The sequence below is a fragment of the Pristiophorus japonicus genome, chromosome 7, assembly GCF_044704955.1.
Source record: "Pristiophorus japonicus isolate sPriJap1 chromosome 7, sPriJap1.hap1, whole genome shotgun sequence".
NCBI lineage: Eukaryota > Metazoa > Chordata > Chondrichthyes > Pristiophoridae > Pristiophorus > Pristiophorus japonicus.
In genome coordinates, this window is record NC_091983.1 from 100,788,551 (window position 1) to 100,932,729 (window position 144,179).

Here is a 144,179-nt window from a genome sequence, read left to right on the forward strand (position 1 = left end):
ATAAGGGGTCACCATTTAAAATGGAAACGAGGAGGCATTTCTTCTCTCAGTGGGTCGTGAATCTTTGGAATTCTCTACCCCAGAGAGCTGTGGAGCCTGGGTCGCTGGATATATTTAAGTTGGTGATAAACAGATTTTTGAATGATAAGGTGTTGAAGGTTATGGGGAGCGGGCAGGGAAGTGGAGTTGAGGCAAAGATCAGATTAGCCATTATCTTATTGAATGGCAGAGCAGACTCGGTGGTCCAAATGGCCTACTCCTGCTCATATTTCCTATGTTCTTGTGTTATAATTGCCCCACATTTTCTGGATTGCAATTATGCAGAAATTACACCGAAATTTGCGTTGGTTTCTGTGCCAATTTTGCTGATGGGAACTTGTACTGGAATTTTTTTGAGGAGCTCATTTGGCTACATTGGGATGTAAAACTGATGTTAAACAACCACAAATGCGGTACAGTATCACCAATTCTTGCCCATTTTTGTTACAACTCTACATACTTTACAAGCTTTTTAAAAAAATGTTGTATTCTTTTCAGAAAATAAAAGACTGCATGTGTTTTTATTGCTGCTTAGTTGACTTTTTTTTAAATAAGGAAACTTGCATGTGTGGAGTGTAAAATAGAGTAGTGTTGTCCAATAGAAATTGCTGACTAGCCACAGATGTGAATGTAGCAACACTATTAGTAGAGAACTGTCTTTTCCAAAGATAAAAAAATCGATAATATTGTAACGGTCATACAGCTCAAAAAACATTTCCACATGCTGCTTTTCATCTTGCCATTTTACCAACAAACACACAAAAGGTTGAAATACACATGTATATGGTGTCTATTACTCAGTTTGTATTTACTTATCAGAAATGCACATATGGCTGATGTATTAGACAACACTGACAGACCACTTTGATACTTCGCAGCAACAGTGCTGAATATTTACTGGTCTGGCAAAAAACACCAAAACTTGCATAATGAGGAAATGTGAATCTATGTTAAATCTGGATTTGAACTCAATTGTCCAGTTGAGATCACCCGAGATTTTACCACCAGGCTTCTGGAAAGGAACTTGTTTCTGGTTTAGCTACTCATTTCTATATGCAACGACTCCATTGCTAGGTCCTGTAACAAAGATGAATTTGCATTGGCTCGGATCTTGCGGTGGTAATGATAGCAAAACTGTCAGCTTTCATTGTCATTAACCCTCTGAAACTAGCAGCAACTGTAGGATTCAGCGCATGCGCAGATAAACGCAGAAATCCTAAAGTTGCAGTCAATAATTCTGCTACAGGTTGTGCTGTGGAACTGGGTGATGTTATCAGGACCCAGGTCGCCATTTGGAGCGTGGGCAGGAGCGTGGGCAGGACCCTGGTACAGCAGAGGAGCGGGAAGGCCATGAGGGACTTGCGATGAGTGATCGGGGCAGATGAGTGATGAGGAATCAATGCTGAGATTTGGTGGGTGACGGAGGTTCGGCGAATGTTTGGTGCGGAGGGAGATGGTGGCAGAGGAGCGGCGAGTGTTTTTGTGGCAGAATAGCGGTGAGGGATCATGGCGGAGGTGCAGCGAATGTTTGTGGTGGAGGAGTGGTAAGAGATTGTGGCGGAAGTGCAGTGAATGAGGGTACGGGGCCCAGAAGAACCAAGGGCCCAGGGGCAGCACGGGCCTGCCCACATTGCGATATGTGTGCGCACTAGGTCCGTGCAGCAGAGCAGATCTCCAGTCGTCCTGGTTAACCCTTGCCACTGGATAAAGGCCTAGCTTTGTCAAGCTCGTGTGATGGTTGGTGTGCAACAGTCACCACACGTTAAAAAAATCCACGCACAAGCATCTTCCACCCCCTCAATTGGAGTTGAGGACTGGAACATCGGGTCCTTCATTGAAACATCTGTGAACTCATGTGGAAGCAAGTCATCTCCATTCGAGGGACTGCCTATGATGATAATTGGTCCAGGAATCTTGTTCCCGCACCCAGATGTACCTAACTGGCCAGCTCTTTGAAGATCTGCCTTTGCCGCTTCATGAGAGAGGCTATGACGGAGTTTTGCCATCTACCTTGCAGACAAAATCTAGTTCAGGGTAGCCCCGCCCATTGCTCTGAAAGCCACCATGCCATTGCGATCAAATTCTGTCAATCCGCCACTGGTGAGACTTGCCACAATAGTCTAAGTTCACCAATGCATCAAGTAGGTGACAGAAGTCTAGTTTGTCAGAAGAATGTTCCATGGAAAGCAAGCAACAGCACACGAGGACGCAGCACTTTTGTCAGCTGTGGCTCAGTGGGTAGCACCCTCGCCTCTGGGTCAGAAGGTTGTGGATTCAAGTCCAACTCCAAGGACTTGAGCACAAAAATCTTGGCTGACGCTCCAGTGCAGTACTGAGGGAGCGCTGCACTGTCGGAGGTGCAATCTTTCAGATGAGAAGTTTAAACGAGTCTGTTCTCTGGGATTTATACTTGAGGTTTCGGGGCCCCTTTCCCTTCCGTAAGTTCAGAACCCTAGATTTACGATCTTAATGAGAGAAATAAGTTTCACCCCACAACTAAATCGTTGTTTCCGCCTGTCTGCAGTAGTTTATTACTTATTCAAAGTTTCCTCTTAACAATGCGGCAACTTATACTTTGCAGCTTCCTCTTAAAGTTCCCCAAATTTTGTATTTATTACCCGTACAGTCGGTCTTCCGTTGGTGAAAAGTGGTGGGTGAGAGACTGTCCTCAACTTCTGCTTCTTCTGTCTGTCTGGATCAGCCCCATTGGCCGGATCCTGACCACTTAAATACCCTTTGTGCCCTCAATAATCAGGATTTGTGCTGTTATGCATGTCCACAGTTTCGGTCCGCACTCGCCCAGTTCCCATTTTTCGCGACTTGTTTTTCTCGATCCTCTTTTGGGCCGTTATCTTAAAATAACCAGATGACAGTTTGTACCTTTCCATGGTCAACTGTCTTGACTGGTTTTCCCATCATACTTTGATTGCAAGGCCTGCACCGAGTAAGCCCTCTTAAGTGGGTCATTTAGGATCCCAGCCAATTCACTACCTCTACAGTGGGGCTAGAATCACAAGGTCCTTCCAATATACTCCTTCATCTCTCAAGTGGACGTGACACTATTTTCGAAGAAGAGCAGGGGAGTTATTCCAGATGTCCTGGCCAATATTTATCCCTCAATCAACATAACAAAAAACAGATTATCTGGTCATTATCATATTGCTGTTTGTGGGAGCTTGCTATGCGCAAAATTGGCTGCCGCATTTCACCCATTACAACAGTGACTACACTCCAAAAATACGTAATTGGTTGTAAAGCACTTTGAGATGACCGGTGGTCGTGAAAGGTGCTATATAAATCCAAGTCATTCTTTCCTTCTTCTTCTTTCTTTCACCAGGTGGAAATGGGGTTCCCAACCTTCCGGGAATGACCAGGAGTCTACTGGAATTGCGGTTCCTATCCCAAGTGCTGCATCTGGCAGCCCAGGAGACCAGAGCTTTCAATTTCCCACTGCAGTGCACCCACATAAACAACAGACACATGTTTCATACGGTCAGTAATTCTTAATTGTTAGCCTGGCGGCAGGAGTCAGAAGGAGGTTAAACTGCATTAATTTTAAACAATTATTTCCCAGTCTATTCCACTGAGCCCGTCACCAGAGAGTGCTCAGAGCCGGCACCCATAGAGAGCATCGACTGGCTGTGTGAGGTCAGAAATAGGAGGGTGCTCGATAGTGGGGGTGGGGGTGGGAGACTGGGGAATAGTGGGAGAGGGAGACTGGGGAATGGGGGCTCAGGGAGAGGGAGACTGGGAATTAGGGAGAGAGGGAGAGGGAGACTGGGGAATGGGGCTCAGAGAGAGGGAGACTGGGAATTAGGGAGCGCGGGAGAGGGAGACTGGAGAATGGCTCAGGGAGAGGGAGACTGGGAATTAGGGAGAGAGGGAAAGGGAGACTGGTGAATGGCTCAAGGAGAGGGAGACTGGGGAATGGCTCAGAGAGAGGGAGACTGGGAATTAGGGAGAGAGGGAGAGGGAGACTGGGGAATGGGGGCTCAGGGAGAGGGAGACTGGGAATTAGGGAGAGAGGGGGAGGGAGACTGGGGAATGATGGCTCAGGAAGAGGGAGACTGGGGAATGATGGCTCAGGGAGAGGGATACTGGGAATTAGGGAGAGAGGGAGAGGCAGCGACTGGGGAATGGGGACCCAGGAGGTCGGAGAGAGAAGGAGACTTGGGAATGGGGAGAAGGGGCTTGGAGTTGGGGGGATTGGGCTCAAGTGGAGTTTCCCTCAGTTTCCCCTCTACACCTGCTCATGGGTTGTCTCCTGGTTCTTGAACTTCTCACATGACAGCTGCAGGCGCGAAACCACGACCAAAGATTCTCACTGCAGGGACCCAACCTTTATAACGTAAATGCAATAACATTGGTAGAAGTCATGTGATCAGATGCCATGTGATCAGACATCACGTGATCAGATGACAGTCAGAACATCACAAGATCAAACCTCCAGGAATGCCTCCAACTAGAGTTGGCAACCCTAGGTGGCAGGCTGCCCTAAAGTGAAGGTCGCATTGATGGCACACATGTAGCCAATAAGACCTCTTAAAAAAAAACAGCTTGTATAAATAGGAAAGGCTTTTATTTCATGAACATGCAGGTGGTGTCAGGCCACAGGAACAGAGTAATGCAGGTGATTGTTTGATTGCAGCAATCACAATGCTTTCATTTTACACCGGGCCACTGTGCCCACATTATGTCAAGGACCAGGCAGATTGGACAGATGGCTATCAGGAGACCAGAGTTATCCTCTGTTTAGTAACCTGATTGAGGAGTACCTAAAAGGAGGCCAGACACACATAGAATCATAGATTCTTACAGCACAGAAGAAGGCCTATGTTGGCTAATTGTTGGAAAAAGATTGTCGCGTTCACAATGTCCAACATTATTAGTGCATAAATAAAACAACAATTTGTTGTGAGGAAGAGATATGCCATGATTTGCGAATTGCCACAATTTGCTGGACAATTTGCACTGCTCCGCCTTAAGCCAGTGGTACCCTACTCCTGACAAAATGTCTAGGGCATGAACTTGTCATCACCAACACCTTGTTCTGCCAGAGGGACAAATACAAGGCATCATGGCAACACCCTTGCTCCAAGCACTGGCACCTGCTCGACTATGTCATCGTCCGAGTCAGGGATCACAAGGACGTGCGCATCATCCGCGCCATGACAGGAGCCGATGACTGCTGGACGGACCACCGTCTAATCCGATCCATCATCGACATCAATATAGCCACAAAGCAGAGGGGGCAACAGAAGCAGTGATGCAAAAATGTCAATGCAAGAGCACTTAAGGACCCAGCTAAGAGAGCTCTATACAGCCAGCGCCTCACAGCTAATCTTGACAACCCCGAGATGCAGAATGCCCACAGTGCTTGGTCTGCCCTCCAGGCCTCCATAACCAGTGCCTGCAAAGAGACGCTCGATTACTCAACCAGAAAAACCAGGACTGGTTTGCTGAGAATGATCAGGTGATCCAAGAGCTAATAGATTGCAAGCGCAGGGGATTTCTGAGCCTTAAACAACAACCCAACTCGGGAGCAGCAAAGCAGCATTACAGACGGCTCAAGGCTGAGGTCCAACAAAATACCCGGGACCTAAAGAACAGGTGGTGGATGGAGAAAGCACAGGAGATATAGCAACTGGCCGTCAACCATGATGTGCGAGGATTCTTCATCGCAGTCAAGGCCACCTATGGGCCAAACACCCAAGGCCCCACCCCACTGCTGGCCAAGAATGGGGAAACACTCATCAAGGACACCGAGGCAGTCAAGGCCTGCTGGAAGGAACACTTCGAAGATCTCCTCAATCGAGACTCTGCCTTTGACTCGAGTGTTCTCGACTCCAATCCCACAGCATGCTACCCGCCACCACCTCAGTGAGACCTCAACAATGCACGAGGTAGAAAAAGCCATAAGGCAGCTTAAAAACAACAAGGCTACGGGTGCGGACGGAATCCCTGCTGAGGTATTGAAGTATGGTGGAGAGGCACTGTTGCCACGAATACACAACCTCATCTCTCTCATCTGGAGGGAGGAGAGCATGCTGGGGGATCTCAGATAATATGTCCTTACTATACAGTATAAATGTACACAAGGCCCATTCTTGAGAGAAGGTCACTCTGTGACCTGTTACCTTTATTACCAGACCTCAAGAGACAGACGGTGGGTGGAGCTTCCCCTTTTATACTGGAAAGTCCAGATTAGGAGTATCTCCCACAAGTTCGCTCCTTGTGGTCAGTGTTCTCAAGGTGTACAACTTAGGTCAGCTTATACATGGGTTACAATGACAGTTGAATACATGACATCACCTCCCCCCCAAAGTCTCATTGGGATCACAGATTAAGTCTCTCTGGTGGTTTACGCTCCCTTGTAGAGTGCCTGAGTTGGGGCTCCGGTTGTTGGACGCTGGACTGAGTGTCTGCTGTTTGCGGTGCTTCAGGCCTGTCCGGACTGCCCACAGTGACTGAGCTCTCCTCCACTTGGTTCCAGTGTTCGGTCACCTGTGGTAGAGTAAACTCTACGTCGTGTTCTTCCTCTGCTTCTTCTATGGGGTTGCTGAACCTCCTTTTAGTTTGATCCATGTGTTTGCGGTATATTTGTCCATTGGTAAGTTTAACTACCAAAACCCTATTCCCCTCTTTGGCAATCACAGTGCCTGCAAGCCATTTGGGCCCTGCAGCATAATTAAGGACAAAAACAGGGTCATTGACATCAATACATCGCGCCCTCGCATTCCAGTCATGGTAGTCACATTGTGACTGATGCCTGCTCTCAACAACTTCTTTCATAGTAGGGTGTATAAGGGATAACCTAGTTTTGAGCATCCTTTTCATTAGCAGCTCTGCGGGTGGAACCCCTGTGAGCAAGTGTGGTCGGGATCTATTGGCCAACAGGAGGAGTGATAAATGGCTTTGTAGTGAATTCCCTTGGATTCTGAGCATCCCCTGTTTGATTATCTGCACTGCTCGTTCCGCCTGGCCGTTTGAGGCCAGCTTGAACGGTGCCGTTCTGACATGGTTGATTCCATTGCCTGCCATGAAGTCCTGGAACTCAGTGCTTGTGAAGCACAGGCCATTGTCGCTGACCAAGACATCCGGTAGATCATGGGCGGCGAACATTGCCCGTAGACTTTCTACCGTGGCAGAGGATGTACTTGAATTTAAAATGGCACACTCAATCCATTTGGAGTAGGAATCCACTACAACCAAAAACATTTTTCCCATGAAAGGACCTGCGTAGTCCACATGGATGCGTAACCATGGCTTGGCGGGCCAGGACCAGGGGCTAAGGGGGGCTTCCCTGGGTGCTTGCACAGCTGAGCACACGTGTTGCACCTGCGAACATGAAGTTCCAGGTCTACATCTATCCCTGTCCACCAAACGTGTGACCTGGCAATTGCCTCATCATGACAATGCCCGGGTGCTCATTGTGAAGTTCTCTGATAAACACGTCTCTGCCCTTCTGGGGCATGACTACTCGGTTTCCCCACAGTAGGCAATCGGCCTGAATCGAGAGTTCATCCTTGCGCCTATGAAACGGTTTAAACTCCTCAGGGCATGCCCCGTGCGTGGCTGTCCAGTCCCCATTCAGGACACATTTCTTAACTAAAGACAGTAGCGGGTCTTTATTTGTCCAGACTTTAATCTGACAGGCTGTCACAGGTGAGCCTTCGCTTTCGAAAGCTTCAACAGCCATGACAATCTCAGCATCATGCTCGGTTGCCCCCTCGGTGGTGGCTAGTGGGAGCCTGCTGAATGCATCGGCGCAGTTTTCAGTGCCCGGTCTGTGCTGAATTGTGTAGTCATAGGCGGCTAACGTAAGTGCCCACCTCTGTATGCGGGCCGACGCATTTGCAGTTATGGCCTTGTTGTCGGGCACCCAAAGGGACATTAGGGGTTTGTGATCTGTCTCCAGCTCAAATTTCCTGCCAAACGGGTGCTGGTGCATTTTCTTTTACTGCATATACACATGCTAGCGCTTCCTTTTCTACCATCCCATAACCCCTTTCTGCCTGGGACAGACTTCTGGAGGCATAAGCTACTGGCTGTAACTGACCATTGGCATTCACATGCTGCAACACATGCCTGACCCCATAGGACACGCATCGCACGTTTGAACAAGTTTCTTACACAGGTCATATAACGGTAACAGTTTGTTGGAGCATAACAAGTTGTGTGCTCCATCAAAAGCCCTTTCCTGGCTGTCCCCTCAGACCCAATCGTGATCTTTGCATAGGAACGGCTCTAACAGCGTGCTCAATTTGGGAAGAAAGTTACCAAAATAGTTCTGGAGCCCCAGGAACGAACGCAGCTCCGTCGTGTTACGGGGTCTGGGTGCTCTCTGGATCACTTCCGTTTTGGACGCAGTGGGTCTGATTCCGTCTGCTGCTACCCTCCTCACAGGAATTCTACCTCTGGAGCTAAGAAGACGCACTTCGCTTTTTTCAGTCTCAGCCCTACCTGGTCCAGTCTGCGTAGCACATCCTCCAGGTTGTGGAGGTGTTCTTCAGTATCGCGACCCGTGATGAGGATGTAGTCTTGAAAAACCACCGTCCTTGGAATCGACTTGAAGAGGCTTTCCATATTTCGCTGAAAGATCGCGGCGGCCGAACGAATCCCGAACGGACATCTGTTATACTCAAACAACCCCTTGTGTGTCGTGATGGTGATCAGCTTCTTCGACTCACTCGCCAGCTCCTGGGTCATGTAAGCTGAGGTCAGGTCCAATTTTGAAAAAAGTTTGCCACCGGATAGCGTCGCAAAGAGGTCCTCCGCTCTTGGTAGCGGGTACTGGTCTTGGAGTGACACCCGATTGATGATGGTCTTGTAATCGCCACATATTTAAAAAAGGAGGGAGAGAGATAACAGGGAATTATAGACCGGTCAGCCTGACATCGGTAGTGGGTAAAATGATGGAATCAATTATTAAGGATGTCATAGCAGTGCATTTGGAAAAAGGTGATATGATAGGTCCAAGTCAGCATGGATTTGTGAAAGGGAAATCATGCTTGACAAATCTTCTGGAATTTTTTGAGGATGTTTCCAGTAGAGTGGACAAGGGAGAACCAGTTGATGTGGTATATTTGGACTTTCAGAAGGCTTTCGACAAGGTCCCACACAAGAGATTAATGTGCAAAGTTAAAGCACATGGGATTGGGGGTAGTGTGCTGACATGGATTGAGAACTGGTTGTCAGACAGGAAGCAAAGAGTAGGAGTAAATGGGGACGTTTCAGAATGGCAGGCAGTGACTAGTGGGGTACCACAAGGTTCTGTGCTGGGGCCCCAGCTGTTTACACTGTACATTAATGATTTAGACGAGGGGATTAAATGTAGTATCTCCAAATTTGCGGATGACACTAAGTTGGGTGGCAGTGTGAGCTGCAAGGAGGATTCTATGAGGCTGCAGAGCGACTTGGATAGGTTAGGTGAGTGGGCAAATGCATGGCAGATGAAGTATAATGTGGATAAATGTGAGGTTATCCACTTTGGTGGTAAAAACAGAGAGACAGACTATTATCTGAATGGTGACAGATTAGGAAAAGGGCAGGTGCAAAGAGACCTGGGTGTCATGGTACATCAGTCATTGAAGGTTGGCATGCAGGTACAGCAGGCGGTTAAGAAAGCAAATGGCATGTTGGCCTTCATAGCGAAGGGATTTGAGTACAGGGGCAGGGAGGTGTTGCTACAGTTGTACAGGGCCTTGGTGAGGCCACACCTGGAGTATTGTGTACAGTTTTGGTCTCCTAACCTGAGGAAGGACATTCTTGCTATTGAGGGAGTGCAGCGAAGGTTCACCAGACTGATTCCCGGGATGGCGGGATTGACCTATCAAGAAAGACTGGATCAATTGGGCTTGTATTCACTGGAGTTCAGAAGAATGAGAGGGGACCTCATAGAAACGTTTAAAATTCTGACGGGGTTAGACAGGTTAGATGCAGGAAGAATGTTCCCAATGTTGGGGAAGTCCAGAACCAGGGGACACAGTCTAAGGATAAGGGGTAAGCCATTTAGGACCGAGATGCGGAGGAATTTCTTCACCCAGAGAGTGGTGAACCTGTGGAATTCTCTACCACAGAAAGTTGTTGAGGCCAGTTCACTGAATATATTCAAAAAGGAGTTGGATGAAGTCCTTACTACTAGGGGGATCAAGGGGTATGGCGAGAAAGCAGGAATGGGGTACTGAAGTTGAATGTTCAGCCATGAACTCATTGAATGGCGGTGCAGGCTAGAAGGGCCGAATGGCCTACTCCTGCACCTATTTTCTATGTTTCTATGTTTCTATATCCTGACCGACCCATCCGCCTTGAACACTGGCATGATCGGGCTCGCCCAGTCACTGAATTCGACTGGCAAGATGATGCCTTCCCTCAGCAGGCGGTCCAATTCGCCTTCTATCTTTTCCCGCATCACATATGGCACCGCTCTGGCCTTGTGGTGTACTGGCCTGGCGCCCGGGTTTATCTTGGTCCCCATGAAAGTGCCGATGCCGGGTTGAAATAATGAGTCAAATTTGTCCAGGACCTGTGAGCATGATACTCGCTCCACAGAAGAAATTGCATTGACATCGCCCCATTTCCAGTTCATGATAGCAAGCCAACTCCTCCCCAGTAGTGCGGGACCGTCCACCGGGACAATCCAGAGTGGCAACCTGTTCTCCGAATCTTTGTGGATCACGACTACCGTGGCACTGCCTAGCACTGGAATGATCTCCTTTGTATATGTCCGTAGCAGTGCGTCAATCGGCAATAATTTTGGCCTCCTGGCCTTGGACACCCACAACCTTTCAAACTGTTTGATATTCATCAGGGACTGGCTGGCCCCCGTGTCCAGCTCCATTAGTACTGAGATGCCATTGAGGAGCACTTTCATCATTATTGATGGCGTCCTGGTATATGAACTTTATATGTGCTCTACATGAACTCGCTGAACTTCAGCTTCCAGCGATTTCACCCAGTATTCATTTGGCTTCATAGTGCTTACATCGGGCCCATCCTCCTTGTACATCAACCTGGCTGCAGGCTTCCTGCACATACGCGCCAAGTGACCGCTGACATTGCAGTTTCTGCAGGTATATTGCTGATACCTGCAAGCTCTGGCTGGGTGTTTGCCTCCACACCTCCAGCATGAGCTAGAGGCCCCATTGTCGGAAACAAAAGGTCCATTACCAGTCGATCGTCTCTGACTGTCTCTGTAACTGTCCTTAAGCGCACCATTAACAGGTGTTGATGGCCCCATTACTGGCCGCATTGTCCATTGCGATGGCATGAATCGCCGTTCAGCTAGCCATTGTCTCTGTTGAATTCCCCCTTTGGGTTCGACTGCATGCTGGGGCATGTCTGATTGCCCTTGTCTGCCGAGAGAACTGTGTGCCGCGTTAATAATGTTGACTCCCTGGTCGTATGTCGCATTTGAGCCAAGCTTGTTGCCATAAATCATTCTGGTCTCTTCCTCCCCTGAGATAAATGTCTGGGCTATCATAGCCGCCACTTCCAAGGTCAAGTATTTGGTCTCAATCAGTTTCCTAAAAACCTCAGCTTGCCCGATGCCCTCAATAAAAAAGTCTCGCAGCATCTCGGCTCTGCATGCATCTGGGAACTTACATAGGCTCGCCAGTCGCCGGAGATCTGCCACGAAGTCCGGAACGTTTTGCCCTTCTCGCCGCTGGTGCGTGTACAACCGGTGTCTCGCCATGTGCATGCTGCTCGCCGGTTTAAGGTGGTCCCCGATCAACTTACTGAGCTCTTCAAACGTCTTGTCCGCCGGCTTCTCTGGCGCTAAAAGGTCCTTCATCAGAAAGTACGTTCTGGATCCACAAACCGTCAGGAGATGAGCCCTGCGTTTGTTGGCCAAATCCTGTCCCAACCATTCCTTAGTTACAAACCTTTGCTGTAGTCTCTCAATAAAGTCGTCCCAATCATCACCAACACAGTACCTCTCTTCTGTGCTGCTCGTGACCATGCTCGCGTGGTTTAAATCCCAGTTTCTTGTCACCAATAATATGTCCTTACTACACAGTATAATTGCACACGAGGTCCATTCTTGAGAGAAGATCATTCTGTGACCTGTTGCCTTTATTACCAAGACCTCAAGAGACAGATGGTGGGTGGAGCTTCCCCTTTTATACTGGAAAGTCCAGGTTAGGAGTGTCTCCCACAAGTTTGCCCCCTGTGGTCAATGTTCTCAAGGTGTACAACTTAGGTCATACATGGGTTACAATGACAGTTGAATACATGACATCAGAGATGCAGTCTTTAAAAATCATGCCTATCTTTAAAAAAGGGGACATGTTTGACTGCTGCAACTACAGAGGAATCTCCCTGTTATCAGCCACTGGGAAAATCATCGCGAGAGTCATCCCAAAGCAAGTACTCTACTCGGAGCTCCTTCACAGCAAACGAGCCCAATGTGGGCAGCGGAAACGCTACAAGGACACCCTCAAAGCCTCCCTGATAAAGTGTGACATCCCCACTGACACCTGGGAGTCCCCAGCCAAAGACCGTCCTAAGTAGAGAAAGTGCATCTGGGAGGGTGTTGAGCACCTCGAGTCTCAATGCCGAGATCATGCAGAAATCAAGCGCAGGCAGCGGAAAGAGCATGTAGCAAACCAGTCCCACCCACCCCTTCCCTCGATGACTATCTGTCCCACCTGTGACAGAATCTGTGGCTCTCGTATTGGACTGTTCAGCCACCAAAGAACTCACTTCAGGAGTGGAAGCAAGTCTTCCTCGATTCCGAGAGACTGACTATGATGATGATGGTGATTCCTCACTCTAAATTCGAATAATTAGGATCACTGTGATTCGTGCTCTGTGAAGTAAAACATCAAGTACCGCCTTGTTCCTGTACAGGATTTCTGGATAATGCATTGTACCAAGCTGTCTTTCCCAGCTTTGTGAAGAATATACGATGTAGACATGATCAGATGATGCAACCAACCAACTCTGAACAGAGAATTGGAAACAATTTAAGATTGAGTTCCAGCAAGATACGACCGGAAGTGTTCTTCTACTCCAATAACTGGCAGGCACTTATTCAGTTACAAAATATTTACACTCCTTCTTGCAAATATCACTATCATTCTTTACCCATATGTTGTCATTAAACCAAGTGCTGCTCCTAGACCCAAATCTGATGTGTCAGTGTGCACTTCAAACTGTGGGAGTAATTGGGAAGACTTAGCATAGAATTTGAGCACAGGCTTCGTTTCAGGCCTTTTGGCACTTCATAGACCAAGCAAATGAGACATCTCTCTGAATCAATACAATCAATGGCATGAGCCATTGATTTCCTCGAAGGTTTTCCTGTTCACTCGCTGTAACTTTGGTGAAAGAATCAAGGAAATGCTGGAGAATTGGCATATTTTAAAAATGTGGAAAATGTTTCCTTTGTCCTAATTTCCCTTTGCCAAACTGCCAACCATTCTGGGTATCAGTCTCCCCCTTCTTTCCTTGTTTACTGACATCTGATTCAGCTCGTTACAATGGGCCCAACATTGCCCAAGCCGTTTTTTCGGCGCACTGACCTGAAGCGCGGCGAGTTTGCGCGCTGGAAAGGGCGCCAGAAAAAAGGGGCCCCATCCTGGCCGCTCTTCGAAATCCCCGGAGTCGTGGCGTGGCGTGCAGTCTGAAGGGGGGGGGGGGGCGCGGAACAACAGGCCAGCGTAGAAAGCACTACTGGCCCCTGCGCGCATGCGCAGTGAGGGCTGTGCGCATGCTCCTGCCCTCCCAGCGCGTCCTGTGGGCAATGAGCAGGACCCGATGCTCGCAGCCCTTATCCCCAGCCGAAAGAACGCCCGATCTTGCTGCACCATATCCCTGTCCGAGTGGCCTCCCACTCCGGTCGGCCCGTTGAGTTCCCGGGCAAGGTAGGACTTTGGTTCTATTTTTTATTTAGTGGTTGTGTGCGCTTGAGAGTTTTGTTTGGGGGTTGGGGGAGGAGGAGAGTTGGGGGGGGGAGAGAAAGAGTGTATTAGGAGGGGGAGAGTAGGAGAGTTTTGGTGGGGGGGCGGGGGGAGAAAGAGTGATTGGGGGGGTGGAGAAAGAGTGTTTTGTATACCAGCATCTTTCTCTCTTTCTCTCTCTCTCTCTGGCTACCCCCCTCCCCGTGACATCGCAACCAGCAACTCGCATTTTTCCAGTAGGATTTACTTCATTTTTATTATTATTTTAATTGTTTAGCTTTTCCTTGCAATGTTTGGTGTTTGGTTGTTGAGGTCCTCTCCAGTTCTCTTCCCTCTCCTATTCCTGCCCTAATGTCTGCCGAATTTACGCTGCTTTATTTTCATTTCCTGCAAGGTTTTTCAGAGCTGGCCACATACGCTGACCTAAGTCGATTTGCAGTAAGATTTTGCTGACCAAAGTGGTATAAATGGCCAAAACAGGCGTAAGTGTCTGGGAACGCCCTCTTTTGGAAAAAAAACTGACCTAAAAATAATCGTACCTAACTGACTTACTCTGGCGTAAATTTTGGGGGAAAATGGCATTTTTTAAACTTACGCCAGAAAAAACAACTTACTCCAAAAAAATTGATGCAAAACATGGCCAAAATTGGGCCCGTAGAGAGTGTGTTCATTGTTGTTAAGCATAGTGACCCTGATTTTCCACAGAGGCTTTCCCGATGCAGATTGGAAAACTGCAAATGTAACACTCCTATTTAAAAAAGGAGACAGACAAAAAGCAGGAAACTATAGACCAGTTAGTCTAACATCTCCCCACCAACTAAAGGTAGTTGTTTGAGCAACAGTTCTAAAGATCCATATAAGCACTGAATAACAGGGTCTCCAACTTCTTGCAGATATAACTCCAAATGTGGTTACGTATATAGAACAGAGTGTAATTAATAATAACTGCTAACAATGATAAAATATCTAGCTCCTCCCTACTGCGTTTTGTTTTACACACCAATTCCTCTGCCCTCCAACAGCCTCGTCCTGTACAAGTGATGCTCAATTAATTTTTGTGTTTAGAATTTTTGATGAAAATTGCTGAGATAAACGTACAAAATAGTCATGTTTAATAAAAATAACTTTCTTCAATAATACTTGTCTCTAGTTAGAAGATAGTCGGTCCCTAATTGCTGTCACTTTAACATGATTGCAATATATTTTCATTAATTCAAAATAGTAAATTAAAAAAAACGTTGACCTTGTCCTGGCTGTTAAGTGTATTTGTTTTGAAAGCAGCATGTAAATGTATACTCTAAGCAATTTACCAACTCTGTTAAAATAGTGGAGAAAAAAAAGTGTTCACGTGATACGAGACAAGGTAATTTACTAAGTTTAAGTGTTTGCTACAAGAAACTGGAATGAAAGCTGTGGAAAGTCATAGCAGATTTATTTATTCACTGTAATATTAAAATCAACTCAAACAATGGCCCCAAAATGGCTTTGAAGATTGTGAGTCTTTGGCAGGTCTGCACTTGAGGTCCCTCCTTTGGCAGGGTCAGCAGTAGAGTTCAAAGGCAGGTGTGATCCTGGTGTAACTACGGGGATCATGTCCCTGCAGATTTTCTGGGCCAGTAATGTCCTTTTATGTTTTCATGCACTGATGTTGCCATGATACTCAAAAAGCTGCTGAAAGAAGTCCTTATTCATCTGTTTCTTCTTCAGCTGCCTCTGTGTGTTCTTTTCTCTGTTTGTGCCCTGAGTCATCAGACACAATGATGGCCTCTCGTACAATTGGACAAGATGCTAGTCGAGCTTTTGCTTCAGATATGGAGCAGTTTCTCATTAATGCCACCATTGCTGCAGGAACAATCTGAAAGTAACACAAACCATCACAGACACTTACAAAGGGGACATAGCATTGCTTGCTGATGCGAACATTTTCACTGGCAAATTAATAGGCAGGTTTGAAGAACATGCTTCCAGGAAGATTTACATTTGAATTATTATTTTCCATGTTTTGGGATTTGAGCAAATTGCTACGTAACATTCCATGAAAAAATATAGAACTGTTAGGGATTAACATAATTAATTTAAAAAACTGCTTTATGAATCTTTGTGCTGAATAATGAAACAAGTTTTTAGTCATGCATCCAGTACTTGCATTAAATGTTCCAAGGTACAAGTACAGTACAGACAAGATGCTAGTTGAAGTTTCCTTCATACCTAAATTTTTCAAATCTAACCTCAGGAAAGTACCTCTTTCTGTATCACTGTCATATTTGTACTTCCCACTACTAGCCATGCTTACAGTCTTCTCAGACAACTTCAAATCTATTGCCATTACTGTTAAATTATGGTTATTTTTCAGCTACAGACTCATATCCAAAAAATAACAGACTGTACAAAGTTGCTTGGCTTAGGTTTCTAATAGATAGAAGAAAGAAAAGTGACTTTAATTCTATCTATCTGAGCTAGATTGGAACCTTAGGCCTCAGAGATTGACTGTTGTTAAGAACATAAGGACATAAGAAATAGGAGCAGGAGTGGGCCCTATGGTCCCTCAAGCCTGCCCCGCCATTCAATAAGATCATGGCTGATCATTGACCTCAACTCCACTTTCCTGCCCGATCTTCCAGTCCCCTATTTCGGTCCTTTTATAAATTCAGTCAAGTAGCAAAACAATTTAACCAAAACAGCTTGAGGAAGAATAGAAGCGTGCTGAAAATGCACAGCAGATCCATCAGCATCTGGAAAGAGAAAAGCAAGGTTACTGTTTTGAATTGAGACCTTTCCTCCTGCTCCTATTTCTTATGTTCTCAGGACTGGAAAGGGAAGGTATAGGAACATCTTTATAGCACAGACCTAAAAAATGAGGGAAGGAAAAAAAACAAAAGGTAAAGGTCTCTGGTCAAAAATTCTTTCAACCAGTAGAGAGCAACATCCTGTGAATAGATTTTTTCAAATCTGAAAAGACATTGACAGCGTTGGCAATGTTTACATTCATTGGTGTTACCTCCTCCCTTTGTTTGGTCAGTCCTGCTAAGAAGGTTATTTTCCTTCTAAGAGTGCTCACCTGAACCATTAACCTACTTACCTGAACCATTAACCTTACCTGAACCATTAACCTACTTACCTGAACCATTAACCTACTTACCTGAACCATTAACCTTACCTGAACCATTAACCTTACCTGAACCATTAACCTACTTACCTGAACCATTAACCTACTTACCTGAACCATTAACCTACTTGTTTGCCTTCTGGATGCGAATGGTTCTGCTGTGTATTTCCAGAATTTTATTCCTTTTTCAAGTTTCCAGCATTTGACCTATTGAGAAAAGCCTTATTTGGCTTTAACATAACCTGAGAGGGAAAGATGCAATTTCTGTTCTGTTTTGTTTAAATAATTCCCGGCATGTGGGCAATGCTGGTGAGGCTGCATTTATTGCCTATCCCTAGTTGGCCTTGAGAAGGTGGTGGTGAGCCTTCTTCTTGAACCACTGCAGTCCGTGCGGTGAAGGTACTCCCACAGTGCTGTTAGGGAGGGAGTTCCAGGATTTTGGCCCAGTGATGATAAAGGAATGGTGATATATTTCCAAGTCAGAATGGTGTGTGACTTGAACTTGTGGTGATGGTGGTGGAGGTCACAGGTTTGGGAGATGCTGGCGAAGTAGCCTTATTGAGTGCAGTGCATCCTGCAGACAGTACATATTGCAGCCATGGTACGCCAATGGTGGAGGGGATGGATATTCAGCAGTGGTTTATGACACACACTATTTGAGAGCAAATATCTGCAATCAAAGGAGGAAATCTGCTTTTTTTTAGCCATGATCCAGAGTATGTGCTTCAGAATATAAAAATGGAGGGAAGGAATGAGTAATAGCATAAGAGGTAGGAGAAATTAATCAACGAGTGAGTCTCCTGTGTGACAGTTGTCACTATCAGATGTTCTTATTTTCATTCTTGCTTTCTGCATCAGCATGCATGTCTTTTTTATGTGGGTTACTTCTCTTTTTGATGCCTACATTACTAACATGCCTGTAATATTAAAACAGCGGGGTTCCAGATTCCAGCACTCTATTCAAGCTCTAACTGTGCTCCCACCCAGATCGCCAGTTTTGCTGATTAGTTTCTGAGGATGAAAATCTTCTGGTGAGCTAGCTCCGCCATGTTGGAGTTTATTATTCTTACCTTGTTCATTGATGCTGCATGCTGAATATGTTTTGAAATTTCCTCATTTTTTATTTTTTCACTTAATTCTTCTGTTTCATAAATAGTCTGTAACAAAGTCTCGAAACATCTGGATTGGGTCTGGCTTGTAAACTTCTAACAGGAGAAAAGAGTATCAGTACATATACACATACACACACATTAACGAATGCTCATCATGACTGCTAACTTTTTTTACGCTTTAGATTTTTAGTTTAGATTTTTTACGCTCATCAAAATGAGGGATGTAAGCACTGGGGATCGACTTTTTCAATTTTTCACCCAACGTCAGCAGTAAATACTGTCAAATTAGACTTTACGGGCTTGGAGTCCCTGATAATGACAGGGATGGGTTTCGGTCGGGAAATCTGGAAGTCTAGGTTTCCCTGCATTCTATGGAGTTTGAAGTCCACAGAATGCGTATTCCTTTTGTTGACAGGTTTACAGACTTGGATTCCAGTCAGGCAGCGAGCATGCTGGAGGAGGCCGGAACCGCAGGTAAGAAGCCTGCAGCTACTAGTGGATGCATGGGGTTCAGATTCACCCCAAATTTCTTCTACTCTGCGCCAAGAATGTTCTTCAACTCTAACATCAGAATTCTTTTTCACTTTGCTCACTAGTAGTTCTCATGGTTCTCCGAGTGAGATTATAATTTTGTGACAAATTATGAGTAATTCTGTTCTCTAGCCCATTGATTCCAAAGTCCAAAGATTAGTTAGTTCTTTCCTAGTGGAGCTTCCTTTGTGACCTTCATGGTGGTAAAAAAGTGGAGTGCGGCTTGACAGGGTAGATGCAGAGAGGATGTTTCCCCTCATGGGAGAATCTAGAACTAGGGGGCATAGTTTCAGAATAAGGGTCGCCCATCTAAAACAGAAATGAGGAGGAATTTCTTCTCTCAGAGGGCCGTGAATCTTTGGAATTCTCTGCCCCAGAGAGCTGTGGAGGCTGGGTCATTGATTATATTTAAGGTGGAGATAGACAGATTTTTGAACGATAAAGGAGTCAAGGATTATGGGGAGCGGGCAGGGAAATGGAGTTGAGGCCAAGATCAGATCAGCCATGATCTTATTGAATGGCAGAGCAGGCTCGAGGGGCCAAATGGCCGACTCCTGCTCCTATTTCTTATGTTCTTATGTATGGTGGTAAAAAAATGGAGTGCGGTTCATTGATGTGTAGTATGGTATTTAAAGCCTTTCACTATGGCATCACAAGCTCAGGTGCCAGATGTATGTTAACTGTCATAGTGCTGATTTTCTGATTACTCTTGCTGCTCTATAAGCCATGCCAAATCTCTGATTTCTGTGTCTTGCCCATTTTGGAACTGTTTCCAGAAACTTATTAAAAACACCCATAATTATAATACTTTTAATGAAGCAAATTCTGTACTATCTGTACTTGAATGCTCTATAAACTTTGTATTTCTAAAATTAATTATGAAAAGTATTTTTAAAAATTAGCAACTCAAAAGCTTGCTGCCCTCTTTTTTGCTAAATAATCTCTCTTCAACAACACATAACTCTCTATAAATGCTAAATTTATCCAAGATTTGAATGGTGCTTGTTATGTATGTAATAACTCGATAGACTGAATACTGTAAACTAACACAGGTACAAACCTGGCTCTGCTTTATTAGGGCCCAAAGTCATTACATTACATGATGGCTTGCCTTTTATATCTGGGCTGCACACACGTGCATACAGCCCAATGACCTACGACAGTGGTGCCACCTGGTGGCTAGTAACCCCAAGCATACATACATGATATTAGTAACAGTCTTTTTACAAATTGGAACCCTCCGGGGCTTTCCGCTCCCGAGCTGATCATCTCATTTCAACTCCAGCCTTGGGCGAACGTTCTGAGTCTGTTATGACTGGTGGCTGGGTAGCCGATCTGATGGGAGTGGCAATGACCATGTTAGGGATTGAAAGTCCAGATTTATTGATGACAGCGGAGTCCTCTGATGACTGAGGGTAGGTTGTTTGGTCACTGATTGTGTCTTCCTCAGACTGTTCCGGTTCATCGGTGTGCCACAGTTTTATCTGATCAACATGTTTCCTGCATGTTTGCCCATTCTTGAGCTTGACAATAAACACTCTGTTACCCTCCTTGTTCGTAACAGTACCGGCGATCCACTTGGGACCTTGACCAGAATTTAGTACATGCATAGGATCGTTAACAGAAATGTCGTGTGACACAGCAGCGCGATCATGATACCACTGCTGACTTTGACGTCTGTATTCAACATGATCATTCAAGTCAAGGTGGACAAGAGACAGCTTGGTCTTGAGACCTCTCTTCATCAATAGTTCAGCAGGGGAACCCCGGTAAACATGTGGGGTCTTGTCCTGTAACTAAGCAATATGTGTGACAAGCGAGTCTGCAGTGAACCTTGAGTTACACGTTTCATACTCTGCTTGATGGTTTGGACAGCACGCTCTGCTTGACCATTAGATGCGGGTTTGAATGGTGCTGACCTCACATGTTTGATACCATTGAGTTTCATGAACTGTTGAAACTCCAGTCTAGTGAAGTAAGGTCCGTTGTCGCTTACAATGATGTCGGGCAGACCATGAGTGGCAAACATGACACAAAGGCTCTCAATGGTAGCTGTGGAGGTACTGGATTACATGATTATACACTCTATCCATTTGGAATATGCATCCACCACAACTAAAAACATCTTTCCCAGGAAGGGATCTGCAAAGTCGATGTGGATCCTGGACCATGGTTTAGATGGCCAGGACCACAGACTCAACAGTGATTCCGCTGGAGCTTTATTTAGCTGCATGCAAATGTTGCACTGATGCACACATGATTCCAGATCAGAGTCAATTCCAAGTCACCATACATGAGACCTGGCAATGGCTTTTGTAATGTATGGAGAAAGAGTCAGACTGTGAGCTCAAAGTAAAGTGCGACCGTAGTCTTTTATTGCAGGTCTCCAGAGTGCCTCTCCAACCTGTGAAGCCTTCTTAAATACCTGTGCTCCCAAGAGATTATGGGATCCCTTGGGACTCTGGGGAATGAACCCTCTGGTGGCTGTACAGAGTAAATACAAGTCCACATATATAACAGCTTTCATCATGACAATACCGGGATGAGTGCTATATAGATCATGTACAAATTTCTCTCTGCCTTTCTTAGGCATAACACCACGATTGCCCCAAAGTAAACAATCTGACGGAATGGATAGTTCGTCTTTGCGACGGTTGTAAGGTTTGGTCTCATCACCCATTTGCTTGGGTATGGCAGACCAATAACCACTAAGCACACAACATTTCACAACTGATAATATTGGGTCCTGGCTCATCCAGGTCTTAACTTGCTGAGCCGTGACAGGGGTTCATTCACTTTCAAAAGCATCCATAACTAACAGTATGTCTGCAGGTTGTGGCGTCTCCACCTTCGTTGTGGGCAACGGCAGACGGCTCAGTGCATCGGCACAATTCTCGGTGCCAGGTCTATGGCGAATGACATAACCATAGGCAGATAATGTCAACACCCACCTCTGGATGCGAGACGATGCATTGATATTGATACCTTTGTATTCCGAAAACAATGAAATGCGTGGCTTGTAATCTGTTTCCAGTTCAAACTAAAGACCAAACAGGTACTGATGCATCTTTTTAACCCCATACACACAGGCTAATGCTTCTTTTTCTACCATGTTGTAGGCTCTTTCGGCCTTTGACAAACGTTTAGAAGCAAACGCAACAGGTTGTAGTTTACCCGACTCATTAGCTTGTTGGAGCACGCAACCAACTCATATGACAAAGCATCACAGGCAAATACTAGACGCTTACACGGATCACAATGTACCAGCAACTTGTTAGAGCAAAGCAGATTAGTAGCTTTCTCAAAAGCTCTATCTTGAGATGCACCCCAAACCCAGTTGGTGCCTTTTCTTAGCAGCATGTGCAGTGGCTCTCATGAAGTGCTCAATCTCGGTAGGAAATTACTGAAGTAGTTGAGTAGACCAAGGAACGAATGCAGCTCTGTCACATTCTGAAGCTTGGGTGCATTTTTGATGGCTTTGGTTTTTGAGTCCGTAGGCCTGATGCCGTCAGCAGCAATTCTCCTCCCCAAGAATTCGACTTCCGGTGCCGTGAAGACGCACTTCAAATGTTTCAATCTGAGCTCCACTTTGTCCAGACGATGTAGAACCTCTTCCAGGTTATTCAGATGTTTGGCAGTGTCACGACCTGTGACCAGGATGTCATTTTGGAAACCTATGGTTCTAGGGACAGATTTCAGTAGACTCTCCGTGTACCTCTGAAATATGGCTGTAGCCAAGCAAATTCCAAAAGGACACCTGTTGTAAATAAACAGTCCTTTATGAGTGTTGATGCACGTAAGTTTCTTCAACATTTCGACCAGCTCCTGTGTCATGTAGGCCAATGTTAGATCCAGTTTAATGAACAACTTCCCACCGGCTAGCGTTGCAAACAGGTCATCAGCCTTCGGTAATGGGTACTGATCCTGTTTTGAAAATCGGTTGATCGTAACCTTGTAGTCTCCACATATCCTGACAGTGACATCACTCTTCAACAGAGGAACAATGGGACTGGCCCATTCATTAAATTCGACTGGTGATATGGCCCCTTCATGTTGGAGTCTGTCCAGCTCAATTTTGACCTTCTCCCTCGTCATGTACGGAACAGCCCGAGCTTTGTGATGGACGGGTTGTGCGCCCGAGTCCAGGTGAATCTGCACCTTGGCTCCCATGAAATTGCCGATGCCCGGTTCAAACAGCGAGGGAAATTTGCTCAGCACTTGAGCACACGAAGTGTCATCCACCACTGACAACACTTTGATATCATTCCAATTCCATTTGATTTTTTCGAGCCAATTCCTGCTGAACAGCGTTGGACCATTTCCTGGAACGATCCATAATGGTAGACAATGAGCCACACCATCATACGCCACCTTGACTACTGCACTGCCAATCACCGGTATGAGTTCTTTGGTGTAAGTATGCAACTTTGCATTTACTGGACTCAGCTTAGGTTTCACAGCCTTAGTGTCCCTCAGCTTGTCGAATGTCCTTTGGCTCATTATTGACTGACTCGCACCCGTGTCCAATTCCATCGATATCGGCATGCCATTTAGTTTCACATTAACCATTATCGGTTGGCTCTTTGTCAGGAACGAATACAGTCCATACACTTCCTCCTCTGGCATCTCAGATTGCATATCCAGGTCCACGCTGGACTGGTCATCATCATCCACGTGGCGAGTCGCAGCACGCTTGCGCAGTTGTGGACACATTTGCTGAAGATGCCCCACTTTCGAACAGCCTTTACAAATATACCGTTTAAAATGACACTGATGATGCCGATGATTGCCCCCATAATGCCAACAGGGTGAAATCGGATTTGTACCTATTGGCAGACTTTGAGCAGCTACAGGTTTCACATGCGCAGTCGAGTAGGCCCTGCCATGTGCAGCTCTGCCAAACGACGATACAATCTTGTTTACAGTACTTGCCGAGTTCAGATTTTTCGATGATATCTGCTTTAAGTTTTTGTCCGTCGTCATGCATGCCTGGGCAATCGTGATGGCCTTGCTCAAATCCAGCGTCTCCGCCGCCAATAGCTTACGGAGGATCACCTTGTAGTTGATGCCGATTACAAAGAAGTCTCCCAACGCGTTTTCGGACTTACACGGTCCAGCTAGACGTCTTAGGTCGGCAACAAATTCCGACACATCCTGGCCCTCAGAACGAACGTGTATGTAGAACCAATATCTTCTGGTTTGAGATGGTCACGTACCACCAGAGCATACAATTCCTCATAGTCCTTGTCTGTTGGATTTGCAGGCGAGGGAAGATTCTTTATGAGTCCATAGATTTTTGGACCGCAAACCGTGAGGAAGACCGCCCTGCGCCTAACTGCATCAATGGGTTCCTCCATTTTGTTGGCCATGAAGTACTGGTCCAGGTGAGCTACAAAATCTGCCCAGTCCTCTGCCTCCACAAATTTCTTAGTATTCCAATTATGCTAGTTTTTGCATGCGAAGGTTCTTAAGTTACCTCGTCACCAAATATTATGTATGTAATAAATCGATAGACTGAATACTATAAACTAACACAGGTACAAACCTGACTCTGCTTTATTAGGGACCAAAGTGATTACATTACATGATGGTTTGCCTTTTATACCTGGGCCACACTCACGTGCGTACAGCCCAATGACCTCTGACAGTGGCGCAACCTGGTGGCTAGTAACCCCAAGCATACATACATGACAGTGCTCCTATATCTGGGGAAGGTCTCTAAGCATATCTCTTGCACTCCTGGATAAAATACAAGAAATCTGATAGGCGATTTTAATTTTTCTCTAAATTGCAACCTTTATATCTCAATTTTATTAATAATCGCTCTATTTAATTAATAATCATTGTCGTCTATTGTTCCTATTCAGCACCATCTCCAGTGTGCCAGTGCAACCTTCGGCCGCCTGAGGAAGAGAGTGTTCGAAGACCAGGCCCTCAAATCTGGCACCAAGCTTATGGTCTACAGGGCTGTAGTGATACCCGCCCTCCTGTATGGCTCAGATACGTGGACCATATACAGCAGTCACCTCAAATCGCTGGAGAAATACCACCAGCAATGACTCTGCAAGATCCTGCAAATCCCCTGGGAGGACAGATGCACCAACGTCAGTGTTCTCGCTCAGGCCAACATCCCCAGCATCGAAGCACTGACCACACTCAACCAGCTCCGTTGGGCAGGCCACATCGTCCGCATGCCCGACCTGAGACTCCTAAAGCAAGCGCTCTACTTGGAACTCCTACACGGCAAGCAAGCCCCAGGTGGGCAGCGGAAATATTTCAAGGACACCCTCAAAGCCTCCTTGATAAAGTACAACATCCCCACTAACACCTGGGACCTGGCCAAAGACTGCCCTAAGTGGAGGAAGAGCATCCGGGAGGGCCATGAGCACCTCGAGTCTCGTCGCCGAGAGCATGCAGGAAACCAGACACCCCACTCACCCTTTCCTCCAACGACTCTTTGTCCCACCTACAACAGAGACTGTAATTCCAATATTGGACTGTTCAGTCACTTGAGAACTCACTTTTGGAGTGGAAGCAAGTTTTCCTCGATTTCAAGGGACTGCCTATGATGGTGATTCACTTTCCGTTCTTGAGCCACAGATATATTTCTCCACACAGTGCCCGACATCCCTACTGAAATCAAGGCTCATTGCACTATGTCTGTCTCTATTCATTCATTCTCAAAACTTTAAAACTGGGCTTGTTACTTCCCATAGGCTTCCCTTTTTGCTACAGTCGGTTTTTAAGCCGAGCCTTAATGTCACCTAAGGACTACTAATTTATCTCAGGGCTAATTTTCCAAGTTGCATTAAAGATTAAAAATCATAGGGGTGTTCTTGCTGGAAACAAATATTTGTAAAATTTCCCCTCATCTTCCCTACTACTTTCAATTTTGGTGGTGTCCTTCAGTATGGGTCCTGGCCCTTCACTTAGGTTCTCAATTTAAAAAAAACTTAATTTTGGTGTCTGTCATCTGAACATTTTTTGAGAAATGAGGATGAAACTCTATTAAAATTGGGATGTTGATCTGCCTTATATAAACTCACTCAAGCCTATTTCTAAAAATGAGCGACTCTGTTTTATGCTGGTCCAGACAGAAGTCCTTGATTCTCTGACTTTAATATTGACTAAAAAGACTAGCCACCTTGATTAGAGCTGACCACTTCTGTAGCACAATCAACAATAGATTAATGACTGCACAGAGAATGTAGGGTGATTGCAGCCTTCCAGCTTTGTATTATATTTATTCCCTGGTACTGATCTGTACTCCTGGAGTATATTAGAATGTTTAACCAGGGAGGATCAGCCTTCTGTCAAATAGTTACAAAATGCATTCTAGGGAAAATGCTGAGCTGAGAGGTAGACATGAGACCAAGGGCTCAAAATATGCCAGGTGTTGCTCCGTTTTTTTTTTGGAGTAACTTGGTTTTTCTGGCGTATGTTAAAATCCCCACTTTCCCCAATAAACTTGCTCCAGAGTAACTGAGTTAGTTATGATTTTTTTTCGTTTAGTTTTTTTTTCTCAAAAAGGGGACAATCCCAGTCACCTATGCCAGTTCTGGCCATTTAGGCAACTTTGGCCAGCTAATAGGTACTCCAAATCTAGTTAGGCCAGCTTATGTGGCCACTTCAGAAAACCCTTGCGGAGAGTTAAGAAATCGGCGCAGGTTAGTACATTCTAAAGCACCAAGATTTACAAAGCACTAAACAAAGCACAAAAAGTAATAAGCATTCAATAAAAAATAGAAGGAAGCGGGGAGGACCTGCACCTAAAGCACCAAGACTTACAAAGTTTGATGGAAAGATTAAAAGAAAATAAAGGAACTCGGCAAATATAAACTCCGCCTGTTTACCAAAAACATCGCCTCTGGCTTTACTAACAAACCAAACCTCAAATGAAAAAATTGGGCCAAAAAGCATCCTTATCCACCAAACACCGATGATTAAACTTTCTACTCAACCCCAGCAAGGCTTAATTAAAACCTATTTAACACTACTCTTCCTGACATTGACCCTGGCCATCTTAATCACAGTAGTTTAAACCATGAACACAAGCAGCTACTTACACAGCGGGTTGGTGCGGGAGACCAGGGATAGGGGCGGCAACTGTGAGCATCGGGTCCCTCTCATACAGGCTGCAGGGTGTGCTGGGGGCAAGGAGCTACTGTGCATGCGCGCACACTCGAACGCGCACGTGCAGACGTCCTGGCACTGTTTTTAGTGCCGGGACGCTGGCTCTGCTCCCAATCCACTGGCCATGCTACGCCACCACCGAGGAGAGGCCGGACAGCGGCCAAAGTCAGGAGGAAGACTTTCGGCGCGCTTGGAGTCGTGGAAAAGCGCCGCACCTCGGGTGAGTGCGCCAAAAAATCAACAGGGGCCAATTTTGAGCCCCAAATAGCTCCCATTATTCACATTATTTTTGAACGTAGAGTTTAATTAAAAATTGTGATTTTACTGCAGTAAGTCAGCTACCATTTAAATTTGTGAACATTTAAAATTAAGTTTTGTGATAATTTTGAAAGAACAATTTTACTTACTTTTCAACCTACCTGGAGGATGTACAAAGCCCGTCCAAATAATTTGGAGTTACTGACTTTGAGGTCAATCATGTAATTATGGTAGACTTTCCCCTTCAAAACATGCGCACCTGTACTAATTGCATTCAGTATCCATTTTGTACTCAGTTCACGCTGAAACATCTGTGAAGAACAGCGTAGATTTAAATGATCATTATACACCTTTACATATCAGCAATAATCATGATGGTCTAGAACGGTTAGTTAGGGACAAAAAGATATTACCTGAATATAGCATCCTTCATACTTGAATGACATTACTGGCCAAGTAACACTGATTATAATAGAAAACAATTTCTTCAGCTGTTTCTGGCAATTAATAGAAAAAAGGAAAAAAATGTAAGAAAGCATGGAACAATAAATGGTCATTCAGCCCACTCCTTAAGTAGATCATCTATAATCTATCCAGCAATGGATTCTACCCCAGCCTTTTAAACTCCTGAGGGAAAGTTCTGTATAACTGCTCCCTGATTCTCTAAGGTGATCAAGCAAAACTCCAGCACATCCAATCATCCCGAGCATTTACTATTTCTAACGACCTGCATTTCTTCTCTCCTCCTCAGTCCCAGCAACAGAGGAAACATTGTGCTACGGGAAGTATTTGATCATCTCATTTTATATTTATTGTTATCATCTCAAATAAAGAAAATAATAAAGAGCTTATATTTATCTCACTCCTACCCAGATAGTTATCCACCTCATTTTTAAAGGAGTTAATTGGCACAGCCTTGACTGCTTTTGCTTGGAGGCTGTTCCAAATATCCAATACTTTGTCAGAAAAATAGTTCATAATCTCTAGCCTTAATTGACTTGCTAATTTTAAACCTGTGTGCTCCAGTTCTGTGCTTACAGTTTAAGTCAAACAGCCACACAAGGCTCAAAGTTCTGAATGACCTACTCCTGCTCCTATTTCTTATGTTCCTATCAGGTGTGTTTCTCAATATTTTAAAGACCTAGATTATGTTATCCTTAATCACCATTTTCCATTTTCTTATCCTTACTTGAAAAGAAATAAGAATGTAAAAAATAGGTAATTTTCTTGCTCCTGGGTGATCCTTGAAATTCAGAATGTGCAATCTTATATTATTTTTCTTCCAGTAATTATGGTTCAGACCAAGATGTGACATACATGGACTTCACTTTACATCATGTTACAAATTATTTCTCTACTACATCGGTTTATATGAATTTTAAGCAAGGGCAATATACCAGTGCTTGGAACCTCTATGTGGTTCTTTATCGGGAATTCAGCGTGAACCCCTAGAAATATGGTCCCTAGGGCTAAAAGCGGCTGCTTATGTGCTTTCTCTGGTGGTTCCACCAATCCCTGGCCAAAGGCATGCGATTGGAAGAACCTCACTGAAATTGAGGTCCTGCGATTTTAACATGGAGGTATGTCTGCTGGGATTTCTTGCCTTGGGACCTGTGGGTAAAACAAATAAGCAATATTGGCCAGAGGCAGATAGGGGTCTGTGATTGCCACAGCCATTTAAGGGAGTGCCATGTAAGATGAAAATGCCAATACTCTTTATATCAGTCTGGAACTAAAAAATAAATCATCAGGTAGCAGCAGGGGTGCTGGTCATGTACTACAGGCATGAGACATAAGCAATAGACATAATTAATATCAATCACAAATTTGTTATGATTGAATTTGGGATTTCCCCAAAGTCACATTCCTATTGTTAAAAAAAGGCCTTTCTGATTTGAATCTACCTCTGAAGTCTTCTCCGACTTTACACCCACTTCCGCAAACTTTAGTCTTCTGACTATGTTTTTCTGTATTCCCCCACTCTGCCTCTTTCATCCCATGATGGGAGGCAAAGTACTTGACCTCAGTGTCAGGAACTCCCTTACTAAACTGCTCCATCTCTCTGCTTCTTTATCTTCCTCTGAAAACATTCTCGAGGCTTATCTTTGTTGGCAAGCTTTTGTTCACCCAACTTATCTCTCCCCATAACTGGATAAGGGTTGGATATTAACTTGGAGGCGGGGAGGAAGCGAGGGGCCTGCTTTGAGGTTGGGAAACCCAGAAAAACGAGATTCCCTCAGTGGGGAGGGGAGAGATCAGAGGCCAGAGGAGAAATCGGAGGCCAGAGGTACGAGCGGAGGCCAGAGTCGGGGGGAGATTGGAGGCCTCGTGGAGAAGATCGGAAGGGTTGGGAGTGGAGATCAGAAGAATCAGGAGGAGCTCGGAAGAGTTGGGTGGGCCTCTAGTCACTGGGGGTGGTTAAGAAAATAAAGTAATCCAGCAGATAAATGGAAAGGCAATTACCTCCTGGATTCAGCAGTCCTCGCCTTCCTTTACCTGCCGGGTTTCCTGAGGCCTGGAAAATTCGGCTGGCCATAGTCAAATTTAAAATTGTGGTTAAATATTAGGCACACAACCTCATTATAATATTTAAATTGCCAACCTCCCTCCAGGGAGCAGGTTGGTTGCTCGCACCCCCTGTCCCACCTTTGTCAAAATCAGAAGTGAGGGGCTTGGGATTGGTATTCAGATTTTTAACATTTTAACATTCCACCTGACTCAAACCTGCCTGTTTTTGGGGGTTAAATTTCCCCCCAAAATGTTTGTTCATTTTATCAATTTTAATCTGTTTCCACCCCTCTCTAAAATGCCTTGGGAGCTTCCTATGTTATAGTTGTGACATAAATGAAACCGTTGTTTAAAAAGATACAGGAAGTGTAAACTTAGCTAACAGCTTTTCCTGTTTGTGAGCTCACTCAGCATAATTGTATTTTCAAATCAGTGCAGTGAGGTGAAAGACCATGAGAACTGCAGAGCCCGCATTATGATCATCCACGATTCAGTTAACAAACTTTGAAAAGACTTTGTAATTTTTGCTTCAGAAAATTATTTTAAGTATTTGGGGATGAAATTCCAGAGATATTCTACTACAGTCTTGTCTCAATTCCAATGAAAGTGCGGCAGAAAGGCAGCAAACTGTAATGGGGCTCGGATATGCTGAGTCTTAGTCATACTGCCGAGTTTTTGTTTGTACCTTACAAAGCCAGTGACGCAGGGGTGGGAGCTTCCTCCACGGGGAGTTCCCTTGACCTTGGCCACTCAGAGGTCTGGTGAAAGTGGTGGTCAGTATGCCCAGTAAAGAGAGGAGTACTGGTCACTACTCCAGTGGAAATGGAGGCTACCTGAGGGTTGGGACAGTGTCATGGCCTGGATCCCAGAGGACAGTTCAGCCAATGAAAACATTTTTTTTTATTACAAACATTATCTGCTACCATTACAAATGGTGTGTTTTTTTTCCTGGTATTTCTACTTTTAGAATAACCACCAGACTAAATTAAACTAAATTCAGGGGGGCTGAAATTGCCCCTTTCCTTGAGGCCTCTGAACACTGGAAAGTGGTGGCCACGCTGCGGAGTGCAATGGCCGGCAACTTTTCGTGTAATGGCCATTTCGTGTAATTATCAAAATTCCAATTCCCGTGTTATCCTGGTGGTGACCCACTCCCACCCCCCCCCCAATGCTCCACTGCTGCCGATACATGTTAAGTGCATCATCACAGTGCACACAGGCGATCTACTCCCCCAACGGCAAAATTCCGCCCCGAAAACCTTTGCAAGAATTTTCGCGGTGTTCCAGTGAGGCTGAGGCCTTCTGCAATGGTGGTGCGGCTTCCCTTGAAGGGGAGGATGCACTGCCGCTGTCACCATGTTTTTATTTTTGTCGGCTGACTGCCATATCGGCCCGACAATTATGCCCCCGGATTTGGCCAAGTCGCCAACAGGCAGCCTGGCACCCCCTCTTGGGTGTCAGGCCGCTGGCCCTTTAAGTGAAGGGGAGAGACGTGGTGGCGCGGCACCGTGATGAGGTCATCGCGGTGGCCACTCCGCACCGTCCCCAACTTCTGCCCCTCTAGTGTTGCCCCCGCCGCATAATCGCCCCCATTAAGAGCAACATCTGGATCCGAATTTAAAAAAAACAACGATGAGTGGAATTTTGATCAAAAGGCGACCTCAACCATCGTGGCGGTAAAAACACTCAAAACGGTTTAGATGTACCCTGTTTCAGGCGGGAGGCAATTTTGACCCCAGGGTGTTAGACAATAAGTAGTTACACAGTAATTTAACGGTGACATTTTACCCATATATTGAAAGGGAGTAAACATCTGAGTAAACACGATTCCCTTCTTCTTTATTTCTCAGAGACACCAAACATGGTTACTCTCTGATATTTGGTGTTAGTCACAGATAGTGAGGTTTCTCCTCCTTGGTGTGATGCATATAGTCAGAGTTGCATTTTGGAACCAAATTACTATGTCCTATTTACTATTTCCTCTTGTGGCATCAATAGCAAATTTTCCAGTAACTCTATGCAATTCATCAAGTGGTGTAGCAAGACTACTTCTGGAAATATTTTTCTAAGCTCAAGTATATGTGTCAAAGTGGTGGTCTTGGTGGGTAAGATTATTTGATTACTGTGAATCTATTTTTTATTTGGTTTGTACGGGGACAACATTAGTCTAGAGATCCCGGTTGAGTGCTTCTCGCGGGCAATTGACAGAAAAAGGTAAAAAAGATGCGCACCTACCTCATCCTGCTGCGCCCACCAGTGATCCCAGTCCTGAGGCCTCCTCTCCCTGTGCATTGGAGTGCGTGCACGTCAGGACATCCATAAGCTGGAGTTGGAGACACATGGCTCTGGGCAGCCAATCCAGGTACAGTATTTTCTCATGCATAATAATGGAAACTCCATAAGTAGGAGTTCCCGTTATTATGATTGAGAAACACCCCCCCCACCAGTCCATAAAAGCTGCTTTTGAAATTTGTTGGGGGGCATTGTAAGGAAATTGGGGGCTGAAATTGGCCTCATCTACGCCTCCCGTTAGTGCCTCCAATGGGCGCCAACAGGGCACAGATGAGTTTTCACCCAGGAGATCCCTTCCAGCAAAATTGGCCTCGGGTTTTTTGGAGGTGCTACCAGGTACTGCTCTGCTCCTCCTGATAGCGCCCCGTTTGGGTGCGCCTGGTGATGATGAGGTCTCATTACCGCCCCCCCTATAAATTCGGCCTCCCACCCTCAGGTATCGCCTGGTGATGACAATGACAGCTTTAGCTGTCGAGTTGCAGGTGGGAGGCGGCTGGAGAAGCACCATTTAAAGGCGTCATCTTGTCGAAAACTTTTCTGTTAACCATTATTATTTCCAGCTTGCTGACAGATAGGCAGAGTGCCTGTTGCAAGAATTGTAGTGGTTTTCACCTCAAGGGCTGTTATGGCTCTTAAGCATTGCTTTATTTAATTCAGGGCAGTTTTGACTGCAATATTTATCTTGTTTCATGGGGGCTGTGTTGGCACTCGACCTCCTGCTGCGAGGTCCACAGCCAGGAACTTCGCATGGGCAAGATTGCGGTATTTACCCACCGCCTTGGGGAAAAAAAACACAGTAAAAGGGAATATTATTTGAATGGGGAGAAATTACAACATGCTGAGGTGCAGAGGGACCTGGGGGTCCTTGTGCATGAAACTCTTTTAGAGTCTACCTGCAAAACATAAAACATGTATCCGTGCCACCCGACCTGGATGACACACACGAGACATTTACAAGGCCCTTTTTTTTTTTTTTGTGTTTTTTTTTTTGGGCACTAAAATCAAATTTTTCCTTTTTCCAGTGCCCCCTATAAAAGGAGAGGGGGACACTAAAAGCACCGGCAATTAAAACAAATTAAACTTTAAAACGTAAAATCAAATTAAAATTTGGTTGCCGGGCATGATGATGCACTCCAGTCCCTCCGGTGCCCACCTCTCGCGGAAGGCTGCGAGCGTACCGGTGGACACCGCGTGCTCCATCTCCAAGGACACCCTGGACCGGATGTAAGAGCGGAAGAGAGGCAGGCAGTCAGGTTGAACGACCCCCTCGACCGCCCGCTGCCTGGACCGGCTGATGGCACCCTTGGCCGTGCCCAGGAGTAGTCCTACGAGGAGGCCCTCGGACCTACCCGCTCCCCTCCGCACAGGGTGCCCAAAGATCAGGAGAGTGGGACTGAAGTGCAGCCAGAATTTCAGGAGCAACCCCTTCAAATAATGGAACAGGGGCTGCAACCTTGTGCACTCAATAAAAACATGGAACACGGACTCCTCCAGACCGCAGAAATTGCAGGCGGCCTGGGAGTCCGTGAACCGGCTTAAAAATTTGTTGCACGGCACTGCTCCGTGCACCACCCTCCAGGCCAAGTCCCCGATGAATAGTGGGAGGACCCCTGCGTAGAGTGCCCTCCATCGGGGACCCCCGCCTCCTCCGGACGGCAAGATGGTACGCCATGGCGTGTCCGGACGGCCGGCGAGGATGGCAAAGTTGAGTGTGTGCAGGAGCAGCCCGTACAGGAAACCCCTCCGCGCGGAACTGAAAGGCACGGAGGGGATTTCCCCGAGGCGGCTCAAGTTGTGAGGCGCCGGCCCCCAAGGGAGGTTCCGGGGTTTGGCGCCGATGAGGAATTCCGTCCGGACGGGGGTCAGTTCGGACGGGATCTCCCCACGTGCTTGAGCCTCCTCGATGCACCTAACGGAGTCAGGGCCCAGAGCTGTTTTTAGCGACTCGATGGCATCGGCCGCGTGGCGGACGTTGGCAGAATTTAGGCGCCGCGCCAGCGTGTCTGGCGCCATCCAGCCCGCTCCTCCGCCATCAAGCAGGTCCCTGACCCTGGTCACCTCACCAGCCACAGCCCTCTCTTCCGACCGCCACATAAAACCTCGGCCGTGGAGGTACGGATTCCCGAGCAGCGGTTCCTGCAGGACGGCCGCCACTCCAGCCGGCGGAGAACTGCGCTTGGTGGAGACTTTGTTCCAGACCCTGATGAGTTCCCTGTAAAAGACAGGCAGCTCCCGGAGGGCGGTCCTGGCACCCCCCAAGTTCACAAACAGGAGCTGCGTGTCATAATTGAGGTCGCGCTGCTGGCGGAAGAAATACCTCGCCAGAGCACACCACCTAGGAGGGGGCTCGACGTAAAGGTATCTCTGCAGGGTCTGAAGACGGAAAGTCGCGAGCTGGGCGCTGACGCACACCAACGACTGACCGCCCTCCTCAAGCGGGAGACTCAAGACCGCGGCAGAGACCCAGTGCTTCCTGTTGTTCCAGAAGAAGTCCACCAGCTTCTTCTGTATCTTGCCGACAAACGCAGGGGGAGGGGTCAAAGTGACCAGCCGGTACCACAGCATTGCGGCCACCAGCTGGTTTATGACTAGCGCTCGACCCCTGTAGGACAGCACTCGGAGCAGTCCTGTCCAGCGCCCTAGGCGAGCGGTGACCTTGGCCTCCAGCTCCTGCCAGTTCGCCGGCCAGGCTCCCTCGTCGGGGCTAAGGTAGACTCCCAGATAGAGGAGATGGGTCGTGCTCCAGGCAAAAGGCCTGAGCTCCTCCGGCAGGGAGTGCACCCGCCACTGACCCACCAGGAGTCCGGAACATTTCTCCCAGTTGATCCTGGCGGAGGACGCGGCCGAGTAAATTTCCTGGCACTCACGCATCCTCCGCAGGTCAGCGGGATCCTCTACCGCGAGGAGCACGTCATCGGCGTAAGCCGAGAGGACGACCTCCACGCCCGGCCCTTGCAGAGCCAGTCCCGTCAACCTCGTCCGCAAGAGGCGCAGGAAAGGCTCCACGCAAACGGCGTATAACTGGCCGGACATGGGGTCCTTGTGCATGAAACTCTTTTGAGTTTACCTGCGAAAACATAAAACATTAAAGAGTGCCACCCGACCTGGGTGACACTCCAGACATTTACAAGGCCCTTTTTTCCCCCCCCTTTTTTTTTTTTTTTGTGTTTTTCTTTTTTTTTGGTTTTTTTTTGGGCACTAAAATCACAATTTTTCCCCAGTGCCCCCTATAAAAGGGAAGGGGACACTAAAAGCACCGGCAATTAAAACAAATTAACTTTAAAACGTAAAATCAAATTAAAATTTGGTTGCCGGGCGTGATGATGCACTCCAGTCCCTCCGGTGCCCACCTCTCGCGGAAGGCCGCGAGCGTACCGGTGGACACCGCGTGCTCCATCTCCAAGGACACCCTGGACCGGATGTAAGAGCGGAAGAGAGGCAGGCAGTCAGGTTGAACGACCCCCTCGACCGCCCGCTGCCTGGACCGGCTGATGGCACCCTTGGCCGTGCCCAGGAGCAGTCCTACGAGGAGGCCTTCGGACCTACCCGCTCCCCTCCGCACAGGGTGCCCAAAGATCAGGAGAGTGGGACTGAAGTGCAGCTAGAATTTCAGGAGCAGCCCCTTCAAATAGTGGAACAGGGGCTGCAACCTCGTGCATTCAATAAAAACATGGAACACGGACTCCTCCAGACCGCAGAAATTGCAGGCGGCCTGGGAGTCCGTGAACCGGCTTAAAAATTTGTTGCACGGCACTGCTCCGTGCACCACCCTCCAGGCCAAGTCCCCGATGAATAGTGGGAGGACCCCTGCGTAGAGTGCCCTCCATCGGGGACCCCCGCCTCCTCCGGACGGCAAGATGGTACGCCATGGCGTGTCCGGACGGCCGGCGAGGATGGCAAAGTTGAGTGTGTGCAGGAGCAGCCCGTACAGGAAACCCCTCCGCGCGGAACTGAAAGGCACGGAGGGGATTTCCCCGAGGCGGCTCAAGTTGTGAGGCGCCGGCCCCCGAGGGAGGTTCCGGGGTTTGGCGCCGATGAGGAATTCCGTCCGGACGGGGGTCAGTTCGGATGGGATCTCCCCACGTGCTTGAGCCTCCTCGATGCACCTAACGGAGTCAGGGCCCAGAGCTGTTTTTAGCGACTCGATGGCATCGGCCGCGTGGCGGACGTTGGCAGAATTTAGGCGCCGCGCCAGCGTGTCTGGCGCCATCCAGCCCGCTCCTCCGCCATCGAGCAGGTCCCTGACCCTGGTCACCTCACCAGCCACAGCCCTCTCTTCCGACCGCCACATAAAACCTCGGCCGTGGAGGTACGGATTCCCGAGCAGCGGTTCCTGCAGGACGGCCGCCACTCCAGCCGGCGGAGAACTGCGCTTGGTGGAGACTTTGTTCCAGACCCTGATGAGTTCCCTGTAAAAGACAGGCAGCTCCCGGAGGGCGGTCCTGGCACCCCCCAAGTTCACAAACAGGAGCTGCGTGTCATAATTGAGGTCGCGCTGCTGGCGGAAGAAATACCTCGCCAGAGCACACCACCTAGGAGGGGGCTCGACGTAAAGGTATCTCTGCAGGGTCTGAAGACGGAAAGTCGCGAGCTGGGCGCTAACGCACACCAACGACTGACTGCCCTCCTCAAGCGGGAGACTCAAGACCGCGGCAGAGACCCAGTGCTTCCTGTTGTTCCAGAAGAAGTCCACCAGCTTCTTCTGTATCTTGCCGACAAACGCAGGGGGAGGGGTCAAAGTGACCAGCCGGTACCACAGCATTGCGGCCACCAGCTGGTTTATGACTAGCGCTCGACCCCTGTAGGACAGCACTCGGAGCAGTCCTGTCCAGCGCCCTAGGCGAGCGGTGACCTTGGCCTCCAGCTCCTGCCAGTTCGCCGGCCAGGCTCCCTCGTCGGGGCTAAGGTAGACTCCCAGATAGAGGAGATGGGTCGTGCTCCAGGCAAAAGGCCTGAGCTCCTCCGGCAGGGAGTGCACCCGCCACTGACCCACCAGGAGTCCGGAACATTTCTCCCAGTTGATCCTGGCGGAGGACGCGGCCGAGTAAATTTCCTGGCACTCACGCATCCTCCGCAGGTCAGCGGGATCCTCTACCGCGAGGAGCACGTCATCGGCGTAAGCCGAGAGGACGACCTCCACGCCCGGCCCTTGCAGAGCCAGTCCCGTCAACCTCGTCCGCAAGAGGCGCAGGAAAGGCTCCACGCAAACGGCGTATAACTGGCCGGACATGGGGTCCTTGTGCATGAAACTCTTTTGAGTTCACCTGTGAAAACATAAAAACAATAAACGGTGCCACCCGACCTGGGTGACACTCCAGACATTTTCAAGGCCCTTTTTTCCCCCCCTTTTTTTTTGTTTTTTTTTGTGTTTTTCTTTTTTTTTTTGGTTTTTTTTTTGGGGCACTAAAATCACAATTTTCCCCAGTGCCCCCTATAAAAGGGAAGGGGGACACTAAAAGCACCGGCAATTAAAACAAATTAAACTTTAAAACGTAAAATCAAATTAAAATTTGGTTGCCGGGCGTGATGATGCACTCCAGTCCCTCCGGTGCCCACCTCTCGCGGAAGGCCGCGAGCGTACCGGTGGACACCGCGTGCTCCATCTCCAAGGACACCCTGGATCGGATGTAAGAGCGGAAGAGGGGCAGGCAGTCAGGTTGAACGACCCCCTCGACCGCCCGCTGCCTGGACCGGCTGATGGCACCCTTGGCCGTGCCCAGGAGCAGTCCTACGAGGAGGCCCTCGGACCTACCCGCTCCCCTCCGCACAGGGTGCCCAAAGATCAGGAGAGTGGGACTGAAGTGCAGCCAGAATTTCAGGAGCAGCCCCTTCAAATAGTGGAACAGGGGCTGCAACCTTGTGCATTCAATAAAAACATGGAACACGGACTCCTCCAGACCGCAGAAATTGCAGGCGGCCTGGGAGTCCGTGAACCGGCTTAAAAATTTGTTGCACGGCACTGCTCCGTGCACCACCCTCCAGGCCAAGTCCCCGATGAATAGTGGGAGGACCCCTGCGTAGAGTGCCCTCCATCGGGGACCCCCGCCTCCTCCGGACGGCAAGATGGTACGCCATGGCGTGTCCGGACGGCCGGCGAGGATGGCAAAGTTGAGGGTGTGCAGGAGCAGCCCGTACAGGAAACCCCTCCGCGCGGAACTGAAAGGCACGGAGGGGATTTCCCCGAGGCGGCTCAAGTTGTGAGGCGCCGGCCCCCGAGGGAGGTTCCGGGGTTTGGCGCCGATGAGGAATTCCGTCCGGACGGGGGTCAGTTCGGACGGGATCTCCCCACGTGCTTGAGCCTCCTCGATACACCTAACGGAGTCAGGGCCCAAAGCTGTTTTTAGCGACTCGATGGCATCGGCCGCGCGGCGGACGTTGGCAGAATTTAGGCGCCGCGCCAGCGTGACTGGCGCCATCCAGCCCGCTCCTCCGCCATCGAGCAGGTCCCTGACCCTGGTCACCTCACCAGCCACAGCCCTCTCTTCCGACCGCCACATAAAACCTCGGCCGTGGAGGTACGGATTCCCGAGCAGCGGTTCCTGCAGGACGGCCGCCACTCCAGCCGGCGGAGAACTGCGCTTGGTGGAGACTTTGTTCCAGACCCTGATGAGTTCCCTGTAAAAGACAGGCAGCTCCCGGAGGGCGGTCCTGGCACCCCCCAAGTTCACAAACAGGAGCTGCGTGTCATAATTGAGGTCGCGCTGCTGGCGGAAGAAATACCTCGCCAGAGCACACCACCTAGGAGGGGGCTCGACGTAAAGGTATCTCTGCAGGGTCTGAAGACGGAAAGTCGCGAGCTGGGCGCTAACGCACACCAACGACTGACCGCCCTCCTCAAGCGGGAGACTCAAGACCGCGGCAGAGACCCAGTGCTTCCTGTTGTTCCAGAAGAAGTCCACCAGCTTCTTCTGTATCTTGCCGACAAACGCAGGGGGAGGGGTCAAAGTGACCAGCCGGTACCACAGCATTGCGGCCACCAGCTGGTTTATGACTAGCGCTCGACCCCTGTAGGACAGCACTCGGAGCAGTCCTGTCCAGCGCCCTAGGCGAGCGGTGACCTTGGCCTCCAGCTCCTGCCAGTTCGCCGGCCAGGCTCCCTCGTCGGGGCTAAGGTAGACTCCCAGATAGAGGAGATGGGTCGTGCTCCAGGCAAAAGGCCTGAGCTCCTCCGGCAGGGAGTGCACCCGCCACTGACCCACCAGGAGTCCGGAACATTTCTCCCAGTTGATCCTGGCGGAGGACGCGGCCGAGTAAATTTCCTGGCACTCACGCATCCTCCGCAGGTCAGCGGGATCCTCTACCGCGAGGAGCACGTCATCGGCGTAAGCCGAGAGGACGACCTCCACGCCCGGCCCTTGCAGAGCCAGTCCCGTCAACCTCGTCCGCAAGAGGCGCAGGAAAGGCTCCACGCAAACGGCGTATAACTGGCCGGACATGGGGTCCTTGTGCATGAATCCCAAAAAGTTAGTTTGCAGGTGCATCAGGTAATCAGGAAGGCGAATGGAATGTTGGCCTTCATTGCGAGAGGGATGGAGTACAAAAGCAGGGGAGGTCCTGCTGCAACTGTATAGGGTATTGGTGAGGCCGCACCTGGAGTACTGCATGCAGTTTTGGTCACCTTACTTAAGGAAGGATATACTGGCTTTGGAGGGGTTACAGAGACGATTCACGAGGCTGATTCCGGAGATGAGGGGGTTACCTTATGATGATAGATTGAGTAGGCTGGGTCTTTACTCGTTGGAGTTCAGAAGGATGAGGGGTGATCTTATAGAAACATTTAAAATAATGAAAGGGATAGACAAGATAGAGGCAGAGAGGTTGTTTCCACTGGTCGGAGAGACTAGAACTAGGGGGCACAGCCTCAAAATACGGGGAGCCAATTTAAAACTGAGTTGAGAAGGAATTTCTTCTCCCAGAGGGTTGTGAATCTGTGGAATTCTCTGCCCAAGGAAGCAGTTGAGGCTAGCTCATTGAATATATTCAAGTCACAGATAGATAGATTTTTAACCAATAAGGGAATTAAGGGTTACGGGGAGCGGGCGGGTAAGTGGAGCTGAGTCCACGTCCAGATCAGCCATGATCTTGTTGAATGGCGAAGCAGGCTCGAGGGGCTAGATGGCATACTCCTGTTCCTAATTCTTATGTTCTTATGTTCTTATGTTATCTTGCCCAGCGAATGTCCTGAAAACTCTTGCACCTGGTAAAAGCAGGCGCATAGCCTACTTTTACAGGCATAAGAGTTTTAAAACATACAAAAACATCGTAAAATAAAACTAAAAATCATATATGGTGCATTGTGCGTTGAAAACCGTCTTTTGCAATGCCTTCCTAGGTCCGTACACACTCAGTACGGACCCTGGGAGGCCGGGATTTCTAAGTATTTGTGGTTTATCTCCACCAGTTTCATTTAGGCCTCCAACTGTGTAGTGAGAAAATAGATATTCATCTTTTCTAAGTTTTCAGTCAGATATGAACAATAGCGTACAAAATGACAAGCATCTGCGACCATCTCATTCTGTTAAAGGAGAAGGATATTGTTTAAATGTTCATTACAATGGCAAAGTATTTATAGATTTGTATCATGTGGCTACTTACTGGCATGTATTGCCCCACTGTTCCATGTGAGATTGAAAACAAATTGATTGTTGACATCTTGACCTGATGTGCGATTTTCTCAATCTCTGCAACATCACCTTTTCCAAAAGAACAAAAACCCCACAAACTCAGTGTATGAGACATACTATAACAATATAAAGAAATACAATCAATATTTTTATTGTGAAGGATTTTATTACGTACAATTTAAGGTAAAGATGAAGACAACAGTGTCATTCCTGTGGATTGTGGGAAGCACATTCTTCAGAAAATCTTCATGTGAGATGGCAAATTCTGGTCCCTAATAGTTTTTTTAAAGATATTTAACATTTGATTATAAATTGGGAATAATTCACGTAAAGCAAATATATCCATACAAAGTCCATAAAAGCTGCTACTGAAATTTGTGGGGGACATTGTAAGGAAATTGGGGGCTGAAATTGGCCTCATCTACGCCTCTCGTTAGCGCCTCCAATGGGCACTAACGGGGCACAGATCAGTTTTCACCCAGGAGATCGCTCCCAAAATTGGCCTCGGGTTTTTTGGAGGTGCTACCAGGTACTGCCCTGCTCCTCCCGGTAGCGCCCCGTTTGGGTGCGCCTGGCGATGATGAGGGCTCATTACCGCCCTCCCCCCCATAAATTCGGCCTCCCACCCTCAGGTACCGCCTGGTGATGACAATGACAGCTTTAGCTGTCAAGTTGCAGGTGGGCGGTGGCTGGAGAAGCACTATTTAAAGGCGTCATCTTGTCGAAAACTTTTCTGTTGGCCATTATTATTTCCGGCTTGCTGATAGATAGGCAGAGTGCCTGTTGCAAGGATTGCAGTGGTTTTCACCTCAAAGACAAAGAGAGAGACAGGGAGAAAGGCAGAGGAAGAGGAAGATGGAGAAAGGCAGAGAGAGAGAGAGAGAAGGAGAAAGACAAAGAGAAAGACAGGGAGAATGGCAGAGAGAGAGAGAGGGAGAAAGACAGGTACAAGGACAGAGGGAAAAGGAGCAACAGGGTTAGCATCAGAGATCTTACACTCCCAGAGTATTCTGGCAGCAGTTCTCCTACATCAATTTCACTGAGGAGCAGTATGTTCAAAGAGTATGCTTCAGCAAGGATGTGGTCACAGAGTTCGGCCATCTCCTGCAACCAGACCTCAAGCCTCAGACTAAAAGAAAGACTTGCATTTAAATAGCGCCTTTCATGACCACCGGACATCTCAAAGCGCTTTACAGCCAATGAAATACTTTTGGAGTGTAATCACTGTTGTAATGTGGAAAGCACAGCATCATCATCATAGGCGGTCCCTCGAACGAGGATGACTTGCTTCCACAAGAATTCATAGATGTTTCAATGAAGGACCCGATGTTCCAGTCCTGAACTCCAATTGAAGGGGTGGAAGATGCCTGTCCGTGGATTTCTTTAACGTGTGATGACCGTTGCACATCAGCCACCACACGTGGTCGACAGAGCTAGGTCTTTATCCAGTGGTAAGGGTTGAACCAGGATGATTGGAGACCAGCTCTGCTGCACAGACCTAGTGCACACACATATTGCAGTGTGGGCTGGCCCCTGCTGCCTCTGGGCATTTGGCTCTTCTGGGCCCCGTACCCTCATTCGTCGTACTTTCACCCACGATGTTCCAGGGCCCGGCGCTCCAGCTCTATTTATAGCCCGCATCTGCGGTGATGTTCTCACACTGGTTGGGGCGGCCCACAGTGTGGGAAATGCAGCAGCCAATTTGCGCACAGCAAGCTTCCACAAACAGCAATGTGATAATGACCAGATAATCTATTTTTGTTATGTTGATTGAGGGATAAATATTGGCCAGGACACCAGGGATAAGTGCCCTGCTCTTCTTCAAAATAGTGCCATGGGATCTTTTACGTCCACCTGAGAGAGTAACCGGGGCCTCGGTTTAACGTCTCATCTGAAAGACGGCACCTCCAACAGTGCAGCACTCCCTCAGTACGGCACTGGAGTGTCAGACTCGATTTATGTGCTTAAGTCCCTGGAGTGAGATTTGAACTCACAACCTTTTGACTCTGAGATGAGGGTGCTATCCATTGGTGAGGACGGCTCTCTCAGTGGCAGTCAAGATCACCATCGCAGTCAATTTCTACGCCAATCGATCCTTTCAGTGTGCAACAGGAGACATCTCCAACATCTCCCAGTTTGCTCCATCTGCAAAGTTACAGATGCTGTCTACAGAAGGAGAAGGCACTACATTAGTGTCTCCGCACTACATTTCCTTCCCCATGAACAGAGAGAAGCAGCACGAGCGTGGATGTAGATTCATCAGGATATGGAGCTTCCCCATGGTGCAAGGCGCCAATAACTGCACCCACATCACTTGAGGGCACCGCATCACAATCCTAAGATCTTCCGTAACCACAAAGGCTACCACTCACTGAATGTGCAGTTGGTGTGCGACCACACACGCAGTATCCTCTCCATCAATGCCCACTATCCTGGCAGCAGCCACGATGCCTTCATCCTGCATCAGACCGGTGTGTCAGCTTTCTTCCAGCCACCACATCAAGCCCGTGGCTGGCTGCTCAGTGGCAAGGGCTAGCTGCTGTCCACCTGGCTCATGACTGCCCTCTGTAACCCCACCACTCCTGCCCAGCTCTCATAAAATGAGAGCCAGGCCGCCACCAGGAACATCATTGAGCAGACCATCAGAGTGCTGAAGCACCGGTTCCGCTGCCTTGACCGCTCAGGAGTAGTCCTGCAGTACCTACGTCATCTTCTGCTGCACGCTGCACAACCTGGCCATCATGAGGGCACAGCCATTGCCACTAGGCATAGCCGCACCAACTCAGGAGGAGGAGGCGGACCAGGAGGAGGACCAGGAGGAGCAGGAGGAGGAGCAACACCTGCAACAGAGGAGGCAGTGACTCCATCGCGACCGTCTCATCAGAGCTCATGCCCACTGATTTCCATCCCACTTCCTGTTTCCTCTGGACATCCCCATCACCACATCAATTTGCCCTTCCATACCAAAGCCCCAAAATTGAAATGAGAGATAACAGCAAACATGAAACATGAAACATTCCAATCAACATTTATCAAACAACAATAAAATGTATAAATGTGTATTTATTCATCACCCTTGTGCATTTCCTTATATTCCCTCTTTCGTTGACCTAATACTCCTCTGCAGTGTGTCCCCTGTGGCTGCAGCAGGGCTGGTGATCTTGCAGGATGATCTTGCAGGATGTCCTCGACCAGCTCTGGGCCGGGAAGGCTCGGCTATAGACTGCACCTCCCCAAGCTGGACGGCAGCAGTCTGGGTTAGCTGGGTAACAGGCAGCGACATGTGCAATGGTGGAGTGGCAGTGGTGGGCTCAGGAATGCTGGTTCCTGCTCTACTGACCCACTGCCAAATCCCCGGGGCAGCACCTCAGCATCCGTACCAATCTGCTGCAGGAGAGATTGCTGGGCTGTTGCAACACCGTGAGATCCCCGGTCAACTGTGGTGGACCCAGCAGCGATGGCAGCAGTCAGAGCTTGTGTGGCATGCAGCTGAGACTGCATGAGAGCAATCTGAGCTTCCATGCGATCAATCTTTGACTCCATCACAGAACTAAGTCATTGCATTGCTTCTGCCTGTGCCACAATGGAAGCTGCAACATCGCTCATGACATGCATCATGAGGTTTGGATCCGCACGGTCTCTCTGGCAATGATGGGCTCCATGGTGTGCACAGAGCTTTGTACGCTTTCTACACCAAACAAATGGATTACATCAAGTTCAGCATGTCCAGGGAAGACCAGAATGAGCACTCCCGTGACTTCGCCAAGATGGCATGCTTCCCCATGGTTCAGGGAGCCATCGATTGTACTCATCTGGCATTGCGGGCCCCACCTCACCTGGCCAGCCTCTTCACCTGGCCATCTGCTGAAGACATCGCGTCCCACCCTCCAAGCCTCCGAGTATACAAATGGCAACACAAGATTGTGGCAAATGAAACACATTTTGATTTACAGAAAACACCATAGCAAACAATAATTGAAACCAATCCCCTTGAAACATTATCATCCACATACACATGCAATTATTCACATTACTTCATCATGGAACAAGGACAGCATCTCTGGTCAGTATCACACAATTCTTTATTGGCTCATCCAACTGCAACTATTTACATTAGTTCAAATTCCAGCAAGGTCACCAATTCTGGCCACCAGCACACACATATTTAGTAGGTCTTTCTCAGTGCTTTCCCTTCTCCCCCTTCCCAGGCCTACTGCTCCTCCTCAATGGGGTTTCAGTGCCTGCAGCAAGGCTGGTAGAAGATCGCTGTGTTGGCCCCGCTGCTAACAGGACGCTCCACACCAGCTCGGGCCCTGGACGGGCCGGCTGCAGACTGCATCACCTCAGCATGGGCGGCAGCATTCTGTGGTGGATGGGTTGCAGAGAGTGCCAGGGGCAAGGGTGGAATGATATCGTCCTGAGAGAGGACATCACGCTCCAACAGGCCCGACACACTGCTACTCCCCCGGGGCAGAGCCTCATCATCTGGAGCATTCTGAGTGAGCACAGATTGCTGATGTGCTTCGCCAATGTTAGTTCCCTGTGCAACTGATGGGGCCCCGGACACGATGGCAGAAGTCAGTGCCTGCATGAATTCAAGTTGGCTCTGCAGCAGGGAAGACTACGACTGCAGCACACCATGGAACTAATTGATGCCACCATGCACTGATGACATGACAGTCTGCAAGCCAATCATACCGTCTGCCTGGTGCTCAATGGCTACTGCCATGTCAGCCATAGCCCGTGCCACTATGTCTGGGACCCCACGGTATTTACCAAGGATGGGCTCGATGGGCTGTTGACACACAAATGCAATCATTGAGGCGGCCTCCATCACACTTAAAGCAAGTGCTTCGACACTCTCGGGCACCCTTGACAAAACACCCAGCAGATTACTGTGCATCTGCAATGACTGTCTTACGAGATCCTCGAAGTTGGCCTCATCATCAGAGTGCTGCTGAGCATCACTCAGGCGTGCATTCACCCTCCGCGGAGCTGGCCCCCTGATCTCCCCTCCCCCGTGGCTGCAGGCCACTGGGCCCCGGAGTATCACCCACCTCCATCTCCCCGACCACGCCTTCCGACAAAAAGCTGCTGGCCCCACTCTGTGAGGGCGCTGGATCATCTGTCATGTCCAGAGAGGTGTCCTCCACCTCCTCATCCTCTCCACCATCACCCGCAGTGGAAGGCTGATGTGCAGGCCCCTGGCCACCTGAGTCATCATCTGAAAACACAAAGCCAGAGAAGGGGAAGAGGCTAGGAGCGGAAAAGCCATTGGAAAATGGCAGTCTAATGGAAAGAGCTGAAGGATTGTGGTGGCAGGCTGAAGTGTCCTGCCAGATGCTGCAAAGGAAATCAACGCACCGTCACTGTCCCCAGGGGAGTCGGCCTCACCCACCACCATGGCACCAACTTGAACGACCATCACAGCCGAGACGTGTTCCTCGAACGGAATCAGGTCCTGGAGTTCAGACTACCCTCCTGCAGCCTGCATCTGTTCCCTGCAGTTGTGGGTGAGTTAGTCCTGAGAGATTAAAGAGAATATCTGAGATAGAGCCTTTCTATCAGTGTCTTAGATGTCTTACATAGTTTAATAGATGTAACTGTATGAGAGTCTTCACTGTTCGATATAACTTCCATTCGCTGCGTGGACTTGCTGTGGGAATGCTTGAATTAGGGGGCCAGGACCTAACAGTAATGGGGAGGCTACCCTCTTCGAGACACATATGAAGACTGAGGAGTTTACAACATGAGGGGTGGATCTGCAGAACCGGGTAGCAAGGTTAACAGTGCATGTAGGCCCTTGCAGTGGATGAGGCTTCAATTGGGAAACTTGCATCTGACCTCACCCATGTAGAGCATGGAATCCAAAACACTACATTGAGCAGAGGGTGTACATTGAGTTCAGAGTTTAGCATAGTGATGGTTCAAATTTAAGGTACTCACCCTCACCAGCCGCATTCCACTTTTGTAGGCATTCTGTGACTGTCCTGCCAATCGCAGAAACTTGTTGTGAGATTTCCCTCCATAGGCCTCTGTCAGTTGGTCTCCGCCACCTCTCCAGGGCATCAAGGAGTGCATCTACTGCCGCGTCCGAGAACCAATGGGCACGCTGTCGAGCTGCTGCTGGGTCTGCGATGCTCAGCTTCTGAGTAAGTGCGTAGGAAGCGAATATACCCATGAGGCGTTGAGGCGCCCAATCAATGCCTCAATGGAATCCAAGTGGTGCCACTCTGTCTGTGGTACAGCTCCAAGTGCTGCCTAACACCCAGATGTTAAGCCCACGGTTAACAGCCCACTTAGCGCAGCGTAGCACCTCCAGGTAAGTGTGCAACGCCATGATTTTACGCTGCTATCCAATGAATTTTGCTTTTGGGGACCGCGCCTAAAGCGAGGCGCTAAAGATTTCTCTCAGTCGGCAACACCACCTCAAAAATGGTGGTACCGAATTTCGACCCCTTAGTGCCCGAAACGTGACGCTACTGAATTTTGGCCCCTTGGTGCCCCAAATGGGGCGGTATCGATTCTGACCCCTTAGTGATCCAAACAGGGCACCACTGAATTTTGCCCCCTTAGTATCCCAAATGGAGTGCTACTGAATTTTGCCCCTTGGTCTTTTGATAGGTAGGACAATGGACAACCCCAGTCATCTGCAGATTGAATGCTGTTGTCTTTCTCACCGATCCTTCAAATACTTAACAAGATGCTCAGTGTAAGTATAGACAGCAGAGAGAAAACAATTGCTAATGAGTTAAGGAAAAGACATTAGACCTGACTACGTTACTTTAGTTGACTACACTGGCCTTCAGAGCAGGACTGATTGTGGCCACTGAGCTGAGGTGATAGTGGAAGGAGATATGGAGGCCAAGTAGTCACACGCAATTTCTACAGACCAAGTCTAATCTTCCAGGGTCATAAAAGATTTTAATTTTCAGACAATCATACTCCAAGGAGACCCTTACAGAACAAAAAACGGGAAAGGCTTGCATTTATATAGTGCCTTTCACGATCTCCGGATATCCCAAAGCGCTTTACAATAAATGATGTACCTTTTGAAGTACTTGTACAATGTAGAAAATGTGGCAGCCAATTCACACACAATAAGCTCCCACAAGCAGCAATGTGATAATGACCAGATATTTTGTTTTAGTGATGTTGATTGAGGGATAAATATTGGCCCAAATGGAGTGCTGGGGATAACTACCCTGCATCTCTTCAAAATAGTGCCATGGTATCTTTTACATCCACCTGAGAGAGCAGACTCGGTTTAAAGTCTCATCCGAAAGATGGCACCTCTGGCAGCGCATCGTTCCCTCAGTACTGCACTGGAGTATCAACCTAGATTTTTGTGCTCAAGTCTCTGGAGTTGAATCCACAACTTTCTGACTCAGAGGTGGGAGTGCTACCAACTGAACCACAGCAGAACATCAAGGAAAAATTGGAATAGGAAGAGGGAAAATTGAAAAGTCACAAGGTATGTGCACTTTATAGGGTCTAAATGAATCCTTAGTTATAATGTTTCAGAACCCTTATATGATTTTTGTTATCAGAAATATTGTTGTGATTTTCATCTATTTTTTTCTTGAACATTGGCTGGATTTTAGCTCGGAGGTGTGTTCCGTGCAGGTGCACTGTTTTGAGGTCAGGAAACCCAAAAGTATGGGTTTTCCAGGATGTCTTTAAATATTTTTCCACAGGTTTCCTGCCACAGCCAGCCTGATTTACTGGCTAGAGGCCTGAAAGGCAGGAAGTCCTAAAGCACAGAGTCGCAGCTGAGTTGGCGTGAGAGCAGGTAGAGCTAGTGCGGGTGTGCAAATGATTGTGGCGGGGGTGGTGGGGAAGTCCTGTTTGTGGGCGGATTGCAACGGTGGTCAGCGGGAAATGGTGCTCGGGGGTTGGTCCAAGTGTGGGGGGTACGATCTCGGGGTGGGTGCAGATCGTGGTTGGGGAGAAGGTCAGATGATGGTGGGGGGGGGGGTGCAGATAGTGGTCGGGGGGTCCAACGGTGATCGGAGGAAGGGTCTGATGGTGGTGGCGGGCAGACGGTGGTCGGGGGGGGAGGGGCAGATGGTGGTTGGGGGGGGGGAAGATGGTGGTTGGGGGGGGCAGATGGTGGTTGAGGGGGGGAAGATGGTGGTTGAGGGAGGCAGATGGTGGTTGAGGGGGGGAAGATGGTGGTTGAGGGAGGCAGATGGTGGTTGAGGGAGGCAGATGGTGGTTGGGGAGGGGCAGATGGTGGTTGAGGGAGGCAGATGGTGGTTGGGGAGGGGCAGATGGTGGTTGAGGGGGGGAAGATGGTGGTTGGGGAGGGGCAGATGGTGGTTGGGGGAGCAGATGGTGGTTGAGGGAGGCAGATGGTGGTTGGGGAGGGGCAGATGGTGGTTGAGGGGGGCAGATGGTGGTTGGGGAGGGGCAGATGGTGGTTGAGGGGGGCAGATGGTGGTTGGGGAGGGGCAGATGGTGGTTGGGGAGGGGCAGATGGTGGTTGAGGGGGGGCAGATGGTGGTTGGGGAGGGGCAGATGGTGGTTGAGGGGGGGCAGATGGTGGTTGGGGGGGCAGATGGTGGTTGAGGGAGGGGCAGATGGTGGTTGAGGGGGGGCAGATGGTGGTTGGGGGGGACAGATGGTGGTTGAGGGGGGCAGATGGTGGTTGAGGGAGGCAGATGGTGGTTGAGGGGGGCAGATGGTGGTTGAGGGGGGAAGATGGTGGTTGAGGGGGGCAGATGGTGGTTGAGGGGGGAAGATGGTGGTTGAGGGGGGCAGATGGTGGTTGAGGGGGTCAGATGGTGGTTGAGGGGGGCAGATGGTGGTTGAGGGGGGCAGATGGTGGTTGAGGGGGGGAAGATGGTGGTTGGGGAGGGGCAGATGGTGGTTGGGGGGGGGCAGATGGTGGTTGAGGGGGGCAGATGGTGGTTGAGGGGGGCAGATGGTGGTTGGGGGGGGCAGATGGTGGTTGAGGGGGGCAGATGGTGGTTGAGGGGGGCAGATGGTGGTTGGGGGGGGCAGATGGTGGTTGAGGGGGGCAGATGGTGGTTGGGGGGGGCAGATGGTGGTTGAGGGGGGCAGATGGTGGTTGAGGGGGTCAGATGGTGGTTGAGGGGGGGAAGATGGTGGTTGGGGAGGGGCAGATGGTGGTTGAGGGGGGCAGATGGTGGTTGGGGAGGGGCAGATGGTGGTTGGGGAGGGGCAGATGGTGGTTGGGGGGGGCAGATGGTGGTTGAGGGGGGGAAGATGGTGGTTGGGGAGGGGCAGATGGTGGTTGACGGGGGCAGATGGTGGTTGAGGGGGGCAGATGGTGGTTGGGGAGGGGCAGATGGTGGTTGAGGGGGGGAAGATGGTGGTTGGGGAGGGGCAGATGGTGGTTGAGGGGGGCAGATGGTGGTTGAGGGGGGCAGATGGTGGTTGAGGGGGTCAGATGGTGGTTGAGGGGGTCAGATGGTGGTTGAGGGGGGGAAGATGGTGGTTGAGGGGGGCAGATGGTGGTTGGGGAGAGGCAGATGGTGGTTGAAGGGGGCAGATGGTGGTTGGGGAGGGGCAGATGGTGGTTGAGGGGGGAAGATGGTGGTTGAGGGGGGCAGATGGTGGTTGAGGGAGGCAGATGGTGGTTGAGGGGGGCAGATGGTGGTTGAGGGGGGCAGATGGTGGTTGAGGGGGGGAAGATGGTGGTTGGGGAGGGGCAGATGGTGGTTGGGGAGGGGCAGATGGTGGTTGGGGAGGGGCAGATGGTGGTTGAGTGGGGCAGATGGTGGTTGAGGGGGGAAGATGGTGGTTGAGGGGGGCAGATGGTGGTTGAGGGGGGCAGATGGTGGTTGGGGAGGGGCAGATGGTGGTTGAAGGGGGCAGATGGTGGTTGAGGGGGGCAGATGGTGGTTGAGGGGGGCAGATGGTGGTTGAGGGGGGGAAGATGATGGTTGGGGGGGAAGATGGTGGTTGAGGGGGGAAGATGGTGGTTGAGGGGGGCAGATGGTGGTTGAGGGGGGCAGATGGTGGTTGGGGAGGGGCAGATGGTGGTTGGGGAGGGGCAGATGGTGGTTGAGGGGGGCAGATGGTGGTTGAGGGGGGCAGATGGTGGTTGAGGGGGGCAGATGGTGGTTGAGGGGGGCAGATGGTGGTTGAGGGGGGCTGATGGTGGTTGAGGGAGGCAGATGGTGGTTGAGGAGGGCAGATGGTGGTTGAGGGGGGCAGATGGTGGTTGAGGGGGGCAGATGGTGGTTGAGGGGGGCAGATGGTGGTTGGGGAGGGGCAGATGGTGGTTGAGGGGGGGAAGATGATGGTTTGTGGGGGCAGATGGTGGTTTGGGGAGGGGCAGATGGTGGTTGGGGGGGGCAGATGGTGGTTGGGGGGGGCAGATGGTGGTTGGGGAGGGGCAGATGGTGGTTGGGGGGGCAGATGGTGGTTGGGGAGGGGCAGATGGTGGTTGGGGGGGCAGATGGTGGTTGGGGAGGGGCAGATGGTGGTTGAGGGGGGAAGATGGTGGTTGAGGGAGGCAGATGGTGGTTGGGAGGGGCAGATGGTGGTTGGGGGGGCAGATGGTGGTTGGGGGGGCAGATGGTGGTTGGGGGGCAGATGGTGGTTGAGGGAGGCAGATGGTGGTTGGGAGGGGCAGATGGTGGTTGGGGAGGGGCAGATGGTGGTTGAGGGGGGAAGATGATGGTTTGTGGGGGCAGATGGTGGTTTGGGGAGGGGCAGATGGTGGTTGGGGGGGCAGATGGTGGTTGGGGGGGGCAGATGGTGGTTGGGGGGGGCAGATGGTGGTTGGGGAGGGGCAGATGATGGTTGAGGGGGGAAGATGATGGTTTGTGGGGGCAGATGGTGGTTTGGGGAGGGGCAGATGGTGGTTTGGGGAGGGGCAGATGGTGGTTGGGGGGGGGCAGATGGTGGTTGAGGGGGGAAGATGATGGTTTGTGGGGGCAGATGGTGGTTTGGGGAGGGGCAGATGGTGGTTTGGGGAGGGGCAGATGGTGGTTGGGGAGGGGCAGATGGTGGTTGGGGAGGGGAAGATGGTGGTTGGGGGGGGAAGATGGTGGTTGAGGGGGGAAGATGGTGGTTGAGGGGGGCAGATGGTGGTTGAGGGGGGCAGATGGTGGTTGAGGGGGGGAAGATGGTGGTTGGGGAGGGGCAGATGGTGGTTGAAGGGGGCAGATGGTGGTTGGGGGGGGGAAGATGGTGGTTGAGGGGGGGAAGATGGTGGTTGGGGAGGGGCAGATGGTGGTTGAGGGGGGCAGATGGTGGTTGAGGGGGGGAAGATGGTGGTTGGGGAGGGGCAGATGGTGGTTGAGGGGGGCAGATGGTGGTTGAGGGGGGCAGATGGTGGTTGAGGGGGTCAGATGGTGGTTGAGGGGGGCAGATGGTGGTTGAGGGGGGGAAGATGGTGGTTGGGGAGAGGCAGATGGTGGTTGGGGAGGGGCAGATGGTGGTTGGGGAGGGGCAGATGGTGGTTGAGGGGGGGAAGATGGTGGTTGAGGGGGGCAGATGGTGGTTGAGGGGGGAAGATGGTGGTTGAGGGGGGCAGATGGTGGTTGAGGGAGGCAGATGGTGGTTGAGGGGGGCAGATGGTGGTTGAGGGGGGCAGATGGTGGTTGAGGGGGTCAGATGGTGGTTGAGGGGGTCAGATGGTGGTTGAGGGGGGGAAGATGGTGGTTGAGGGGGGCAGATGGTGGTTGGGGAGAGGCAGATGGTGGTTGAAGGGGGCAGATGGTGGTTGGGGAGGGGCAGATGGTGGTTGAGGGGGGAAGATGGTGGTTGAGGGGGGCAGATGGTGGTTGAGGGAGGCAGATGGTGGTTGAGGGGGGCAGATGGTGGTTGAGGGGGGCAGATGGTGGTTGAGGGGGGGAAGATGGTGGTTGGGGAGGGGCAGATGGTGGTTGGGGAGGGGCAGATGGTGGTTGGGGAGGGGCAGATGGTGGTTGAGTGGGGCAGATGGTGGTTGAGGGGGGAAGATGGTGGTTGAGGGGGGCAGATGGTGGTTGAGGGGGGCAGATGGTGGTTGGGGAGGGGCAGATGGTGGTTGAGGGGGGCAGATGGTGGTTGAGGGGGGCAGATGGTGGTTGAGGGGGGCAGATGGTGGTTGAGGGGGGGAAGATGGTGGTTGGGGGGGAAGATGGTGGTTGAGGGGGGAAGATGGTGGTTGAGGGGGGCAGATGGTGGTTGAGGGGGGCAGATGGTGGTTGGGGAGGGGCAGATGGTGGTTGGGGAGGGGCAGATGGTGGTTGAGGGGGGCAGATGGTGGTTGAGGGGGGCAGATGGTGGTTGAGGGGGGCAGATGGTGGTTGAGGGGGGCAGATGGTGGTTGAGGGGGGCTGATGGTGGTTGAGGGAGGCAGATGGTGGTTGAGGAGGGCAGATGGTGGTTGAGGGGGGCAGATGGTGGTTGAGGGGGGCAGATGGTGGTTGAGGGGGGCAGATGGTGGTTGGGGAGGGGCAGATGGTGGTTGAGGGGGGGAAGATGATGGTTTGTGGGGGCAGATGGTGGTTTGGGGAGGGGCAGATGGTGGTTGGGGGGGGCAGATGGTGGTTGGGGGGGGCAGATGGTGGTTGGGGAGGGGCAGATGGTGGTTGGGGGGGCAGATGGTGGTTGGGGAGGGGCAGATGGTGGTTGGGGGGGCAGATGGTGGTTGGGGAGGGGCAGATGGTGGTTGAGGGGGGAAGATGGTGGTTGAGGGAGGCAGATGGTGGTTGGGAGGGGCAGATGGTGGTTGGGGGGGCAGATGGTGGTTGGGGGGGCAGATGGTGGTTGGGGGGCAGATGGTGGTTGAGGGAGGCAGATGGTGGTTGGGAGGGGCAGATGGTGGTTGGGGAGGGGCAGATGGTGGTTGAGGGGGGAAGATGATGGTTTGTGGGGGCAGATGGTGGTTTGGGGAGGGGCAGATGGTGGTTGGGGGGGCAGATGGTGGTTGGGGGGGGCAGATGGTGGTTGGGGGGGGCAGATGGTGGTTGGGGAGGGGCAGATGATGGTTGAGGGGGGAAGATGATGGTTTGTGGGGGCAGATGGTGGTTTGGGGAGGGGCAGATGGTGGTTTGGGGAGGGGCAGATGGTGGTTGGGGGGGGGCAGATGGTGGTTGAGGGGGGAAGATGATGGTTTGTGGGGGCAGATGGTGGTTTGGGGAGGGGCAGATGGTGGTTTGGGGAGGGGCAGATGGTGGTTGGGGAGGGGCAGATGGTGGTTGGGGAGGGGAAGATGGTGGTTGGGGGGGGAAGATGGTGGTTGAGGGGGGAAGATGGTGGTTGAGGGGGGCAGATGGTGGTTGAGGGGGGCAGATGGTGGTTGAGGGGGGGAAGATGGTGGTTGGGGAGGGGCAGATGGTGGTTGAAGGGGGCAGATGGTGGTTGGGGGGGGGAAGATGGTGGTTGAGGGGGGGAAGATGGTGGTTGGGGAGGGGCAGATGGTGGTTGAGGGGGGCAGATGGTGGTTGAGGGGGGGAAGATGGTGGTTGGGGAGGGGCAGATGGTGGTTGAGGGGGGCAGATGGTGGTTGAGGGGGGCAGATGGTGGTTGAGGGGGTCAGATGGTGGTTGAGGGGGGCAGATGGTGGTTGAGGGGGGGAAGATGGTGGTTGGGGAGAGGCAGATGGTGGTTGGGGAGGGGCAGATGGTGGTTGGGGAGGGGCAGATGGTGGTTGAGGGGGGGAAGATGGTGGTTGAGGGGGGCAGATGGTGGTTGAGGGGGGAAGATGGTGGTTGAGGGGGGCAGATGGTGGTTGAGGGAGGCAGATGGTGGTTGAGGGGGGCAGATGGTGGTTGAGGGGGGCAGATGGTGGTTGAGGGGGGGAAGATGGTGGTTGGGGAGGGGCAGATGGTGGTTGGGGAGGGGCAGATGGTGGTTGGGGAGGGGCAGATGGTGGTTGAGGGGGGCAGATGGTGGTTGAGGGGGGAAGATGGTGGTTGAGGGGGGCAGATGGTGGTTGAGGGGGGCAGATGGTGGTTGGGGAGGGGCAGATGGTGGTTGAGGGGGGCAGATGGTGGTTGAGGGGGGCAGATGGTGGTTGAGGGGGGGAAGATGGTGGTTGGGGGGGGAAGATGGTGGTTGAGGGGGGAAGATGGTGGTTGAGGGGGGCAGATGGTGGTTGAGGGGGGCAGATGGTGGTTGGGGAGGGGCAGATGGTGGTTGGGGAGGGGCAGATGGTGGTTGAGGGGGGCAGATGGTGGTTGAGGGGGGCAGATGGTGGTTGAGGGGGGCAGATGGTGGTTGAGGGGGGCAGATGGTGGTTGAGGGGGGCAGATGGTGGTTGAGGGAGGCAGATGGTGGTTGAGGAGGGCAGATGGTGGTTGAGGGGGGCAGATGGTGGTTGAGGGGGGCAGATGGTGGTTGAGGGGGGCAGATGGTGGTTGGGGAGGGGCAGATGGTGGTTGAGGGGGGGAAGATGATGGTTTGTGGGGGCAGATGGTGGTTTGGGGAGGGGCAGATGGTGGTTGGGGGGGGCAGATGGTGGTTGGGGGGGGCAGATGGTGGTTGGGGAGGGGCAGATGGTGGTTGGGGGGGCAGATGGTGGTTGGGGAGGGGCAGATGGTGGTTGGGGGGGCAGATGGTGGTTGGGGAGGGGCAGATGGTGGTTGAGGGGGGAAGATGGTGGTTGAGGGAGGCAGATGGTGGTTGGGAGGGGCAGATGGTGGTTGGGGGGCAGATGGTGGTTGGGGGGGGCAGATGGTGGTTGGGGAGGGGCAGATGGTGGTTGAGGGGGGAAGATGATGGTTTGTGGGGGCAGATGGTGGTTTGGGGAGGGGCAGATGGTGGTTGGGGGGGCAGATGGTGGTTGGGGGGGGCAGATGGTGGTTGGGGGGGGCAGATGGTGGTTGGGGAGGGGCAGATGGTGGTTGAGGGGGGAAGATGATGGTTTGTGGGGGCAGATGGTGGTTTGGGGAGGGGCAGATGGTGGTTTGGGGAGGGGCAGATGGTGGTTGGGGGGGGCAGATGGTGGTTGAGGGGGGAAGATGATGGTTTGTGGGGGCAGATGGTGGTTTGGGGAGGGGCAGATGGTGGTTGGGGGGGCAGATGGTGGTTGGGGGGGCAGATGGTGGTTGGGGGGAAGATGGTGGTTGGGGAGGGGCAGATGGTGGTTTGGGGAGGGGCAGATGGTGGTTGAGGGGGGAAGATGATGGTTTGTGGGGGCAGATGGTGGTTTGGGGAGGGGCAGATGGTGGTTGGGGGGGCAGATGGTGGTTGGGGGGGGGCAGATGGTGAGAGGGGGGGTCTGATGGTGGATGGGGGAGCAGACAGATCCTATTCTCATGATACCATTTTGCATAATGCTGGGAAGTCAGAGGGAACAATTTTTAATTTCAAGTCAGAATTAACCTGATTTGCAAGACATAACCATTGAAAATCTAAAGGTTACTTCAGAAAGCAGCACGAATTTATTATTGAAAATTGTAAGTGTAAATTTGTATATTCCAGACACCATAACATTTTGAAATATTACTATTCAATCCCCGGTGCCATTGCATATGGGGAAACAAGGCTAAATGCAGTATTCTAGTCCAACAGGGTTCAAGATTGGAGGATAATTGAATCCAAATGGGAGAAGGGGCTAGAGAAATGGAGAAGGGAGGAGGAGAGATAGAGAGGAAGGGAGAGAGGAGAAAGAAGGGGGAAAAGATTAGAGGAGGGGGAAGGGTAGAAAGCAAGGGAGGGATGAGGTGGATCGGGAGGGGAGAGAAGGGAAAAGGGAGAGGAAAAGTTAAATTCTTAGAGGAAACAAATCATTGCAACTGTTACATTTTTTTTTTAAATTAATTTTATTCAAAGCTATTGCTGCAGAGCCAGTGATGATGGTCGGAATGGAGAGTTAAATGGTCAGTTAATAGCAACATTTTTGCATTTCCAAATTAATGTTATGTGATAGATCTTTATTACATTCTATCCCCTAACATAGAACCACCTGCAGCTGTTACAATATCTAACTTTTAAAATTAATTTTACCCTAAATGAAGTTTAATATAGATGTTTTGAATTAATTTTAGAACAGAATACCTGTATTGATTTCACATCGCATTAATGGCTGTAAAATCGTAGGCTATGGAGCTTTGATTTCTAGCCACATGAAGGGTGGGGTGGGATGGGGGGATGTTAAAATATCAGGATTGGGCAACCCGATCCCAATCCATCCCCATTCCCACCGCTTTAAATTTTAAAGTGCAGAAATCAAAAAGACAGGCCGGGGGCTAAATAACATACCAACGTCACGGCCTGATTATTAATAATAACTTTTATTTATATAGTACCTTTAACGTAGTAAAATGTCTCAAGGTACTTCACAACAGTGTTACAAGACAAAACAGGTAAATTTGACACCGAGCCATAAAAGAAGAAATTACGGCAGATGGCCAAAAACTTGGGTAAAGAAGTAGGTTTTAAGGAGTGTCTTAAAGGAGGAAAGAGATGTAGAGAGGTGGAGAGGTTTAGGGAGGGAGTTCCAGAGCTTAGGGCCCACACAGCTGAAGGCACGGCCACCGATGGTTGAGCAGTTATAATGAGGGATGTTCAAGAGGGCAGAATTTGAGGAGCGCAGACATCTTGATGACATAATTGACTTAAATTTAACAGTAAGTGAGGGTGTGGCACGACCTGTCGGATTCCCGGCAGCTGATTCGAGCGGGGACCTGCTGGCTCCCCAAAGTAAATAGCAGTTTTAGCACTCCTTTTGGGCCAGGAGGAGCAGGAGTGCTCCTCTCAGGCCCCTCAAGGAAGCCTTCGACCTCCCCTAAGCCTGATCTCCAGCCGCCCCCCAGCCCACCCAATCTCAAACCTGCCCCCAGCCCACCCGATCATGGCCTGGAGCTGATGCTCCCTTTTCCAATTAGGGTTGCCAACTCTGGTTTGATGTATTCCTGGAGATTTGATTGTATGGCAATGGATCATGTGACATTGGATCACGTGACATTGGCCCACTGTTTGAAAATGTTATTGCATTTACCTTAGTTGAGGATCTGAGTAACACCAAGCCCTGAATAAAATATTTGACTTTGTTTTATAGTGAGATGAATAATATAATTTATAAATCAAAGACAATACACAAAAGAACAGAAAGATTTAAGGACAAGTAATGTTTAAATAAAAACAACATCTGTGATGTTTCTACAGTATGGATCGCAATGAAAAATACAAAGTAAATACTACGGATTCAACAAAAACATAAGTAATGTCTCATTAAAGTTGTCATACAATTGTGTGACTTTTTATACTGGACATCTGGTTATAAATAAGTAAAACTAAAACCAAACCTACTTTAATTCACTGACTCACACTTCCCACCGTGGACACCCAGCTTCACGGAGGTAAGGCTTAGTCAGAGAAAAGCTCCAAAGCTGTCTTGACTCCCAGAACAAAATATATTGTACAACAGCACACATCGCAGGCTAACATGAATTTTCCCACTCTCTCCTAATTTATTTCTCTTTCCCTCCTTCTCCCAGTTTGTGTTTGTGTCTCTCCCTCCCTCCCCCAGCTTGTGTGTGTGTGTGTGTCTCTCTCCCAGTCACTCACTCAGGGTTCCTGGAAATTCCAGGCTTTTTTGTTGTCCCCGATATCATCCTCACAACTGGCAATGAAGCAGTGAGGTCCGAATAGCAAGGGACCAGCAGGGCTAAGACAATGTGGTTTAGTTGCCAGCCATGACAGCCGGGGTACTGGATATGTGCAAACCATGTGTGCAAGGACCTATCCCCCGAGTCGCCAATAGCCTTAATTAAAGGAAAGGGTCCAAGTTGCATACAGTACAGCAAAAAGAGAGTCCTACCTGGACCACTGGGGAATGGGGTGCCATGCCAACAGCCCAGCACTCAGAGTGCCGGACTGACTGATCACCGCATGGACACCATGTTCAAAGCCAACGGGGTGCAGAAAAAAATCAGATTTTTTTTTAACAGCAGCACACTTCCCCTTTAATTTTCATGCCACAAGCTGCTGGCCCATCCAATTCGTGTTTTCTGAAACAGTCGCTGTCATCGCCCAGCAGAGTTTCAGGGAGAGATACCCAATTTAAAGCCTTGGGTGCTACCGGGGCGCTGCACATGGTGATGACGTCAGCATTGCTGGTGCAGCAGATCTGGACGCTATGGGATACCGCCGCCGCTAAACACCCGCCAAATTTAGCGGGAATCGTTAGCGGTGCAGCACCCGGGGGGGCGCGAACAGGAAGCGCAAAGGACCCGCATTTCTAGGCCTCAGAGTTGTGATAAAATGCTATATAAATGCAAGTTACACCTTAATATTTACATGGTACTTGAGACAATACAACTATGTTGCTTATAATCTCAAAAGTACTTTATATTCATCATAATCCGACATAGCAATAACTTAACATTAGCAATGAAGTAAATAATTCTCCAATAGACTAAATATTTATGACAGCTTTTAAAAACATGGTAATCAAACTATAATGCGGAAAGGTCTTGGTAAGTTTAGCGCGATCGATTTTAACTTTCCGGTGAGCAACCAGCGGAACGCGCTGGCTGCCCGCCCTTGCCGGGAGTGAGAAACCGCAGCCATGAGACCCGGACCTCATGTCAATAGAAGCAGTGAGCTGCTTGCTCCAAACCGACGTCCTGATGTGGCTCGCTGGATTCCCGTTTGTGCAAGTTTGGGGGACCCAGAGGCGGCCTGGCTGACAGTAAGATAAGTCCTGGGCGGTGGTGCAGTGGGGTGGTCGCAGCTGCCAGTGAGGTGGGGGTGGGGGAGGCAGCATCCCAGATTATTTTTATGGGGTTGGAAGAAGCAAACCTACTCATCTTACTCCCATAAAAATAATTTAAAACGTATATTTCTTGCCCATTATTCGGCTGTAGCACCGGCAAATCTGGTTGGAGCATACACTGCACATACTCTGTCCAATTGTGCCCTTAAACGGCAGTTGGGGGTCCTATGTACATCATAGGATCACGATTTGCATATTAAAAGGACCTACTGCTTGAAACAGGCAGGCGCTCCTCCACCCAGCAATAGGTCCCTTTAAAAATGCCCATGGCCGGAATGTCGGCAGTGTGTCTACTGACCCCATTTTGAGACCGTTTCCATCTCATAAATGCCTATTTGACCAAGTTAAAATTTGCCCCATTGGCTCTTCAACTGGAATATGATGTATAAACCTGAGCCACCTACCAGTGTTGAAATATCTCCATCTCTGTTTGCCATTTCTTCGAAGCCATTGTTTATAAAACCACGAATGTGACTGAAATCTGCATTAAAAAATTAAATGACAACAATTTTTATGGGTTGAAAAATGTTTTCAGTTATTTAACTGTGAACAATGGTATTCTACTTCCGTAAATATAAAATCATAGAATCGTACAGCAGAGAAGGAGGCCATTCAGTCTATACTGTCTCTGCCGGCTTTTTAAAAGAGCAGTTAGTTCCACTTTCCTGATTTTTCCCCATAGCCTGTTTGAAAGTTACTGTTGAATCTGCTTCCACCACCCTTTCAAGTTGTGCAATTCAGATCATAAAAATTCACTGTAAAAAAAATAATTCTCCTAAATACCCCGCTGGATTTTTTGCCAATTATCTTAAATCTGTGTCCTCTGGTTACTGACCCTCCTGCCAGTGGAAACCGTTTCCCACCATCTACTCTATCACGTGGGGTTCACTTCCAGGGTTAGTGGTTGAGGCAGAAATTATATCATTATTCAAGATTAGATTAGTTTGGATAGATGGATGGAGGAAAAGGGGATAAAGGAACAAGGCAGGTAAGTCTGATTAGGATTAGTTTAGAGAATGATGTGGAAGCAGGTGTCTACCCCAAAGAGAGCAGAAGTGACTGCTCTTGGCTGAAGAGCCTAAGAACCAAGGTCTCAGGGGTCCTGTCTTTATAAAAATCTACAATTCCGAACCATAAATCTCATGAGCAGGCAGTGGAAGACATTCTACACTTGTGCTGCAGAGGGTAGATAAATTGGAGGAGTCCGTGAACCACATTAGCAACACCATGAAGGAGGTATTGCATGCCATGAAGAGCACAGTGGTGAGTGTGGCATTCCAGGGGATTTCTGCAGCATCACGATATGAAGAGGAGATCCCAAGGATAATTGTTGCTTTTGCAGTGGCAGCATCAATTCCTTCCATGGATGCTTTGAAGATCTTAGCTCAGGGCTTTTGGGACTTAATTTGGACTATTTGGCCTGCTTTCTCACAGACCAACAGACCATTAGTTCAACTGAGCCCATGTCCAGCACTACTGGGCTGCAAAAGATGGGTACAGAAATCGCTGTTCCTATGACAGTCTCAAAACCAGCATAGGGCGCTTCTGGGTTGGGTCTGCTATACATTGGATGCACAAGCGACATCATAGTAGATCCTGTAAGGACATTAGCAACACTGAGGTAAGTGCCATCTGAATCCTAGAGGGCTCCATCAATACAGTCCCAGTTACAAACCTGGCAACCTTATGACACTTAGGTAGCACCACTTAAAAGCAAGAGATTAGGGTCAGATATGAAAAGAGTTTTAGGCACAAGAAATAGTGACAATGATAAGAATCAGTAGCAGTAATGGTGGTAGTAGTAGTAATAGTAGAAGTAGAAGCACCACTAGTAGTAGGGTGTATGAATATACAATATGGAATCTAACTTATAAATCTTTGGCAATTTTGGTGTAATTGTATATTATTTCAATGGAAGCTTTTTGTTATCTTTCTTATATAGTGGTTCACGTTTGCAAGTGTCTTCTCCTTGATAGAACATTAGAGGTATCAAGGAGTTAGATAATGGTTATCTGAGATCAAGGCAAAGGTTAATCAAGGGATTTTTATGTTATGCAAATGGTTTGCACCCTTTTTAATGGAAAGAGTTGGTGTAGATTTCCTGCCTGATGATTTGTCCTGCTGGCATCGCCTTTCACCTGATGCATCCTTATCATGATCGGGAATGAGTTGTCTCCAACTTCTTCCTCTTCTCCTCATCCTCATTCCTTATGTTAATTGAAGGCCTATTTCTGTTGTAATGGTCAAATCATTGAGGATGCATAAAGCCATTACAATTCTTGAAACCATTGCTGCACTGTACTGTAGGGCACCTACTGATCTATCCATACAACAATATTACAAATTGAGAATACCAAAGGTTTGCTCAACTATTATTTGTATAGCAATCTCCTTTATTGCATCTTTTTTCGGCCTCTGTCCTTGCATGACAGAAAGGAGTTATCGGTCATGAAGCAGGTAGCAGTGGTCTTCCTTCAGCCACCCTGACACGGTGCTTTTGTTGAGCAGTGCAGGTATCCTGGATTGCCTGAGAATAAAAGAATCATGGCTGCTTCTCAGTAGCATGGATTGACATGTAGACTGAAGGGGCTGGCATCAATCACTATCAGTACATTAAGTGAATCAAATCCTTTCCTGTTGATAAATGTGATGGTGCTTTCAGACGTGGTGGGATCAATTGCACCCTGCACTTGGGGGAATCCAGCTACTCGAACGTTTGGTAGTCTCTCTCTCTATCTGTCTACTTTGCCAGATCCATGAACTGAAGGCATGACTGAACAGGGCATCTGTCACTTATATAATGCACTGATGCACTGCTCTTGCCTGATGTGATTAATCTCACCAGATGCTGCTTCAAAACATCCAGATACATAAAAAATGTAGTATTGTCACTTTCACAACCGCTGTGCCCCTGATGCAAAGAGGCTGCAGGTCTGGATCCAACAGCTGGTACACCTCAGTTACTGAATCCGCAGTCTTCACAGACATTGTCTGTAAGCAAATCCAGACAGATTCTCCTTGGTCTGTTGACTGTGGTGTGGCTACCTGAATGTCGGGTATTGCCTGCGTGCATGATTCTGCAATCTCCTGGCTTCCATCCTCTCCTCCTGTTTGTCTTCATCATCTTCCTCCTCAAAGCACAGGAACAATGGAATTCCAATAAGGAAATCCATTATTTCCATCAAATGAACTCCCTTAAAATTGCCCACAAAATTCAGCAAATATGTTTCAACAGAGATTTTTCAGCTTTTATATTTTGGAAGTCATTTCCAGTTAAAACAGCACTGCAGGATTGCGAGCCAGTTCGACCTTTGACCTTCCCGTTTCCTTTACTGCTTCTGGGGCACTGTCCTGGAGCCACCACAGCCACCTTTATTGTTTATAGACGCAGTAAATAGACTGACAGTCAGGGATATTCTGAGGATGACTAAACCATGCCCCTCGTCTCATCTATATCGGTCAGGGTGGGCTTCTGGTGAGCAGTTCAGGGGGAGTGTTTGCTAGTGCTGTTGGGGAGGGTTTAAACTAATATGGCAGGGTGATGGGAACCTATGCAGGGAGACAGATGGAAGTAAAATGGGGGCAGAAGCAAAAGATAGAAAGGAGATAAGGAAAGGCAGAGAAATCAAAGGCAAAAATCAAAAAGGGTCACATTAGAACATAATTCCAAAAGGACAAAGAGTGTTAAAAAAACAAGCCTGAAGGCTCTGTGTCTCAATGTGAGGAGCATTCGTAATAAGGTGGATGAATTAACTGCGCAGATAGCTGTTAACAGATATGATGTAATTGGGATTACGGAGACATGGCTCCAGGGTGACCAAGGCTGGGAACTCAACATCCAGGGGTATTCAATATTCAGAAAGGATAGACAGAAAGGAAAAGGAGGTGGGGTAGCGTTGCTGGTTAAAGAGGAGATTAACGGAATAGTAAGGAACGCCATTAGCTTGGATGATGTGGAATCTGTATGGGTAGAGCTGCGGAACACCAAAGGGAAGAAAACACAAGTGGGTTGTGAACACTAGTTGTGTACAGACCACCAAACAGTGGTGGTGAGATTGGGGATGGCATCAAACAGGAAATTAGAGATGCGTGCAATAAAGGTACAGCAGTTATTATGGGTGACTTTAACCTACCTATAGATTGGGCTAACCAAACTGGTAGCAATACTGTGGAGGAGGATTTCCTGGAGTGTATTAGGGATGGTTTTCGAGACCAATATGTCGAGGAACCAACTAGAGAGCAAGCCATCCTAGACTGGGTGTTGTGTAATGAGAGAGGATTAATTAGCAATCTTGTTGTGCGAGCCCCTTGGGGAAGAGTGACCATAATATCATAGAATTCTTCATTAAAATGGAGAGTGACACAGTTAATTCAGAGACTAGGGTCCTGAACATAAAGAAAATTAACTTTGATGGTATGAGACGTGAATTGGCTAGGATAGACTGGCGAATGATACTTAAACGGTTGACGGTGGATAGGCAATGGCAGACATTTAAAGATTACATGGGTGAACTTCAACAATTGTACATCCCTGTCTGGCATAAAAATAAAACGGGGAAGATGGCTCAACCATGGCTAACAAGAGTAATTAGGGATAGTGTTAAATCCAAGGAAGAGGCATATAAATTGGCCAGGAAAAGCAGCAAAACTGAGGACTGGGAGAAATTTAGAATTCAGCAGAGGAGGACAAAGGGTTTAATTAGGAGGGGGAAAATAGAGTATAAGAGTAAGCTTGCAGGGAACATAAAAACTGACTGAAAATCCTTCTATAGATATGTGAAGATAAAATGATTAGTGAAGACAAATGTAGGTTCCTTGCAGTCAGAATCAGGTGAATTTATAATGAGGAACAAAGAAATGGCAGACCAATTGAACAGCTACTTTGGTTCTGTCTTCACGAAGGAAGACACAAATAACCTTCCAGAAATACTAGGGGACTGAGGGTCTAGCGAGAAGGAGGAACTGAAGGAAATCCTTATTAGTCAAGAAATCGTGTTAGGGAAATTGATGGGATTCAAGGCCAATATATCTCCGGGGCCCGATAGTCTGCATCCCAGAGTACTTAAAGAAGTGGCCCTAGAAATAATGGATGCATTGGTCGTCATTTTCCAACATTCTATAGACTCTGGATCAGGTCCTATGGATTGGAGGGCAGCTAATGAAAAGGAGGGAGAGCGAAAACAGGGAATTATAAACCGGTTAGCCTGACATTGGTAGTGGGGAAAATGTTGGAATCAATTATTAAATACGTAATAGCAGCGCATTTGGAAAGCAGTGACAGGATCACTGGCAAGTCAGCATGGATTTATGAAAGAGAAATCATGTTTGACAAATCTTCTAGAATTTTTTGAGGATGTAATTAGTAGAGTGGATCAGGGAGAACCAGTGGATGTGGTGTATTTGGACTTTCAAAAGGCTTTTGACAAGGTCCTATACAAGAGATTATTGTGAAAAATTAAAGCACATAAAATCAAACAGTAGAAATCCATTTACCTGCTCCAAATGTTGGTACACATTCACTTGCATCGATGATTCCCATAATTCCAAGTGACTTCCATCCAATGTAGTATATGTGGCCATTCTGTTGTAAGCTAAATAAATGACCAAAGATATAACATGCATGTTCCCAGCACACAAAAATCAGTATGTTGTAATTAATTACTTTACTCTAGATCAGTGGTTTTCAAACTTTTCTGTGAGGAGGACCACTGCAAACCCCTAGGGATGTCTTCTAACTTCCAAAAGGCAGTGCCAGCTACCCAAAGGAATAAAGTGTAATTAGCACTTCAGATAGTTGTTATTAGTGTACAACAATGGATTAATGTTCTAGTAAGTCAACAAATACAGAAAAGTTGAGGAGTCTGGACAAGATGGATAGAAAATTGATGACCTTGGGGAGCCCTTAGGGTCAAGTTTGAAACTTATCTATTTTTCAGGTTAAAGAAAGAGAAAGAATGTACTTGTATTTATGAAGCACTTCTCACATACTATAGGATCTCCAAAAGTGTTTTATAATGAATCAATTGCCTTTGAAGTGCAGTCACAGCTGTTATGTAGACAAATGCAACAGCTAATTTTGCACATTGCAAAGTCTCACAAACAGCAAGTTAATGAATAGCCAGATAATTTGTTTTTGATGATGTTAGTTGCAGGAGAATTGTTGGCTAGGACACTTGGAAAAGTCTCTGCTCTTCTTTGAAAAGTGCTGTGGGATCTTTTGCAACGATCTGAGCAGGCGATGGGGCCTTGGTTTAATGACTCATCTGAGAGAAATGCTGCATTATTGCAAAAATACAACACTCCCTCGCTATTGCAGTGAAACTGCTTGGTAGTTTATAAGAAATTTATTTAAGTAAAGTAACAGAAGCCTGAGTAAGGGATGAATGTCCACCGGAGTTCTCCCTCTCATCCACCGTAACTTCAGGGAGAGAGCTGCAGAAATCCTGGAAAATGCATTGCCCCCTGATTAAGTTCAATCATTCTGCTCTAAACATACACAAATGGCTAAAAATGCTTGAGGTTGGTCAAAAGTGTAACATTTTTATTGTACAGGCACTCTACTATGTCCAGTTGTTGAAATAGGATCAGTGGCATAGAACAACTAATCTCCATTTTAAAGCATCCCGTGGTCAATCCACTTTAAATATAACTATTCATGAAGCTGAAAAGAAAATTGTCTTAATGTAAAAGTGTTTAGGTAAAACTTTTCTTTGGTTTGACAAGGGAGAAAAGCCAGAACAACCACACACAATACAAGTGAGATGTTATGTGTTCACACATGATTTGTAAACTAGCAAAAAAGGTTGGTCAGACATTCCATAAAGGCAGTCAACAAACAACATGACTTCTTGGGGAGACCAAACGCAGATTGGGTGATTGCTTTATTGAGCACCACCGTTGAGTCCGCAAGCGTGACCCTGAGCTTCCAGCCACTTGCTGTTTTAATTCTCCATCCCACTCCCACTCTGACATCTCTGCCCTCGGCCTCCTACACTGTTCGAATGAAGCTCAATGGAAGCTTGAGGAACAGCATTTTATCTTTTGATTAGGCACTTTACAACCTTCTGGACACAACATCGATTTCAACAATTTCAGATCATAAGCACCACTACCATTTTTCAAACAGCAGGTGCTGCTAATTTTCTGCTGTTACCATTTATAGCTCCTTTGGACTTATCTTTTGTTTCTTTTGTCCCATTATCACCCCCTTTTGCCTGCACCATCATCCCTTTAGTCATTCAATCTCTCCTGCCATTCACCCTATTACAGACCTTTTTTTTAAATCTTTCCTCTCCTCTCCTCTCCCCTTTCTCTGCCTCTGTACTTGTTTGAAACCTGTTACACCTGTAACATTTTACAGTTCTGATGAAAGGTCACCGACCTGAAATGTTAACTCTGTTCTCTCTCCACAGATGCTACTGCTGAGTAGTTCCAGCATTTTCTATTTATATAACATGACTTTTTGGATAGCCTGATTTTTGAAGAGTTGGTAGGATTTACAGCAAGCCATGACCAAAAGTGCTGGATATCCACACCCTCAGTGATGGCTGTCCAGAGTTAATAGTGCAGTGAGTCATTTATTGAAAGTCAAAGTCATTTGTAGACCTTGTTCAGCATAACAATTATGTTATTATTAGATTCCCTACTGCAATAAAATTGCACCATTAATTGTAGGAATCAATTGCAGCAAAGGAAGTAGATTCAAATGCTTATCACCTGGCACTAGAAAGGCACTTGAGTAAGCTAAAAATTGTCACATTTTTAGTACAAAAATATTGGAAAATGAAAAAAATGCCCAACATGAGCTTGTGGCATTTTGTGTCACTCTTAAAGTACATTTAGGTTATCAGCAATGCTGATTCTGTTCTGTGTGGAAAATTAAAAGGTTAACTTCAAAAAATATATAGCCTCACAACAGCCACTGGGTGGCAGAAGATACTTTACAATGAGAGCTCATTCATTTCTGTTGATCATTCTTGTTGTGTATCTGTAAAGCATGCATTCCCATGTTCCGCCACCAGGGAGTGCATCCCCTGAAGTCCCAAGGGATCCCAGTATCCCTTGGGAGCACTGTATATAAGCCGGCCCCTAAGGCCTGTTCCTCACTCTAGTGTCTTAATAAAGACTGAGGTCACTGTTACTTTAACCTCCCTGTGTGCAACCTCATCTGTGTTAGGAACACAATAACTGGCGACGAGTATACGAATCCAACGCAAAGATGCAACAAACTATGGGCATCCTGGAGAAGTTCTCAGAGGGTGAGGACTGGGAAGCCTATGCCGAACAGCTAGACCAGTACTTTGTAGCCAACGAGCTGGACGGAGAAGGAAACGCTGCAAAAAGGAGAGCGGTCCTCCTCACAGTCTGCGGGGCACCGACCTACAGCCTCATGAAAAATTTTCTGGCTCTGGTGAAACCCACAGATAAGTCGTATGAGGAGCTGTGTACACTGGTTCGGGAGCATCTTAACCTGAGGGAGAGCGTGCTGATGGCGAGGTATCGGTTCCACACGTGCCAGCGATCTGAAGATCAGGAAGTGGCGAGCTACGTCGCCGAGCTAAGGTGACTGGCAGGACAATGTGAGTTTGATGGCTACCTGGAACAAATGATCAGACTTTTTTGTACTGGGCATTGGCCACGAGACCATCCTACAAAAACTTTTGATTGCAGAGACACCGACCCTCAGTAAGGCCATTGCGATAGCACAGGTGTTTATGTCCACCAGTGATAACACCAAACAAATCTCTCAGCACACAAGTGCGAGCAATGTTCATAAATTAACTGGAACTGTGTTTGCAAGCAGAAATGTACAGGGCAGAAACCATGAGTCTGCAACTGCCAGAAGGCCTCAGGTGACCCAGATGACTCAGAGTCCGCAACAAAGGATGAATGCAAGGCAATTCACACCTTGTTGGTGTTGTGGAGGCTCCCTTTCAGCCTATTCATGCCGCTTCAAAGGGTATGTTTGCAAGAGCTGTGGAACAATGGGGCACCTCCAATGAGCTTGCAGACGAGCTGCAAAAACCTGCTAACCACCATGTGGCAGAGGAAGATCGGTCCATGGTGGATCAAAGCAATTTCGAGCCTCAGAGAGAGGAGGCAGATGCTGAAGTACACGGGGTACACACATTTTCGACGTAATGTCCACTTATAATGCTAAATGTAAAATTGAATGGCTTACCCGTAGACATGGAACTGGATACTGGCGCTAGCGAATCCATCATGAGTAAAAAGATGCTTGAGAGACTGTGATGCAATAAGGCACTCAGATCAGACCTGAGCCCCATCCACACGAAACTGAGAATGTATACCAAAGAGCTTATCATTGTCCTGGGCAGCGCCATGGTCAAGGTCACCTACGAGGGCACGGTGCATGAACTGCCTCTCTGGATTGTCCCAGGCGATGGCCCCATACTGCTTGGAAGGAGCTGGGTGGGCAAAATCCGCTGGAACTGGGATGATATCTGAGCACTATCACATGTCGATGAGGCCTCATGTACCCAGGTTCTTTTAACAAATTTCCTTCCCTTTTTGAGCCAGGCATTGGAAACTTTTCCGGGGTGAAGGTGCGGATCCACTTGGTCCCAGAAGCATGACCCATTCACCACAAGGCGCCTCACATGATGAGGGAGAGAGTGGAAATGGAGCTGGACAGGCTGCAACGCGAGGGCATCATCTCCCCAGTGGAATTCAGTGAGTGGGCCAGCGATTATTCCAGTACTCAAAAGTGATGGCACGGTCAGGATTTGCGACGATTATAAAGTAACGACTAATCGTTTCTTGTTACAGGACCAATACCCGCTACCTAAGGCAGACGACCTATTTGCGACGCTGGCAGGAGGCAAGACGCTCACAAGCTCGACTTGACTTCGGCCTACATGACGCAAGAGCTGGAGGAGTCTTCGAAGGGCCTCACCTGCATCAACACGCACAAGTTACTGTTCATCTACAACAGATGCCCATTTGGAATTCGATCAGCTGCAGCGATCTTCCAGAGAAACATGGAGAGCCTACTCAAGTCGGTACCACGCTCGGTGGTTTTTCAGGACGACATATTGGTCACGGGTTGGGACACTGTCGAGCACCTACAAAACCTGGAGGGGGTCCTCCAGCGACAATATCACGTTGGGCTGCGGCTGAAGAGGTCGAAATGCGTCTTCATGGCAACAGAAATGGAGTTTTTGGGGAGAAAGATCGCAGTGGATGGCATTCGGCCCACAGATGCCAAGACAGAGGCTATCAGGAACGCACCCAGGCCACAGGGCGTAACGGAGCTGCGGTCATTCCTGGGACTCCTCAACTATTTTGGTAACTTCATACTGGGGTTAAGCACCCTCTTAGAGCCCCCACATGCGTTATCGCATAAAGATGAGAACTAGGTATGGGGAAAAAAAACAAGTAATTGCTTTTGAGAAAGCCAGAAACATTTTATGCTCCAACAAGCTGCTTGTATTGTATAACCTGTGTAAAAGACTTGTGCTAGCATGTGACGCATCGTCGTACGGAGTCGGGTGTGTATTACAACAAGCTAACATTGCGTGGAAGTTGCAACCTTTTGCCTATGCCTTCCAGAGCTTGTCTAAGGCCGTGAGGGCCTACAGCATAATTGAGAAAGAGGCATTAGCGTGTGTGTTCGGGGTAAAGAAAATGCATCAGTACCTGTTTGGCCTCAATTTTGAGCTGGAAACCGATCACAAGCCCCTCATATCCCTGTTCGCTGAAAACAAGGGGATAAATACTAATGCCTCAGCCCGCATACAAAGGTGGGCACTCGCGCTATCAGCGTATAACTATACTATCCGCCACAGGCCAGGCACCGAGAACTGTGCGGATGCTCTCAGTCGGCTACCATTGCCCACCACGGGGGTGGAAATGGCGCAGCCTGCAAACTTGTTGATGGTGGCGTAGCCCGCAGACTTGTTGATGGTCATGGAAGCATTTGAAAATGATAAATCACCTGTTACGGCCCGCCAGATTAGGACTTGGACCAGCCAAGATCCTCTGCTGTCCCTAGTAAAAAACTGTGTACTACATGGGAGCTGGGCCAGCGTCCCCGTTGAAATGCAAGAGCTAATCAAGCCATTCTAGTGGCGATAGGTCGAGCTGTCCATTCAGGCAGACTGCCTGTTGTGGGGTAACCGTGTAGTGCTACCCAAAACGGGCAGGGAGACGTTCAACTCGGATCTCCACAGCACACACCCGGGTATAGTAATGATGAAAGCGATAGCCAGATCCCACGTATGGTGGCCCGGTATCGACTCTGATTTCTGTGTATGGCAATGCAGCATGTGTGCTCAGTTGAGCAATGCGCCCAGAGAGGCACCACTAAGTTTGTGGTCCTGGCCCTCCAGACCATGGTCAAGGATCCATGTCAACTATGCAGACCCGTTTCTCGGTAAAATGTTCCTGGTGGTGGTGGATGCTTTTTCAAAATGGATTGATTGTGAAATAATGTTGGGAAGCACCGCCACCGTCACCATTGAAAGCCTGAGGGCCATGTTTGCCACCCACGGCCTGCCTGACATACTGGTCAGTGACAACGGACCATGTTTCACCAGTGCCGAATTTAAAGAATTCATGACCCGCAATGGGATCAAACATGTCACTTCGGCCCCGTTTAAACCAGCCTCCAATGGGCAGGCAGTACAAACCATCATATAGAGCCTTAAACGAGTCACAGAAGGCTCACTCCAAACCCGCCTGTCCCGAGTACTGCTCAGCTACCGCACGAGACCCCACTCGCTCACAGGGGTGCCCCCAGCTGAGCTACTCATAAAAAGGACACTTAAAACCAGACTTTTGCTGGTTCACCCCAACCTGCATGTAGAGAGCAGGCGGCAGCAACAAAATGTAAATGATGGTCGCGCTACTTTGTCACGGGAAATTGATCTGAATGACCCTGTGTATGTGCTAAAGTATGGACATGGTCCCAAGTGGATCGCGGGCACGGTAATAGCTAAAGAAGGGAGTAGGGTGTTTGTAGTCAAACTAGACAATGGACAAATTTGCAGATAGCACCTGGACCAAACGAGGCTGCAGTTCACAGGCTGCCCTGAACAACCCACAGCAGACACCACCTTTTTCAAGTCCACAACACACACCCAAAGGATCAACGACACCACCCCGGACCAGGAAATCGAACCCATCATGCCCAACAGCCCAGCAAGGCCAGGCTCAACCAGCAGCCCTGCAGGGCCAACAACACGCCAGCCCAGCGAGGGCACAGCCAACACACTAGAATAGACATTTGTACTGAGGCGGTCCACCAGGGAAAGAAAGGCTCCCGACCGCCTCACCTTGTAAATAGTTTTCACTTTGACTTTGGGGGGAAGTGATGTTGTGTATCTGTAAAGCATGCACTCACATGTTCCGCCACCAGGGCTTGCATCCCATGAAGTCCCAAGGGATCCCTTGGGAGCACTGTATATAAGCCAGCCCCTACGGCCTGTTCCTCACTCTGGAGTGTCTTAATAAAGACTGAGATCACTATTACTTTAACCTCCCTGTGTGCAGCCTCATCTGTGTTAGGAACACAATAATTCTGATCAGTGGTAAAGATCACCCATTAACCAGATCAGCAGTACCCTGTTAATGTTGACCAAACTTGTTCAACCTTATTTTTAGTTATGTGGCATAGATGTCGGAGCTAACTTGTATGTCTTCCTTGCAGTTGAAACACTGAATAGTTATTAACAAAAAAACAGTGCCTGGATTAAATCAGAGGTATAGTTTGTTCAGTAGCATCTCTAGCACTTATTCAAGTCTGCATTGGTATTAGTCTTAGAAGCATGATCACTGCAGCTGGTCACAACAACTGTCCTCTGAATTTCCTGCAACCTAATTGGTTCGGGAGATTAGAGTGCTCTATAAATATTAACATGTGCACAGGAATTATTTACTGCCAAGAACTTTTTCTGGTGACCTTACCTTGCACCAGCATGTTTCACTAAAGCAGCAATCTTTTCATTGTGAGAATATGTGATTGTCAGGGCTTCTTCATACCTTCTCAGCAAATCCAGCAGGCACCTGTGAATTTTCAAATGACAATACTCCTTCTTCTTAATTCTGATAAGGATTTCATTGTATTGTTTTGGATTTTATTTATCCAATATGAAAATAAAATATACATCAGTTTTATATCTAAGTTAATTCTGGAACAGCAGTAACCTTCAGCACCATGGAGATTTAAGAAATCAACCACATTTCACTAATATTATACTTTGTATTATTCAGTTGATTGCTGTTAATATTACTTATTAAATAACCAGACTACAATATCAGATACAAGGTGCATGCAATTGTACTAATTTAAATGGTATTTGCTATATAATCACAACATTCATAGGTCAGTCAGTGGAAACACCATTGGCCCAACAGCAAGTATCAGATACTGTTTTATTTTCAATAACCTGATTCTATAGTATTGCATTTTAAATTACTCAAATTGTTAGTAAGAATTAAAAAAGAAGGGTAATAAAACATTGCCACTAAAAAAGTGTCTTCTAAATAGACTGATAATTTAGATATAATTGAAGAAATTGGTCCTGAATTTTCTTGTAACCTGAGGCACAACGGGCAGGAGTTAAGTGGGCAGAAGAGGCATGGTGGAGCTGGAAAATCTAAGAGGCCTCAGAAATGCTGGATTTCCACCCAAAAGATGAGCCAACACTCATTTCTGCTGCGGCCTGGAGTGGGCCGAACTTCCATCTTCCCCATACAAGGCCCACGCCATCACGAGAAGGCTGGACCAGTGGAAGGCTAACTCCCCTGAATTCTATAGCTCCCAATGCCTTTTTGCTCAGTAGATACCGTAAAGAACCTGGCATTCAGGACCTTGCAGGGTTGGAAATGGGGCTAACCAGGGTGTGCGGATTCAGGGCATGGGCTAGAAAACCCCAGAATTGTGCTCTGAATTTTTTTTTTAAACCAGTGACCCTTTTACAAAGGAATACAATTACTTTCTTTAGGGGCTGGCACTGGCATTCTTGTGCAATGCCACCCCCCCCCCTCGCCCCCCCCTTACTCCAGTGGGTGTCCTGCTGGGATTATTTTAAATAGCTTTGATCCTGGATATTTGGTTTGGTCAGGGGTGGAAGTTAGCAATGCAGCAGGAGTCCTGCTCCATCACACTTATGGTGGCAGACTGGATGAAAAGATTTTTGGGTCCCATCTTGCTTTCTACTTAATCAGTATATTGTCTAGATTTTATGATCTAAAGTTTGAAATTGATAACATGTATGTAGTCCCTTACTACTGCAAATATGAATAGATAAATAATAGAAAAACTGCATCTATAATTATTTTTGGCTCATGTTGCTTATGTGCCAATTTTACGCATGTTATAGAACTGTAACATACAATCCTCATCATCATTATCATAGGCAGTCCCTCGAATCGAGGATGACTTACTTCCAAGTCAAAAAGTTCACAGGTGTTTCAATGACGGATCTAAAATTTCAGGTCCCGAACTAAATCGTGAAGGGTGGAAGATGCCTGCACGTGGATTTTTTTAACGTGTGGTGGCCGTTGCACATCAGCCACCACATGGGGCTTGACAGCTAGGTGGCAAGGATTAACCAAGACGACTGGAGACCAGCTCTGCTGCACGGACCTAGTGCACAGACATATCACAGTGTGGGCTGGCCTGTGCTGCCCCTGGGCCCTCACCTCTTCTGGACCCCGAACTTGTGCCTCTCCTGGGCCCCGATCACATCCTTCTACAATCTCGCTCCACTCCTCAATCAACGTGACAGTGCCAATCATATTAACTATAGGATTACTTTTACGAATTAACACTGCCAGTGGGAAGCCTTCCCCATCAGGAGCACATATTGGAAATTCAGCTGTTCATCCACCATGATTTTCTGTCGATAATTGGCATGTGTTCAAATTTCCATATGTCCTCCCAACAGGTGAGGCTCCTTGGCTGGAGCACAGACTTGTAAAATTACCTCTAATATGTTTTGGTTTATACTGAGATAATTGAATATTCCATGGGATTAATAGTTCTTCTGTTGCTCAGAGCAGGCTAGGTTTGAATTGTGGCAAGCTGAGGATGGATTCTTAATTGCTTTGGTGGAGTATTTTTGGAGAATTTCTCCTGAAGAGATGCAGTAGAGACTATGACAGATTACATTGTACATGAACATCTGTGGAGGAAGCAAGCTTTTTTGATCCTAAGCTTCTTTATTTTAATTTAAATTCTTGTTTTAATTTTATTCTTTAATATATATTTATGACCCCCCAGCAGACCACTTAACTGACAACATAAAGATATTACAGATAAAAACAAAAACAAAAACTGCTGGAAACACTCATCAGGTCAGGCAGCATCTGTGATGAAGGGTCATTGACCTGAAACGTTAACTCAGTTTCTCTCTCCACAGATGCTGCCTGTTGAGTGTTTCCAGCATTTCTGTTTTTATTTCAGATTTTCAGCATCTATAGTATTTTGCTTTTGTCTTAGAGATATTAAATGGCTTGTTAGGAGCAGAATGCCTTTTCTTCTAATTCCTATGATCATTTTTAGTTATATTCTGCTTTAAATAATTTTGATTACAAGAACTCTATATTAAATATTAATAAAATATCAGAAATCAAACATCTCTTGCCCTCATATTAATATATGTCTATTAATAAAACTATCATAAAGTTGTATTTGGTTATTATTTTCAAAACAGGTACATCAGTCTCCATGCAGTACTTAACCAACAATTGTTTCCTATAATCATTCTAAAAATATAGTTGTTTATTAAGTAATCATAGAGATGTGGGTCAGAGTGAACCATGTTGAACTTGAACAATTTAAGGCAACTAATTGGACAGCAAATACTAAGGCAAAATATACTATTTTATCAAACACATCTGCACATCTGCAGAGGCTGTGTACTCTGCGGCAAGTGTCTCACCTCCTGACTCCCCAAAGCGTTTCTACCATCTACAAGGCAGAATTTTGACCCAGTGACGATGAAAATCGGCGATATACTTCCAAGTCAGGATGGTGCATAACTTGGAGGGAAACTTGCAGGTGATGGTGCTCTCATGTGTCTGCTGCCTTTGTTCTTCTAGGTGGTAGAGGTGGCGGGTTTGGGAGATGCTACCAAAGAAGCCTTGGCGAGTTGCTGCAGTGCATTTTGTAGATGGTACACACTGCAGCCACGGTGTGCCAGTGGTGGAGGGAGTGAATTTTGAAGGTGGTCGATGGGGTGTCAATCAAGTGGCCTGCTTTGTCCTGGATGGTATCAAGCTTGATCAGCATGATCTTATTGAATGGCGGTGCAGGCTCGAAAGGCCGAATGGTATACTCCTGCACCTGTGATGGAATACTCTCCAATTGCCTGGATGAGTGCAGCTCCAATAACACTCATAGAAACATAGAAACATAGAAAATAGGTGCAGGAGTATACCATTCGACCCTTCGAGCCTGCACCGCCATTCAATAAGATCATGGCTGATCAAGCTTGATACCATCCAGGACAAAGCAGGCCACTTGATTGGCACCCCATCGACCACCTTCAACATTCACTCCCTCCATCACCGGCACACCGTGGCTGTAGTGTGTACCAGCTACAAAATGCACTGCAGCAACTCGCCAAGGCTTCTTTGGTAGCATCTCCCAAACCCGCCACCTCTACCACCTAGAAGAACAAGGGTAGCAGACACATGAGAGCACCATCACCTGCAAGTTGCCCTCCAAGTTACGCGCCATCCTGACTTGGAAGTATATCGCCGTTCTTTCATCGTCACTGGGTCAAAATTCTGGAACTCCCTCCCTAACAGCACTGTGGGAGTACCTTCACCACAAGGACTGCAGCAGTTCCAGTTGGGGTCACCACCACCTTCTCAAGGGCAATTAGGGATGGGCAATAAATGCTGGCCTTGCCAGCAACACCCACACCATGGAACAAATAAAAACAAAAGTGTGCTATAGCTTCCCTACAATAAGTAGCTTGTTGACATGTAGTCTGTGCTTTTGCTGATTTGGTGCTTTATTAGCAACCAACACTTGTATTTTTGAAACAAAGTAAAAGCTTCTTTACAAATCTCTAACCTTATGTATTGCTTCTCTTCCCACCCCAACCCCTGGCTTCACCCATTTATCTCCAGTTAAGCTATTTTCTCCCACCATCTTTTCTCAGTCTGTACCATATACCATGTGCCAACAATGTGGCATAGCAACCAAACTGTTGCCAGACTCTGTCAATAACACTCTTTTACCGGCTGCTAGATCCTGGCAGAATTAGATACTTGTTCTGATTTTTGTTTCTTGCACCAAAGGAAATGACCTTTCATCTGCTCAGTTCTTCTGATTGCCAGCTAAAATTAGGAACTCGCTGTACATTGACATGGAGGGAAATCTTGCATTGATACATAAACAGAAAAAAATGCTGAAAATACACCGAATATTGATAAAAGCAGACATGCAAAATATCTGTTTCAAACGTTGATCAATCTGCTGTGCATTTTCTGTTTTAGATTTCCAACAAGTGCAGATAACACAATTGGATAACTTAAGATGGCTGAATTAGTTTCAAATAGGAAATGATTCATGGATTTATAGGAGGAAATTTGCTTGAACATACCCATCTGTGATGTCACTGTTGTTTGCCAAAGCCTGGTGTGCAGCCAGGAGGATGGTTTCCAGGAGGATTTTTGTGGCACTTCCACCTTTCATTCGGGATGATCCAGCAATACCTTCAGGCTGAAAGATTTTAATTCCATCTCGTTTTACAATAATGATCACATTCTGTGCAAACAGGAAACTACTTTCAAAACATTTACAGTACTACATCATTATTTGCATATTTCCACTTGGAACATTTTTTTGGTATTCTATCAAAGTCTTTAATAACTTTCTCCAATAATCTTTCCACATTGCTTCAACAGAAAATGTGTGACTTTTGGTTTAATGGTCAATTTTCAAAACATATTACACTACCAGATATTGAAATGACTCTTTCTTTAGCTTGCCATAAATCCTACAGAGCAATTGTTTAAAAATGATTATGTTAAGAAAAATGTTTTTTGGGGGCTGGGAAGGGCGGCCAGACTATTTTCCTGGATCCCACCAGTGGAGCACACATTCACTACTGACAAGTGCCTCACTATTTACCTTTGTGCCCATTGTGTTGGGGCTCCCTCCTGTCCCACCACCCAATAGATGCCACAATATTGGGCTGGATTTTAGGCTTTTTGCATTTGCGATCGTTTCCGGGCGCAATTCGTGGCAGAGCGAAATATTTAGCGGCAGGATAACGTTAGCGCCAGAGCGAGCATCTGTCACCGAATGAAAATTCATGTCGAGTGTTAGCGTTAACTCTGGCGTTACATCACAGACTTTGTGTGCAGGAGCGGACAGTCCCGGCATTGGCGCAATCTGCCGTTTGCACATGCGCTTTATTTTCCCAGTACTTCCACCTTCTGGTTTCCTGTCACGAACGCTAATACAGGGCACAGCCATATCCTGCATGCGCATGTGCAGTATAACCGGGGCTGAATCAGCCATTTCATATTTTGAATTTGATGCTGGAGGAGGATGATTGCAGAGCGCGTGCCAGGTGATTCAGCCACAAGGCTAATGAAGCTTTAGTATGGGTTGTGGAACGGAGATGGCAGAAGTTGCATCTTCATAGTGGTTCTAGATCATTGCCATCCATATTAAAGAGAATTAGGAAAGGCATAGCCGAGGAGGTCTCTGCCTCGGACACTGTGGTCAGGACTGGCACACAGCACCGAAAGAAATTTAACGATCACACAAGGTTCGTCAGAGTGAATATCATTTTCATTCTTGTACTCCTTCATTACTACAAGGATAAACCTGACACACTATTTGTTCTCATGCTGTTGGTGCCTCTCATCACTCTGTGGTTTGCCTCCTAAAATGCACAATACATAGTTAGGCTTAGTTCGGTACCCTATTTGCCATGAATGATCTTTACACATTATTAAGATTGCTTTCTGAAATCTCATAAGATGTCTCCCCACTTTGATGTCCTCCTGATGAACCACATGCAACTTCCAAGGCCATTAAACAGAGAACTCTATTACATTCAGATAGAATGGTATAAATGCATTGGTGGCTATCTGTGCCACAAGAGCAGATGGACCCTTTTGTAACCATTCCCATTTTCATCTTTGCAGGCCAAGAAGTCTCATAATCGCTGCAAGCAGGTGAGGACAGGCGGAGGTCCGCCTCAGACCCTGCCGCTCACGGACATCGAGGAGAGAGTGGCAGGCCTCATCGGCATCACAGGTCGGACAGCTGCCACTGCAGGCACTGACCCCCGCTCGGATACTGAGAGTAAGTCTTGCACACTCCCTGGGCTAGGTTGGGGAAATGTCCTGCACTGCCTCTGGATTACATATAATGGAGTAGTGGGGGTTCTGCTAATGAGCCTGTGCTATGCAACCTTCCTCATGCCACCTTGCCCCCTCCCCTGCTGCTAACCACTCGTCTGTTGCTTTCTACTTCCAGACGACCAGACACAGGTGCTGCATCCCTCATGGGACCCCTCCATGTTAGGCCATTGTCTGGAGGAAGAGGATACAGATAAGCTGACTCCGGTGCAGCATCAATCGACCCCTACTCCACTATCGGCACTCAGGTCCTCTGAGAAGGACGTGACATTCTCGGGTTTCGAGGAATCCGAGGCTCCTGGCGTGCAGCATGCCATCTCTCCGGAGGGTGAGTCAGCAAAGTCGGTCTGCTGACAGACAGGCAGACGTGGAACTGGACATGATAGGAATGTCCAGGGAGAGCATCCAAATCAGCCGTCAGCTCATTGATGTCTTGGGTAGGATTCCGGCAAGCATCGACAGTCTGAAAGTGACGTTTACGGAGGTAGGGTCGCAGAGTGTCAGTGCAAGCCATGATACCAGCGAGGCCATCGATGCCCACACGAGACTGGTGGCCTTCAGCAGTGACAGTGGAGCCCCGGACAGTGTGGCGTGAGCCCTTGCAGAATATGATGCATCACAGACACAAGCTCTGCTTCAGCTTGGGCAGGTGATGCAGTCCATGCCTGCCGCCATACTCTCTGCATTCCCCACTGTCACACGGTTCCAAAGCAGGCCAGCAAGGTTTTAGTTTACATCGTGTTAGGGGCCAGTCCCGTCGCCGACTGAGTGGTGCCAGGGATATGGGAGGTGGTGTCATTCCTCCGGATAACAGCATTCCGTCTCCCCCCCACTCAGCCGCCAACCAAGCATCAGCGACGGTTGTCACCCAAACCACTTGTGACTGGCGACGCCAATGAAAAGGCTAACCAGTCAGAAGCCGGGCCTTCCATGCCACGAGCTGGTCCAATGTGTCCCCAGATGCCGTCTCCATTGTCTCTCCCCCCAACACAGCAGCGCTCTGGCAGCCTTACTGCATGCCTTGGTGCCACTTTGATTAGGAGCAGCAGGCAAGGGAGTGGGATAAAGGGAAGGGGGGCAAAAGATGGTGGGAAAAAATAGTGGGGCAGGAATTGATGTTATAGTATCACACTGCTGGATTATGTTCTTGATGCTGGATTATGTTCTGATAATGTTCTTGAATTATCACACTGCTGGATGCAGCTCATTATTTTATTTAAGTATCACAATGAAGGTTACAAAGTTTACAATGTTACAATGTTTAATAAATGTTTTTGTTCACTTTAACCATTCTTGTGTAGTGTCTCATTTTCAGAATAAGAAGAGGAATAGTCAACATGGTGGGATAGAGTGGCCAGGCAATGGTCAAAACTGCCGTTCACTCTTCAAGCAAAGCGTTCAATTATGAGCTGCCAATGTAAGGCTTTTGCAGCGACAAAATCTCCACAATGCCTCCCCTGTGGTTGTGGTGGTGGTGGTGGTGGTGGTGGCATGGGTTCCTCGCCAGGCTCCTTTACTCGTCGTCTTCCTGCTCCTCCTCCTCCTCTCTCCCTCTCTCCTGAAGTGGTGCTGCAATCCCCATTGGCAATTCCTGTTCCCTCATGATGGCTAAGTTGTGTAGCATGCAGCACACCACAATGAACTCAGAGACCTGCTGAGGGGAGTATTGCAGGCAGCCTCCAGAGTGGTCCAGGCATCGGAAGCGCTGCTTGAGCATTCCAATTGTCTGTTCGACGAAGTTGCATGTGGCTGCATGGTTCTCATTACAGCGATGCTCGGTTTCTGTCTGAGGGTTCCGGAGGGGGGTCATGAGCCAGGTGGCGAGACCATAACCTCTGTCCCTGAGCAGCCAGCTCTGGCCTTGTGGTTGATGCTGGAACATGCGTGAGACACTGCTCTCATGCAAGATGAAAGCATCATGACTGCTCCCTGGATATTGGGCATTGACTGCCATAATGCGCTGAGTATGGCCGCAGACGATCTATACGTTCATGGAGTGGAATCCCTTTCCGTTTTGGAAAATCTCTGCATTCTGTAAAGTTGCACGCAGGGCGATATGTGTGCAGTCAATGGCACCCTGAACCTTGGGGAAGCCAACAAATCGTCCAAAACCTATAGCACTCTCATTTTGGGTCTCCCTGGTCATTGGGAAGTTTATGAAGTCCACCCTGCATGCGTACAGTTCAGTAGACACCTGGCGAATGCAGCAATGTGTAGCGTGCTGCTGATGCCTGGAAGGAGCCGGAGGCATAGAAGGCAAGTGCCACAGTCACCTTCACCTTGACGGGCAGTGCAATCCTGTTGCCCCTGGTAGGCTGTAGGTCTGCCTGTATGAGCTGGCATATCTCTGTCAGAACCTCTTTTCAGAAGCACGGCATTCTAATGCTCTGTGCCTCAGAGAGCTGGAGGAATGAGCGATGTTCCCTGTAAACTCGTGGGGGGGCAAGGCCTCATCTGCATATATCCGCGACCTCTTTGATTACCTTGCAAATGATCAACAATAAGCCTTCTTCCAGCTTGAAGTCATATGGCAATAGCAGCCAGGATTACTGACTCCCGACCGAGCATGGCCCCCATCTTTTAAAATGTCCTTAAATGTTCTTTATAAAACAAACTAGAAACTCACATAAAACTTCACAATCAAAAGTATGCAGTAACGCAGCGTTCTTTTCCCAATCCTTTTAATCACTCACAGCTGCAACTTTCTCCTCCGCTTTCAACATGGCGTCACTACGCCTGGTGCGCCCTGGGTCCGACTGATTTCCTCGGGCGGACGCTAACTCGGGCGAAGTGGCCGAAAGTTCCACCCGGGGTGCTAGTGCAGCAATGCACGACAATTTACATCACCCCAAAGGTTAAGACGCGGCGGGGCGGTTATTTTTAGCACCGCCGCAAAATCATTGGCGAAAGTTCCACCCCGGGTGCAAAATCTTGTGCGCCTCATTTTACGCCCACCTCCCCAAAAAAAATCATTTTTGAGCCCCTCCGAGGCGCTAAATCGGGCGCAAATTAACCGAAAACCCAGCCCAATGTGTTTTCCTTTGGGAATACCGCTGTAACATTGTTTTTTGAAGGAAGAACGGAAGATACAATGGAGGCAGGATTGACTGGTCCAGCAGCACAGGAGACTCATGGCACCTGCTGACATCCCCACTCTAGAATATACAGACCCAAGGTGCTCCTATCTCGAACTGACCCAGAAGTTGTACTTGCAGATGCTGAACTTCACCAAAGGAAGCCAACACTGAATTGCGACCTACAGCTCACCTTCACCAGAGACATCGCCATGTCCTCGGTCTCAACTGCCCTCCACTTTTATGCATCGGAGTTATTTCAGGCTGCCACTTCAGATGTCAGTAACATGAGCCAATCAACTTTGCACAGATGTATAAAGCAAATCGCAGATGCACTGTGGGCTTGAGAAAGCCAGTTCATCACTTTCTCCATGGTTATCAGAAGCAGCATGACAGGGCCCAATAGATTTACAGAGTTGCAGATCACCTCAAAGTCCAAGGAGTCACATATCACCCACAGGACCATACATATTTTCTTGATAAATCCAGTCACCTATGTCAACTTGAAAGGGTTGCACTTTCTCAATCTCCAGTTCGTTTGTGACCAGCTGCATGCTTGCTTTCCTGGCTGTTGTCACATTGCCTTCATAAGGCAGGCCATGGTGCCTGCACTCATCAACAGGGAATGCAGTCAGCTGTAGGAGTGGGTTGCAGGTCTTGCTGCAGGAAGCAACACAACTCTGTGACAGCTAGCATCCTTATGCACTGCTGCTCAGTAAAGCACAGATATGTTATCCTGGGCCTACAGACTGTGGAGGGTAAGGATCCCTGCAATCATGCTTCCTGCTATCTGGTCTCCCTGCAGCTGGAGTTCCTGTACTCCTTCCATCTGTTGCTGCTCATCTTCTTTCTTTAGCCAGAATGGAACTGCTAAATGGAACTGCTGAAAAAAGTGCTTTACCAGTACCCCCTTAAGATATCAGAAGGTTATCCAACCTTCAAATACAATCCCTTCAAATAGAGTAGCTTGTCACTATAAACTAGCAGCAAAACATCTCCAATACCTTTGCAGCATTTTAATTTGGAGCAGGTGAAGATCCCTTTAAGTTGCACTGGAAATGTCTGTCCCTGATCTGTACCATTCATGAACTGTGAGCGAGTTGAGAAGTAACAGTTGCAACTCATTGACATTAAAATCACTTTGGGGTCTTAAGTGCATTACCTGATCCCTATTTAAATATATTCTTTAGGCTCTGTCTGTTTCTGGCATCTGTGCTGACCACTTAAATCAAAGATTGCCTGAAAAGCGGTTAGGTGTTTTTTCTTCTTACATTTTCGTGCCATTGCTGCCCCATTTACAGGCATAAGCCGGGCGGTAATGAGATGTAAATCGGCCCCATTATGTCTACATCTTCGCCTTTCCTACCACAACATGTGATCATTTACAAACACTTCTCTGTGCACATCAATTCACACTTCCCGTTCATTCCAATATCATGGAGAGCAGAAGGGACGACCTGCCATCATCTGGCACCCAAGGCCTCTTTGGCAGCAGCCTAAACATCCCCGGCAGAAGTACAGACTGGTCGTAGGACCACTGCAGGCTGCCCTGGAGCTGCTACATGGTGCAGGAGGGACAGCACTGCTGTGAAACCATCTATCAGAGACAAGTAGTAAACTCCCCTAACAGATCCACCAACCGCTGCAGTGTTGGAGACTATCCCCATGTCCGTATTACTTTTGATGCTGTACAAGCATTTTGCTTTTCAAAACAAGACCAGAACATGTGGGTCCCAAGGCTCTTCAGCCAAGAAGCAACATCTCATGACCATCTGGTCAGCAATGTCTTCTGCCTCATGCCCACTAATGCTCTGTGCATTATTCTTGGAGAATATTGCTGGCTCCCCTGACGACGCCTGACCAAATAAGGTAATTAAACGTTTGAGGTATTTTGTTGCCAAGTGCGAGTTTGCATTCACCACCTCCTTCCACTTTGTCTGAGTACTTCCTTTGGAGGGACTTTGCAGCTTGTTCCCAAACAGAGCCTCCCTCCTCTGCCTTACTTAGGCCAGCAGCACTTCCACTGCAGCCTCTGAGACTCTATGTGATATTAACCAATAATTTTTAATCTTGCTTTCAATCAAAACTTTGTTTGATCATGCCTGGCCTTTTAAGTTGCTCTAGATGAATGCATTTTCTTCACTGTTGACTGCAATTTCTGGGCCAATAGCCATACACTCCTTCACAACGGGAAAATCAAAGCAATAGTGAGAAAACTAATACCACAATAAAATGTCAAAATTATAAATAACACCTACTAACACAGTGACTTTATCTTTAGGTGAAAACATTGGCCTAGGTTTTCCAGGTTTCCATCTGCACAACAACCCGGATCTGTTGCATGGACCTAAAATAATTTTCGCTGGCTCAGAGTTGGGCTATTTGCCCAACTACTGCCCAACAAATGCCCATGAAACCCTTATGCCTGGTAAAAGCAGGCATAGGGCCTGCTTCCATTAATGTAAGGGTTAATATAAATCTTAAATTTAATATTAAAATATTAAAAATAATGCACAAACATTTAAAATTAGTTTATGTAAATTTTGGCCCAGATTAAAATGTTTAAAATTATTTTTCAAAGAATTAATGCTTTATTGCATATGTTTTATTGAAGGGACTTTTAATTAAACTTGAAAATGGGAAAATTTCTTTTTATTCCAGTTGTATAAATTATTTAATTATTTGGGTATTTCTCATATGTTTATGGGGATTCTGTTTGTAGATAGAATCCCTATAAGCATATTAGGAATCTTCCTTTGTGATTGGAGGAACTGGCGCACATGATCCCAGGGGCACTTCTAAACTGCCTGTGTCCCTGGGATCCGTGGGATGCCTGCAGACCCAGGACTCGAAGCCTCCGAAGTCCGGGAGCTTGAAGTAGATGCAGATGTTTTTTATCGGATCGGAGGCGTACTCTGGAGGTATGCCTCCGACCGCAAATGCTCGGCTGTCATTTACCGTTGCTTGTCAGTTTATGTTATTTGAACTGCCTTGTTGCAGTCTCTAATGGATGAGTGTTGAAGGTAGCTTCTATTGCTGCTTTGTTGTTGAAATGATAAAAGCAACATTTCTCTGAACAGTAGATTCTGCCTGGAGAAAAATAATTGAAAGACCATACTTACCCCGACAGCTGGGTTGATGATATATGCCTTGTGTAAATTGTGCAGTTTCTGAATTCTTTCTGCCACTTGAAGAAATGTAGAGTGCCATCCCTCTATTTTGTCAGGCCTTTAAAAGGCAATATTAAATAACTTGTTTCATAAAGACGTCCATTCAAAGACTAGCAAATATTTCATGTGCCTCATTCATCATTGTGCTTTTGACATCACCCGAATTTGACATTTTTGCTCATCCAGCACCAGATGTCGAACAAGCAGTGTGATAAATCAGAGACAGTGGAGGGGCCAAGAGAGATGGTTGTGAGATAGAGCTGGGTGTCATCAGTGTACATGTAGAACCTGACCTTGTGTTTTCAGATGTTGTCACCAAGTGGTAACATGTAGATGAGAAATAGGAGGGGGCCAAGGATAGATCCTTGGGGGACACCAGAGCTAACGGTGCAGGAGTAAGAATAAAAGCCATTGTAAGTGATTCTCTGGCTAAGACTGGATGGAGAAAGGTGAGGACAGCCCACACAGCTAGATGACAGAGGAGAGTTGTTGGAGAAGGATCATTCTGATTTTTTATGTCACCCTTGTCTTAGACAGCATAATTCACATTTTGAAGTTGGGAAAATCTGGTGTGATACAATACAATGGAATTTGTTCGTATTTAACTTAATCCTAAATAAAGTGTTCGACACTTTTAATTAATTCTCCTTTTTTTAGGATCACACTCTTGTCTAGTTGTTATGGTACAAAATTGATCTTATCTTATCTCAGAGCTCTATGATATTATGGTGACCAGAACCAGGTTCATTTGATACTGTTAATTATATTAGTAGTAAAAGTGAAATTATCATAGTTCTTAAAAAATGAACCTATTCATTGAATATGGTATTTTATAGTTTTTATTAGGTAGAAAAGTGTGTTAATTATGGAACATGTTTAGTGTTGGTGCTTATATAATGATAAAACCATGAATCCACTTTCAAGACTGAGGTCAAGGATGAACCCAGGACAGATCTAATACATCCAGTATTGAATACAATAAGGTTGACAGTGGATAGGCAATGGCAGATATTTAAAGATCACATGAATGAACTTCAACAATTGTACATCCCTGTCTAGCGTAAAAATAAAACAGGAAAGGTGGCTCAACCATGGCTAACAAGGGAAATTAAGGATAGTGTTAAATCCAAGGAAGAGGCATATACATTGGCCAGAAAACGCAGCAAACCTGAGGACTGGGAGAAATTTAGAATTCAGCAGAGGAGGGCAAAGGGTTTAATTAGGAGGGGGAAAATAAAGTTTGAGAGGAAGCTTGCTGGGAACATAAAAACTGACTGCAAAAGCTTCTATAGATATGTGAAGAAAAAAAGATTATTGAAGACAAATGTAGGTCCCTTGCAGTCGGAATCAGGTGAATTTATTATGGGGAATAAAGACATGGCAGACCAATTGAACAAATACTTTGGTTCTGTCTTCACTAAGGAAGACACAAATAACCTTCCGGAAATACTAGAGGACCGAGGGTCTAGGGAGAAGGAGGAACTGAAGGAAATCCTTATTAGTCAGGAAATTGTGATAGGGAAATTGATGGAATTGATGGCCGATAAATCCCCAGAGCCTGATAATCTGCATCCCAGAGTACTTAAGGAAGTGGCCCTAGAAATAGTGGATACATTGGTCGTCATTTTCCAACATTCTATAGACTCTGGATCAGTTCCTATGGATTGGAGAGTAGCTAATGTAACCCCAATTTTTAACAGAGGAGGGAGAGAGAAAACAGGGAATTATAGACCGGTTAGCCTGACATCGGTAGTGGGGAAAATGTTGGAATCAGTTATTAAAGATATAATAGCAGCGCATTTGGAAAGCAATGACAGGATTGGTCCAAGTCAGCATGGATTTATGAAAGGGAAATCATGCTTGACAAATCTTCTATAATTTTTTGAAGATGTAACTAGTAGAGTGGACAAGGGAGAACCAGTGGATGTGGTGAATTTGGACTTTCAAAAGGCTTTTGACAAGGTCCCTCACAAGAAATTAGTGTGCAAAATTAAAGCACATGGTATTGGGGGTAATGTATTGATATGGATAGAGAACTGGTTGGCAGACAGGAAGCAAAGAGTAGGAATAAACAGGTCCTTTTCAGAATGGCAGGCAGTAACTAATGGGGTACCGCAAGGTTCAGTGCTGGGACCCCAGCTATTTACAATATACATTAATGATTTAGACGAAGGAATTGAATGTAATATCTCCAAGTTTGCAGATGACACTAAGCTGGGTGGCAGTGTGAGCTGTGAGGCGGATGCTAAGAGGCTGCAGAGAGATTTGGACTAGGTTAGGTGAATGGGCAAATGCATGGCAGATGCAGTATAATGTAGATAAATGTGAGGTTATCCACTTTGGTGGCAAAAACAGGAAGGCAGAATATTGTCTAAATGGTGACAGATTAGGAAAAGGGGAGGTGCAACGAGACCTGGGTGTCATGGTACATCAGTCATTGAAAGTTGGCATGCAGGTACAGCAGGTGGTGGAGAAGGCAAATGGCATGTTGGCCTTCATAGCGAGAGGATTTGAGTATTGGAGCTGGGAGGTCTTACTGCAGTTGTATAGGTCCCTTGGTGAGCCCACACCTTGAATATTGTGTACAGTTTTGGTCTCCTAATCTGAGGAAGGACATTCTTGCTATTGAGGGCAGCAAAGATTTACCAGACTGATTCCCGGGATGGCAGGACTGACATATGAAGAAAGACTGGATCGACTAGGCTTATATTCACTGGAGTTTAGAAGAATGAGAGGGGATCTGATAGAAACAGATAACATTCCGACAGGAGTGGACAGGTTAGATGCAGGAAGAATGTGCCCGATGTTGGGGAAGTCCAGAACCAAGGGTCACAGTCTAAGGGTAAATGGTAAGCCATATAGGACTGAGATGAGGAGAAACTTCTTCACTCAGAGAATTGTGAACCTGTGGAATTCTCTACCACAGAAAGTTGTTGAGGTCAGTTCATTAGATATATTCAAAAAGGAGTTAGATGTGGCCCTTACGGCTAAAGGGATCAAGGGGTATGGAGAGAAAGCAGGAATGGAGTACTGAAGTTGCATGATCAGCCATGATCATATTGAATGGTGATGCAGGCTTGAAGGGCCGATTGGCCTACTCCTGCACCTATTTTCTATGTTTCTAATGTATTTCATTGTATGTATTGTGTAAGATGGGCACTGCTGAATTAGGATGGGTTGCCTTCCACTTTTCCAGCACTGGCCTCTGTTTCCCACCCTGCTCCAGCTTTGATGGCAGAGTCTATAACAATCCTACCCCTGCACTCTTGAATTCTCCTCCCATACCCATCTCCAGCTGCATTTCTCCCCATATTTGAAAGCTTCCTCAGCACCTGCCTTTTTAACCACGACTTTGTCACCTCTCCTAACTTTCTGCCTTGCTCCCCACCCTGCCCACCCCCTCCATCTCCTGCCTGGTTTCTGCTCCCCTCCCCAGCACCTTGATATGCTTTGGCCAGATTCCCTGAATTTAAGGATGCTTAACAAGTGTAAGTTGTTGAGAGCATAGAAGACAGTTTGTAATGAAGTACATATATGAAAGAGCTATTTTAAGTGCAGCTGCACAATTGCCATCTGACACTATAGAAGAGCAATCTCTGATCCTACATGCAAACATGCAGTTTACACTGAGGATACAGAAGAATCAAATGCTGAGTATATTACCATAGCCTAGAACTGACGGGATGTGATATTAGCTTATAGATATTTCCTACCTTGCCATATTAATTGGATTGAACCCCACTAGAACAGGAATGAACTTGTCCAGATTGTTCATGCAGAAATCAAGCTGACCAGCAACAAATGGAGCCTGAAAGCAGGAAAAGGATTTCATGTAACCTTAAAGTAAATGTAGTTCAACATCATAGTTAACCTGAGATACCAGACATCCAAACTGTTGATCCCAAATAATTTACTGCATTATTTTAAACCCCAGACTTTATTAGCCTTGTGCCACAGCTGATTAATAATAACTATGATGCTCCTCACATTGTGATGGCAAACATGACTTTCTTCTTCCACATTAAGGGCTGGAAATTGCCTTACACCCCGTTTGGGGCAGATAATTCTAATTAAATGAAGAATTACCTCCAAAATAAATGGGGTGGAGGATGGATCGAAATTTGGCCCTTTTGTTGTAAAAAATAATGAACAGGGTGGTGTTGGGGGCAGGAGAGGGGCAGATGAGAGTTGGGAGCAGTGCGGAGGGTGGGCAGTATCATCAGTGCGGCACTGATGCATAACGACGTCTCTCCCCTTCAGCTAAAGGGGAGGGATGCTGCGAGGCCAAGTGAGGCCTACGCGGCAACCACTGAGCCACCAGGGAAGGGTACGGCTGGGCCAGCGGCCTGGCATCCGAGGGGGTGCCGGGCTGCCTGTTTGCGGTCCGGCCAAACCTGCGGCCACCATTGTCAGCCGACTGCAGAGTCTCTTAGAGGCGGTAATGGGCCTTAGAAAAGGGGGCAATTTCGGCCCCTAAGTCTGAAGTGATTTCATGATCCTGCACCTTGAGAGTAAGCCGTGCTCACAGTAAGCATGGGTCAGAGAATCGTGGTGACAGTATTGTAGCTCTATCTCCCACCCATGTTCCCTGGAAACATGGCTTCTCCATTGACTTTCCATAGGATCGTGGAAACACCCTTCTAAAACAGACTTAAGATGTATTAAAAATAACAGTGTGCTCAAAGTGTGTTATAAGGCTGGAGAAACACTAGAGAATTCCTCATGACATCATAAACCTTTAAGGGTTGGAATTGTGTTGTGTGATAGTAGGAATGAACAAGTTAACATTTTGGGCTGAAATTCCACTGGGGGTGCTAATGGGGTGCGGAACTGTTTTCGCCGGGGTGGTGGGGAAGGTGGTTGGGAAGGGGCGGTATCGGCTCTTGCAAAATTGCGCGGGAATTAGTGGAGGCTAACGAAAACGGTAGCACCACACCCTCGCTGGTAGCGTTTGGGCTACTGCGCCTCTGGCGTTGATGTTATCGCCGTGCATGGCAACACCTTTTCACCCCTTGGCGGTAACCAGAATTTTGCGGTCAGGGCGAGACTCACCTGGGTTACTGCCCCCCCCCCCCCCAAACGGGGCGTCACTGAACTTCAACCCCTTTATGTTAAGGTTCTTTGAGCACTGCTTTAATGAAGGACTTAAATCTATCTATTGCAAATGGGTTACTGCCTTAAAATAGAGGCTAAAGGAATTTCATGGGAATGTGTAAACATGGTCATTACTAATATTACACCCTGTGAAGAAGATTGAGAAGAGGGTTGGGGCGATGATGCAGCCCTGTTTGACCCCGGTCCGGACGTGCAATTACAAACCTTATTTGGTAATTGTTTAATTTGAAGATAAATATAAATTGTCATGCATTATCAAGTTCAATCATACCAACATTCATATTTTCCATTATAATAAACACGTAAATGACAGATGATTGCTGCAAATGCTAATTAATTTACAATATAAAGCAAATCATATTCGCAATGGGAAAGGGAAGAGAATTCTCTGCCAAAAGACCAAAGGATGCTGCTACTACTGGGGTGACAGACTAAAATAAGCAATGCAACATTTTGCTTCAACTGCAACATCATTCATGTCTCTCAGAGATTTAAGTGTAGATTGGAGCATATTAAGTTATATATGGGGGTAGTTAATCATTTTTACAAACCAGAAGTGTATGGGTGTGAGAGAAATGAAAAATGAAAGTTGAAATGTGAATATGGAGGTGTGGAGAATAAGTTTTAACCTCACTGATTGGGCGATAACCTGTGGGAGCAGATCACCCGCCTATTGTAGAACATATCCGAAGTTCATCCTATTGATTTTCTTGACGGTGAAAGTTTACACACTGCATTTAGCAAATTATTTACATTAAGCTTGGAACAACTGGTATGTAGAATACAACAACTACAACAACAATTTGAATTTATATAACATCTTTAACTAGTGAAATGTCCGAAGGCACCTCACAGGAGTACTATGAGACAAAAAAATTGACACTGATTCACATAAGGAGAAATTAGGGCAGGTGATCAAAAGCCTGGTCAAAGAATTAGGTTTTAAGGAGCGTCTTGAAAGAGGAAAGAGAGGTTTAGGATGGGAATTCAGAACTTAGGGCCTCGGCAACAGAACTGAAAGAACAGTGACAGTAAACACTTAATTTGAAATTAAGTGTGAATTCCACCACACTTACTGACAATCCGCATGAAATCCCAATGAACATTACTTTCTTTTTCCTTTCTGAAATCTACAAATAAACATTGCATTTAATGAAAGTAATTCATAAGTTGCTCGTTGTTAACTGTGTTGTGCCTTCATGCTGTTAGTTTTAAATATATATATTTCTGTTGATAACAATATAATACTTAGGAACTAATTTTTAAAACATAAATATCTTGTTGTACTCCATTCCTGCTGTGAAAAAACTGGTTTTTCTGAGAATTCAGCATGGCATTTGAAATTGTCATGGAAAAAAAAATTGAGAAAGATATAAAATGGGCTGCTGATTCGCTATCGCCTGTTTTACACTATCCCACAAAGTCTAGATCTACTCCACTGCATCAAAAGAACACAAATATACAAATTCATAGGGAACCATAGTTCATTTCTGTGTGGAAGTGTAATAATTGGAGGTGTTGTTTCTATTTGTTATCTTCACTTTATTTGAAAAATTCTGCTTAATCTTTGGTAAATGGTCAAAGATAATTCTCTAAATATTATTAAAGAGCAAAACAACAACAACTTGTATTTATATAGCGCCTTTAATGTAGTAAAACATTCCAAGGTGCTTCACAGGAGGGTTATAAGACAAAAATTTGACACCCAGGCACATAAGAAGGAATTACGGCAGATGACCAAAGCTTGGTCAAAGAGGTAGGTTTTAAGAAGCGTCTTAAAGGAAGAAAGAGAGGTAGAGAGACGGAGAGGTTTAGGAAGGTGGTTCCAGAGCTTAATGCTTAGTCAGCTGAAAGCACAGACGCCAATGGTTGAGCGATTATAATCAGGAGTGTTCAAGAACTTAGAATTTGAGGAGCGCAGATATTTTGGGGGGTTGTGGAGCTGGAGGAGATTACAGAGATAGGGAGGGGCTAGACCATGGAGGGATTCGTAAATAAGGATGAGAATTTTGAAATCGAGGCATTACTTAACCGGGAGTCAATCGAGGTCAGCGAGCACAGGAGTGATGGGTGAATGGGACTTGTTGCAAGTTAGGATACGGTAGCCGAGTTTTGGATGAGCTCAAGTTTATGTAGGCTAGAACGTGGGAGGCCAACCAGGAGTGCATTGGAATAGTCAAGTCTAGCGTTTCAGCAGTAGATGAGCTGAGGCAGGGGTGGAGATGGCAATGTTACAGAGTTGGAAATATGCGGTTTTAGTTATGCAGCAGATATGTGGTCGGAACCTCATTTCAGGTTGAAGTATGACACCGAGGTTGGGAACAGTTTGGTTTAGCCTCAGACAGAAGTTAGGGAGAGAGATGGAGTCGGTGACTAGGGATGGAGTTTGTGGCGGCTACCAAAGACAATGGCTTTGGTCTTCCCAATATTTATTTGGAGAACATTTATGCTCAACCAGTACTGGATATCGGACAAGCAGTCTAACAATTTAGAGACTGTGGACGGGTCGAGAGAAGTGGTGGGTGTCGTCAGCGTACATGTGGAAAGTGACATCGTATTTTTTGATGTCGCCAAGAGGCAACTTATAGATGAAAAATAGGAGGGAGCCAAGGATAGATCCTTGGGGGACCTCAGAGGTAATGATACGGGAGTGGGAAGGGAAGCCATTGCAAGTGATTTTCTAGCTATGATTAGGGAGCTAAGAATGGAACCAGACGAGTGCAGTCCCACCCACAGAACAGAGAATCATTGCCATTAATGGATTCCTTAATTGCAGCCAAGACACAACCATCAATCTACTATGAAATTTTGCCTTAGGTCTCACGAAAATTGTGGAGCAACAAACTTATATAATCATTATATGATGCAATTATAACATATCTAGAGGAAAACATGTATGTTAATACAATCCATCAATAGTTAAACTTACTTTTTTTAATATTCTAATTCCGGTGTCTGGATTATCCTCAGGTAGCTCCTGAGAAGTTATTAGAGCTCTGTTAATCAAACAACAATCATTTGAGATTTTTTTTGTGGAAATACTTTTTTTTAATACAAATCACATATTTCGTAGTTAACACTTACTTGTCTCCCCCTGCAATGATGTAACCATAGCCTGCTGTTTTGGACAAATTGTTGAAGGAAGACTGAAACCAATAAAAATGAATCAGTTCACTTCAAATTGGCCTACAACACAGTTTCATCCAAACAAGCACTGTAAGCAGGGCATATCAAATAAATGATCACTGTGATTTTTAATGTACCATTTAATTTTTCTCACTTTTCTCTCACTGAGCCACACATATCCTAAGCCTAAAAAGGCAGAGGGACATCAACCAGCTTTTAGTTCTTTGCCAATGCTTTTAATGAATTGGCCAGTTAATAGCAGATTGATTTTAATAAACATCAATGTAAAGTCATGCATACTGGAAACATGAAACACATGAGCGTGATAAAGATACCTACATCACAAAGGTGGACAATAAAAAGGATTTAGGAGAAATTGTTAATTATTGACAGAAGTACGACTTGTCGACATGAAGTGGTTATCAGAAAGACCAATCATGTTTTAGGATGCATCTCAAAGGTAATTGGCTGTATGCTTAAACATGTGTTTTCTAATCTTGTGCAGTTTTTCAAAACGATATTTATTTGTTGAAGGAAGTTTAGAGACAGCTGATAAGGATGATTCCAGGACTTAGAACGTTATAAACAGACACTTCAAGAACTGAACTCATTTTATGAGAGGAAACAAGATTGATAAATTGGTCCACTCATAGGCTGCAATTTCACCTACCAAGGTGGGTCCAGTGCAGCCGGGCTAGGTGGTGGATTGCGACCCTGCTCCCGGCTGCTTCCCACTCTGTGAAAATAATTTTACGTTGATGGGGCTTGTTAAGCCGCTCTACGATGTTCCCAGCCAATTAAAAAGAAGCGGGTCTGATTATGTCATTTGATGACACATCAGCCGGTTTCCTTAAAGGGACCATGTCCAAATTTATTTTGACAGTTGTGCTGTCAGTGTTCTACAGCACTGAGGTGCTGCAAACACTGACAAGCACTGCATAAAGGTGCACAACTGCACCACAGCTCTCCCATCACTCCCTCCATATGTTTATTGAGTGAGTCATAGCAAGCAGGGAGGGTCTCGTTCCATCTAATGTGCGGAAGAGACCTCCCCAGGACACCAACACAGCCTAGTTGCACATTGCACAGGAGGACACAAGCAGGGATGTCATCAGGAGGACCTGGCTGCAGTGGCACAAACCTTTCAATGATCTCAGTAGATTACGAGACATTACTGCAAAGCCACACTCAAACTCATCCTGCTGTGCCACTTATCACATCCCATCACTCTGCTTTCCTTACACAACTCCTGCACATCCTTACTCATACCAACTTACCGTGCACCTCCACCCATCCCTCTCTCTCTATCTACATTATCACATCCTCATTTCACTAGCCACCCCTCACACTCACCGTCATACTTGTCCAGTCATACTGACAACACATAAGGTTAGGGACTTGAGTCTTTTAACCAATGTTCATGTAAAGTTTCTGTTGATATGTTGTCAAACAATTAAATCTTTATTTTCAACACTTTGCGTTCTTGGACAGATTTGTGTGCACCTTTGGAAGTGGCTCAATGAGTTGTAGTGAATGATGAGACATAATGGTATACCCCACAATGGTGATGTGTCTGAAAGGAATGGCTTGAGCATTGCAAGGATTCTTTATGGAGCCGATGTGGGGTGGTGCCAACCTGGTGCATCATGTGGCAGCCAGGGTGTACAGCGTCAAGTGAAGTAAATGTGGCCATGGTGAGACCATCCCTGTCCCTGGCAGCAATGTGGTCGGGTGCTGATGCCCTGTGTCCTGTGCAGCATCAGCTGATGGCGGAGAAGATTGGTGTGGTTGTTCATGATGCTGGTGTACCTGGTGATGTTGATGTTGGGGCTGATTGTGGTGGGATTCTGAGGATTGAAGTGAGACTTTTTCAAGGGCACCGATGCAGATGGAATAGATGGCAGCTGAAGTTGAGCTGATAGAAGTGAACTGTCAGTGGTGAGAGAGGTTGCTCCAAGGAGCTGACAGTGGATAGAGAGTTTACTCCAAACACTTCCAACCTGCATAAAGTTCAAAATTAAATTCCAAATTCTGATGGCTCCAGCTTCTAAGCTTGGAAAGTGAACAGCTGTGAAATGGTAGCTTTTATACCGCTTATGCAGCTGCCAACTATTCAGAGGAATGGATACTCATATAAAACCCTATCTACTTATCTGATGTGATCCCCAAGAACTGTGAACCTCGTAAAAAAGCTGGGCAAATGGTAAGTACATGGTAAAATGCTGTTTAAGTACCTTTTAACAATATGTTAATGATGTCAATTGCACCCCCCCCGTCGCTTGCTGTTGGGTCTGTAAAGTGCTGACAGACCCAACACCCAACTTGGAAGAACAGCGTGGAGTTGGGTTGACAGCAGGCTGCTGACCCACTGTCAATCTTTTCCATTTTGACAACGGACCTGCCTCCAAACCGCGCCCTCTCAGCGCCAGCAACATTCCGGCCATAGAGTGGGATATATAGAGGCCCTAGAGGAGGTTCAGAGGAGGGCCACCACACTGATACCTCGTCTAAGGGCCTTCAGTTATCAGGATAGACTAAGATTGTAGTGTATGGAGAAAGAGTCAGACTGAACACTGTGAGCTCAAAGTAAAGTGTGACCTTAGTCTTTTATTGCAGGTCTCCAGAGCGCCTCTCCAACCTGTGAGGCCTCCTTAAATACCTATGTTCCCAAGTTATTATGGGATCCCTTGGGACTCCAGGGAATAAGCCCCCTGGTGGCTGTACAGAGTAAATACAAGTTCACATATATAACAACACCACCCCCCCACCCCCAAGTCAATATGTAACTATTTACAATGTGAGTCGATCTGGGGCCCTCCTTGCCCTGGTTGATCGTCTCGGTGTGAAAGCTGGTGTTGTTGAATCATTTGTTGGGCCCTCGTTGGGCTATTGCACATCTGGCCTTACTGGGCTGCCTGGTGTGTTGGGCCCCGCTAGGCTGCTGTGGATGATGGGTTCTGCTTCGTGGTCAACTGTGGTGGAGGTTGCCATTGGTGTGTATGTTGGGGGATCAAAAAAGGAAGGGTCCAAGGTGGGTTGCTCAGGATAGTTTGTGAATCTGACTTTGATTTGGTCCAAGTGTTTCCGATGAATGAGTCCATTTGAAAGTTTGACCCAAAACACCCTGCTCCCCTCTTTGGCCACGACAGTGCCGGGAAGCCACTTGGGACCTTGTCTACTATTTAATACAAATACAGGATCATTGATTTCAATCTCGCATGACACATTTGCACTATCATGGTATGCACTTTGTTGAAGCCACCTGCTCTCTATCTGTTCATGTAGATCAGGGTGAACTAACGAGAGCCTTCTCTTAAATGCTCTTTTCATGAGCAGTTCAGCAGGTGGGATCCCAGTGAGTGAGTGGGGTCTTGTGCGGTAGCTAAGCAGGACTCGGGATAAGCGAGTCTGCAGTGAGCCTTCAGTTACCCTCTTCAAGCCTTGCTTGATGGTTTGCACTGCTCTCTCTGCCTGACCATTGGACACTGGTTTAAACGGGGCAGATGTGACATGTTTGATGCCGTTACGGGTCATGAATTCTTTGAACTCAGCACTGGTAAAACATGGCCCATTGTCGCTCACCAGGACATCAGGTAAGCCGTGTGTGGCAAACATGGCTTTCAGTAGTGGCAGCGAACGTGCTAGCTGACATTATCTCACATTCAATCCACTTGGAGTACGCGTCTACAACTACAAGGAACATTTTACCCAAGAACGGGCCTGCAAAGTCGACGTGTACCCTAGACCACGGTTTGGAGGACCAAGACCATAAACTTAGCGGCGCCTCCCTGGATACATTCCTTAACTGCGAGCATGTATTACATCTGTGAAAGCAGGACACTAAGTCTGCATCGATACCGGGCCACCACACGTGGGATCTGGCGATCGCTTTCATCATTACGATGCCTGGGAGGGTACTGTGGAGGTCATTGATGAAGATGTCTCTGCCCTTCTTGAGGACCACTACTCAATTGCCCCACAGAAGGCAGTCTGCCTGTATAGACATTTCATCTTTGCCCCGCTGGAACGTTTTTATCTCTTCCTGCATTTCCACTGGGACACTGGACCAGCTCCCGTGAAGCACACAGCTTTTGACTAGAGATAATAAGGGGTTCTGGCTTGTCCAGGTTTAGATCTGCCAGTCGGTGACGGGTGATTTCTCACTCTCAAGTGCATCCATAGCTATGGCTAGATCTGCGGGCTGCGCCATTTCCACCCCCGTGGTGGGCAATGGCAGCCTACTGAGAGCATCGGCGCAGTTTTCTGTGCCTGCGCTGTGGTGGATGGCGTAGTTGAAGGTGGACAACGTGAGCGCCCATCTCTGGATGTGGGCCGATGCGACAGTATTTATCCCTTTACTCTCGGTTAACAGGGATATAAGTGGCTTATGGTCAGTTTCTAATTCGTATTTTAGCCCAAACAGGTATTGATGCATTTTCTTTACCCTATTGACACACACTAACGCTTCTTTCTTAATCATGCTGTTGGCTCTCTCAGCCTTAGACAGAATCCTGGATGCATAAGCAACCAGTTGCAGTTTCCTGAAATCATTAGCTTGTTGCAGTACACACCCAACGCCATATGACGACACATTACATGCTAGTACCAAACGCTTACATGGATCATACAACATGAGCAATTTGTTTGAGCATAACAATCTTCTCGCTCTTACGAAGGCATTTTCTTGGCTTTTGCCCCAAACCCATTCGTCCCCTTTTCATAGTAAGACATGCAGTGGTTCTAACAGTGTGCTAAGGCCAGTAAGAAGTTACCAAAGTAGTTCAAGAGTCCAAGAAACGATCGCAGTTCCATCACGTTCTGTGGCCTCAGTGCATTCTCGATTGCCTCCATCTTCGCATTCATGGGCCTGATGCCGTCCGCTGCAATCCTCCTTCTCAAGAACTCCACTTCAGGCACCAGGAAAACGCACTTCTAGTGTTTTAATCTGAGCCCCACGTGGTTGAATCGACTAAGAGCCTCCTCCTGGTTCTGCAGTTACTCGACTGTGTTCCGACCTGTGACCATGATGTCGTCCTGGAAGACCACAGTGTGCGGGACCGACTTCAGTAAGCTTTCCATGTTTCTCTGGAATCTCGCTGCCGCTGATCGGAATCCAAACGGGCATCTATTATAAACAAAAAGACCTTTGTGCGTGTTGATGCAGGTGAGGGCCTTCGATGATTCCTCCAGTTCCTTCGTCATGTAGGCTGAAGTTAGGTCCAGCTTCGTGAACGTGTTTCCTCCTGCCAGCATTGCAAAGAGGTCGTCAGTCTTTTGTAGTGGGTCTTGGTCCTGCAGGGAGAAACGATTGATAGTTACTGTGTAATCGCCACAGATTCTGACGGTGCCGTCTCCCTTGAGGACTGGGACGATAGGACTGGCCCACTCGTTGAACTCAATCGGTGCAATGATGCCCTCTCTTTGCAGCCGGTCTAGCTCGATCTCTACCCTTTCTCTCATCATGTATGGTACTGCTCTCACCTTGTGATGGATGGGTTGTGCCCCCGGAATTAGGTGGATCTGCACTTTTGCTCCTTGGAATTTCCCGCTGCCTGGTTCGAACAGTGAAGGAAATTTGTTTAAGACCTGAGCAGACGAAGTGTTGTCAGCGGGCAATAGCGCTCGGACGTCGTCGCAGTTCCAGCGTATCTTTCCCAGCCAGCTCCTGCCGAGCAGCATGGGACCATTGCCCGGTACCACCCAGAGTGGTAGCTTGTGCACCGCTCCATCGTAGGAGACCTTTACGGTAGCACTGCCAATTACAGGAATCAGTTCTTTTGTGTAAGTTCTTAGTTTCGTGCGAACTGGAGTTGAGACTGGCCTTGAGGCCTTGTTGCACCACAATCTTTCGAAAGTCTTTTTGCCCATGATGGACTGGCTCGCGCCCTTGTTCAGCTCCATTGATATCGGAAGTCCATTTAGTTCAACATTCAGCATTATTGGGGGACAATTCGTGGTGAATGTGAGCACCCCATGTACCTGTGCCTCCTCGATCTGAGGCTCTGGTTCATCGTGATCCTCCGTGGATCTGTCCTCCTCTGCAACATGGGTTGCAGGTTTAATAGGCTTTGCAGCTCGCCTGCACATTCATTGGAGGTGTCCCATTGTTCCACAGCCCTTGCAAACATACTCTTTGAATCGGCATGAATGGAAACGATGATCACCCCCCCCCCCCCCCCCCCGCAGTGCCAACAAGGTGTTAATGGCCTTGTATTCATCACCCTTGATGGTGGACTCTGAGACATCTGCGGACGTGCAGCTGCAGGTATGTGTGACCTGCCCTGTATGTTACGCTTCGAAAACAACATCACTTTGTTCACAGTACTTGTAGCAGCACTTGTGTGCTGAGAGATTTGCTTGGTATTGTCACTGGTGGCAATGAATGCCTGGGCTATCGCTATGGCCTTGCTCAAAGTTGGGGTCTCTACAGTCAAAAGTTTGTGAAGTATGTTTTTTTTGGCCAATGCCAAGTATGAAAAAGTTTCTGAGCATGTGCTCCAAATGTCCTTCACATTTGCAATGTCCTGCAAGGTGTCTTAGCTCGGCAACATAACTCGCCACTTCCTGGCCTTCAGACCTTTTGTAGGTGTAGAACTGGTACCTCGCCATCAGAACGCTTTCTTTCGGGTTCAAATGCTCTCAGACCAGTGTGCACAAGTCGTTATACGATTTCTCCATGGGTTTCGCTGGAGTGAGCAGATTCTTCATGAGGCCATACGTTGGTGCCCCACAGACGGTGAGGAGGATCGCCATCATTCTCTTCCCCATCTAGCTCGTTGGCCACGAAGTATTGGTCGAGTTGCTCCACAAAAGTTTCCCAATCTTCTCCCTCCAAGAGTTTCTCCAGGAGGTCCACTGTCCTCTGCATCTTTGTGTTCGCTATCTGTATCTCGTCGCCAGTTGTAGTGTATGGAGAAAGAGTCAGACTGAAAACTGTGAGCTCAAAGTAAAATGTGACCTTAGTCTTTTATTGCAGGTCTCCAGAGTGCCTCTCCAACCTGTGAGGCTTCCTTAAATACCTATGCTCCCAAGGGATTATGGAATCCCTTGGGACCCCAGGGGATGAACTCTCTGGTGGCTGTACAGAGTAAATACAAGTTCACATATATAACAAAGAGAGCTGCGACATTTTACTTTAAACAAATGTGGGGTTGAAATTTGGTTGTGGACGCCACCCGTTACCACCAGCGGTAGGCGGCAAAGGCCTACCATCGATGTTAAGAGCATTCACACCCTGCTGAAATTGTGTAGGCTCTTTGGCAGAGGCACCAAGGGGCAATGCTGCATCGGCTAACGCCACCCACGTGGTCACATCATCCAGTATACAACGCCTCTTTGATGCCTCTGTCGCGATATTTGCTTTGTACAGTTGCCATACTGGTAGGCGGCTGTACAGCCTGAATAAATTAGTGGTTAAATAGTGGTTCTCGGGTGGAATCGCCCAAAAAGAAAGGTAATTTTTTCTCTTTATTTATTTCTGCATGTTTTCATCGGAGAAGTTTTAGTTATTTTTTTTATTACTTCCCTTTGCTTCCCATTTTTTTTCCTATCATGGCAGCAACCACCTGTTGCGAAATTGAGTAGGCTTCCTGAGCTTCTGCCCAAGGATGAGTGTTCAATGCCACTTTTTAGCGTTGCTCTCTCACCTTTGGGCGTAAAAAACGAATTTGGCAGTTTGAGCCTGCACCTGATGCCTGGTGGTAAAATCAGCACTCAGGTGGTGACACCACCTCAAAAATGGTGGTACCGAATTTTGACCCCATAGACTTTGAGAATATATATTTTTTATTCGATCCTGGGCTGTGGGTGTCACAGGTGAGGCCAGCATTTATTTCCCATCCCTAATTGCCCTTGGGAAGGTGGTGATGAACTGCTTTTTTGAACCGCTGCAGTCCCTGTGGTGAAGCTACTCCCATACTGATGCTAGGGGGGGAGATCCAGGATTTTGACTCAGCAATGATGAAGGAATGGCAATATATTTTGAAGTCAGGATGGTTTGTGACTTGGAGGGGAACATGGAGGTGGTGGTGTTCCAATGCGTCTGCTGCCCTTGTTCTTCTAGATGGTAGAAGTCCTGGGTTTGGGAGGCGCTATCGAAGAAGCCTTGGCGAGTTGCTGCAGTGCATCTTGTAGATGGTACACACTGCAGCCATGTGGCGCCGGTGATGGAGGAAGTGACTGTTTAAGGTGGTGGATGAAATGTCAATCAAGTCGGCTGCTTTGTCCTGGATAGTATCGAGCTTCTTGAGTGATGTTGCAGCTGCACTCATCCAGGCAACTGGAGAGTATTCCATCACATTCCTGACTTGTGTCTTGTAGATGGTAGAAAAGATTTGGGAAGTCGGGAGGTGAGTCGCTCACCACAGAATACCCAGCCTCTGACCTGCTTTTGTTGCCAGTTTTTATGTGGCTGGTCCAGTTAAGTTTCTGGTCAATGGTGACCCCCTCTCTCTTGTTGGAGATGGTTATTGTCTGGCACTTGTGTGGCGCAAATATTACTTGCCACTTATCAGCCTAAGCCTGAATGTCGTCCAGGTCTTGCTGCATGCAAGCATGGGCTGCTTCATTATCTGAGGAGTTGTGAATGGCACTGAACACTGTGCAATCATCAGCAAACATGTCCACGTCTGACCTTATGATGGAGAATAAGTCATTGATGAAGCAGCTGAAGTTGGTTGGGCCGAGGGCACTGCCCTGAGGAACTCCTGCAGCGATGTCCTGGGGCTGTGATGAGTGGCCTCCAATAAGCACAACCATCTTCCTTTGTGCTAGGTATGACTCCAGCTAGTGAAGAAGTTCCTCCCAGATTCCCATTAACTTTAATTTTACGAGGGCTCCATGATGCCACACTTGGTCAAATGCTGCCTTGATGCCAAGAGCAGTCATTCTTACTTCACCTCTGGGATTCAGCTCTTTTGTCTACGTTTGAACCAAGGCTGTAATAGGTCTGGAGCCGAGTGGTCCTGGCGGAAACCAAACTGAGCAGGTTATTGGTAAGTAAGTGCTGCTTGCTGGCACTGTCAATTAAGGTTGTTAAAATAATAGAAGGATTAGACCCAGTCCAAGTTGTTAAGCTTTTCAAGCTAGATAGGTGAGGGAGGACCGGGGAACATACATTTAACTTACGAAAGCAATAGACCAGGTTAATTGCTAGGAGATACTTCTTTTCACATCTGATTCACATCTGGAATAAGTTGCCAGTATGTGCAGTGAGTGAAGATTCACTACAAGCATTCAAAAGGGAGATTTGCAAGTCCTTGAGATTGGCCAATATATCCACATACAAGAGCTCACGGGTATCATAGTCTTCTGGTGATTGCTAGATCATTTTCAGGGATTGGAAAGCAATTTCCAAGAGTTTATTTTCTAAATTGGCCTATGGTATTCTCTATTTTTTGCCTCTCCCAGGAGATTGTGCTGCTGTGTTGAAGGGGGAAGGATGGGGATATACAGAAATGACACCATGTCAGAATGGGATGGGCTCAATCGACCTGTTGATCCTTTTCGTATGTTCGTATGAAAGGCGGTATGATCCAGGCTTTTAAAATACTGACAGGCATTCATAACATAGAGACAAGGAGGTGATTTAATTTTGATTGTGTGCACAGAACTAGTAGGCGTGAGTCTAAAATCCACAAGCCTCAGGCAAGGCTTGATATATTTCCTCATCGAGTAATGTGTATGTGGAATTACTGAAGTAATTAATGTTCTTTTGTACAGGAGTGTTGAATTTGGTGAATATCTAGTTAGGAAGAGGACAGAGGGTTATAAGAATAAGCACACACTGAAGTAGCTAAATGTTATGTGAAACATGGTGGTTTGTGAGCTGCTGGGACAATATCATACCAAGGATAACAACTTTTAAAATATATTGCAGGGTCCAAGGTTAAATAGAGTTTTTGGAGAGTTGCTTTCCTTTTGGGAGCGATACATTTTGCAGAGTCTTTTCTTTCGACATTAACTTGTTTGGATAAGTATATTACACATCCGAATGTACATCTTCAATAGAAGGAATAGGGTTGATGTTTTTTTTTCTATATTTTCTTATGTTTCTGAGTCCTCTGGTACTATAATAGTAAGACACTTTTGGGTAGATTTGAACATTCACCACTCGTTAGAAAGCTTGTGGTGATGGATCTGTTATATACCCTGCCCAATTTTGCTTTCCATTGACTTACTGATAATGGCCAGCTGATCTGCTACCTCCAGTTTTCCACCCAGATACTTAATAATAACTTTAATCTTGAAAGCAGAGTAAGTTCATAACAGCTCCACATTTCCATAGTTACAGGCTTCTTGTATTAATGAATGATCATACTTTGATCATACACGGCCCTGGACAACATGGACCCTTTCCCATACCTCAGGAGCCTCTTATCAACAAGAGCAGACATTGATGACGAAATTCAACACCGTCTCCAGTGCGCCAGTGCAGCCTTTGGCCGTCTGAGAAAAAGAGTGTTTGAAGACCAAGCCTTCAAAATTGTCACCAAGCTCATGGTCTACAGGGCTGTCGTAATACCTGCCCTCCTGTATAGCTCAGAGACATGGACCATGTACAGTAGACACCTCAAGTCGCTGGAGAAATACCACCAACGATGCCTCCGCAAGATCCTACAAATCCCCTGGGAGGACAGACGCACTAACATTAGCGTCCTCGACCAGGCCAACATCCCCAGCATTGAAGCACTGACCACACTTGATCAGGCCACATCATTTGCATGCTAGACATGAGACTCCCAAAACAAATGCTCTACTCAGAACTCCTTCACGGCAAACGGCCAAAGGTGGGCAGAGGAAATGTTACAGGGACACCCTGAAAGCCTCCCTGAAAAAGTGCAACATCATAACTGACACCTGGGAGTCCCTGGTCAAAGACCGCCCTAAGTGGAGGAAGTGCATCCGGGAGGGTGCGAGCACCTCGATTCTCATCGCCGAGAGCATGCAGAAATCAAGTGCAGGCAGTGGAAAGAGCGTGCGGTAAACATGTCCCACCCACCCCTTCCCTCAATGACTATCTGTCCCACCTGTGACAGGGACTGTGGTTCTCGTATTGGACTGTTCAGCCACCTAAGGACTCATTTTTAAAAGTGGAAGCAAGTCTTCCTCGATTCCGAGGGACTGCCTATGATGATGATGACTTTGGATTGGCCAAAATATCTCAACAACAATAAAGGCTGATTTCCACAATTTCCTTTTACCCAATTTATTTACTGAGCACTCTGCCCATTTTTAAGCAGCGTTGTATATTTACAACAACAAAACCTAGTATTATTTTAGATTTGAGTGTCATCTCAATCAAATAAAAGGACTAAAAGCAGCAGGGAGAGTTGTTCAATGTTGCATTGGCCCGATGAGACACAACTCACAGCCTCTGCGTCTGCTGCATTTTTCCACATTTTCCTACTTTGTAATTTTCACTTTATTAATAAAGCAAAGAGTTACATCAGAGTTTATTGGTAATTTATTCTGCTAGCTGAGAAATTGCCATTCTAGCACACCACACATTTAAAAGAACATAAGCAGGAAAAATAAGGATGGCTCACGCAGAGTGGATAACAGAGTATTCCATTAAGCTTACTACACAACAAAACCCTTTCAGTTGCAGCATCTAAATTATTAAAGTAAAAATACATAAAATGTTTAAGGATTAGCAGATTGTATAGGCAGTATTTTTCATTTTCCATACACTCTTGTGTTCCTGTAGATACATTGCCTTAATTCAGCTAAAATTAAAATTGGCAGTTGAACCTGTGTCACACACTGTATTTGTAGATAACTAACCCAATAGAGGATAACCTAGATTTATATAAATGATCAGTAACAAAGTTAACTAGGGTGGTTAGAAAAGGTAAAGCATACATACTGCAAGCAGAAATGCTAATCTTCCTGAAGTCCCACATCCACTTAGCACAATGAGGTTGTCTTCGGGATCCTGAAAATATTTGTCATAACATTTATATTAAAAATAAATCAATCATACTTTAAGTGCTGGCAAAGGTCCCAAATCACAAAACTGTTCAGATCTTCAATTGAGAGCACTATAGTAAAATGATTCTAATTATTAAGACTTATAGCGGTCACAAACTGCATTGAGACTTAAGGTTCTGTAACCAACTATCATATTTTCCCAAGCCCTGAGACAATGGCCTGGATTTTACAGTGCTACTAACAGCATGCACTGTCGGAAGCCTTCAGAATGGCCCCGCAAGCTCTGCGTTTCCACATGCGCTGAGCACGCGCGAAAACCTGGACCTTGCAATCGGTCATGTTTCGCTTGGACAGAACCACCGCATCCGCTGTAAATTCACTTTCGCTGGCACAGAGACTACTGCTCAACGAATGCCCATGAAACCCTTAAGTCTGGTAAAGGTAGGTGTAAGGACTTCTTTTACCAGTGTAAAGGTTAAAATAAATGTTGAAATATATATTTTTTAGTGATTTAAACATACACATACATTTAAAATTAGTTTACATAAATTTTATCCCATTTTTAAATATTTAAATTTATTTTTCAATAAATTACATTTTAATTTTAATTTTTAATTAAAGGGTCTTTTAATTAATTTTGAATGTGTGATTATTTATTTTTATTTAAGCAGTGTAACATTTTATTTATTAGGTAATTTCTATTATGCTTATGGGGATTCCGTACGTAAATGGAATCCCCATAAGCATCATACGAATCCTCCTTTTTGATTGGTTGGCCTGACCCACATGATCCCAGGGATGATTGTGAACCGTCTGCGCCCCTGGGATCTGTGGGCCTTTATGCAGTCGACACCTGAGGGGCCAGGCCCGCAAGAGTTCGCAGCTCCGGAGACACCAGGCCAGTTCATACATTTCTTTCGGTTCGGAGGCGTATGCCGGCGGCAAGGTTCCAACCGCAATTTCCAGGCCATTATATTCCTCCCTTTCTTGTTAAGAAATGTCTAACCTCCACTTGCTGCCTTCCCATGTGGCATAACTGAGATAGGGAATTAACCACATTTTTTTAAAGGGTAGAAACTGTGAGGTTTTAAGATTTAGTGCTCCCAGCACAGAGCAATGCAGAAGCACATATTGGGAATTTGAGTACGGAGGTTAGTGCACCCGATTCACAACCCATATCATCGATCGTCCATTAAAAATTGGATAGAAAACCATGCGAGCTATGAATGGGGTGAATTGATCTCTGAACTAGGAGTTCCACAATGTACTATTTTTGTGCGAAGCTCCGCGCTAGAAGTGTTAAATTGTAAACATTTTCCTCAAAATGTTCAGGTACTCAGGAAACATTTATGATATTTTCCCCAATATCCTGAATATCTTTTACCTATGTCAGAATTGTAACTTCCCTGTTAAATATCTTGTGAACACAAACCTTATGCAGTTCTTGAACTTGTTTGGCAGTGTCAACCATTGTTCTTAAAATAGATTCACTGTACAGTGTCTGTCAATAAAACAAAAGACATATTGATAGTTGCTGCGTGTGATATAAATTGCTGTAAGGAAAACCAGAAGACACTAGCACATCTGGATTTGTTGCATTTTGTTACCTGCATAATCGTCAGATATCGACCCATAAATATTCAAAGATTCAGCTAATGTGTAAATCAAGCTATTGCAGTAAATATATTAGAACCTTCAACAGCTTTACTGAGATGTACAGATTGTTAATCTAATTGGTACAAGTTGGCAATATCGGCACCACAATACAAAACAATTCCTAAATGTTCTTACATGATATAAGTAACTAATTATACATAATGTGAACGATTTTCATGTTGGGTCAGTGATTGGGTGGGCGATGGACTTGCACAGTGCGAGTGCAAGTCCACCCAAAGAAGCTCATTAAAGGCCTGAACCATTTTCATGCTCAGACCTCAGTTAGCAGAATGGGCAAGTTGCCAGCTGCTAATCGGGACGGGGGAGAATCCAACAGTCCAAACATGGAGATGAGCTGGCAGTTCACAATTAAAGGGGAAGGACTGGTCAATTCAAGGGGTGGGGGAGGGAAATGGAGAGGCAGTGGAAGGTCTGGTTTTGGCTGTTCAGACTTTTGGGGAGGCACAGGAGCAGCATTCATGCTCCTCTTGCCCCCCCCACAATCCACCACAAACCTGTTTTTTTCTAAAGGAAAGGTAACTTCGATGGTATGAGACGTGAATTGGCTAGAATAAACTGGCGAATGATACTTAGAGGGTTGACAGTGGATAGACATTTAAAGATCACATGGATGAACTTCAACAATTGTACACCCCTGTCTGGAGTAAAAATAAAACGGAGAAGGTGGCTCAACCGTGGCTAACAAGGGAAATTAGGGATAGTGTTAAATCCAAGGAAGAGGCATATAAATTGGCCAGAAAAAGCAGCAAACCTGAGGACTGGGAGAAATTTAGAATCCAGCAGAGAAGGACAAAGGCTTTAATTAGCAGGGGGAAAATAGAGTATGAGAGGGAGCTTGCTGCGAACATAAAAACTGACTGCAAAAGCTTCTATAGATATGTGAAGAGAAAAAGATTAGTGAAGACAAATGTAGGTCCCTTGCAGTCAGAATCAGGTGAATTTATAATGGGGAACAAAGAAATGGCAGACCAATTGAACAAATACTTTGGTTCTGTCTTCATGAAGGAAGACACAAATAACCTTCCGGAAATACTAGGGGACCGAGGGTCTAGCGAGAAGGAGGAACTGAAGGAAATCCTTATTAGTCAGGAAATTCTGTTAGGGAAATTGATTAGATTGAAGGCCAATAAATCCCCAGGGCCTGAGAGTCTGCATCCAAGAGTACTTAAGGAAGTGGCCCTAGAAATAGTGGATGTATTGGTGATCATTTTCCAAAAGTCTATCGACTCTGGATCAGTTCCTATGGACTGGAGGGTAGCAAATGTAAAACCACTTTTTAAAAAAGGAGGGAGAGAGAAAACAGGGAATTATAGACTGGTTAGCCTGACATCAGTAGTGGGGAAAATGTTGGAATCAATTATTAAAGATGAAATAGCAGCACATTTGGAAAGCAGTGACAGGATCGGTTCAAGTCAGCATGGATTTATGAAAGGGAAATCATGCTTGACAAATCTTCTAGAATTTTTTGGGGACGTAACTAGTAGAGTGGACAAGGGAGAACCAGTGGATGTGGTGTATTTGGACTTTCAAAAGGCTTTTGACAAGGTCCCACACAAGAGTTTGGTGTGCAAAATTGAAGCACTTGGTATTGACGTGGATAGAGAACTGGTTGGCAGACAGGAAGCAGAGAGTCGGAATAAACGGGTCCTTTTCAGAATGGCAGGCAGTGATTAGTGGGGTGCCACAGAGCTCAGTGCTGAGACCCCAGCTAGGTACAATATACATCAATGATTTCGATGAAGGAATTGAGAGTACTATCTCCAAGTTTGCAGATGACACTAAGCTGGGTGGCGGTGTGAGCTGTGAGGAGGATGCTAAGAGGCTGCAGGATGACTTGAACAGGTTAGGTGAGTGGGCAAATGCATGGCAGATGCATTATAATGTGGATAAATGTGGCAAAAACACGAAGGCAGAATATTATCTGAATGGCAGCAGATTAGGAAATGGGAGGTTCAACGAGACCTGGGTGTCATGGTAAATCAGTCATTGAAGGTTGGCATGCAGGTGCAGTCGCGGTGAAGAATGCAAATGGCATGTTGATCTTCATAGCTAGGGGATTTGAGTATAGGAGCAGGGAGGTCTTGCTGCACCTGTACAGGGCCTTGGTGAGGCCTCACCTGGAATATTATGTTCAGTTTTGGTCTCCTAATCTGAGGAAGGATGTTCTTGCTATTGAGGGAGTGCAGCGAAGGTTCACCAGACTGATTCCCAGAGTGGCAGGACTGACATATGAGGAGAGACTGGATCGACTGGGCCTGTATTCACTGGCGTTTAGAAGAATGAGAGGGGAAACATATAAATTCTGACAGGACTGGACAGGTTAGATGCAGGAAGAATGTTCCCGATGTTGGGGAAATCCAGAACCAAGGGTCACAGTCTAAGGGTAAGGGGTAAGCCATTTAGGACCAAGATGAGGAGAAACTTCTTCACTCAGAGAGTTGTTAACCTGTGGAATTATCTTCCGCAGAGAGTTGTTGATGCCAGTTCGTTAGATATATTCAAGAGGGAGTTAGATATGGCCTTTACGGCTAAAGGGATCAAGGAGCATGAAGAGAAAGCAGAAAAGGGATACTGAGGTGAATGATCAGCCATGATCTTATTGAATGGTGGTGCAGGCTCGACGGGCCGAATGCTTTACTCCTGCACCTATTTTCTATGTTTCTATGTTTCTATGTTTCCCCTTATCTGAGTGACCTCCAGCAGTCTCTTTAAGAGTGCTAGTTGTAGTGGATGGGGCTTGCACAGTGCGAGTGTCATGTGTTTTCAGTGTAAAATTGGATTGAGATTCTATGTATGTCATAAGACCCCGATTTACATATATTAATGAGACTCCCTCCTGCCTGTTTCTGGTAGGGGCCATGGCTGCCTATTTCATGGGCTATTCCAAAATTACAATTAGTGTGAAGATAGCGGGAAGTTTTTTATTGCGATTCTTGTCTCCTTACCATCTGCTTCCACTGAAAAATAGAGTGGTTGAGATGCCAAAATCACCGTCAATTTATTTCATGCCCACACCATCAATATCTATGGAATTCGAGATGATTTGTATTTCTCCACAGTTTGTTAAAGCTGTTTTCACTTTTATGACTTCCGCAATTCAAATAAGTGGATGGGTAAAACCACCTGTTCTCAGATCTCTGCTGACACTCCTCATGAACCAGCTGGAAGCACATACACTGGTAAATTTAACCCAGTCTGTATGTTAAACAGTTCATTACACATCAATTTTCAATTTCCAATTGACTCGCCTTGTGTATATAAACACAATTAAAACTGCTAGCTGATATGGAAATTTGTTGTACCTTATAGTTGGTGGCCAGGTTGTCCTCCTTCCGAAATATTTCTGCATCACATTCTTTTAAAAGTTGGACGATCTGAACAGTATCTGATTTGTCTATACCCTGTGTTATGGAATTGGATTTCTCAGTGATGGGGAGTGTGGCCTCATATCCTGCAAGCTGCAATGAAAAGGTGGAAGCAAGTTACATATGTATGGCATAGTTTTTCATGAGAAATAAGCAATATATTAATTCTTGATCAATGCAAAAGCAACAATTGGGCTTTGAGTTTTTATCAAATTTAAAACCATTTTCTCCAACAATCAAGATGCTTCTGGATGTGAATTCCTGGACAGTTCAACATACCAGTCTCACATGGGATTGCGTTTTACTCAGTTCTCAACAAGCCTGCTGGTTCCTGATCTCATTCTCACAGCAAAAGCCAGCGAATGCTACAGGCAAGTGGCGTCGCCTCAGCTGGCCATGAGATTTGAAACTATTCTGTTATCATATGGAATAACCCTCAAGTCCTGTCCCCTGGTTCTCATTGTAAGATGAAAGGTGTACAAGAACACACATCAGACTGGAATCCCATAGATTTAATTTAAAGAGGTTGATTGTGGGCATCCCAATGGATGGAAGCACCGCAACTTGTAAACAGTGTCTGCTTGGTTCAGTTGGACCACTCTTGTTTCTGAGGCAGTTGCATTACAGAGCAGGCAGCTAATTTAAACAAAATTTGGTAGCCTCATGAGTCTTCTACACAGTTTGCTCCCAGCCCCTTTGCACTGGTTAACTACATCGGGGTGCGCTGAATGCCTTGGGTGCATGGCATACCTCAGGCTTCCATACTCAATGTTACAGGGAACGGGGACCCAATGCATTTCAGCACATTGTAATGTTGGCCTCAGTGCGTGTATCATGGCTTCAAGCTGTCAGATTTTTAAATTAAAACCCATTTTGAAAGAATATTAGATATTAGAATATAAGAGTAGCCTTATGTTTGGAAACCATTCACAATAGTGCACAACCATTACAATTTATTTTAGAAGTCTTGAGACTTTTAATAGCTTTGTTACTTAAACAAGTCTTTGCAGTAATGAGTTTTGTTTGACAACTGTAAGGTTTTTGGCTCACATCCATCCAAAGAGTACAGTAATCTGCAACCACAATGAGAGTTGAAGACTTCAATGACCAGTGAAGCTACCTTTCAGTTGGGATTGAGTTCGAACTAAAAAGGTTTCATAAGAATTATTATTGATCTATAGCCGAGGCCTACTGAAAATTTTATTTTAAAGTAATCCAAGCCTACCCTACCAGTTTAACAAACCTATGTGATTTTACCAAGTAATGGATTCCCTTATTAATGATCTCATGCTCAAACATTAAGGGGCCGAAATTGCCCCCTTCCCAAGCCGGGGCACACGCACCCCGTTTCTATGGTTTTTACTGCCGCGGTGGTTGAGGTCGCCTCTTGACAAAAAGGGCCACTGAATGTAAAGGGGCTGCAGGAGGGGTCAGAACTAAAAATCATGGATTAAAAACTAGTATTAAAACACTCTACCTAAACGCACGCAGCATTCGAAATAAAGTAAATGAGTTGATGGCACAAATCATTATAAATGGGTATGATTTAGTGGCCATTACAGAAACGTGGTTGCAGGGTGGCCAAGACTGGGAATTAAACATACAGGGGTATCTGACGATTCGGAAAGATAGACAAGAAAGGAAAGGAGGTGGGGTAGCTCTGTTAATAAAGGATGATATCAGGGCAGTTGTGAGAGACGATATTGGCTCTAATGAACAAAATGTTCAATCATTGTGGGTGTAGATTAGAGATAGTAAGGGGAAAAAGTCACTGGTGGGCGTAGTTTATAGGCCCCCAAATAACAACTTCATGGTGGGGCGGGCAATAATCAAGGGAATAATGGAGGCATGTGAAAAAGGAACGGCAGTAATCATGGGGGATTTTAACCAAATCGCACGGGGTAGCCTGGAGGAGGAATTCATAGAACGCATACGGGATTGTTCCTTAGAACAGTATGTTACAGAACCTACAAGGGAGCAAGCTATCTTAGATCTGGTCCTGTGTAATGAGACAGGAATAATAAACGATCTCCTAGTGAAAGAACCTCTCGGAATGAGGGTGATAGTGTCTCAAACGAGCGTATTATGCTTAAACAAAGGGGACTACAGTGGGATGAGGGCAGAGTTGGCTAAAGTAGACTGGAAACACAGACTAAACGGTGGCACAATTGAGGAACAGTGGAGGACTTTTAAGGAGCTCTTTCACAGTGCTCAACAAAAATATATTCCAGTGAAAAAGAAGGGCGGTGAGAGAAGGGATAACCAGCCGTGGATAACCAAGGAAATAAAGGAGAGTATCAAATTAAAAACCAATGCATATAAGGTGACCAAGGTTAGTGGGAAAATAGAAGATTGGGAAAATTTTAAACGACAGCAAAGAATGACTAAGAAAGCAATAAAGAAAGGAAAGATAGATTACGAAGGTAAACTTGCGCATAACATAAAAAAGGATAGTAAAAGCTTTTACAGATATATAAAACGGAAAAGAGTGACTAAAGTAAATGTCGGTCCCTTAGAAGATGAGAAGGGGAATTTAATAGTGGGAAATGTGGAAATGGCTGGGAATTTAAACAATTATTTTGCTTCGGTCTTCACAGTGGAAGACACAGAAACCATGCCAGAAATTGCTGGTCACAGGAATGTGGGAAGGGAGGACCTTGAGACAATCACTATCACTAGGGGGGTAGTGCTGGACAGGCTAATGGGACTCAAGGTAGACAAGTCCCCTGGTCCTGATGAAATGCATCCCAGGGTATTAAAAGAGATGGCGGAAGTTATAGCAGGTGCATTGGTTATTATCTACCAAAATTCTCTGGACTCTGGGGAGGTACCAGCGGATTGGAAAGCAGCTAATGTAATGCCACTGTTTAAAAAAGGGGGCAGACAAAAGGCAAGTAACTATAGGCCGGTTAGTTTAACATCTGTAGTGGGGAAAATGCTTGAAACTATCATTAAGGAAGAAATAGCGGGACATCTAGATAGGAATAGTGCAATCAAGCAGACGCAGCATGGATTCATGAAGGGGAAATCATGTTTAACTAATTTACTGGAATTCTTTGAGGATATAACGAGCATGGTGGATAGAGGTGTACCGATGGATGTGGTGTATTTAGATTTCCAAAAGGCATTCGATCAGGTGCCACACAAAAGATTACTGCAGAAGATAAAGGTATGCGGAGTCAGTGGAAATGTATTAGCATGGATAGAGAATTGGCTGGCTGACAGAAAGCAGAGAGTCGGGATAAATGGGTTCTTTTTGGGTTGGAAATCGGTGGTTAGTAGTGTGCCACAGGGATCGCTGCTGGGACCACAACTGTTTACAATATACATAGATGACCTGGAAGAGGGGACAGAGTGTAGTGTAACAAAAGTTGCAGATGACACAAAGATTAGTGGAAAAGCGGGTTGTGTAGAGGACACAGAGAGGCTGCAAAGAGATTTAGATAGGTTAAGTGAATGGGCTAAGGTTTGGCAGATGGAAAACAATGTCGGAAAGTGTGAGGTCATCCACCTTGGGAAAAAAAACAGTAAAAGGGAATATTATTTGAATGGGGAGAAATTACAACATGCTACGGTGCAGAGGGACCTGGGGGTCCTTGTGCATGAATCCCAAAAAGTTAGTTTGCAGGTGCAGCAGGTAATCAGGAAGGTGAATGGAATGTTGGCCTTCATTGCGAGAGGGATGGAGTACAAAAGCAGGGAGGTCCTGCTGCAACTGTACAGGGTATTGGTGAGGCCGCACCTGGAGTACTGCATGCAGTTTTGGTCACCTTACTTAAGGAAGGATATACTAGCTTTGGAGGAGGTACAGAGATGATTCACTAGGCTGATTCCGGAGATGAAGGGGTTACCTTATGATGATAGATTGAGTAGACTGGGTCTTTACTCGTTGGAGTTCAGAAGGATGAGGGGGTAATCTTATAGAAACATTTAAAATAATGAAAGGGATAGACAAGATAGAGGCAGAGAGGTTGTTTCCACTGGTCGGGGAGACTAGAACTAGGGAGCACAGACTCAAAATACGGGGGAGCCAATTTAAAACCGAGTTGAGAAGGAATTTCTTCTCCCAGAGGGTTGTGAATCTGTGGAATTCTCTGCCCAAGGAAGCAGTTGAGGCTAGCTCATTGAATGTATTCAAGTCACAGATAGATACATTTTTAACCAATAAGGGAATTAAGGGTTATGGGGAGCGGGCGGGTAAGTGGAGCTGAGTCCACGGCCAGATCAGCCATGATCTTGTTGAATGGCGGAGCAGACTCGTGGGGCTAGATGGCCTGCTCCTGTTCCTAATTCTTATATTCTTATGTTCTTATTGAGCGAAATTCCGCTTTTTTTTTTTCACTCAGATCCTGAAGTCGTTCTTAATGGGCGCAGATATGCAGCGGTGACAACACTAGAATTTGGGGTGGAGGTGCGGAGTGGCTGTCACGATGACGTCATCACGCCGCCACGTCCCCATGGCTCTCTCCTCCACTTAAAAGGGAGAGCCTGCACGAACTTTAAACTTCAGTCCATTGGGCCACCGGGGAGGGTTTCGGCCGGGCCAGCGGCCTGACACCCAAGAGGCGCAGCCGAACATGGGAGCATAACTGTCGGGCTGACATGGCACTGAGGCGAGTTTGTTACCAATTGAGTCATGGCTGACACATTGGGGTTGAAATTGCGTAGCATCCCGGTTGGGGGCGGTAACAGCTCCATGACCTTTATTTAGTTTACCGCCCCCGAGAGCAAGTGGAGCGCAAAATATCGCGCTGCACTTGCTCTGAGGGACGTGAGCGAGGCGGAAGGGATCCTTGTGGGGGAGGCGCAGGGCTGCACAGTGGGATGCATAGAACTACCACGTAGACAGAGCCCTCCCTTCATTAAAGAGGAAAGGCAAGCTGCCGACTCTGTGGGTGAGAAACGGGTCTATCCCGAGACCACAAGAGAGCGGGGTGCTGTGGGAGCAGGATCGCAACACGGATCCCGCGATCCAAAATGAAAAAGGCCGCTATTTTTAAGTTTTCAATTCCCCACCTGCCCTTTAAATTTCGTCCTGTGAGTGGCCTGCAGCCCGGTACGTGCCGCAGCTTCTGGGCGCGACCGAATTTTCATTCCGGGACCAAAACGGGCCGCTGCCCACAGCGCTGTTACCGCCGCGGAATCTAGTGGGAGTCTTTAGTGGCACTGTGCCCAGGCAAAAGTCGTCTGCACCCCGGGGACGCTAACTGGAGGTGCAAACACTCCAAATTTCTCCCCCTTTTACTCCTTGTACCAGTAACCAATTACTGCCAGATAGAAAATTGTTTTCACTTTGTGGGCATGATTAACATTAGTTAAAAGGAAATCAGGTAGTGCACTAACCATTACCTGAAGAAGCTGGGCATTGATATTGGAGAGCTCTGAAATAAATGGAATCATTTGAAATAAATCAGGTAAAATTAGATTTTGCAAAGCCAATGACATGCACTACTTCCTTTTTAAGTAAATGAAGAGTTTCCCCCTTTTGTTAGATTCTAGCTATTAATTTTGTCTATGTAAATGTGACTAAAAGGAAGAAGACGCAGCGTTAGTAATAGAATGGCTTACCTCCCATTTTCTTGGGTGTGGAGTTTCAATACCATGCTTTAATCTTTTGATGCTTTTCATTATTTTACTATAACCTCCAGGAGCAAAGAAATTTTGCCGAAGTTTAAAATTCAAACAGGTCTGCAAAAAACTGCCAAAAATAGATCCGCTTAAAGATTGGCTTGGGATTTATTCATTCCAAACTTAATTATCAAACTACAGCAGTCAGATTTATTTTCCAACTGGGGTCAAACTCCTAATTAATGATTAATCAAAAGTGTTACACATCTACCCAATGAGTCACGGAGTGCTGGGACTGCAGTTGGGTTTTGTGGCATTGCAATTTGGATAATTCAAAATCATGAGGGGTCTGGTTAGAGGATAAGAGCATAAGAAATAGGAGCAGGAGTAGGCCATTTGGCCCCTCGAATCTGCTCCGCCATTTAATAAGATCATGGCTGATCTGATCATGGACTCAGCTCCACTTCCCTGCCCGCTCCCCATAACCCTTTACCTCCTTATCGTTCAAAGATCTGTCTATCTCCACCTTAAATATATTCAATGACCCAGCCTCCACAGCTCTAAGGGGCAGCGAATTCCACAGATTTACGACCCTCTGAGAGAAGAAATTCCTCCTCAGCTCAGTTCTAAATGGGCGACCCCTTATTCTTAAACAATGCCCCCTAGTTCTAGGTTCCCCCACGAGGGGAAACACCCTCTCTGCATCTACCTTGTCGAGCCCCCTCAGTATCTTATATGTTTCAATAAGATCATGTCTCATTCTTCTGAACTCCAATGAGTATAGGCCCAACCTGCTCAACCTTTCTTCATAAGTTAACCCCTCCATCTCAGGAATCAACCAAGTGAACCTTCTCTCAACTGCCTCCAATGCAAGTATATCCCTCCTGAAATAAAGAGACCAAAACAGTACGCAGTACTCTAGGTGTGGTATTACCAATACCCTGTACAGTTGTAGCAGGACTTCTCTGCTTTTATACTCCATCCCCCTTGCAATAAAGGCCAACATTCCATTTGTCTTCATCATTACTTGCCGCACCCGCATACTAACTTTTGTTGTTTCATGCACAAGGATCCCCAGATCCCTCTGTACTGCAGCATTTTGTAATCTTTCTCCATTTAAATAATAATTTGCCTTTTTATTTTTCCTGCCAAAGTGGATAACCTCACACTTTCCCACATTACTTTATCTGCCAAATGTTTGCCCACTCACTTAGCCTGTCTATATCTCTCTGCAGATTTTTTGTGTTCTCCTCACAACTTGCTTTCCCACCCATCTTTGTATCATCAGCAAACTTGGCTATATTATACTCGGTCCCTTCATCCAAGTCATTAATATAGATTGTAAATAGTTGAGGCCCCAGCACCAATCCTTGTGGCACCCACAAGTAACTGTTTGCCAACCGGAAAATTACCCATTTATCCTGACTCTCTGTTTTCTGTTCGTTAGCCAATCCTCTATCCATGCTACTATATTATCCCCAACCCCGTGAGCTCTTATCTTATGTAGTAACCTTTTACGTGGCACCTTATCGAATGCCTTCTGGAAATCCAAATATATCACATCCACTGGTCCCCCCTTATCCACCCTGCTCCTTACACCCTCAAAGAACTCTAGCAAATTTGTTAAACATGATTTCCTTTTCATAAAACCATGCTGACTCTGCTTGACTGCATTATGTTTTTCCAAATGTCCTGCTACTGCTTCCTTAATGATGGACAGCCAGGCTAACTGGTCTATAGTTTCCTGCTTTCTGTCTCACTCCTTTTTTAATTAGGGGCATTATATTTGCAGTTTTCCAATCTGCTGGGACCTCTCCAGACTCCAGGGAATTTTGGTAGGTTGACCAATGCATCCACTATCTCTGCAGTCACTTATTTTAAGACACTAGGATGCAGGCCATCAGGCCCAGGGGACTTGTCCACCTTTTCCCATTATTTTACTGAGTACTTTTTCTTTAGTAATAGTGATTGTTTTAAATTCCCCCCTCCCAAAATTCCCTTGATTATCTATTATCTATTATTGGGATGTTTATAGTGTCTTCTACCATGAAGACCAATACAAAAAATGTGTTCAAAGTCTTTGCCATTTCCTTATTCCCCATTAGTAATTTCCCAATCTCATTCTCTAAGGGACCAATGTTTACTTTAGCTACCCTCTTCCTTTTTATATAACTGTAGAAGCTCTTACTATTTGTTTTTTTATTTCTTTAGTAGATAGAGAAAAACTGTTCCCATTGGCGGAAGGGTGCAGAACCAGAGGACACAGATTTAATATGATTGGCAGAAGAACCAAAGACGACAGGAGGAAACCTATTTTTACACAGCAATTTGTTCGGATCTGGAATGCACTGCCTTAATGGGTGGCAGAGGCAGATTCAATTGTGGCTCTCAAAGGGGAATTGGATAGGTAACTGAAGGAAAAAAAATTTGCAGCATTTTGGTAAGGGTTGGGGAGTAGGACCAACTTAAATGCTCTTGCAGAGAGCCAACACGGTTCGACGGGCCGAATGGCCTCTTTCTGTGCAGGAACCATTCTATGATTCTAATTCATCTAGCTAAATATAAATTACATGCTTTTATTTGTTTTTCCAAATTTATATTTTCCTGAACATTTTCCCCTGATAGAGAAGGGAAGCAGACCTGTGAAACTGTCAAGAAAATATTTGCTGAACAGTGTTGATTTTGCCAAATGAAGGGTCTAACAGCTTCTGAAACCTGCATTAAATTCTGTCTTGAAAGCGACACTTTTATCTGCTATTAAGTGTCCTTACAACTTCAGTGAAAGAATTTAATGGGGACAGTACTAATTCGTCAGCGTATCATGCTCCATGCTATTGCCAGGCGGCGTCAGGATAGCAGAAGGACTCTTGGCCATGTCGGCCCACGGATGAGGAGAGGCCGAAGACATCTGGGGAGGAGGGCTTACCCCCACAAGTTTACAGACACCAACATTCATACCTCCAGCTCTCTGAGGAGAAGTGTGTGAGAAGGCTGCCCTTCTGAAAGGAAGTGCTGACAGAGATATGCCATCTCCTAAAGGCAGACCGATGCCCGGTCCGCTCTGGAGGCAGCCCTCGATACTCCCCTCAACAGGTATCCAAATTCATTGTGGTGTGCTGCATGCTGCACAGCTTGGCCATCATGAGGGGCCAGGCATTGCCAGTGGGGATTGCAGGCCCATCTCAGGAGGAGGAGGATGACGAAGAAGAGCCTGGCGAGGCTCCAATTGGACAGCTACACATCGGGGAGGCAGCGTGGAGATGCTGCCGGACCAAGTGCTGCACGTCACCAGCTCATAATAGATTGGTTCTCCTGAATGGAGAAAGCTGAGGGATGGAGCTTATATTGCCCATGCTGTGCTACAATAAAGGCATATCTCCGGTGAACATTGGAATGATACACAAGACACCAATGGCAGAGGTGACATTTTACTGCAACAAAGTAACAAACACACCCCTCACCAAAAGAAAACCATACAAAATACACTGCAAGGCACTGACCAACAATGAAGTGCATGAATTCAATGTAACTATTTACAGGCATAAAAAGAGAAATCAGTGCATCTCCACACAAAAGGATAATATGCAGGTACAGCAAGTGATCAGGAAGACCAATGGTATCTTGGCCTTTATTGCAAAGGGGATGGAGTATAAAAGCAGGGAAGTCTTACTACAGCTATATAAGGTATTGATGAGGCCACACCTGGAACAGTGTGTACAGTTTTGGTTTCCATATTTAGGAAAGGATATACTTGCTTTCGAGGCAGTTCAGAGAAGGTTCACTAGGTTGATTCCGGGGATGAGCGAGTTGACTTATGAGGAAAGGTTGAGTAGGTTGGGCCTCTACTCGTTGGAATTCAGAAGAATGAGACGTGACCTTATCAAAACGTATGAGATTATGAGGGGGCTTGACAAGGTGGATGCAGAGAGGATGTTTCCACTGATGGAGGAGACGAGAACTAGAGGGCACGATCTTAGAATAAGGGGCCGCCCATTTAAAACAGAGATGAGGAGAAATTTCTTCTCTCAGAGGGTTACAAATCTGTGGAATTCACTGCCTCAGAGAGCTGTAGAAGCTGGGACATTGAATAAATTTAAGACAGAAATAGACAGTTTCTTAAACGATAAGGGGCTAAGGGGTTATGGGGAGTGGGCAGGGAAGTGGACCTGAGTCCATGATCAGATCAGCCATGATCTTATTGAATGGCGGAGCAGGCTCGAGGGGCTGTATGGCCTACTCCTGTTCCTATTTCTTATGTTCTTATGTTCTTAAATACAATAATGGCACAAATAAAATTTGTGAAGAATTTATTTTACGATATTTTCTGACCTACAGGCTAGGTAATTTATGTATTAAAAAGGCTTGTCTCAATCATCATGCGTTGTGAATATATTCACGTTTTTCAGCAAGATGAAAATATGTAATGTGCAATGTATGCACCCTGGCCTGTGCTCTTAATCTGTGCTCGGGTTTTGTGGTTGACAGGAAACTAGGCTGAAATGGAGAGGTCAGTCACATAGAAACAAAGAAACATAGAAAATAGGTGCAGGAGTAGGCCATTTGGCCCTTCGAGCCTGCACCGCCATTCAATAAGATCATGGCTGATCATTCCCTCAGTACCCCTTTCCTGCTTTCTCTCCATACCCCTTGATCCCCTTAGCCATAAGGGCCATATCTAACTCCCTCTTGAATATATCCAATGAACTGGCATCAACAGCTCTCTGCGGTAGGGAATTCCATAGGTTAACAACTCTCTGAGTGAAGAAGTTCCTCCTCATCTCAGTCCTAAATGGCTTACCCCTTATCCTAAGACTATGTCTCCTGGTTCTGGACAACCCCAACATCGGGAACATTCTTCCCGCATATAACCTGTCCAGTCCCGTCAGAATCTTATATGTTTCTATGAGATCCCCTCTCATCATTCTAAACTCCAGTGAATAAAGGCCCAGTTGATTCAGTCGCTCCTCATATGACAGTCCAACCATCCCTGGAATCAGTCTGGTGAACCTTTGCTGCACTCCCTCAATAGCAAGAACATTCTTCCTCAGATTAGGAGACCAAAACTGTACACAATATTCCAGGTGAGGCCTCACTAAGGCCCTGTACAACTGCAGTAAGACCTCCCTGCTCCTATACTCAAATCCCCTTGCTATGAAGGCCAACATATCATTTGCCTTCTTCACTGCCTGCTGTATCTGCATGCCCACTTTCAGTGATTGATGAACCATGACACCCAGGTCTCATTGCACCTCCCCTTTTCCTAATCTGCTGCCGTCCAGATAATATTCTGCCTTCGTGTTTTTGCCCCCAAAATGGATAACCTCACATTTATCCACATTATACTGCATCTGCCATGCATTTGCCCACTCACCTAACCTGTCCAAGTCACCCTGCAGCCTCTTAGCATCCTCCTCACAGCTCACACTGCCACCCAGTTGAGTGTCATCCGCAAACTTGGAGATATTACACTCAATTCATTCATTTAAATCGTTAATGTATATTGTAAAGAGCTGGGGTCCCAGCACTGAGCCCTGCGGCACTCCACTAGTCACTGCTTGCCATTCTGAAAAGGACCCGTTTATCCCGACTCTGTTTCCTGTCTGCAACCAGTTCTCTATCCACATCAGTACATTACCCCCAATACCATGCACTTTGATTTTGCACACCAATCTCTTGTGCGGGACCTTGTCAAAAGCCTTTTGAAAGTCCAAATGCACCACATCCACTGGTTCTCCCTTGTCCACTCTGCTGGTTACAGCCTCAAAAAATTCCAGAAGATTCGTCAAGCATGATTTCCCTTTCATAAATCCATGCTGACTTGGTCCGATCCTGTCACTGCTTTCCAAATGCGCTGCTATTTCATCCTTAATGATTGATTCCAACATTTTCCCCACTACTGATGTCAGGCTAACCGGTCTATAATTACCCGTTTTCTCTCCTTTTTTAAAAAGTGGTGTTACATTAGCTACCCTCCAATCCATAGGAACTGATCCAGAGTTGATAGACTGTTGGAAAATGATCACCAATGCATCCACTATTTCGAGGGCCACTTCCTTAAGTACTCTGGGATGCAGACTATCAGGCCCCGGGGATTTATTGGCCTTCAATCCCATCAATTTCCCTAACACAATTTCCCCGCCTAATAAGGATATCCTTCAGCTCCTCCTTCTCACTAGACCTACTGCCTCCTAGTACAATCGGAAGGTTATTTGTGTCTTCCTTTGTGAAGACAGAACTGAAATATTTGTTCAATTGGTCTGCCATTTCTTTGTTCCCCATTATAAATTCACCTGAATCCGACTGCAAAGGTCTTACATTTGTCTTCTCTAATCTTTTTCTCTTCACGTATTTATCGAAGCTTTTGCAGTCAGTTTTTATGTTCCCTGCAAGCTTCCTCTCGTACTCTATTTTCCCCCTCTTAATTAAACCCTTAGTCCTCCTCTGCTGAATTCTAAATTTCTCCCAGTCCTCAGGTTTTCTGCTTTTTCTAGCCAAATTATATGCCTCTTCCTTGGCTTTAACACTATCCTTAATTTCCTTTGTTAGCCATGGTTGAGCCACCTTCCCCGTTTTATTTTTACTCCAGACAGGGATGTACAATTGCTGAAGTTCATCCATGTGATCTTTAAATGTTTGCTATTGCTTATCCACCGTCAACCCTTTAAGTATCCTATGCCAGTCTATTCTAGCCAATTCACGCCTCATACCGTTGAAGTTACCTTTCCTTAAGTTCAGGACCCTAGTTTCCGAATTAACTGTGTCACTCTCCATCTTAATAAAGAATTCTACCATATTATGGTCACTCTTCCCCAAGGGGCCTCGCACAACAAGATTGCTAATTAGTCCCTTCTCATTACACATCACCCAGTCTAGGATGGCCACCTCTCTAGTTGGTTCCTCGACATATTGGTCGAGAAAACCATCCCTAATATACTCCAAGAAATCCTCCTCCACCACATTGCTCCCAGTTTGGTTAGCCCAATCAATATGTAGATTAAAGTCGCCCATGATAACTGCTGTACCTTTATTGCACACATCCCTTATTTCTAGTTTGATGCTGTCCCCAACCTCTCTACTACTGTTTGGTGGCCTGTACACAACTCCTACTAGCGTTTTTTGCACTTTGGTATTCCGCAGCACTACCCATACCGATTCCACATCATCCAGGCTAATATCCCTCCTTATTATTGCATTAATTTCCTCTTTAACCAGCAACGCCACCCCGCCTCCTTTTCCTTTCTGTCTATCCTTCCTAAATGCTGAATACCCTTGGATGTTGCGTTCCCAGCGTTGGTCACCCTGGGGCCATGTCTCCGTGATGCCAATCACATCATATCCGTTAACTGCTATCTGCGTAGTTAATTTGTCCACCTTATTCCGAATACTCCTCGCATTGAAGCACAGAGCCTTCAGGCTTATCTTTTTAACACACTTTGGCCCTGTAGAATTTTGCTGTAATGTGGCTCTTTTTGTTTTTTGCTGTGGGTTTCTCTGCCCTCCACTTTTACTATTCTCCTTTCTATCTTTTGCTTCTGACTCCATTTTATTTCCCTCTGTCGCCCTGCATAGGTTCCCATCCCCCTGCCATATTAGTTTAACTCCTCCCCAACAGCACTAGCAAACACTCCCCCTAGGACATTGGTTCCGGTCCTGCCCAGATTTGTCCGTCCGGTTTGTACTGGTCCCACCTCCCCCAGAACCGGTTCCAATGCCCCAGGAATTTGAATCCCTCCCTTCTGCACCACTCCTCAAGCCACGTATTCATCTGAGCTATCCTGCGATTCCTACTCTGACTAGCACGTGGCACTAGTAGCAATCCTGAGATTACTACTTTTGAGGTCCTACTTTTTAATTTAACTCCTAGCTCCCTAAATTCATCTCGTAAGACCTCATCCCATTTTTTACCTATATCGTTGGTACCTATATGCACCACGACAACTGGCTGTTCGCCCTCTCTTTTCAGAATGTCCTGCACCCGCTCCAAGACATCCTTGACTCTTGCACCAGGGAGGCAACATACCATTCTGGAGTCTTGGTTGTGGCCGCAGAAACGCCTATCTATTCCCCTTACAATTGAATCCCCTATCACTATCGCTCTCCCACTTTTTTTCCTGCCCTCCTGTGCAGCAGAGCCAGCCATAGTGCCATGAACTTGGCTGCTGCTGCTCTCCCCTGATGAGTCATCCCCCTCAACAGTACTCAAAGCAGTGTATCTGTTTTGCAGGGGGATGACCGCAGGGGATCCCTGCACTACCTTCCTTGCACTGCTCTTCCTGTTGGTCTTCCATTCCCTATCTGGCTGTGGACCCTTTACCTGCGGTAAGACCAACTCACTAAATGTGCTATTCACATCATTCTCAGCATCGTGCATGCTCCAGAGTGAATCCACCCGCACCTCCAGTTCCGCAATGCGGTCCCTCAGGAGCTGGAGGCAGATACACTTCCCGCACATGTAGTTGTCAGGGACACCGGAAGCATCCCTGACTTCCCACATGGTACAGAAGGAGCATAACACGTGTCCGAACTATCCTGCCATGACTTAACCCTTAAATTGGCAACAACAATGCTAAATGTTAAATGTTAAATGTTAAATGTTAAGTGAATATACAAACCATATATTTCTGACATTAGCTTCGACCCAAAAATAATTTACTATCTCCAATAAATGATGGAGCAAAGAACATGAGATAGTAGAGCCCCTAGTTCCTGAAACTGACCCATGCAGGATTGAGCTGGCCCATGGTGCTGCCTCACATACATCTGTAATTCAGGCGACAGGCAGTGTTGAATTTTCTGTTATCTGCACTGCCTGTCTGACATCGATCAGTGAGCAGCATCAACAGCAACCACATTGACAACTGCAATAACTCAAACCATTGTAATAGCAAAGAAGTATTTCTCGTGAATGCTGACACTGTTGCTATGGATACTCCGCATCCCAAATTCTAGAAACAGTCACAGCCGCTTTGATGCACTTGGACAATTCACACAGACAAGCATTAATGAGGGATTCAAAGACTTCATAGAATCTCACTGTTCTGTGGATAGATTAGTGGGTGTCATGAGGAAATGAGCTCCAGCAGTAGGATGCATGGTGAAGCACTTGAGCAGTTAAATGACAGTGATGTTGGTAGCTGTTTGTGATCCATCGGGCTGGATATTAACTCAGAGGCAGGGAGGAAGTGGGTGGTGTTGGGAGAGCTGGATTGAGGTCCTGTTGAATTTAACAGCAGGACCCGATTAATATTTTTTGTCTCAATTTCCCGGCTGCATCCAGCCAGATTGAGAGGCTCTCTGAGTGTCGGGCAGGTAGGCCTTCAGCATCAGGATGCAGCCAGGGAGCGGAGAGGAAGGAGAGAGGATCGGAGAGTGGGGGGCTGGGTGGAATGGGCTGGAATCCTGAGCTGGGGGAGATCAGGGAGGCCTGAGCAGGGAGAGGAATATTGGAGTCCGGAGCAGGGGGTGATCGGAGTCTGAAGGCTACAGGGCAGATCAGAGTCCAGAGCAGGGGAGAGATTGGAAGGATCGGGAGGAGAGATCAGAGTCCTCGTGGTGGAGATTGGAAGGATCGGCGGGGGGGTCTCCTATCGCTGGGGGTTGGTGAAGCAGGTAAACTGGATGCAGCAGGTAAGTGGAAAGGTAATTACCTCCTGGATCCAGCAGTCCTTGCCTTCCTTTACCCACCGGGTTTCCTGAGGCTCGGGAAACCCAGCTGGCCAGGGATAAATTAAAAATGCTGGTTAAATATGAGGCACGCAGCCTCATTCTAATATTTAAATTGCCAACCTGTCTCCTGTGAGCGGATTGGTTGCATCCCGCCTCCGTTAAAACCAGACATGGGCGGGTTGGAGACAGGTTGTGTCGGGATTCAGATTTTTAACATTTTAACATCCCACCTGGGTTAAAATTCCTCCCATCATCAATGTTTCCGTTAATTCTTTTGGGTGTGCGGCTTCTTTCAAAATACCGCGCGTGTGCAGTTTTTCGCATTGAAAAGCTGGTGAGCCGGCTGGGCGTGAGGTCCAGAGAGCTGCGTGGCCATGCGGCTTAAAGGGAACCTTGCCCATCATCACCCCAGACAAATTGGTGTCGGCATCACATCAGAAAGCAATGAGCCCTCAGTTATCACAGTCAGCCTCACTGAAACACCACATTCACTCATTCACCAGGCAAAATTGTTGCCGTTGATATTTCTGCTAAGATCCACAAACATGTTATTGCCACCCAGCTTCAAGCCTGTCTTACCATTTGAAGGCACAGAGTAACTTACATATGTATACTGATGACATTTAGCTCCATCTCTATTTTGTCACATTGCCTATCTAACAATCCTGTCTACATCTTCCCGTCCCCTCTTGTAATGTAGGGCCTGAACTTTCCCATGGAATCTCAGAGTTCTTATTCCTGCCAGCTGCTGCACTACAAATTAAACCAAATAAAGTACTCTCTGCAAACAGTCTGAACCCAGTGCAACTAACGTTTTGTGAAATATACAGAAACTGTTTACTTTTCAAGAATCATTTGCATCAAAATTGGTGACTTCTTTAAACCAATCAGCTTTACATCTCAAGCACACTCACTGTCCTACTGCCCAGGCCCCCTCACTGACCCACTGCCTAAGCCCAACCATTGACCCACTGCCCAGGCCCCGTTCACTGTCCCACTGCCCAGGCCCCCTCACTGACCCAGGCCCCCTCACTGATCCATTGCCCAGGCCCAACCATTGACCCACTGTCCAGGCCCAACCATTGATCCACCGTCCAGGCGCCCTCACTGACCCATTGCCCAGGCCCAACCATTGACCCACTGCCCAGGCCCCGTCACTGTCCTACTGCCCAGGCCCAACCATTGATCCACTGTCCAGGCCCCGTTCACTGTCCCACTGCTCAGGCCCCCTCACTGTCCCACCGCCCAGGCCCAACCATTGATCCACTGTCCAGGCCCAACCATTGATCCATTGCCCAGGCCCCGTCACTGTCCCACTGCCCAGGCCCAACCATTGACCCACTGCCCAGGCCCCGTTCACTGTCCCACTGTCCAGGCCCAACCATTGATCCACTGCCCAGGCCCCGTCACTGTCCCACTGCCCAGGCCTAACCATTGATCCACTGCCCAGGCCCCGTCACTGTCCCACTGCCCAGGCCCAACCATTGATCCACTGCCCAGGCCCCGTTCACTGACACACTGCCTAAGCCCAACCATTGATCCACTGCCCAGGCCCCGTCACTGTCCCACTGCCCAGGCCCAACCATTGATCCACTGCCCAGGCCCCGTCACTGTCCCACTGCCCAGGCCCAACCATTGACCCACTGCCCAGGCCCTGTTCACTGACCCACTGCCTAAGCCCAACCATTGACCCACTGCCCAGGCCCCGTTCACTGACCCACTGCCTAAGCCCAACCATTGATCCACTGCCCAGGCCCCGTCACTGTCCCACTGCCCAGGCCCAACCATTGATCCACTGCCCAGGCCCAACCTTTGATCCACTGTCCAGGCCCAACCATTGATCCACTGTCCAGGCCCAACCATTGATCCACTGTCCAGGCCCAACCATTGATCCACTGCCCAGGCCCAACCATTGATCCACTGCCCAGGCCCGACCATTGATCCACTGTCCAGGTTCTGTCACTGTCCCACAGCCCAGGCCCAACCATTGACCCACTGCCCAGGCCCCCTCACTGTCCCACTGTCCAGGCCCCCTCTCTGTCCCACTGCCCAGGCCCAACCATTGATCCACTGTCCAGGCCCAACCATTGATCCACTGTCCAGGCCCCGTCACTGTCCCACTGCCCAGGCCCAACCATTGATCCACTGTCCAGGCCCCGTCACTGTCCCACTGCCCAGGCCCAACCATTGATCAACTGTCCAGGCCCCCACACTGTCCCACTGTCCAGGCCCCCTCACTGTCCCACTGCCCAGGCCCACCCATTCAACCGTTGCCCAGGCCCACCCATTGAACCGCTGCCCAGCTTGGTTCACTCCACAAAGTTGTAGCCAGTGCCCAACATGAGCATCGATTAATCTCTACAGACAGAAGTGAACAAAGTGAAGCAGCTGGTCCCCTAGTGGCAGCACAGGGTACAGACAGAGGGAAGGCACCCCTCCCCACCCTGCCCCACTCCTCCCCCCCACTCCTCCTCCCGAATCTCCAACTTGTCAATCACAACCATCATCCCTTTCTATTGATGAAAACTTCTGACAACATTTCTTGTGGAATTGGGCCCAAAATTATTCGTAAGGGGGTGTAAAATAAAAGCCATGGTTGCCTATTCTCTTTTGCCCTTTTTATTGTCAGGAGAGCCTGTAGCTAGCATGCAAATCTGCCTGGAGGAAATAGCCATAGAGAAGATGTTTCCACTTGTGGGATTGACCAAAACTAGGGGCCATAAATATAAGATAGTCACCAATAAATTCAATAGGGAATTCAGGAGAAACTTCTTTATCCAAAGAGTGGTGAGAATGTGGAACTTGCGGCATCAAGAAATGGTTGAGGCAAATATCATCGATGCATGTAGTAATGTAGGGAAACACACCAGCCAATTTGCGCACTGCAAACAGTTATGAGATAGTGACTATACTATAAGGGATAAATATTGGCCAGAACATCTATCCTGTTCTTCTTCAAGTGGTGCCATGGAATCTTTTATATTCACCTGAGAGGAAAGACTGGGCCCCGGGTTAACATGTCATCGAAAAGGTGGCACCACCACTGGTGCAGCATGCCCTCAGTATTGAGGTGACATGTGAGCATAGATTATATACCACATTCCCTGGTGTGGGGCTTGAACCCATAGCCTTCTGACTCTGGGGTGAGAGTGACACCCTGATCTTAGGATGATGTGATTAAAACAAATTGTTTTAAATTATATTGTGTAATGACAGTAATGAATGCATTCATGCATTTGTGTGAAGTTTCGTTGCTAGATCAACAAAATATTTATTTTAAATAGGTTAATGCTTTTGCTAAAATAGCAAACGGAGAAACTTCACGAGTGCATTAATATGTTTGCTATGAATAATGGACAACATAATTTCAACCCAAAAGACTTTATATGAAATATATCTCCCAAGTCTTACATTTTGGACTTTAGGGGCCCAATAGTTTGATGGTTGGTGCCAGAAACATAGATGACCATGACGTCAGCAACCCATTTTACTGGCTGATGTTGTGCACCTGATATATATAGCAGACCTTCATGGAGCTGGGAAGGTCGTATGGTAAAAGGGCCTGTGCACCTACTATTGTTATTACGGACTCAAAAGCTATTTAAATTTACTGCTGGCCACATAATGCATTCAAAGCATCTGAAGAGTGCTGTAGTTTCTCAGCACCCAAATGGAATGGGTACTGGCAGATCCTCCTTCTTAAAGGGGAGTCCACTTTATCGTTCCTGCAAATAGTGCATGAATGTGCAGCTGGTCTGTGTCAATAGGAATAGGATCATGCACATTAATGTCCACTACCCAGGTAGCTGCCATTGTGTATTTATTTTACGGGAATCAGTGGTGCCACCATAATTTCAAGTCCCAGAAAAATAGCTTGGAGGACCGTTACTGTTTCAAGGCTATCACTGGAGAACCTCCTCATGACCGCTTTGAAATATCCATGGATAAATCTGACAAATTCTCTAAATTTATTTTTGGGGATTCTTAAAAACAACCCCATGAGGTGAATCTTGACGGTTTCTTATGTTGAAGAGAAACATCACAAACAATATTACTGGTTATAGAATTATTTGAAAAAAGGGGAATGAAAAAGACAAGAGGGCCAAAATTGAGCCTCCCAATAAGACCCGTTAACACCAGAAAGCAGCAGACATGCGGCGGTGTCGAATGTGCGGCGATTTTTTTGTTGAATGGCCGACTCTCGCAAAATTCTCTTCGTTGGTTTTTCTGGCGGTCCCCACTTCCGTTCCGCTGCTGCCAAACCCTCCTTAGTGCGTCATCAAAGTGCGCACCATCGATCTCCCACCACGAAACAAAATTAACCTTCAAAAATCTTCGGCCCGCCATTCGGTGCCCCCGACAGCTTTTTCTTTCAGTGCACTGTGGTTGCAGTGTCTGCAAAATGGCGGTGCAGACGCTATTAAAGGGGAGGGTGCACTGCTGCGGCCGCCATCTTATTAGTTTTTGTTGGACGATTGCCAGGTCGGACCGGCAATTATGTCCCCGGGTTTGGCAAGGCCACCAACAGGCAGCCTAGCACCCCCTGTTGGGTGCCAGGCCGCTGGTCCAGCCGAAACCCTCCCTGGTGGTCCAGTGGACTTAACTAAACTAATCACAGAGCTCGCAACGGCCCTCCCCTTTAAGTGAAGGAGAGACGTGGTGACATGCCAGCGTGATGACGTCATCAGCGCTATGCTGATGAGTGATGGCGGCGGACACTAGCCGCCTCTACTTCCGCTCCCAGTTTGACGGACACTCCGCTCCCGCCCCCACTTCCGTCCCCATTAAGACCGACATCCGGCCCGCTGGAAAAAAAGACAAAGAGCTGAATTTTGCGCAAGAGGCCACCGCATCAATTGCTGCGGTGAAAACAGCTGAAACATGGTAAATGCGCCCCGTTTCCGGCGGGGGTGAATTTCGGTCCCAAGATCAGGTTAAAAAGTCAAAAGATAGAAAAAATGTGATTGGTGTTACTTAAGCAATGACTTAGAAGTTTTAAAATTTTTGGTTGTTTGTAATTTGTGCTACCTAGATAACCACTTCGGGGTATCTGTTCATTTGCAATCTATTATATATCTTGCATCTTTAGTTTTCACTTGCTTTTGTTGTTATTCAACAGCTCACCTGTTTATTTTTGCCTCTGAAGATGCCACCTGCAAGAGCAGCAAAATGTTAATGGCAGATGTGGAATAAAATGCATTAAACAGTTTATTCATTGATCACAAATACGGGTAACAATAGAAAGAGAGTCGGAGGAGGCGGCCACAGGAGCGGGAGTTCGGGGAGTCGAGCGGCCTATAAAGGCCCGAGAATCGGAGGAGGCTAGCTGGTGCAGGTGCAGGGGCAGAAGGTAAACAAAGAAGTAGAAAGAAATCGAAGGGTGACGTCACAGCCAAGGGGGTAAGTGATTGGCTGGTGGATTGTTGAGTATTTAATCTTTTTTTCTTCTTTTTATTTCTGTATGTAGGTAACCTTTGACGTTGTTGCCAAATTAAGTCAATCTCAGGGTTAAGTCATAGCAGGAGAGCCCAGATACGTGTCATGCTCCTCCTGTGCTGTGTGGGAACTCAGGGACACTTCCAGTGTCCCTGACGACTACATGTGCAGGAAGTGTATCCTGCTGCAGCACCTGACAGATGGCATTGCCAAACTGAAGCTGCGCATGGATTCACTCTGGAGCATCTGCGATGCTGAGGATGTAGTGAACAGCACGTTCAGTGAGTTGGTCACACCGCAGGCAAAGGTTACTCAGGCAGATAAGGAATGGGTGACCATCAGGCAGAACAGTGGAAGGAAGGTAGTGCAGGGGTCCCCTGCGGTCATCCCCCTCTAAAACAGATACACCGTTTTGGGTACTGTTAGGGGGGATGACTCATCAGGGGAAGGCAGAAGCAGCCAAGTTCATGGCACCATGGGTGGCTCTGCTGCACAGGAGGGCAGGAAGAAGAGTGGGAGAGCTATAGTGGTAGGGGATTCTATTGTAAGGGGAATAGATAGGCATTTCTGCGGCAGCAATCGAGGCTCCAGGATGGTATGTTGCCTCCCTGGTGCAAGGGTCAAGGATGTCTCGGAGCGGCTGCAGGGCATTCTGGAGGGGGAGGGTGAACAGCCAGTTGTCGGGGTGCATATAGGTACCAACGATATAAGTAAAAAACGGGATGAGTTCCTACAAGCTGAATTTAGGGAGCTAGGAGTTAAATTAAAAAGCAGGACCTCAAAGGTAGTAATATCAGGATTGCTACCAGTGCCACATGCTAGTTAGAGTAGGAATTGCAGGATAGCTAAGGTGAATTCGTGGCTTGAGGAGTGGTGTAGGAGGGAGGGATTCAAATTCCTGGGACATTGAAACCGGTTCTGTGGGAGGTGGGACGAGTACAAACCGCATGGTCTGCACCTGGGCAGGACTGGAACCAATGTCCTCGGGGGTGTGTTTGCTAGTGCTGTTGGGGAGGGATTAAACTAATATGGCAGGGGGATGGGAACCTATGCAGGGAGACAGAGGGAAGTAAAATAGGGGCAGAAGCAAAGGATAGAAAGAAGAAAAGTAAAGGTGGAGGGCAGAGAAACTCAAGGCAAAAATCAAAAAGGGCCACATTACAGCAAAAGTCTAAAGGGACAAAGTGTGTTAAAAAGACAAGCTGGAAGGCTCTGTGCCTCAGTGTGAGGAGTATTCATAATAAGGTGGCAGCTATTAACGAATATGATATAATTGGGATTACGGAGACATGGCTCCAGGGTGACCAAGGCTGGGAACTCAACATCCAGGGGTATTCAACATTCAAGAAGGATAGCCAGAAAGGAAAAGGAGGTGAGGTAGCATTGCTCGTTAAAGAAGAAATTAACGCAATAGTAAGGAAGGACATTAGCTTGGATGATGTGCAATCTGTATGGGTGGAGCTGTGGAATACCAAAGGGCAGAAAACGCTAGTGGGAGTTGTGTACAGGCCACCAAACAGTAGTAGTGAGGTTGGGGACAGCATCAAACAAGAAATTAGGGATGCTTGCAATAAAGTTACAGCAGTTATCATGGGTGACTTTAATTTACATTTAGATTGGGCTAACCAAACTGGTAGCAATACTGTGAAGGAGGATTTCCTGGAGTATATTAGGTATGGTCTTCGAGACCAATATGTCGAGGAACCAACTAGAGGACTGGCCATCCTAGACTGGGTGATGTGTAACGAGAAAGGATTAATTAGCAATATTGTTGTGCGAGGCCCCTTGGGGAAGAGTGACCATAATATGGTAGAATTCTTTATTTTTAAGATGGAGAGTGACACAGTTAATTCAGTGACTAGAGTCCTGAACTTAAGGAAAGGTAACTTTGATGGTATGAGACATGAATTGGCTAGAATAGACTGGCAAAAGATACTTAAAGGGTTGACGGTGGAGCGGCAATGGCAAATATTTAAAGATCACTTGGATGAACTTCAACAATTGTACATCCCTGTTTGGACTAAAAATAGGTGGGAAGGTGGCTCAACCGTGGCTAACAAGGGAAGTTAGGGATAGTGTTAAATCCATGTAAATTGGCCAGAAAAAGCAGCAAACCTGAGGACTGGGAGAAATTTAGAAGTCAGCAGAGGAGGACAAAGGGTTTAATTAGGAGGGGGAAAATAGAGTATGAGAGGAAGCTTGCTGGGAACATCAAAACTGACTGCAAAAGCTTCTATAGATATGTGAAGAGGAAAAGATTAGTGAAGACAAACATAGGTCCCTTGCAGTCAGAATCAGGTGAATTTATAATGGGGAACAAAGAAATGGCAGACCAATTGAACAAATACTTTGGTTCAGTCTTCACGAAGGACGACACAAATAACCTTCCGGAAATATTAGGGGACCGAGGGTCTAGCGAGAAAGAAGAACTGAAGGAAATCCTTATTAGCCAGGAAATTGTGTTAGGGAAATTGATGGGACTGAAGGCCGATAAATCCCCAGGGCCTGATAGTCTGTATCCCAGAGTACTTAAGGAAGAGGCCCTAGAAATAGTGGATGCATTGGTGATCATTTTCCAACAGTCTATCAACTCTGGATCAGTTCCTATGGATTGGAGGATCACTAATGTAACCCCACATTTTAAAAAAGGAGGGAAAGAGAAAATGGGAAATTAGCCTGACATCAGTAGTGGGGAAAATGTTGGAATCAATTATTAAAGATGAAATAGCAGCGCATTTGGAAAGCAGTGACAGATCGGTCCAAGTCAGCATGGATTTATGAAAGGGAAATCATGCTTGACAAATCTTCTCGAATGTTTTGAGGATGTAACTAGTAGAGTGGACAAGGGAGAACCAGTAGACGTGGTGTATTTGGACTTTCAAAAGGCTTTTGACAAGATCCCACACAAGAGATTGGTGTGCAAAATTAAAGCACATGGTATTGGGGGTAATGTATTGATGTGGATAGAGAACTGGTTGGCAGACAGTAAGCAGAGAGTCAGGTTAAACTTGTCCTTTTCAGAATGGCAGGCAGTGACTAGTGGGGTTCCGCAGGGCTCAGTGCTGGGAACCCAGCTATTTACAATATACATCAATGATTTAGATGAAGGAATTGAGAGTAATATCTCCAAGTTTGCAGATGACATTAAGCTGGCTGGCAGTGTGAGCTGCGAGGAGGATGCTAAGAGACTGCAGTGTGACTTGACCAGGTTAGGTGAGTGGGCAAATGAATGGCAGATGCAGTATAATGTGGATAAATGTGAGGTTATCAACTTTGGTGGCAAAAACATGAAGGCAGAATATTATCTGAATGGCGACAGATTAGGAAAAGGGGAGGTGCAATGAGACCTGGGTGTCATGGTACATCAGTCATTGAAGGTTGGCATGCAGGTACAGCAGGCGGTGAATAAGGAAAATGGCATGTTGGCCTTCATAGCGAGGGGATTTGAGTATAGGAGCAGGGAGATTTTGCTGCAGCTGTACAGGGCCTTGGTGAGGCCTCACCTGGAATATTGTGTTCAGTTTTGGTCTCCTAATCTGAGGGAGGACGTTCTTGCTATTGAGGTAGTGCAGCGAAGGTTCAGCAGATTGATTCCAGGGATGGCAGGACTGACATATGAGGAGAGATTGGATCGACTGGGCCTGTATTCACTGTAGTTTAGAAGAATGAGAGGGGATCCCATAGAAACATATAAAATTCTGACGGGACTGGACAGGTTAGATGCAGGAAGAATGTTCCCGATGTTGGGGGAGTCCAGAACCAGGGGACATAGTCTAAGGATAAGAGGTAAGCCATTTAGGACCGAGATGAGGAGAAACTTCTTCATTCAGAGAGTTGTTAACCTGTGGAATTTTCTACCGCAGAGAGTTGTTGATGCCAGTTCATTGGATATATTCAAGAAGGAGTTAAATATCGCCCTTACGGCTAAAGGGATCAAGGGGTATGGAGAGAAAGCAGGAAAGGGGTACTGATGTGAATGATCAGCCATGATCTTATTGAATGATGGTGCAGGCTCGAAGGGCCGAATGGCCTATTCCTGCACCTATTTTCTATGTTTCTATGTCTCTATGTTTCTATTTATATAATGTCTTTCATAACCTCAGGACATCCTAAAGTGCTTTACAGACAATGAAGTACTTTTGATGTGTAGTCACTGTTGTACTGTAGGAAATGCAACAGACAATTTACACACAATGTCCCACAAACTTTAGGGAGCAGCATGAGCTGGTGCAGAAGGGTGACGGCATTGAAGAGTGATGTCATTAAGATCCAGATGGGTGATTGCCAGCAGGAGCGGCGAGATCGGGGTGAAGGAGCGGTGAGAGACTGTAGAGGGGCGTGATCGGGCCCCAGAGGAGACGTGAGTTTGGGGCCCGGAGCCCAGGGACAGCATGGGCCAGCCCACACTGTGATATGTGTGCACTAGGTCTGTGCAGCAGAGCTGGTCTCCAGTCGTCTTGGGTAATCCTTGCCACTGGATCAAGAGCTAGCTCTGTCAAGCCCGTGTGGTGGCTGGCGTGCAACGGCCACCACACGTTAAAAAAATCCACGCACAGGCAACTTCCACCCTTGAGGATGTAGTTCGGGTCCTTCATTGAAACACCTGTGAACTCATCCTTTTTTGGCGTGGAAACAAGTTATCCTCGTTTCGAGGGACCGCCTATGATGTGATGATGATGATGATGAACACTGACCAGATAGTCTGTTTTAGTAATGTTGGCTGAGGGATAAATATTGGCCAGGGTACAGGGGATAACTCCTCTGCACTCTTTGAAATAGTGTCATGGGATCTTTTATATCTACCTGACAGGGCAGTCGGGGGTCTTGGTTTAACATCTCATCCAAAAGATGGCACCTCCGACCCATTGCTTTTATCCAATACTACCATAATATTTGTCTAAGTAATCATGATAAAAATGTAAGTTTGCTAATGTGTTAATGCATTACTTTGCTGCTAATGGAAGGTGTAGAAGCAATTGTAAGAAGCTGGTGCACTATCAAAAGGCCATTCTGATTGCAATAATTCAAATGGTTGAATGTAAAAAAACAGGCTAGTTCCTGCATGAGAGAAAAAAAACAATAAAACTTAAGCAACACTTTATTGATTTGAATCACAAATCAATTTAATAACATTCTACACCATCTGATATGGGTGCCAACAGAAGATAAAATGATGAAAAGAACAAATTCGGGGGAGCAGGATATCTATTGTACCAGGTCCACTGTACCATCCAATATTGTCAGTCATGACTCAAAGTAAGCACTCTGAGCACTGCACTGGAGTGTCAGTCTAGATTTTGCTCAAACCAAATTGACACCGATCAAAGAATTTAGCCCAGCCTAGGATAGTGGGTTTGATTGACAGCTGGTTCTGAGACCTATGAGAAGGAAGAAGGGTCTCTGGAGTGAGACTTGAACCTACTCAGAGGCAAGAGTGCTTACTTTGAGTCATGGCTGACAATATTGGATGGTACAGTGGACCTGGTATGATAGATATCCTGCTCCCCCGAATTTGTTCTTTTCATCATTTTATCTTCTGTTGGCACCCATATCAAATGGTGTAGAATGTTATTAAATTGATTTGTGATTCAAATCAATAAAGTGTTGCTTAAGTTTTATTGTTTTTTTTCTCATGCAGGAACTAGCCTGTTTTTTTACATTCAACCATTTGAATTATTGCAATCAGAATGGCCTTTTGATAGCGCGCCAGCTTCTTACAATTGCTTCTACACCTTCCATTAGCAGCAAAGTAATGCATTAACACATTAGCAAACTTACATTTTTAGCATGATTACTTAGACAAATATTATGGTAGTATTGGATAAAAGCAATGGGTCACGTGATGGTTATAGGAGATACAAAATAATCTTTGTGGAAATTAGCACAGCATTGTGCTGATGCCCGAGAATCATAATCATCACTGTAGTAATATAGGACAGTGCTTACATCATCCAGTGGTTTCAGTTCTAAACTGATACTAAAGTCACTGACCCCAAACTTTTGCACATCTCAACGTAAGTGGCAAGATGTAGTCATTCTCGGAACTTCGCCACCAACCCTGTCAGGTTAGTGAAGGTCCCTTCATTTGCATGGCAATGGTGGGCACACCCACCACTGGGTGGTTTATCTAGGGTGACTGCCATTGGCATCAGGAAAGTCCGGCAGAAGTGGATGGCTTGAGGATGGGGAGGAGTGGAGGAGTTGTTGGGCCATCCCTGGAAAGAATAATTTGCTGCTCCATTGACTCCCCTCCCCCTCACCCTCGCCTTTGTAAGTGGAGTTCTTTTAAAATTAAGGGTGCCCATTTTTCAACAGTGATTCAAGCATGATTCGAAGTTAAGAAGTTTTGCACATGCTAATTCCAAATTCTGCCTGAGAATAAAGTCTTGACTTTTCCATTTGACTGTGCAGCTGTGGAATGTTGCATGAGTTAATCATTAACAACCTTAATTAACAGGAAAACCCCAGCTTTTTTCCACCTAATCTAGAGTTCTGTATAGCGGTGATGAGCAGGCAAATAATCTGTAAGCACTTTCTCCTGACATTATAAAACTTCTTACTCATGTCCACATTTCTGCTAAAATTAGTGAGGACAGAAATATGGCCCCGATGATTCCGATGTACAAAGAAGGACTAGTTTTAATGAATTGACTCTATTCAGCTCAGAAGCTGATTTAATGAAAGAAAGAGGAACAGAATATTTAAGCCTTTTGCCACGCAATTTTAATGTAGTGTTTACAAATGGTTAGTAGGCCAGCCTTGGTGTTACCCACCTTAATTTATGCACAACATTATCTCTCGTATATCTCGATATTAAATGTAACTAGTCGGGAAATGTAAAATTAGTGACCTGCTAATGAGAAGATGGATAAGATTAGTCTTGCTCTTGCAGTCTTTCCCAAGCCATAAATTAATTATAAATGGCATTAAAATGTTGGTCACTTTAAACCTTCAAACAAGAGTCCATTGGTTTATTAGAAACATAGAAAATAGGTGCAGGAGCAGGCCATTCAGCCCTTCTAGCCTGCACCGCCATTCAATGAGTTCATGGCTGAACATGAAACTTCAGTACCCCCTTCCTGCTTTCTCGCCATAACCCTTGATCCCCCGAGTAGTAAGGACTTCATCTAACTCCCTTTTGAATATATTTAGTGAATTGGCCTCAACTACTTTCTGTGGTAGAGAATTCCACAGGTTCACCACTCTCTGGGTGAAGAAGTTTCTCCTCATCTCGGTCCTAAATGGCTTACCCCTTATCCTCAGACTGTGACCCCTGGTTCTGGACTTCCCCAACATTGGGAACATTCTTTCTGCATCTAACCTGTCTAAACCCGTCAGAATTTTAAACGTTTCTATGAGGTCCCCTCTCATTCTTCTGAACTCCAGTGAATACAAGCCCAATTGATCCAATCTTTCTTGATAGGTCAGTCCCGCCATCCCGGGAATCAGTCTGGTGAACCTTCGCTGCACTCCCTCAATAGCAAGAATGTCCTTCCTCAAGTTAGGAGACCAAAACTGTACACAATACTCCAGGTGTGGCCTCACCAAGGCCCTGTACAACTGTAGCAACACCTCCCTGCCCCTGTATTCAAATCCCCTCGCTATGAAGGCCAACATGCCATTTGCTTTCTTAACCGCCTGCTGTACCTGCATGCCAACCTTCAATGACTGATGTACCATGACACCCAGGTCTCGTTGCACCTTCCCTTTTCCTAATCTGTCACCATTCAGATAATAGTCTGTCTCTCTGTTTTTACCACCAAAGTGGATAACCTCACATTTATCCACATTATACTTCATCTGCCATGCATTTGCCCACTCACCTAACCTATCCAAGTCACTCTGCAGCCTAATAGCATCCTCCTCGCAGCTCACACTGCCACCCAACTTAGTATCATCCGCAAATTTGGAGATACTGCATTTAATCCCCTCGTCTAAATCATTAATGTACAATGTAAACAGCTGGGGCCCCAGCACAGAACCTTGCGGCACTCCACTAGTCACTGCCTGCCATTCTGAAAAGTACCCGTTTACTCCTACTCTTTGCTTCCTGTCTGACAACCAGTTCTCAATCCACGTCAGCACACTACCCCCAATCCCATGTGCTTTAACTTTGCACATTAATCTCTTGTGTGGGACCTTGTCGAAAGCCTTCTGAAAGTCCAAATATACCACATCAACTGGTTCTCCTTTGTCCACTTTACTGGAAACATCCTCAAAAAATTCCAGAAGATTTGTCAAGCATGATTTCCCTTTCACAAATCCATGCTGACTTGGACCTATCATGTCACCATTTTCCAGATGCACTGCTATGACATCCTTAATAATTGATTCCATCATTTTACCCACTACTGAGGTCAGGCTGACCGGTCTATTAACAGGAGTACAGGTTGAACCTCCCTTATCTGGCACCCTTGGGACCTGGCCTGTGCCGAATAAGGGATTTTGCCGGATGAGGGGTGGTTAGCGGCCTGGGGTCAGGGAGCGGGGGGAGGAGGTACGGGAGCGGGGTGGGGCAGGGGAAGAGTTCGGCGCCCCGGGCATGCCCGAAGTGTTGGGGGACTGAGTGTCAGAGCGACCCCAGCGGGCCGAGTGTCGGAGAGGCCCCAGCGGGCCAAGTGTCAGAGTGGCCCCAGGGGGCTGAGTGTCAGAGTGGCCCCAGCGGGCCGAGTGTCGGAGCGGCCCCAGCGGGCCGAGTGTTGGAGCGGCCCCAGCGGGCCGAGTGTCAGAGCGACCCCAGCGGGCCGAGTGTCAGAGCGACCCCAGCGGGCCGAGTGTCGGAGCGGCCCCAGCGGGCCGAGTGTCGGAGCGGCCCCAGCGGGCCGAGTGTCGGAACGACCCCAAAGTCAGGGTGGAGTTTGGACGCGTTCTGTGCATGCGCCCCCGGCTGCCAAAATCATGCCGGACAAGGGCTGCTGGATAAGAGAGTTCTGGATAATCAGGTCCAACCTGTAATGATAATTGACAAGCTTTTGCCCTGTTTATAGTTTTACCATTCTATATCCCGCTTTACAATAACTATTGTAATGGCAGGAGTAAAAGAATATATACTGCATTAGGATATTAAATCTAATGCAGAAAAGTGTGAAACGATACATTTTGGAAGGAAGAATGAGGCGAGGCAATAGAAACGTAATGGTACAATTTTAAAGAGGTTGCAGGAACACTGATAAACCGGTGCTGTAAATCACTGGTTAGGCCTCAGCTAGAGTATTGTATCCAATTCTGGGCACCACACTTTAGGTAGGCCTTGGAGAGGGTATAGAGGAGATTTACGACAACGATGCCAGGGATAAGGGACTTCAGTTATATGGAGATACCAGAGAAATTGTTCTTTTTGGAGCAGAGAAGGTTAAGGGGCGATTTAATAAAGGTATTCAAAATTACGAGTGGTTTTAATAGAGTAAATAAAGATAAATTGTTTCTGCTGGCGGGTGGGTCGATTACCAAAGGACACAGATTTAAAATAATTGGCAAAAGAAACAGAGGGAAGATGAGGAAATTATTTTGACGCAGCGACTTGTTATGATAGAACTGCATGAAATGGTGGATGAAGCAGATTCAATAGTAACTTTCAAAATGGAATTGGATAAATAGGAGAGGAAAAATTTGCAGGCTGTGGGGAAAGCGTGGGGCAGTGGGGCTATTTGAATAGCACTTTCACAGAGCTGGACCAGGCATGATGGGTTAAATGGCTTTCTTTTGTGCTGTAAGATTCTATAGCCCTAATATTGACAGAAGGCAGGGAGCGAGGTGTTCTGGATGAGTGACAGTCGGACTGCTTGTCGGGCGGGAAAGACTGTGGCACAAGATCGCAACTGAGGAGGTGATTGTAGTCAGGGGGTACAGATCATTGTCGGGGGGAGGGGATGGAGAGTGTGGTGGTTGAGGGAGATTGCGGGGGGCGAGGGTGGGGGGTGATCGGGCAGAGTCGGCAATCGTGAAACCTGGAGCAGCTAAGCTGGTAGGGCCGGGGGTAAACACTCCTGTTCCTCCTGGTCCACAAACAGTGATGTAAATGCACTTAACTTATGGATCCAATGATTCTCCCCTCCATTTACCTTCTGGGTTTCCTGAGTCCAGGGAAACCTGTCGATATGGGTTAAAAATAAAAAGCCTGTAAAAAAGGAACCACGCAGCCTCCTTAAAAACTTTTACCGACCGACCCATCTTCTGAGAACAGTTTGGACGCCCGACCCCTGCTCCGCAACAACTAAAAGTGGCTGGGTTCAAGACACGGTGGAAAATGTTTGAAAATTTTCAAATTTTAACTTCTCGCCCGACCCAAAACCATCTATTCATGGGGGTTAAAATTATCCCCCGATAATTCTATGTACAATATTACACTATGGTTTCACACAGCTGTATCACAATCTTCATTACCTCATGTGTAAACCACTGCTTTCATAATTTAGCCAATATCTTTGGTGTCTTCATTCTGAATTGCAGCATTTTATAACTTTAGAGTTAACATTATTTACATAGATGGAAATGTAGCTAGTTACAAACACACAATCTCTGCGTGATGTAGGGAAGATTGAACCACAAGAGGCTAAAAGGACTTTGTTAGTTCTTTTTCTTAATTCACACAATGGATAGCATGTGTGTCACTCATCATCCCACTTATATTAAACATTAGCAGGACTAGGGATCAAAAAACAGGAGCATAGATACACATAAAATGTAAGTGATTCTCATGGTTTTAATTAATCTCAGATAACGTGATGTCATAACAGCCACCTCTAGGTGGAAAATTCCTAATCACATTTTACATAGGATTACATAGGATATACAGGATAGAAACACGCCATTCGGCCCAACCAGTCCATGCCGGCATTTATGCTCCACTCATGTCTCCTCATGTCTTTCTAACTCTATCAGCATAACCCTCTATTCCCTTCTCCCATATATGCTTATCTAGCCTCCACTTAAAAGCATTTATACTATTCGTTTCAACCACTCATTTCAACATTTGCATGGGACAGAAAGTAGCCTACAATATTACAATAATATTTTCACTGCAGATAAATATTTAGCACAGAATATTCCCTGGTTTGGTGTTTTACTGAACAATCAATGAAAGGTAGGAAAATGGTGAGCTGGGTTCAAATAAAACTGGCACCTGCAGAACTTTCGCCCATGTACAGGATTTATTTAATATCCAATGAATAATGGCCCTGAAATTCCGATGTCCCGGGCCCCTACGAAGTTCCTACGGCCCTGGGAAGGCATCGGAAAAGACGGGTTTCAGCGCGCAATGCGCATGCGGAAAACCAGCTTTTCTGATCTGTCAAATTTCTGGCTTGACAAATCTCGTGCATATCGGGAGCGAGGACAATTGCAGGGCAAGATTTTCGATATTTACGAATATCTTGCCCTGCAAATGTCTTTTAAAATCTTGTGCCTGTAAAAGCAGGCATATAGCCTACTTTTACAGGCACAAGTGTTTAAAAATACATAAAAATATTTAAATTAAATTAAATAAACACATAAGAAAACATACTTTATTGTTAAAAACCCTCCCCACTATGGTAAGTTTATTTTAAAGCATCTTTAAAAAAAGTCAGGAAAATATTATTTTTTATTTTATAAGTACTTTAATTTAAATGATTCTTAAATATGTCGTATTTTTCTATTTTTTATTGATTTTTTTGTGTGTTTGGGGGGTGTTTCTCATTCATAATAATAGGAACTCCAACTTATGGAGTTCCCATTATTATGAATGAAAAAATACTGTATCTTGATTGGCTGCCCAGAGCCATGTGACTACAGCTCCAGTCCTGCGCACGTCCCAACGTGCACGTGCGCCGATGCGTAGGAGTGAAGGCCTCAGGCTCGGATGTTCGAGCGGGCGCAGCAGCAACGGGTAAGTGCGCAGTTTTTTACCTTTTTTCTTTATTTGCCCATGGGAAGACCTCTAGCGGAATTTTAGGCCCATTATGCCTGCAGGCCTTGCCTGTATTTTCTAACTGTATGGCTAACACTATTCAGATGATCATGGGATCACCAATAATTCAAATGTAAATACAATGAATTTATTTATGGCACAATATACCCATTCAAATATCACAATTTATAAAGCACTTCAATTTCTAAGGCGAATTTCAGTAACTCATTTAATCTTTGCCGATTCTGATTTAATGAAATTTTGGGTATAACTGCAATTCGTCATGACAAGTTCATGTTTGACTCCATTCGAATTGTATCTAATACTTTTCATATGTCATAGAAACATAGAAACATAGAAAATAGATGCAGGAGTAGGCCATTCAGCCCTTTGAGCCTGCACCGCCATTCAATGAGTTCATGGCTGAACATGCAACTTCAGTACCCCATTCCTGCTTTCTCGCCATATCCCTTGATCCCCCTAGTAGTAAGGATGACATCTAACTCCTTTTTGAATATGTTTAGTGAATTGGCCTCAACAACTTTCTGTGGTAGAGAATTCCACAGGTTCACCACTCTCTGGGTGAAGAAGTTTCTCCTCATCTCGGTCCTAAATGGCTTACCCCTTATCCTTAGACTGTGACCCCTGGTTCTGGACTTCCCCAACATTGGGAACCTTCTTCCTGAAACGTTTCCATGAGATCCCCTCTCATTCTTCTGAACTCCAGTGAATACAAGCCCAGTTGATCCAGTCTTTCTTGATATGTCAGTCCCGCCATCCCGGGAATCAGTCTGGTGAACCTTTGCTGCACTCCCTCAATAGCAAGAATGTCCTTCCTCAAGTTAGGAGACCAAAACTGTACACAATACTCCAGGTGTGGCCTCACCAAGGCCCTGTACAACTGCAGTAACACCTCCCTGCCCCTGTACTCAAATCCCCTCGCTATGAAGGCCAACGTGCCATTTGTGTTCTTAACCACCTGCTGTACCTGCATGCCAACCTTCAATGACTGATGTACCATGACATCCAGGTCTCGTTGTACCTCCCCTTTTCCTAATCTGTCACCATTCAGATAATAGTCTGTCTCTCTGTTTTTACCACCAAAGTGAATAACCTCACATTTATCCACATTATACTTCATCTGCCATGCATTTGCCCACTTACCTAACCTATCTAAGTCACTCTGCAGCCTCATAGCATCCTCCTCGCAGCTCACACTGCCACCCAACTTAGTGTCATCCACAAATTTGGAGATAGTACATTTAATCCCCTCGTCTAAATCATTAATGTACAATATGTGAGGCCACTGGGTTTCAGCTGCCACAGAAAAACAAACTGAATCACAAGAACGTAATCGCAGAAATACAATGTAATAAAATGGAATTTAATTTGTTCAGTCACCTTGAAACAAAAGACCTTTACTCAGGGCTGTTTTTCAGCCATACAGTGATTTTTGAATTGTTCATTTTTGGGGGCTGTGTCAACTTTTTGCAGCTGTTTATTGGTTGTACTTCATTGGCTGTAAAGCACTTTGAAACGTTCAGTGGTTATGAAAGGCGCAATATAAATGCAAGTCTTTCCTTCTTTCTTTTCTGAGTTTCATAGGTTGGGGT

The 144,179-nt window shown here is 46.6% G+C and overlaps 1 protein-coding gene across 1 annotated transcript; it reads right to left on the reverse strand.

The window, feature by feature from the left end:
- Positions 1 to 15,627: 15,627 nt before the first annotated feature.
- Positions 15,628 to 115,637, reverse strand: gckr (glucokinase (hexokinase 4) regulator). The gene is made up of 19 exons (XM_070884200.1): positions 115,578 to 115,637; positions 109,947 to 110,102; positions 106,400 to 106,468; positions 104,903 to 104,971; positions 92,995 to 93,056; positions 92,840 to 92,906; positions 90,987 to 91,040; positions 88,509 to 88,603; positions 84,748 to 84,853; positions 76,778 to 76,896; positions 72,123 to 72,221; positions 64,689 to 64,786; positions 59,600 to 59,676; positions 40,683 to 40,779; positions 40,479 to 40,576; positions 27,497 to 27,580; positions 27,245 to 27,394; positions 18,120 to 18,254; positions 15,628 to 15,798 (listed from the first exon to the last, which is right to left on the reverse strand). Exons 1-19 carry the CDS (start codon positions 115,635 to 115,637, stop codon positions 15,628 to 15,630), a joined length of 1,866 nt encoding a protein of 621 aa, XP_070740301.1.
- Between the last annotated feature and the right edge of the window lie 28,542 nt (positions 115,638 to 144,179).

What these genes read in the sequence shown, in the direction of transcription:
- gckr (XM_070884200.1), bottom strand. Translation starts at nt 115,637, where the DNA reads ATGAAAAGCATCAAAAGATTAAAGCATGGTATTGAAACTCCACACCCA. An exon ending in AATCCAATTAATATGGCAAG is followed by an intron (nt 84,854 to 88,508) that starts GTAGGAAATATC and finishes TGCCTTTTAAAG; the next exon opens with GCCTGACAAAATAGAGGGAT. An exon ending in CAGTGGGGCAATACATGCCA is followed by an intron (nt 27,581 to 40,478) that starts GTAAGTAGCCAC and finishes ATTAATTGCCAG; the next exon opens with AAACAGCTGAAGAAATTGTT.